General features: G+C 40.2%; 4 protein-coding genes, 1 non-coding gene and 1 pseudogene across 7 annotated transcripts in view; 2 read left to right on the top strand and 4 right to left on the bottom strand.

Annotated features, from left to right (window-relative positions):
* Positions 1 to 26,416: 26,416 nt before the first annotated feature.
* On the bottom strand, positions 26,417 to 29,698 carry MGP (matrix Gla protein). The gene is made up of 4 exons (XM_027129531.1): positions 29,493 to 29,698; positions 28,008 to 28,040; positions 27,202 to 27,277; positions 26,417 to 26,793 (listed from the first exon to the last, which is right to left on the bottom strand). Exons 1-4 carry the CDS (start codon positions 29,551 to 29,553, stop codon positions 26,652 to 26,654), a joined length of 312 nt encoding a protein of 103 aa, XP_026985332.1. The 5' UTR covers positions 29,554 to 29,698; the 3' UTR covers positions 26,417 to 26,651.
* Positions 29,699 to 40,020: 10,322 nt separating this feature from the next.
* Positions 40,021 to 61,233, bottom strand: LOC113632255 (mitochondrial intermembrane space import and assembly protein 40 pseudogene; annotated as a pseudogene).
* Positions 61,234 to 61,383: 150 nt separating this feature from the next.
* On the top strand, positions 61,384 to 61,455 carry TRNAA-AGC (transfer RNA alanine (anticodon AGC)). Its single transcript has one exon. It is a non-coding gene; the product is annotated as a tRNA-Ala (tRNA).
* A 2,105-nt stretch (positions 61,456 to 63,560) lies between these two features.
* ERP27 (endoplasmic reticulum protein 27) lies at positions 63,561 to 82,544 on the bottom strand. 3 transcript variants are annotated; one of them, XM_027129527.1, is made up of 8 exons: positions 82,012 to 82,544; positions 81,575 to 81,773; positions 81,111 to 81,208; positions 79,257 to 79,394; positions 70,150 to 70,266; positions 66,426 to 66,551; positions 65,076 to 65,279; positions 63,561 to 64,276 (listed from the first exon to the last, which is right to left on the bottom strand). In XM_027129527.1, exons 2-8 carry the CDS (start codon positions 81,666 to 81,668, stop codon positions 64,229 to 64,231), a joined length of 825 nt encoding a protein of 274 aa, XP_026985328.1. In that variant the 5' UTR covers positions 81,669 to 81,773; positions 82,012 to 82,544; the 3' UTR covers positions 63,561 to 64,228. The 3 variants fall into 3 exon arrangements, with proteins under 3 accessions (XP_026985328.1, XP_026985329.1, XP_026985330.1); XM_027129528.1 differs by having other exon boundaries at positions 65,076 to 65,273; positions 81,575 to 82,544; XM_027129529.1 differs by having other exon boundaries at positions 81,135 to 81,208; positions 81,575 to 82,544.
* A 127-nt stretch (positions 82,545 to 82,671) lies between these two features.
* Positions 82,672 to 100,751, bottom strand: ARHGDIB (Rho GDP dissociation inhibitor beta). The gene is made up of 6 exons (XM_027129530.1): positions 100,641 to 100,751; positions 91,591 to 91,771; positions 90,803 to 90,886; positions 88,841 to 88,917; positions 85,373 to 85,436; positions 82,672 to 83,348 (listed from the first exon to the last, which is right to left on the bottom strand). The coding sequence occupies exons 2-6, from the start codon at positions 91,763 to 91,765 to the stop codon at positions 83,149 to 83,151; spliced, it is 600 nt and encodes a 199-aa protein (XP_026985331.1). The 5' UTR covers positions 91,766 to 91,771; positions 100,641 to 100,751; the 3' UTR covers positions 82,672 to 83,148.
* Positions 100,752 to 114,491: 13,740 nt separating this feature from the next.
* The window catches only part of PDE6H (phosphodiesterase 6H), a 6,217-nt gene continuing 3,347 nt past the window's right edge, over positions 114,492 to 117,361 (top strand). The window contains exons 1-2 of the mRNA XM_027129249.1: positions 114,492 to 114,607; positions 116,217 to 116,391. Coding sequence (XP_026985050.1) covers positions 116,258 to 116,391 — 134 coding nt within the window. The 5' untranslated portion in view covers positions 114,492 to 114,607; positions 116,217 to 116,257. The remainder of the gene's footprint in view (positions 114,608 to 116,216; positions 116,392 to 117,361) is intronic.

Below are 117,361 nucleotides of genomic sequence, written 5' to 3'. Positions count from 1 at the left end.
TTATAAACAGCCGTTTAAGAAAATGTTCTGCTGATTTTCTAGAATACATTCTGAACATTCTGGACTAGTTTTCTAAAGCTACTTTCAGAGCATGGGTTGAAGGAGTCACTGGCCTCAAGGTTTGGAAATGGCTCTTGGTATTCCTTGTTTGGGTCTTACTGAACGCCTTTGGACCTGAGTTAATTTAACGGAGGCACTGCCAGAAGTCCTTGTTATCCAAAGGAAAGTAGTTTGATAGTGGTCTCAAAATTAGGTAGTCAGGATGGTTTTAACATTTTAACTCATCTGTTCTCTTTTACCCTCAAACTCTTATCGAAGTGAGCAAAACTCCTTCAATTATTTAATATTTTTTATAACTTTTTATTTAGATAAAATTTTCAACTTAGAGAAACATGGCAAGTTTCTGTGCAAGGAACATATGTATATCCAAGGAACTCCCATGCCCTATTGTAACTGAGCAGGACCCTACTGGGGCTTTCCTGGTACAGACCCCTGCCCCATATTTTCTGCTGTAGCTCCTCTTTAAAGTAGCCAGATAATAGTATCTCATGCATATTTCCTGAGTTTTTCAGATGCTAAAAACCAACACCAAATGGAAGAAATTAACTACTTGATGATCATGAGAATGTAGCCCCCAGAACTACTGACGCCTAAGGATTGATAAGGTTAACTGCCCTGTTACCTCACCATCAACCAATCAGAGAACGGTACATGAGCTGATCACATACTCTGGGACACCCCTCCTTCACCCAGCCTTTAAAAAGGCTTTGCTGAGCTGTGAAAAAGCGAGAGAGAGGCATGGACATATATACACTACCAAACGTAAGGTAGATAGCTAGTGGGAAGCAGCCGCATAGCACAGGGATATTAGCTCGGTGCTTTGTGACCGCCTGGAGGGGCGGGATAGGGAGGGAAGGAGGGAGGAAGATGCAAGAGGGAAGAGATATGGGAACATATGTATATGTATAACTGATTCACTTTGTTATAAAGCAGAAACTAACACACCATTGTAAAGCAATTATACCCCAATAAAGATGTTAAAAAAAAAAAAAAGGCTTTGCTGAAACTCTTCAAGGAGTTTGGGGTTTTTTTAGGACATGAGCCGTTCTCCTTGCAAGGCCCTGCCATAAACCTTTCTCTGCTCCAAACTCTAACGTTTTGGTTTGTCTGGGCTCTGTGGGTCAGGCACACGACCTGCGTTCATACTCTCCACGTTCATCGATGGCTGATATTATATTTTGCCCCACTTGCTCTATCATTCTCTCTTTTTTTCTAAACCACTTGAGAATAATTTGCAGACATCATGCCCTTTGTTAATCGATAAACTGAGGCATATTAAAACATTTTAGGAGTTTGAGCAAAAATCAACTCAGATTGGGCAGTTGCCAAACAGAAGTGGTTAGGGATGCTCCACTGAGAGGAGCTGGGGAGAGACAGAGAGAGAAAAGATGAAAGCAAGGCAAGGAAATTGTTTGATTGGCTGTAGCTTAGCATCGGTCATATTTGGAAAAGCCTCATTGGCTGTTTGTGATGAGTAGTCCTTGGGTTTTGATTGCTCCACCTTGAGGCCAGTACAGACTTAGGTTTTGGCTTGTTTGCATAGGCTGCCAAGGTACTAGCACCACCTCAGTCTCATGGCCTCCTTGTTTAATTAATTTAACACCTGTAGGGGCAGAAATTTTTCCCTTCCTCCCTTATAGGGTCTTTGGCTGGTCATCTGAAAATTAAACTGCTGTAAGTAAGACAAAGTAACAGGAGAAAAACAAATTTAATTTCGTATGTGTGGGATTCCCATAAAAAATATGAAATCCAATGGCAGTCAGGTAATTGAGGCTTGTATGCCATTCTGGCTAAGGAATGGGCTATGGCCCTGGGGCTTCAAAGGGGAGGAGGGCAAATCACAGGAAGATGAGAAGCGCAGATGTTTGGTACTTAGATGTTTGCGCTGCCAAAGAGATAAAAAGTTATCTCTGGTGATAGCTCTCTTTCTGTCAGGGCCCTATTTAAATTCTTTCAGGCAGTGAAGAGAGGTAAAAGGTTTCCTCGAGTCTGCCGGTCGCTGTTGCCTTCAATTCAAAATAACCCACGTGCCAAAGTGACACATTTTGGGGAGAACTATTTTGCACACTTTACCCTTAAATACCTCAGAATTTATTTCCCAATGACAAGGACATTCACTTACACGACCACAGTACAGTTACCAATAGCAAGAAACTTAAGATTTGTGCAACACTATTCTGTAATCCAGAGTCCATATACAAGTTTCATCAACTGTTCCTATAATGCTCTTTATAGATGTTTTCCAGGATCACAATTTGCACTTAGTTGTCAAGTGCTTTTGGTCCTATAAACTGGAACATTTACTCAGTATTTATTTTGCTTTTTGACCTTGACATTTTCGAAATGGTTATTTTGTATTTTGTTTTTTTGTAGAATGTCTCTCAATTGAGGTTTGTCTGTTATTTCCTGATGATTAGATTCAGGTTATGCGGTTTTGGCAGGGAAATCACAGAAGTGGTGTACTGTTCTCAGGAGACACTAGCATCCATTGTTTCAATATATTTTATAACAATTGTTCAATTGCTCCATTATGAAGCAAGTTATCTAACCTTTCTCATTTCCACTTTTTTTTTTTTTTAAAGCATAGTACCTTAGTGTTGGGACAGAACTTTGTAATCGTCTTTCACCCAGTGTGAATCTCCTTCTCAACATTCTTGACAGAGTAACTTCTGCCATGTATGTTCCTGTGATACTGTGATTTATAATAAATATATATTTGGTCTGGTCCATGGTTACTGGCACACAGCTCTTAAAACCTTTGGAATTTCCTGAGTGATAAGACCTATGAAGCATCTTTTGTTTCCAGGTCCTGAAATAGCTCCAGAGCCGTAAAGGTGAAATGGGTGTCTTTTTTAATTGAGATATAGTTTATGTACAATATTATATACTTTGGGTGTACGACATAGAGATTCATAATTTTTAAAGGTTATATTCTACTTATAGTTATAAAATACTGTGTTGTACAACATATTCTTGTAGTGTATTTATTTTATACAAAATTTTGAAGACCTAGTTGGGATTGAAGGTATTGAAAGTTAGTTCTATTTCTAGGGAGGGTCCATGATCCCAGATAACTCTTTTTTTTTTTTTTTTTGGGCCTCTCACTGTTGTGGCCTCTCCCGTTGCAGAGCACAGGCTCCGGATGTGCAGGCTCCGTGGCCATGGCTCACGGGCCCAGCCGCTCCGCGGCATGTGGGATCTTCCTGGACTGGGGCACGAACCCGTGTCCCCTGCATCGGCAGGCGGACTCTTAACCACTGCACCACCAGGGAAGCCCGCAGATAACTCTTGAGAGAAGTTCCTGGATGGACAGAGTAGCAGAGAGGACCTGCAACCAACACCAGGACCCTGGGCCCTGGGTCCCTCCAAGGGGCCCATGTGTGGCAGTAGGGAAAAGGGCAGTTCTGGGTTTTTCAGAGGTGGAATGAGGGAGTTCATCTGTGGGAAGCTGAGGATGGCAGAACCAGGAGAAAGAGCAGGAAAGGGCAGCACTGAGACATGAGCAGCTAAGCAGTTTCATTTCAGTGAGGTTTCAGACATTTCTATTTGGGGTGTTAACTGAAAAACACACGCACAACCTAAGAGTTGAGAATGATGTTTTATTTGGCGGACTTACAGAGGACTTAAGCCCAGGAGACAGTCTCCTCAGATTGCTCTGAGGGACCACTCCAAAGAGTTAAGGGAAGAGCCAGGATATATAGGAGCCTTTGCCAAAAAAAAAAAAAACCACCAGGTAGTCGGATCATCAAAAGATTACTGCTAATTAAAGAAAACCAGATATCTCAAGTTAATGAATTTAGTGCTTTTCTATGTGTGGGAAGGTGCAAGAGTCTGGGTTTACTGAAATTGTTCCTTTGATATACACGTTAACTATCTAGGGCCAGAATCCTGTTTTCTCCATCCTGAATCCCCTCAGGGTGCACCGTCTGGGGTTGCTGCAGAGGCTGACCGCTTGATGGCGTCAACATTCTTTGTTTACTGATATGGCAGGACATTCTTTGTCTACAGGGGTTTAAAAAGTGTGTGTGTGTGTGTGTGTGTGTGTGTGTGTGTGTGTGCATGTATGTGTGTGATAACATGATATTTTGGGCAAATATTTTCCATGATATAAAGTTTTCTCTTGAGCTGTGTTCCTTCATTTTCTGCACGTTCCCCACTTCAGCACGTGTTTTGTTTGTTTGTTTGTTTGTTTGTTTTTGCAGTACACGGGCCTCTCACTGCCATGGCCTCTCCCGTTGCGGAGCACAGGCTCCGGATGCGTAGGCTCAGCGGCCATGGCTCATGGGCCCAGCCACTCCGCGGCACGTGGGATCCTCCCGGACCGGGGCACAAACCCGTGTCCTCTGCATCAGCAGGCGGACTCTCAACCACTGCGCCACCAGGGAAGCCCTAGCACGCGTTTTGATGCAAGTACTGCTTGTTTCTCACGTACATCAAACTTGCTAAGTAGACTGAGGTTTCTGACCTACAATAGCAACTCTCTGCATTCCATGGATTAGTAGTGGTAAATTTAGTTCCACACTCACGTTAGCTCCCAGACTCCTTAGAAATTAAGATACTTCTCTTTTGGTATAACAGTTTTATATTCAATAATTTTTTCTTTACACCTGTTCATTAAGGTGCAATGAATCAGAGGGCTTTTACCAAGTTTACATCTGTTTCCTGTGTGGTCGGCCCTTTCCTTTTATTTCCTGTATGACATGTCTCTACTACTCAAGGCAGAAGGGTGTAATTCAGGGAGGATGAACTTTACTCTTCCCTGATGGTCACAGTGAGTAAATGCTTCCAGTGGCTCAGAAGTCTGCCTCCTGAAGTTTTCTTTTAACCTATAACCCCACCAAAGATAAAGGCTCTTATCCAGTCTCCTATTACTCTGGGATCACAAACCACTCCCTAGAAATATAATTAACTTCCAGAACTCTCAGTCCTGATGGCATCTGGAAGAATTTGAGGCTTTTGTCCTCTACTAAAAATCGATGGCCTTTCTCCTCCACCCAGGTATCCCTTCTCAGAGAGGTGAAATCTGGGTTTCCTGTCCATTGCTGGTCTTTGAGAGGTGGGAAGAGTAAGCTATTTTGTCATGGATATGATGAGAATAAAAAATCGTCCATGCTACAGCCATTTTCCTCCTAGGTTCTATGAATATTTAAAGTCAAATCTATGTCACCAATTTAAAGATGAATTTTCTTTGAAAAACTCCAATCTTCTACTTGAAAAGTTAATATCATAATCATAATATTAATCTTATTCTATAAAATTCATAACTCCGTCCTTATGCTAACAGAAATTTGCTCTCCCCCTGCTCTAAGACATGTTACAAATCTTCTTACATTAACAATGAAGGGTACAAACATACATCACATTTCTCAATCATTAGTGTTTTGTTTGACTAGAGGGGAAAATGTTTGTCTACCTTACCCCAAATGTAATAACATATCAAATAACACATATTATTACATCAGTTTCATCTAATTCCAATCCATTCACTATTGTTTTAAATAACTTCTCATCTCTGGGGGCCAAATCCCACACACACACCCTCCACTGCCTCTGTTCTTTTCTAGTATTTGAAGATGCTGTCTGTTCTTTCAGGTTTCCCTTTCCAGACTTAACATTCTGACTCGACTGTTCCTCAGACTATCATCCTGGCCATCGTCCTCTTTCTAAATTCCAGTAAGTCAATGACTCCTGTAAATATGGCAATAGGACACCACACATGTATCTAATCAATGGGGCGAAAGGCTTCTTTTGTTCTGAATGCTTTCTTTCACTGATGCAACCTGAGGTGAAGCAGCTTTTCTGTGTAAATATGTCAACTTTTTTCACTTGCTGAATTTGTACATATTAGAAATCATAGAGTCATTCGGACATGAACTTCTATTATTAAGTCAGATATCACTGATCCTATGCAACTGTACATTTGAAGTAGATTTAGCAAGCTCACTTTTATTTATTTATTTAATGATGCTAGCTGATAAAAAACATTTATGGAGCAGACGGTCTTCCACAAGCCACTATTCATTATGAGTGCAAGTTCACTTTTAGGACCTTACATGTATGCATCCTTAGCCCCTTTATTTTAACTTGTCAATGCCGTCACAAATCCTGATTCTAAGACAAAGTATTACAGCAATAACTCTTGGTTTAGTTTCATGCAAAAACTGGAATGGCATTCTTTTCATACCTTCATTAAAACATTAATTAAAATATTAAAAATAGCACAGGGTTAAGTAGAGATTCCTGGGCATAACAATAGGAATTTCCTTTTAGGTTAAAAATGATACAATTTAAGGTTTTTTTTTTGTTTTGTTTTGTTTTTTTTTTTTTGCGGTACGCGGGCCTCTCACTGTTGTGGCCTCTCCCGTTGCGGAGCACAGGCTCCGGACGCGCAGGCTCAGCGGCCATGGCTCACGGGCCCAGCCGCTCCGCGGCATGTGGGATCTTCCCGGACCGGGGCACGAACCTGTGTCCCCTGCATCGGCAGGCGGACTCTCAACCACTGCGCCACCAGGGAAGCCCCTAAGGTTCTTTTTAGTGATGCATCACCCAGTTGTTCAACCAGGTTTGAACACACCTAATTCTGCCCATGTCTTAACCAGGGATCGCAACTTGTCAGTTGAGTTCAAAAGATGTTTTTGACTTAAATAATTCAGGCGGGTCTTGCATTCTTCATTTAGCCATAATTCGTAACTTTCAGTCTTAGACTAGCTTAATAATATGTGTTACCTATTTACCTAGGCTCTTCAGACGTTTGTAGCCCTATCTGAATCATTCCACTTAGGGTAAAGAAACCTTAAAAGAATGTCATCACCATGCTAAAAATGAGAAAAAAAAAAAAACCCAGACATCTACAAAATCATAAAATTTCTGGAATCCATGAAACAGCCAGGGTCACAAGACAGAAGAGGCACCGTTCTCGAGCTCTTTTCTAAGCCTCCACTGGGTGTTCATGAAAAAGATTGGGAGCAGGACAAGAGAACAGAGAAATTGCCCCCCTTGGTGATGAAAACAGGTACAAAACTTCTCTTATTTGAAGCAAAGCCATCTGCCTCTAGTGGACAGGCAAGGAAACCTGTCTGTCTCAGGAGCCTGTGGTGATACAAAGAGAGGTCTACAAGCATTGGGAAGGGCTGGAAACTCTCTCCATGCCGGAACACCCTCATAGATACCAGGCAGAGCTGGTCTGCCCTGGTGGGGGGATGAGTGGGTATGAGTGCTGAGATAGTCCCATCCCAGAGGTCAGGTGCAAGAGTCCTTCTGAGTGTGAGGCTGTACCAGAACTGAGAACCCTTTCCCGTACCTCACCAGGAGCCTAGCAGCAAGTAGCAAACCACAGCTGGTCACTGCATGGAGAGAGACAAGCCCCAGGTCCCGGGAGTGCAGGCTCACAGGGCCTGCTCAAAACTGAGAGCAGAACAGAAACACTGAGGAAACCCCTCAGACACCTCAGACCCCAGAGGAAGCACAGGCTAACAGCAGCTCACCCCTGGAGGATGCAAAGTCTACGGTACACTGAAGGCAACTAGAGCAAAACAAAACTCAAATGCAGCTCAACTACTGACTACGGTGACATATTCCCAATGTTAAAGCCTGACGGATGTGTGTCTATTCAGGGCACAAATACAACGGACCTCTGTCTTCATTGTTTTTTCTACACCTAGCGTCTAGCATTCAACCCAAAATTATGACACACACACACATAAAACCAAGAAAAACAATCCAATGTCAAGAGACAAAGCAATCCACAGAAACAAACTTAGAGATGATCCAGATGGTGGAGCTATTAGATAAGGACAAGAATGTAACTATGATTAAGAGGTTTAAGACACGCTAAACGTTAGTCAAATGCTCTCTTGAAATCTAAATATAACACATCTCAACCCTCTTAATTCAGCTGCCATCTTAGAAGTCTCTCTCTATATCTGGGTCCGTTTTTCTCTGAACCTCTTGAAACCTACTTCGTTAGAACCTGGTCTATGAAGTTTATTAAAGCAGATTTCTTCATGCTAATCATCTTGTTTGTCTGGCTTAATTCTCTAATTTCCCTCATCACTTGGTTCAGGTACTCATCAAATATTCTCTATATAACTTCAAAAAATGTATTGATTTGATCTGATTGTCATCACTTCTGCCTTTTCTTCTCTTTGTCTCCCAAATCACTTGACATACTGGATGTCTCATGGTTTCCCTATTTTTTAGCTTATGCCACAGGTTTGCTGAATTCTCTCTTGGGTCCTCCTGAAACGTTTCTAGCCTTTTAAGCTTTGCTGTAATTTCCCTCCCGTTCCTGTTATTTTTTCTTATGTATTTCGTAGCTATTACTATGGATCACATCACTATAACAATTAGAGTTCATTCATTTTAATATATTTAATTTGTTCTAGGATTTGACATCATTTTATTGTCAAATTATTTTGCAGGTTCCATGAAGCTGAGTTTTAGTTTTAGTTTTAGATGAGCCTTTGAAATTTCCAAGCAAGCCCAAGTGGTCCCCAAGTTTCCCATATATTTAACAGCTAAATGTGCTAGGAGCTAAGTATACCTTTGCTTAACTGTATATGCTTTGGAGGAAATGGACAGTGTTTTAAGGGTTTGCTTTGTCTTCTTTTCTGAATAATAGATTTCTATTCGGTATGTTGTTATTGTTGTTATTAAAGGCTTTTTTTTTTCTAAAAAAAAAAAGTTGTGTGCCTTGTGTTTTTAGTGGCTTGGACGACTCTGTGCTGACCCTTCTCTGTCCTGAACAGCGCTAAAAAATTTTGTTTTCTCCTCCTCTTTAGTGCTATTTTTAGCCTGGTCCACCCACTAGTTTCTACTAATAAGTAAAGGCCTGTGGGTCTATCATCCTTAGAAAATCATATTACCACCCTAATTTAATATGCAGTTCAGATCAAACAAATACTCAAGCAGCATTTTCAGAGTGTAAGCTTCATGAGGGCAAACCGTATCTTTTGCTCACTGCTCTATCACTTAAGGTTGTAATAGTGCCTGTCACCTGAATAGGCCCTCAATGAATTATTTTTGTTGAGTACATTTTTTTTTTTGTATGTGTGAATGAAGCATACTCTGCTTGCCAAATACCATGCCAACCATTTTCTAATATATTCTTACTTAATCCTCCCCATGATTTTGTGAGTAGGTATTTTAGTCCCTTTTTTACAGATGAACGCGTTGAGACTCAGATAGGTATTGTAACTTGCCCAACATTGCTTAGCTAGAGCAAAGCAAACAAGATTCAAATCAGGTCTTCTGACTGTCAGTCAATGAGTATTTACACTAAACGCACTAAATGAGAAAGCTGAACGTGGCCCTCTAAAACAACACCACCACCACCTACATTTACTGAATACTTTCTATAAACCAGATATTGTGCCAAGTTCTGTATATGTTTGATCTCACTTAATTCCCTCAGCTGCCCTTTTTGGTAATAGTATTACCATTATTTCAAGTTTACTAAGGATCTGAGGTTTGAAGTAATCAAAGGAACTTTTAGCCTTCTTCCTAGTTTCTGTTATGTCTTATCTCCAGATCCTTTGTCGGGGTGATGGCAGTGGAGAGGTGTTTTGTCCTTACTCTCCCGACGTGAATTTATGACCCTTTGCATTCTGAATCTTATTTTCCTGAAGTGGTGATACAAGCCTGTTTTTTTTCCCTAACTAGCAGATTTTTCTGTTTGATTCTTGTCCATATGAAATATGGTACCCAGAGTCTCCTTTCTGACTCAGCTTACTTCTCTGAACATCACAGGGTTTGTCAAGTTCACAAACCCTGATGGGCAGAGTTTGGGATTCTCTGACCTAGTCCTGATGAATTCTGGACACAGTTTTAACACCTCTTGGCCAGCCCTGTAGTTTTGATGTTTAAGTTCATCATCTCATTCAAGTCCCATCTGATCAAAGGACACTGTTTAAGAGACAGGCACGTGTGGGCTTCAACACTGATTCTAATTTTTCTGATCTGATGACACTGAGCAAATTACTTATCCTCTCTGAGTCTTAGCTTACACTTTTGGAAAATGGAGTTACTCCTATCCACTGAAATGGTCACTATTAGGACAGAATGAACGAAGTGTGTAAAGTGTTTGGGACAGTGTCTATTATAGACATAATAGACAGTGTCTATTACAGTGTCTATTAGAGAGCTCAGTGAATGGCAATTACTACTACAGCTTGTATTACTACAATTATTATTGTTTAGAGGGAGGTTGTCTAGATACAAATTGATATCTGTATTGTTCTTAACACTATAGACTAATCATCAGATCAAGCCAGTCAAAATCATCTATCTGCACAATAATTTTCTGACAAATGGACCTCAGTTTTCACATACCCATGTTTTCAGCTGTATTTAATCAGTTGACTGCTCAGCAAAGACCTTGGGGAGATGGGTGGAGGCAAAAGAAATTTAAGTATCAGAAGAGGGGACTTCAGTGTTCTCTTAAATTTTAAATTATATAATTCCTTTAAGTTGCAACTGCTCAACATTTTATTATTGTTCTCTTTTCTTTTCTTAAGTAACCATGAATGTTTCAGGGACTATTATTTTTTTTCTTATAGAAGAAGTATGTACATTTTGCAAGTAGATACTTTGTAGTTTCAGTAAATAGCATAAATATTTAGTATATTTAATTGTAAAATTGCTAATTGATAGACACCGTATCATTGTTCCCATGTAGGGTACAATAAGAATATTTCAACTGAGATATAACATAGGTTTTCTGTACCTGGCATACAGCTTCATTGCCTAATTAATAGTTTTTTCCCCTTCATTTAAAAAATATGCCTCTAAATGTTGTTTCAGGAGGGAAGATCTATGGGTAGAACCCTGATTACTGTCAAGGAAGACATAATTTTCCGGCCAACTTCATATAACCACACAGTTCGACATTCATGTAAGTTGTGTACAAAAGCAGAACTGTACTGTAATATTGAGAAGGAAAGTTTTGGTCAAGCTGGTGCCTCTGGATTTTGACTGTAGTTACATAAACATTGACATTAGGTGACTAATGGCCGGGAAAACAGCTACTCACACCAAAAGTTCAGGGTTGGCGTTGTTCACTTACTGGCCTAGTGAGACAACTTAATATAATTCTCTCAGTGATTTGAATTGTGAGGTTTTGGAGCCAGCTGGGGAAGAAGATTTGGGCGACTAAGCCATGATCTTCTCTACCAGCTCACGTGTGCCCGATAGTTCCTAAATTAATAGAGCTAGGATGTCAGACTATAGGGATACATCTCAAAAAGCAATGATCTATGGAGAGAATGATACATTGACTTTCATGTGTCACGGTACATACGACTGACCACAGATTATTTCCTGACAGGAGATTTTTGATTGGGGTGCGGTTAAAGGGGCTGACACAGGGTCACCCTTTACCTAGAAGTAAGGGGGTGTGTGTGTAAGGAAGTGCAAACAAAAGGGAATTGAGAGACACTAACGAAAACCAAACTATTTTAGGATTTTACCTAGAGTTGGTCCTTTGTGTGCTGAAGAGTCTTTCATTCTCAGATTTACAAGTATTGAAATTATTAGAAAACCAGAGATATATGAATTAGTACATTTTCATATCTTTGTGTATAGTGTAGAGAAAACTCCCATTTTAAAGACTGGAGTTAGACATTTTTTTAAAAAAGGGAACTTCTTTATGATCTGCTAAAAAGTGGTTGATGAGTATATATTTTTACAAGTTCTATATAGAGAAGTATGCAATAGTGTCTATAAAAATATCTAACCTGGGTCAAGAATTCTTTTTATGAATGTTTTTCCCACTCATATACTAAATTTGCACTCAGCAGTTTAAAAATTTTCATTATCCAATTTGATTCTAATAATAGGACATAAAGTAGGTAGAACAGACATTATTAGCCTTTTTTTTCCAGGTGTGAGTCAAATAGGCTAGGTGACCTTGTTAAGTTACACATAACTAGTATATGTGAGGACTAGACATAAGACCCACATCTACTGTTTACTGTTTTTAAGCCCAGATTCATTTCTACTACAATGCATGGACCATAGCAAAATAAAATGTGCTATACATGTTTTTATTAGTTTAATTACGTTTAAGATTATGAGACACGAGATGCTTAGAGAATAATAGACATTCTTTCCTTCCTTGTCAAACTCTTAACTGTCACCTCCTGCATTTGACCACTTTTTTTTTTTTTTTTTTGCGGTACGCGGGCCTCTCACTGTTGTGGCCTCTCCCGTTGCGGAGCACAGGCTCCGGACGCGCAGGTTCAGCGGCCATGGCTCACGGGCTCAGCCGCTCCGCGGCATGTGGGATCTTCCCGGACCGGGGCATGAACCCGTGTCCCCTGCATCGGCAGGCGGACTCTCAACCACTGCGCCACCGGGGAAGCCCCTGACCACATTTAATTCACAACCCATGGTGAGGTTATAAGGAGACCTAAAGAATTAAATCAGTCATCCGAAAAATAAAATACAAGCTCCAAATATGCCTACCTCACAGACATGTTATCTGTGCATATTAACGAAGAGTCATGATAGAAATCAAGGTACAATGGCAAATAGTTACTTAATTTTATTTCTCTGATTATTCACCAATCTAATAGGTCAACATTTCCTTATTTGACCAACTTCATGTGCTCAGTATCTGTCCTAGAGTACTTTCCTTCCTTCAGCCTGTTTTTTTGTATCTTCTACTGTATAATCCTCTCCCTTTTCTGAACAAAATGAAGGCTAACAGCTGGTTTTATGGAGATAAGTATTGACTTCATGTATCTCTCCTTTTTGAGAACAGGTAAAAATCATAAAATATTAAGGTTTGAAGGTTCATCTGGTCTAAGTGACAATCCACTTCAGAAGTCTCCTTATCGTTGTCCCTGTCAAGTGATATTATTCCCATGTTTAAATATGTCCCATGATGAGAAGCTCACTCCACAGCCGTTTTCAAATTTGAACTTTTCCCTTAGATTTTGCATTCTTTGAACAAAAATTTTCTCCCTGTCTTCTTTTCCCCTTTGTTCATAGTCCTACCCTTAGGATAACGTATAAGTCTTTTCTGTTCCCACATGCTGTATCTTCACCTTTGTACTTAGATGTAATACATACCTTCTCTGCTCCAAACCAAACAGCAGTCACTTCTTCAAGCGTTGGTCATATAGCTTAAAGTCTCTTTTTTTTTGTTTGTTTGTTTATTCTCCTCTAGTCATAATGCTCTTGATTTCCAGAGCTCATCTCTGGGCTGTAAAATAGAGCTATAAAATGAGCCAGGATATGGACTTCCCTGGTGGCGCAGTGGTTGAGAGTCCGGCTGCCGATGCAGAGGACACGGGTTCGTGCCCCGGTCCGGGAAGATCCCACATGCCGTGGAGCGACTGGGCCCGTGAGCCATGGCCGCTGAGCCTGCGCGTCCGGAGCCTGGGCTCTGCAGCGGGAGAGGCCACAACAGTGAGAGGACCGCGTACCGCAAAAAAAAAAAAAAAAAAAAAAAAAAAAGAGCCAGGATAAAGACAGCCATTTGGATTTAAGGGACATATATATCTGAGTTTTCTAAAGGGGAGGGGTGGGTCCCTTGAGATTATGGTGGGAGGAAAAGTCAAGCAAAGGAGGGAGTCTACTCTTCTAATTTAGGCATTCTTTGGTTCTAGTGACTGGGATGGAAGAGGACGTGAAGAGGTCTACTGAAAAGAAATCCCAATTAAGCTTAGAGAGGTACAGAGAAGTACGAAGTTCTTGGAAACCTAGAGGCTTATAAATATGCTTACTGGAAAAACTGTAGCATATGCAGGGCTCATTCTAGAGCTTGAGTATCTAAATACCTAGTTTATCCATTAGGATCTTACTTAGCCTCTGCAAGAACTGTTTGTCTTTAATATGAAAGTGATAAATCATGTCATTGCTCAAAATTCTAAGGTATGTGTATACCAGGCGTGCACAAACCTGAACTGTGACTTTGAAACCTTCAAGTGGCAGCATTTAAAACCCCAGTTCAGCTTGTGGAAAACCATGGAAATATTTTGGTTTGGCTTGAAGCCTTCTTTACATCTTCCAGGTCACTGAGTGCAAAGGAAAAAAAACCCAACACTGTACATATTTTTGAAGCACAGGTTCATTTTCTCCTCTTGCAAAGCTGAAATCGAATTATTTCATTTTGTCCAAGGGACCTATTTTGTTCTATGACAGGAGACTGATGATCGTGGAAAATGCGTTTTAGACTGATTTCAAACATGTGACTGTGATTATCAAGGAAGTCTTATCAGAAACTGAAAGATGACTGCAAAGGAGCTTTTCCTTCTCAACACTTTTTCTAGCATTAGGGCTGGGCCTTCTCTTTATGCTTTTGAAAGTTTAGTCAGTTTGCAAACATTGTCCAACCCTAGTTTTGCCTTTGCAAAAAGACTCCCAAAGCTTCTTGCCTGTAATGAATAAGGGGGTATCCAGGTATTGAAAATTGAGTTCCAGTGCTGGTTTTGCTTTTATCTCAAAGATGACTTTAACCTATCAAATTTTTAGTTTTAACACCTCTTGATTACGGGTTATAATTCCTGTTTTGCCTACAACCCACAGATGCTGTTAGTACCAGTAGAGATAATGTATGTATGTGAAAGCATTTAAAATAAATCCGTTTATAAAAATGGGAAATTAGTACCATACATCCAGGGCTCCTAGGGCAGAAGTAAGGGCAGAGCCTGTATGGAGAAGACCTTCAACTGGGTTTGCACTGAGATTGCTTCTCCTTTTTCTTTCATTACACACACACACACACACACACACACACACACAGAGGCACATGTGTGCAAATACAGTTTCTATTATAAGTCTGCATTCATAGCTGACATTCTAGAGGTTAGGACTTGCATGCTTTTCCTTCAAACCAATCCTGACTAATTTATAGATACTGGGAAAAGGCAGGGGCTCCAGAAACTGGTAATTCCTAGGCGTCCAGATAATCTTCAGGTTCCCCTTTATATAGAGAATCCCTCAGGGACCAAGTTGGTCTGGCCCTCTTTTTTCTTATACTCTTAGTTTATAGCTTGAGAAACCTGCTTAGCGGTTCAGCTGGCAAAGAAGGGCTTTTACTTGTCAATAGACCAGGTTATTACTCGATAATATGATTTAAGAGGTACTCTGGGGGTAATAACCCAAAGCACCTTGTTCGGGAGCTTGTCTTCCTGCCTTTAAGGACACTATTTGAGACTAATTGTTTTGGGACTCAACATAGTCCTCTCCAAATTCTATTTTTAACATGCAGACATCTCTTTGGAAAGACAAAGGTAAACTTGTTTGGGCCAGTAGTGGGAGGGAGTAGACAGAAAAAGAAAAACTGGAAAGGAAAGGTATGGATGCTTGAGACAATATTTTCCTTCTTTGTCACAGTTCTATCTCAGACTGACCTGGTCTCAGGTCATCCAATGCAAAGCACGTTAGTAAATACCTAATATGGACTTAAAACTCTGGGGTGGGAGGAGTGAGTAAGGCCTAGCCTGGGAAATCCTCGAAATTGCCCTTCATCCAGGAGACTTCATCTGACTCATTGTAAACTTTTAATGAAATTTCTTTGTCTTCTGTCCTCTTGGCCCAGTTAGCTGGGTTTAGACTGGGTTATATATTAGCTAATCATTATGTAGCACCTGATGACTCAGTTAGGCATTTTGAATGATAAGGGAATAAAGCAGACTGGACCAAGTGAGCACATGTAATTAACTTATTGGCTCCCTAAATCTGCATTGGGGCCTCCAATATTGCAGGCTAAACCAATGGGGATACATGTGTCACAGTGGGTGATACAATTAAATTGAAGTGAATTTTAATGCCCAGCACTCTTTCCTTGTGTTGCCTTCCCAGACGTTCCCTCACCCTTCCCACTTTGGCTCTTTCTTCCTGACCAATCTGTTGCTAATTCCCATTGGTGAACACATTTTATTCAAAGGCATAGATGAAGACATACTCATTAAATATGCAGGCATGTCAAATCTCGAAGAAAGAGCTAACAAAATAAATGACAAAATTATCTCTGCTATTGAATCCAACAAGATGACATTTTTTTCTTTTAACTTTTTTTTTTTTTTTTTTTTTTTTGCGGTACGCGGGCCTCTCACTGTTGTGGCCTCTCCCACTGTGGAGCACAGGCTCCGGACGCGCAGGCTCAGCGGCCATGGCTCACAGGCCCAGCTGCTCCGCGGCATGTGGGATCTTCCCGGACCGGGGCACGAACCTGTGTCCCCTGCATCGGCAGGCGGACTCTCAACCACTGCGCCACCAGGGAAGCCCTGTAATAATTTTTAATGGAGTATAATTTATAAAAATATTGAATCACTATGCTGTACACCTGAAACTAACATAATATTGTAAATCAACTATACTTCAAAAAATCACATAATCATCTCAATAGATGTAGAAAAAGCATTTTGCAAAATTCAGTACCTTTTCATGATAAAAACTTTGAACAAACTAGGAATAGAAGGAATATACCTCAACATAATAAAAACCATATATGACAATCCCAAAACGAATATTATACTCAATGGTGAAAACCTGAAATATTTTCCTCTGAGATCAGAAACAAGGCAAGAATGCCCACTCTCACCGCTTCTATTCAACATAATACTGGAAGTCCTAACCAGAGCAATTATGTTGAACAAATAAATAAAAGGCATACGAATCAGGAAGGAAGAAGTAAAATGCTTCTAGTTTGTAGAGAACATGGTCTTATATTAGGAAACGAAGACTCCTTAAAACACCTGTTACTGCTAATAAACAATTTCAGTAAGTTTGCAGGATACGAAGTCAACATATGAAAATCAGTTGTTTCTACACACTAACAACAAACTATCTGAAAAGGAAAATAGGAAAGCATTTCTACTTACAATAGCACCAAAAAGAATAAAATATTTAGGAATAAACCTGAAGTAAAAGACTCATACACTGAAAACTATGAAACATTGATGAGAGAAATTAAGAAGACACAAATGGAAAGTCATCTCGTGTTCGTGAGGAAAGATTAATATTGTTAAGAAGTCCATAGTACCCAAAGCAATCTACAGATCAATGCAATCCTTATCAAAATCTCAATGGGAATGCACAATGGGAAAAGGATTGTCTCTTCAAAAAGTGATGTTTGGGAAACTAGATATCCACACACAAAAGAATGAAGTTGGACCCTTATATTACACTATACACAAAAATCAACTCAAAATGGGTTAAAGACTTAAATTTATGACTTAAAATTATAAAACTCCTAGAAGAAAACATAGAGAAAAGTCTTTATGACATTGCTCTTGGTAATGATTTCGTGGATATGACACTAAAACAGAGGTACCCAAAACAAATATAGGCAATTGTGACTACATGAAACTAAAAAGTTTCTGTACAATAAAGGAAAAATCAACAGAGTGAAAAGGCTACCTAGGGAATGGGAGAAACTGCTCACAAATCATATTTCTGATAAGAGGTCAGTCTCCAAAATATGTAAGGAATACCTAGAACTCAGTAGCAAATAAATAAATAAATACCTGATTTTTTAAAAATGGGCAAAGGTCTTGAATAGATATTTCTCAAAATAAGACATATAGATGGCCGACAGATAAAGGAAAAGATACTGATGCTAATCATCAGGGAAATACAAATCAAAAGCACACAGAGCTATCACCTCATAACTGTCAGGATGGTAATTATCAGAAAGACAAGAAATAAGTGTTGGTGAAGTTGTGCAGAAATTGAAATTCTTGCACACTGTTGGTGGAATGCAAAATAGTGCAGCTGTTATAAAAAACAGTATGGCAGCTCCTCAAAAAATTACATACAGAACGGTCATATGATCTAGCAATCCCGCCTCTAGATCCAAAAGAATGAAATCAGGATATTAAAGAGATAATTGTACTCTCATGTTCATTGCAGTGCTACTCCCAATAGCCAAGATGTGGAAACAAGCAAAACGTCCACTGACAGATGAATGGATAAAGAAAATGTGGTACGCAATGGAATAGTATTCAACCTTAAAAAAGAAGGAATTCTACAATGTGCAGCAACATGAATGAATCTTTCAACATTATGCTTGGTGAAATAGGCCAGTCACAGAAAGAAAAATACTGCATTATTCCACTTATATGCAGTATCTGAGATCGTCGAATTTGTAGAATTGAAGAGTGATGGTGATTGTCAGGAGATGGGTGGCGGGATGAAGAGTTACACATCAAGGGACATAAAGTTTCAGTTAAGCAAGATAAATAAGCTCTAAAGATCTGCTGTACAACATTGTACCTTAGTCAACAATAATAATGTATTAAACACTTAAAATAGTTGAGATGGTGCATCTGATATTAAATTGCTTACCGCAATAATAAAGTAATATAAAAGAAATTGTATAGCTTTGCTGTCTTAGAATTAGGGCAAATGGAATGTGTAGCATTGGGTCATTGGTAACATTTTGCTTGGTAAGTGAAATAAAGAGAAGAATTAAGGCCAAAATGTTTAAAGTGATTCAATATAAGAAAAGTTTCTATCCTAACATTTAGTTATCCAAAAATGAACAAGTACATCATGTGACCTAGAGAATTTTGTAACACTAGAGTTTTAAGTGCAAACTGCATCATCATGTTACTGTATGGCCATGTTGTATGACATAGAGCAGGTACATGTTAACTGTTTGTTAAATGTTAAATTCATACTAGACATGCTACAGAAGGAAAGAGTGAGAGGTTGGGCTTGACTAAATTCTAAAATAGGTTGTGCAAGATGTTGATCAATGCCTTCTGAAAAGAATATTCTGTTGTCAAATTATCTCGTGAAGCCCTGTGTTAAATAGACTCAGATTCCTTTATTGATGGACCACGCATCATGTGTGAGGGCTTCATATATTAAATCATCTCTCTCTCTTTCACTCTCCATATATATATATATCCCCAAAATGGGATATATAAAGTCTATAGAACTTATTTGAGCATAAAACAACTTTTGGCAAGATGCGGACGGGAACATTGTTCTTTAGAACACACGTTTGGGAAACTGGTCTAAATTTACTTCATTTTTCTTCCAACTCTTAATTCCATTTTAGATTAAGTGTACTTAATTCCATTTTAGATTAAGTGTACTTATCAGTTTAGTGTCTTCTTTGGTATAATCTCATGTTTGAGGACTAATTCACTCATATGAGTAAGTCACAGCACTTGAGATTTTCTCTGAGTACTTTTGTAATACAAAATGATTACTCTTTAGAAACCTTTCCAAGACTCCTTATAAGAAGGAAAATTCTCTCTTGGGATGTTTAAACACATGCACCCAAATACGTGCAGATTACTTTCCTACTTTATTACAGGTTTGTTGTCAAAAGAGTGGTTATCATCACTAGGTGAAATAGGTAGAGACAAATCTTGTATACTGCTTTCTCCAAAGTACAGGAATCAGAGTGTTTCTAGGTAAACACCATAAAAATCTCCTGTACGAACTGAGAAAAAGGAACGTTTCTTTAACAGTATTTTCAAAGCTTAACCTCACATTTTAACAACCCCAGATGACTTATGTTTCTGGCTTTCTTGTTTGTTGGTTAGCTTTCCATGTTTGAATTCACAGAAATGAGAGAGGGAAAACCTCCCCACAGGTCACCCAGTTCATTTCTCTAAAGAAATTAACAGATAAATCTCATAATGCAGTCACATAAGGAGTCTGGTGGGCAGTGGGGAGCTATATTTTAAAATCAGAAAAATTGGGGCCAATTTCAATCCTAGGATGAATTTAAAGCCCGCCAAGAGGTTTCCATATCCTCCCTCTGCTTTATATGTGTGTGTGTGTGTGTGTGTGTGTGTGTGTGTGTGTGTGTGCATATTCATAGACTGAGCAATTGAGCCATGACACATTCTGACTGTTTAACAGTGAGGTAGCAGGAGAAGGGAAGATAAGAAAGAAGTAGTCACAAGACTGAAAAATGTCAGCGTCAGGGGAGAGGGGCTAAGGCCTTTATGCCTTTGCATTGACCAGTTTTGAATGTGGACTGTTTCTAGAAAGGGGCAAGCTGCTCTTTTCAGCTCAGGGCAATTTTAGGACAGAGACGCAGCTACCTGCAAGCCGTCAGCTGCCAGCATCTGAGGGAATGAGTGCCTCAGCCCTGAAGAAGGGATCTGGGGGAAGCACTGCAGCATCAGTTACGGTCCGCACTTGCACTGTTACATCCACTTGCTTCATGCAGTATGTTCTAGGAACAGCTTCTCCAGGATTTTGGTTGGTCCCTTTTCCAGGAAAAATTTACAATAGATAGATTCTAGTCACACTTTCCTGGATACTATGGCTGTTCTATAGAAATGTATTCCCCCAGTTTTAGTGTAACAGCTATCTCCTCTTTCCTAGCTTTGTAATTTCTCCTCTGGTATATTCACATGTTTGAAGTATAATTCGCTCCTGGAGCAAGTTAGTATACTTGTGAAGGTTAGTGTAGTGAAGGCTACAGCCCCTGCTCCTGCAGTTGGTCACAAGACCACTACTAATACTCGTTGTATTCCTCTTTAACGGCCCATTCTAGATTCCCTCACTCTTAGTTAGCACATCTGGTGGTCTAGGTGTCCAAGTTGGTAAGTGAAATAGACCCTCATTCCTGAAAGTGTGAGGTGATCACCATGCCCTTCTCAGACCATGGCTGATATACTTGTCCATTTACTGTTACGAATGGGCAGAGGAATATCAAGATATATTACAATGGCTTACCTGGATAGCAAATGTGTTTTTCCCTTCTTAGATTCAGAAGCCCTGTCTTCTCCTGAAGAATATCCTCCACCATCCCCTTTAGGAAAGATGACTCCTTTACTTGCTAACTGGTCTTTCATCATGAAAAGCCTGAAGTGACCAGGGAGCAGCTAGAACTTAAATGGGACTCTTCCAATGTCCCTGGTGAAACTGTTCTCTCTGTATGAACCAGGATTTCCAGGCCCACAGATATTAGAATTTTAAGGATAGAAAATATAAATTCCTCATGTGAGTTACAAAATATGATACATAGAGCCACTCCTGCTTTCATACCTAAGTTCTCAGACCCATGTATTCTTCCTGTTGGAAACATACCACTATATAATGCTTGGTAGTTTAAGGTGTATAACACATCCTGCATAAAGGTGCCCCATTCTTTTAGGGAAAGCAGAGAAGGTTAATATGTTCTGGTCTGAATTAACTTCAATTGCCAGGGATTCTTACTGGGGGAGGGGTCATGGAAGCAGGTTTATCTGGTGATAGAGAGGTAAGAATGTCTGGGTTCCAGAGAAGGACCATCTAGGATGAAATAGAACCCTAATTCACAAATAAAAAACCAGAGGCAATCTAGGCAAAGTTTCAGGGCTCCAAATCAAAATGAGTTTAGGATAGAATTTACTCTCATTAGAGTTCTGCATTATGACAAGGAACGAGGCCAGAAGCAGTAGGATTGAGAAACTGAAGGAAAGTCTACTAATGATGGATAATCAAGATACTCAAGAACTTGGGTGTAGAATATCAGATTACTTGCAGATTTCTATTATTAAAAAGGTAGATGTATAGATGAAAATAGTGTTTGAACATACTACAACTACTGCTATATAAGCATATGACTCTAACTGCATTCTAATGTGGATATTTTATTATTACATAAAAGTATTGGTGTAAGAATTCCAAACCCAGTTGAGCATGAAAGCTAAGATCATGATTTTCCTTAAATCAGAATGAACTCCCCTGGCCTAATCTTCTGAAACTGCATGCTCTGTCAGCATAGGTAGAAGAGAGGAAGAATGGAGTGAGTACAAACAGCCCAGTGCTATCAGTAGTTTTTGGTTATAAGTCCTGCTGGTTGCCTTCAAGAGGGACTGCCTTGTTATTCCTTAATATCCAGAGTATAGTGCATTACAATAATAGTAATAGTACCATAGAAAATAACAGTAGAAATAGCTAACACTTTTTAAGCACTTACCATATGCTAGACAGTGTTCTGTGTACTTTATATATAATCATTTATTTAATGTTTACAACTCTAAGGTGGGAACTAGAATTATCTTTTTTACAGATAAGGAAACTGAGGCCCAGCAAGGTTAATTAACTTAACCAAGAATTTCACAGTTCAAAGTGGTAGAGCTGGGAGGCCTACTGTCAAAGTCCTTATTCTCAAATGCTATGCCAAAATCCTAAATTGCTTTTAATGGAAAGGAGCAGAGCATCCTGGCTGTGTTTAAACACTCTTTGGTTCCCAGGACATACTACTCCATGAAAGGCCTTACCAAGATCATTAATGGGGAAAAAAAATAAGACCTGTGACCTATCACTTCATGTGTCTTAGCTCTAGACAAACCAGAATATTTCAAAAAAGAAATAGGACTGAGAAGGTAGATAAAATTCTGACTGAGGCAGAAACTACATTAAAAATAGCTTCATCAGATGGAGAAGTAGGAGATTATTACACATATATGGATCATTTATAAATAACCCTTTAAAAAATTGGCTTAGGGAATTAGATTTTATGAGGTCAGGACAAGTGAATTTCTCAAGAGAATAGAATTACCTGCCCTTGCAATAGTCATTTAGTCTCTAAGCTCTCAAATTACTCAGTGTAAAAGAAGGGAGTTGAATTAGGTTATTGCTGAACTCCTTGCCAGCTCAAAAACTATGAATCTAGTGTTGTATAATAAATAAAACAAGAGGTCTGGAGCTGATGGACCCTGGTCTCCCAATTTACTATCTGAATGTCTGTCATAGGTCTGGTTCCTGGGAAACAAACTTTAAGACTTGGAAGTCTGTATACAGATGGTTTATTGGGGAGTACTCTTGAGTATAACAGGAGAGGGGAGAGGGAAGTAGGAGCAGGCAGAATGAGCATTTGAACTCTTATTCAAGTGCAATAAATGCTTCAGCCAAGTCTATGGGGGACTCTGAGGCTGGGATGACCGTTTGGAGTAGTTGTGCCTGATAATGGATTTTAGGCCAATAATAAGTCTCAGGGATGGGGTTTATCTTCTTTCTGGAAACAAATAAAGAATCAGACAAAACATATAAAGCAATGGTTTTCAAGGCCTTGGACATCAAGCAATGAAAGAGAGTGATCCTTAGGAGATGGGAAACAAACGAAATGGTCCTGTGATTGCCACAGCTTATTATCTTAAGAGAATTTCCAGGCCATGGTTCAGGGAGGTGGGACCAAGATGGAATCTAGTGGACATTATGAGGTGAAATGGAGTTGTAAGTCCTGGGAGAATATGGTGGTTATAACTCACATGACAAAATACTGGAGAGGAGAGAGTGTCTCTAGATAACTGTGGCGAGAACCCCTCAGGTAGGCAGCAGAAAACTGATTGGCACATACATGTGGGGAAATGACCATCCAAGTGGAACAGAGGGAATAGTGTTTGGCACTAACTCAGGGCTGGGATTATTGCCTATTCCTACCACCCAATCATGGGATATTGGGTGCAGTATTCAGAAGGTCTTGCCTCAGTTTGGGGGAAATAATTGTCCCTAGACTAAATGCTGCATTGGTCTCACTTTAAAAACAAAACTTAAAATGATCAAGCTTTTCCCAAGTGATTTAACTGCATCCTAGAACAAAGTTCAAGAATACTTACAGAAATACAGGGATATCTGGTACAGTTTGCAATGTCTGGCGTCAAATAAAAGATTAACAGGAGTTCAAAGAAGTAGGAAATTATGATCCATAAAAAGTAGAATAATTAATCAAAATCAACCTGGAAGTGACTCAGTTATTGAAATTAGCAGATAAGGACATTAAAATAGTTATCATAACAGTATCCAAGATGTTAAAAATGTTGAGACATGGAGAATCCAAAAACACCCATATCAAACTTCTGGAGATGAAAACTATAATGACTGAGATGAAAAATACACTGAATGGGATTAACAGTAAATTAGATATTGCTGAAGATAACATTGGCAAACTTGTAAATACGTTAAAAGAAACTGTCAAAAATGAAACACACAGAGAAAAAACTACTTATAAAAATGAAAATAACATCAGGAAGCTATGGAACAACTTCAAGTGACCTAACTTACATGTCATTGCAGTCTCCAAAGGAGAAGAGGAGTGAGGGAGGGAAAATATTTGAAGAAATAATGAGTGAAAATTTTCTAAACTTAATTCATTTCAAGAAGCTCAATAAACTCCAAGAACAAGAAAAATAAGGAAAACCACACCAAGATGCACCATAACTAATTTAGTCAAAACCAATGATAAAGAGAAAAATCTTAGAAGCAGCCAGAGATAAAAGACATAGTGCATACAGAGATATAAAGATAGGAATGGCAACAGATTTTATATCAGAAACACTGTAAGCTAGAGGACAGTGGAACAATATCTTAAAGGAATTAGAAGAAAAACTGGCAGCATAGGTTTCAATATACAGTGAAAATATCTTTCAAATATGAAGGCAAATTTTTAAAACTTAAAGAATCCAGCAGATCTGCACTATGAGAAATGTTAAAGGAAGTCCTTCAGACAGGAAGAAAATGACACCAGATGGAAATATGGATGCACAAAAGAATGAGGTCACTGGAAATGGATATTACATGGGTAAACGTATGAGATATTTTTGTATTATCTAAACCTCTTAGAAAATAATTGACTGTTTAAAACAAAAGTAATAAAAAAGTATTGTAGGATCTATAACATAGGTAGAAGTAAAATGATAATCACACTGTTTAGACTCTTTACATATGAGATTATTGAGATAGGTTTAAGTCTATTATCTTGCCATTTGTTTTCAATATGTCCCCTTTGTTGTTTTGCTCCCCTTTTCCTCTATTTTTCTTTCTTCCTTTTGGATTACTTGACCTTGATGCGAAACAGATGGGAAAAAAATGAGGTAAGCCCTACAATTGTCCCAACTTCTTAGAGAGTTTTCAGGCCATGGGACAGAAAATGAAACGCTGAGAGAATGTTATGGCCTCCCTAACTGCTGCCAGTATATCTGGTGACCATGTGAATAATGCCTCAATTTGAGTGGCATACCACTGCATTTACTACAGTGTCTTCAGAAAGTTACATCTCTGAGTTTCAGTTTTACAATCTAATACGTATTACTCATCTTCTGCATTTTTCTAAAATCTAATGAGTCACTGCAGGCAATAGAGCTTAGAAAATTGTAGAACACCCATCATTATATTAATACGATGATGGGTTAAATTACATGACACACATTATTGTGATGAATCTAACAGTTTCAGAATTGGCTGATCACTCCCAGGCATGACTAGTCAGTCTGGTTTTTTAGCGTTCATTGAATACCCTTTGTGAACAGACATAGCACCAAGGCTATAGAGAGAAAAGAAATTGCAGTTACAGTGTTTGTGCTCAAAGAATTTACCATACTGTTAGACAAACAAATATACATAAAAGAAATTTAATCAAAACATGAATTGAATAATATAATTGTACTTGAATCCTTACATAAATTCTTTTTTAAATTTTTCTTGAAGTATAGTTGATTTACAATGTTGTGCCAGTCTCTGCTGTATAGCAAAGTGACTTTAAATACATTCTTGAAGTGCTGGATCCTGGCTTGCATAGTGTGATGGGAGCTGGGTGGACTTAACCATCACTGATTTCATAAAGTACTTGAATCTTAAGCTGGGTTTTGAAGGCATAGAAAGATGCTCCACTAAAGAGATGGAGGCAGTGGGCCTACCAGAAGGAACGGATGTAGGGGTGGACATGCAGCAGTCCTCATGACAGAGGCGAACAAGGTCTGAATTGGGATTGAGAAATCCTGGGCTCTGTCCCTAACTACCAAGCAGGAGACTCTGGAGCCTCCTCATTGGCAAACCAGGCCTAAGGGAGCTCTAGCATTTTGTATGGCTCCAAAATTCCATGATCGAATCTTGTAAAAATGTCTGGTCATTTTGAAAGCGCACATATTTTCTTGACTCAAGTAAGAGTCAAGACTGTAGCATCTTAGGATATGATAACATTCAGGTGAGGGTGATGAGCCAAGGTACAGAGTCTGGAATCCACATGGAAGGAATTTAGGAGTCATTTGAAGTTTGGGAGCAGGGGACTTCCCTGGAGGTCCAGTGGTTAAGACTCTGCACTTCCAATGCAAGGGGAGTGGGTTCAATCCCTGGTGGAGGAGCTAAGATCCCACATGCTGCACGGCAGCCGAGGAAAAGAGTTTGGGAGCAGGAAAATCATATGACTGATCATCTATGATGTTTGAAAATCCTGGAAAACATATACTAGGAAACAGTGATTCACTGATCCCAAGGTAGAGAGAGTCTAGACAAGTTATGGGTGAGTGAGTGTCTTCTAAGATTTGTTCTTCCTATGCACGTATGCTTCTAATCAACATTAGAACACGATTAGCAGAATCTACTGCTCTGGGCTAGGTGGGCCTTGATTGAACTATTTCAGGATTTTCCCAGAAGAAATCAGACTCACAAAATGTAAGTATCCTACCAGAAGTTTATTATGGAATAATCACACATCTTAACTTCCCTTTGACCTTCACTCCACTGCACTTTCATTACTTTTCAACTGGGGGCAGGAAAGAGGAGTGCAGCCAGACAAGAACGTTTAAGGAACAATTAAGCAATTCGTATGTGTCTATATAGTTCAGTGATGCTACTGCAAGGGAATACAAAACCAGGCACCAGGCTCTGGAAAGAAACTTTTTCCAATCTCATTTGGCCCCTGGGCGCTGCCGGAAATAACGATTGTAGGCAGCATTGTATCCATAAACCAAGGCATAGCGTTCGCAAAGTCTGAAGTCGTCACAAGCTTCCCTGTTGATCTCATATGCAGGTTTGGTGTGTTCTCGGATTCTAGAAAGTGAAAGAAAAGAGGCCCAAATTGAGAGACGTAAAGAAAGTGGAGAAATGAGAAAGAGGAAAAGAAAAAAAAAAGAATAAGAAAATATCATAGAGAGATCTCATTCATTCCCCAATATGAAGAGATACTTGTAGAACAGGGAGTAAAGGTGGAACAGGGATTTTCTTTTTTAATGGAAATAGAAATTTTCTCTCTGTCCTCCTTTTCCTCCTCCCTCCTTCTCCTTTCTGGGCCTTTCACAAAATAGTCTTCTAGAAATTCAGTTGTTTTCTGTACATTGTTTTTAAATTCTTTGATTTGGGAATATAATTAGAAATAATATATATGATGGAAAAAAACCCATTTCTCACTCCATTCAGATCTGGGAAAGATGATCTCCCCCATCAAGTTTTGTCACCTACCTCTCTTGGGCTTTCACCCTCCATCTCTGTTGCGGGGATATAAAGATATTAGCATTTCTCCTGTTAATGAAGGGATCTTAAAACAGAAAATAAGTGCAGTCTTAGGGAGACAGTTGTTGAAAATATTTCCATGAATATTCTCTGACAAAAACATATTTGAAAGCTCATTCATTCACGCATTGCTTGTAACTAGAGATCTGCGAAAATTAAATGGGTAGATAGAGCAGATTTCGTAAACTGCCTGATCGAATACCTGATCTTGGTATTCCTACTCACTGTGTTTTTTATTCCTGTGAGGAGAAATTCTCCCTGTCCTGAGGCCTTGTTAAGCATAATTTTAGATTTCCAGTAAATGAACAGTTTAAACATCATAAAAATAATGAACAAATTAAAGATGAGAGTGATATGCTATTTATTCCTATACTCAGTCTTTATAAGTTGATATTTGATAGCATCCAACTGCTGATGCCTGTGGTCTCCCAGCAGACTCGGCCTCCGATTCTGTACTTTGTCATTACTCCTGTTTTCCATCTGTGTGGTTGGTGTGGTATCGACTTAAAATTTCCAAATGAGATTTTATGGCTCCTAAGTATGTTGAAAGCATACTTGCCATCTTACACTATTTCAAACTTAAAAAATTGCTCATCTGGTGATTTTTATAGTTGAATTTTTAAATTTACTTTAGTTTTCCAAAAGAGACCTTCTTTTCCCTCCCTGTTAAATATATTACCTTTTTGTCTATTTAAGATTTGGGAGAGGTTCTTCAATACATGAGATTTCAATAAGGAAGTCAAATATTCACTTACTGATTTCATAGGATTCCATGCTTTCATGAGATTCTGGAATTTAAAAAAAAAGACCCATTTTATTGCTACCTTTCACACACCACAACAGTCTAAATATAGGGAAGGAAGGGGAGGGAAGAGCCCAAAAGATGGGAGAAGTATATTTAGCAGTGTGGTTATTACAAATTTCAGGCATTTAGGATTTATGAGTTGTTTCTCTAGCTCTGTCCTTGCTGGGATATCTCTACTCTTTAGTTTTTCCGGTGTTGAAGGAGCTAGTGCCCGTGGTATTGCCTAAAATTTCCCAGGGGCTATGAAGTCTTTAGTCTTGAGAAATAAGACAATTTAAGCACTGCACACAAGGCTCCAGAGAGCCTTCCTTGCTTAATTTGGGACCTGTCTGAGAGCAGGGCCAAGGAAGGGACAAAGGGCCTAGAAAACAGGCAAGTTTCTCCAGGCAGGCTGGGCAGATGGCTCAGCTTGGCTTTCCCAAGACAAGTGTCCAAGAGGTTCTGAAAGCCTCTTAAGAGCCTGTGTTAAATTGACAGCCACAGAAACCACTGGCTTCAGCTGACATCTCACACTGGGCACAATGCCAGTTCAGAGAAAGAACTCAGCTGATGCCAAAGCAACAGTTTTCTTCTTTCTACCACTCTCCTGGGCACAGCAGGTAAATCTGGCAATAAGAAGCTCACGTTTGCAAGCAAGTGAATATAATTGAAAAGTTAAAAAGAAGGTGAAGAAACCAAATCTTCTGACACAGAAAACTGGTGAATAATTTCAAGAGGAGGAAGCAAAATACAGATGGTTATTAATATACTTGAGCTCAGGAATACCTGGAATACCCAGATAATTGAAGTATAAGACTGAAGGATCTAAAAATAATTTTGTTTCAGATTTCCTTTCTTTAGCTTTGAACACACACAGAGATATTTAACAACACATAGAAACCAAGCAAAATTTGTCTTTTAGCAATAGAAACGAAGGAATCGATTTTTCTCTGAGGTTCTTTAAATGTAAAACTTTACTTTAAAATTCATCCACTGAAGAAATATGGGAAGTTCGTGAGACTGTCTTGCTCTTAGAGAGAGCTATACATAAAACTTCATGTGAAAACTGAATCTCTTAAAGGTGAGTGATTCAACCGATACCCTTAACCAATTGTTATCAAAGTCTAAACACACATCCTTAAAAAAATGAGAGCTCAGGGGCTGGGAAGTTGATATCTTCTTTCTGAGACAGCAGAATTTCCAAGTGTAGAGTCACTTACCATAGAAAGAACTTGTCTGCTAAGTTACTTACAATAGTCCGGATATTGAAGATTTAAAAAAGACTCGATGGAACAGATCAGTGTGCAAAGGGCTTGGGAAATGTTAAACTCATAGTCCTCTAAGATTATAATAGAGAAAGGGGGAAGAAAAGGAGGAGGGAGAGGAAAAATCCATGTCAACTGAAGTCAGAGGCAGAAAAGAAAAAAACAAAGAAATGACAGGAGAAAGTTCTCACCATAACAGAGAGCTGCCACAGCAAAGGCAGCCAGGATGGAGAGAAGGAGTAGACTCCTCATGGTGTCTCCGGGTCGCTCTCACTGTCTTGTGCAGCGGCGGTGGAGAGAGAGGCTCCTCCAGGCTGCTGGTGAAAGGCTGTGGAGTTTTTATAAGAATCAGAGCAGCTGAAAGGGGAGGAACCAGTGGGAGGGGGCCGGAGAAGGTGGGGACTGGTTGGCACTCAACTAGCACTGGGACTTTTCCCAAATATTCATTCCTTACAGATATTATCTGCTCCGGGTGAGCAGTTTTCCCTCATTTCTGGACCCGACTGTGCTACAGCAGCTGCTGCCCTGGTACACAAGTTGTGGCCACCCCATGTCTGGGTCAGAGCTGGCACAGGTCCACGGAGAAGGGAGTTGCCACAAACACATGTTTGCCTTTCTAATTCCTTCTCTGGTCTGCCCTCCTGGCTCTGACTTTGGGTCTTTCAGGTTTGGTCCATAAACAGAGCCATAGTGTTCTGTTTGCTCCCCTGATGGATGGATGAGAGGTTCTGGGGGAGAAAGAACTTCACTTTCTATGCTGGCACTGATTTAGAATTATTTTTCCAGTAGGGTTAAACTCTTAATCCTAACCAATTGGGTGTTCGCCTGATGATATAGCCTGATGCATTTTTCCAGGTGTTCAGAACAGAGATGGCCAGGGACCCCCTGAGTTCTGTTTCCTCAGTTGGCTCCGTAAAAACTTGCCCATCCAGTTTTGTGAGTTGAGCTCACCCCTGTGCCCTGATGCTCTCTCAGCCTGGATATCACGCATGTAAAGTGCAGCAGGGTTATGTGGGTACCCATCTTGCATTTTCTGAAGGCACTGTCTTGATAATGAACTAATTCAATATGCTTTTAGTGAGTGGCCGATGAGATGCAAGGTACCCTGCTAGGTGATGCAGGTGACCTAGAGACAACCAAGACAGTCCCTAAGGAGGTAAGTAAGAGCTACTTACTATTCGCTTTGCTCTTTAGCTGTCCTGTATCCTCCAACACAGATTTTCACAAACACACACCTCCATCCTGTATCCTTCAACACAGATTTTCACAAACACACACCTCCACTGTACCATCAGAACCAGCGGCACTGTTTCTTTTCTTTTAGGAGGAAGATTGTAATTTGGTGTCTCTGGTTGTCTTGTAGACAGAGGTCTTTTATTTTTTAACCTCTTGGACAATCAGAAAACATTTTCTATCAGATGTGTCTCTGTTGCCTGGGTACCAAAGAGTCTTCTTGGCAAACAAATAGACTTGCATCACAGAGCAGCAGATTGTAGAAGAGGTAAAGTTGCAGGACCTGTAACTTGGGCTGGATCAGCAAAAGGGCTGGGATGAGGATGGGTGGGTGTACTTTTCAATAAAAAAAGATTTATTTCTAAGAGCGGTGATGAGCAAGTAGGTGGAGCCTCATGCCTCAGTCTTTTTGTCTTATTGGGATGGACTCACCCTCCCAAACCCCAACCTGTGAAGAGCTTTTATAAATAATAAAGGATTTCCTGTTAAAGGAAAAACTCGGTTGTAGTCTGAAGGATTACTGAGTTCTAAAGGGACCATAACATTCAGGTTTTCCCTCCAGATTTTTTCATATTGAGATATATTCTTTGGGATAAAATCTTTAAAACGACCTCAGAAAGAAGGCAATGTATGATCATCTTTGATAAACTCGACCATCACAATTTATACTCACAAGATTGGGGGTTGTTTTCCTCTTTAAATCACAAATTTGCTCTCAGTGTTGGCTTCTGTGCCCTTTTTCCAAGATAAATCATCCAGGTCATTATATTTGCAAAAGCCAGTTTACTACATGGCATGGTTCATATAGCATTTTATATGTACTCAACTTAATCACTAACCCCCAATCATTATAATTTGAAACAAGTTAAATTCCAATGTTTCACCCTAAAAAGAATAGGCTACTCACCTCTCACCCGCAGCCCATCTCCAGAATTAAAAATGATTCTCTCTTCTCCGGCTGCAAACACGTGCTTCGTAACGTACACTAGCTCTATCTTTCTCCAGTCGGTTCTAGCAGTCCCCTCTACTCCCAAATGCAGATGGCATCTGTGCTCTGTCAGCCTTCTGACCTCACAATTGCTTATTTTTACAATCGCTAAGTCCAAACTTGAAAATCTTACATTTCTCTTTCCAATTTAAGCTTCACCTTTTTCACAAGTTATCTTAAATACTGCTTCCACTGGTTTCCCTAAAAGTTTACGCATCTCTCTTTACCATCTTGCTTTTTGTAAGGCTAACACTTTATTTTGGAAACTATCTCTCACGAGTCTCTTATCTTTCCTTTCCACTGTTTCCATTTATGCCTGGGTTCTCTTATGCTCAATCCCATTCATACATGATTTGTAAAAATGACTAACATGTATGAGTATTCAGAGCTCTTCCTTTTCTCTCCTCCTGTATCACTCCGAGTCTCAAAGACAATTTTGTATGTGTAAACTCCAGCCATGTATTCTTTTTTTTTAACATCTTTATTGGAGTGTAATTGCTTTATAATTGTGTGTTAGTTTCTGCTGTACAACAAAATGAATCAGCTATATGTATACATATATCCCCATATCTCCTCCCTCTTGTGCTATGCGGCTGCTTCCCACTAGCTATCTATTTTATATTTGGTAGTGTATATATGTCAATGCCACTCTCTCACTTTGTCCCAGCTTACCTTTCCCCCTCCCCGTGTCCTTAAGTACATTCTCTACATCTGCGTCTGTATTCCTGTCCTGCCCCTAGGTTCTTCATAACCTTTTTTTTTTTTTAGATTCCATATAAATGTGTTATCATATGGTATTTGGATTTCTCTTTCTGACTTACTTCACTCTGTATGACACTCTCTAGGTTCATGCACCTCACTACAAATAACTCAATTTCGGTTCTTCTTATGGCTGAGTAATATTCCACTGTATATATGTGCCACATCTTCTTTATCCATTCATCTGTCAATGGACACTTAGGTTGCTTCCATGTCCTGGCTATTGTAAATAGAGCTGCAATGAACACTGTGGTAGATGACTCTTTTTGAATTATGGTTTTCTCGGGGTATATGCCCAGTAGTGGGATTGCTGGGTCGTATGGTAGTTCTATTTTTAGTTTTTTAAGGAACCTCCAAACTGTTCTCCATAGTGGCTGTATCAATTTACATTCCCACCAACAAGAGGGTTCCCTTTTCTCCACACCCTCTCCAGCATTTATTGTTTGTAGATTTTTTTGATGATGGCCATTCTGACCGCTGTGAGGTGATACCTCATTGTAGTTTTGATTTGAATTTCTCTAATGATTAGTGATGTTGAGCATCACTAATCATGTTGGCAATGTGTTTGTTGGCAATCTGTATATCTTCTTTGGAGAAATGTCTATTTAGGTCTCCTGCCCATTTTTGGATTGGGTTGTTTGTTTTTTTGATATTGAGCTGCATGAGCTGCTTGTATATTTTGGAGATTAATCCTCTGTCAGTTGCTTCATTTGCAAATATTTTCTCCCATTCTGAGGGTTGTCCTTTGGTCTTGTTTAAGGTTTCCTTTGCTGTGCAAAAGCTTTGAAGTTTCATTAGGTCTCATTTGTTTGTTTTTATTTCCATTTCTCTAGGAGGTGGGTCAAAAAGGATCTGCTGTGATTTATGTCATAGAGTATTCTGCCTATATTTTGCTCAAGTTTCTGGCCTTACATTTAGGTCTTTAATCCATTTTGAGTTTATTTTTGTGTATGGTGTTAGGAAGTATTCCAATTTCATTCTTTTACATGTAGCTGTCCAGTTTTCCCAGCACCACTTATCGAAGAGGCTGTCTTTTCTCCATTGTATATTCTTGCCTCCTTTATCAAAGATAAGGGGACCATATGTGCGTGGGTTTATCTCTGGGCTTTTTATCTTGTTCCATTGATCTATTTTTCTGTTTTTTGTGCCAGTACCATACTGTCTTGATTACTGTAGCTTTGTAGTATAGTCTGAAGTCAGGGAGCCTGATTCCTCCAGCTCCGTTTTTCTTTCTCAAGATTGCTTTGGCTATTTGGGGTCTTGTGTGTTTCCATACAAGTTGTGAAAATTTTTGGTTCTAGTTCCGTGAAAAATGCCATTGGTAATTTGATAGGGATTGCACTGAATCTGTAGATGGCTTTGGATAGTATAGTCATTTTCCCAATTTCATTCTTCCAATCCAAGAACATGGTATATCTCTCCATCTGTTTGTATCATCTTTAATTTCTTCATCTATGTCTTATAGTTTTCTGCATACAAGTCTTTTGTCTCCCTAGGTAGGTTTATTCCTAGGTATTTTATTCTTTTTGTTGCAATGGTAAATGGGAGTGCTTCCTTAATTCCTCTTTCAGATTTTTCATCATTAGTGTATAGGAATGCAAGAGATTTCTGTGCATTAATTTTGTATCCTGCTACTTTATCAAATTCATTGATTAGCTCCAGTAGTTTTCTGGTAACATCTTTAGGATTCTCTAAGTATAGTATCATGTCACCTGCAAACAGTGACAGTTTCACTTCTTTTCTGATTTGAATTCCTTTTATTTCTTTTTCTTCTCTGATTGCTGTGGCTAAAACTTCCAAAACTATGTTGAATATAGTGGTGAGAGTGGGTAACCTTGTCTTGTTCCTGATCTTAGTGGAAATACTTTCAGTTTTTCACCATTGAGAATGATGTTGGCTGCTGTTTGTCATATATGGCCTTTATTATGTTGAGATAAATTCCCTCTTTGCCCACTTTCTGGAGGGTTTTTTATCATAAATGTGTGTTGAATTTTGTTGAAAGTTTTTCTGCATCTATTGAGATGACCATATGGTTTTGATCCTTCAATTTTTTAATGTGGTTTATCACATTGATTGATTTGTGTATATTGAAGAATCCTTGCATTCCTGAGATAAACGCCACTTGATCGTGGTGTATGATTTGTTTAATGTGCTGTTGGATTCTATTTGCTAGTATTTTGTGGAGGATTTTTGCATCTATGTTCATCAGTGATATTGCCCTGTATTTTTCTTTTTTTGTGTGACATCTTTGTCTGGTTTTGGTATCAGGGTGATGGTGGCCTCATAGAATGAGTTTGGGACTGTTCCTCCCTCTGCTATATTTTGGAAGAGTTTGAGAAGGATTGTGTTAGCTCTTCTCTAAATGTTTGATAGAATTTTCCTGTGAATCCACATGGTCCTGGGCTTTTGTTTGTTGAGAGATTTTTAATCACTGTTTCAATTTCAGTGCTTGTGATTGGTCTGTTTATATTTTCTATTTCTTCCTGGTTCAGTCTCAGAAGGTTGTGCTTTTCTAAGAATTTATCCATTTCTTCCAGGTTGTCCATTTTATTGGCATAGAGTTGCTTGTAGTAATCTCTCATGATCTTTTGTATTTCTGCAGTGTCAGTTGTTACTTCTCCTTTTTCATTTCTAATCCTATTGATTTGAGTCTTCTCCCTTTTTTTCTTCATGAGTCTGGCTAATGGTTTATCAATTTTGTTTATCTTCTCAAAGAACCAGCTTTTAGTTTTATTGATCTTTGCTATCGTTTCCTTCATTTCTTTTTCATTTATTTCTGATCTGACCTTTATGATTTCTTTCCTTCTGCTAACTTTGGTTTTTTTTGTTCTTCTTTCTCTAATTGCTTTAGATGTATGGTTAGCCTGTTTATTTGAGATGTTTCTTGTTTCTTGAGGTAGGATTGTATTGCTATAAAGTTCCCTCTTAGAACTGCTTTTGCTGCATCCTATAGGTTTTGGGTCATTGTGTTTTCATTGTGATTTGTGTCTAGGTATTTTTTGATTTCCTCTTTGATTTCTCAGTGATCTCTTGGTTATTTAGTAGTGTATTGTTTAGCCTCCATATGTTTGTATTTTTTACAGATTTTTTCTTGTTATTGTTTCTAGTCTCATAACATTGTGGTTGGAAAAGATACTTGATATGATTTCAATTTTCTATTTACCAATGCTTGATTTGTGACCCAAGATATGATCTATTCTGGAGAATGTTCCATGAGCACTTGAGAAGAAACTGTAATCTGCTGTTTTTGGATGGAAAGTCCTATAAATATTAGTAAAAGCCTATCTTGTTTAATGTATCATTTAAAGCTTGTGTTTCCTTATTTATTTTCATTTTGGATGATCTGTCCATTGGTGAAAGTGGGGTGTTAAAAGTCCCCTACTATATATGTGTTACTGTTGATTTCCCCTTTTATGGCTCTTAGCATTTGCCTTATGTACTGAGGTGCCTCATGTTGGATGCATAAATATTTACAATTGTTATATCTTCTTCTTCGATTGATCCCTTGATCATTATGTAGTGTCCTTCTTTGTCTCTTGTAATAGTCTTTATTTTAAAGTGTGTTTTGTCTGATATGAGAATTGCTACTCCAGCTTTCTTTTGATTTCCATTTACATGGAATATCTTTTTCCATCCCCTCACTTTCAGTCTGTATGTGTCCCTAGGTCTGAAGTGGGTGTCTTGTAGACAGTATGTATATGGGTCTTGTTTTTGTATCCATTCAGCCATTCTATGTCTTTTGGTTGGAGCGTTTAATCTATTTACATTTAAGGTAATTATTGATATGTATGTTCCTATTACCATTTTCTTAATTGTTTTGAGTTTGCTATTGTAGGTCTTTTCCTTCTCTTGTGTTTCCTGCCTAGAGAAGTTCCTTTAACATTTATTGTAAAGCTGGTTTGGTGGTGCTGAATTTTCTTAGTTTTTGCTTGTCTGTAAAGGTTTTAATTTCTCTGTTGAATCTGAATGAGATCTTTTCTGGGTAGAGTATCCTTGATTGTAGGTTTTTCCCTTTCATCACTTTAAATATGTCCTGCCACAACCTTCTGGCTTGCAGAGTTTCAGCTGAGAAATCAGCTGTTAAGCTTATGGGGATTCCCATGTATATTATTTGTTGCTTTTCCCTTGCTGCTTTTAATATTTTTTCTTTGTATTTAATTTTTGATAGTTTGATTAATATGTGTCTTGGCATGTTTCTCCTTGGATTTATCTTGTATTGGACTCTCTGTGCTTCCTGGAGTTGATTGACTATTTCCTTTCCCATATTAGGGAAGTTTTCAAGTATAATCTCCTCAATAATTTCTCAGTCCCTTTCTTTTTCTATTCTTCTCTGTCCCTTTCTTTTTCTATTCTTCTATTCTTCCTATAATTCAAATGTTAGTACGTGTAATGTTGTTCCAGAGGTCTCTGAGACTGTCCTCAATTCTTTTCATTCTTTTTTCTTTATTCTGCTCTGTGGTAGTTATATCCACTATTTTATCTTCCAACTCACTTATCCGTTCTTCTGCCTCAGTTATTCTGTTATTGATTCCTTCTAGAGAATTTTTAATTTCATTTATTGTGTTTTTCATTATTGTTTGTTTGCTCTTTAGTTCTTCTAGGTCCTTGTTAAATATTTTTTGTATTTTCTCCATTCTATTTCCAAGATTTTGGATCATCTTTACTACCATTACTCTGAATTCTTTTTCAGGTAGACTGCCTATTTCCTCTTCATTTGTTTGGTCTGGTGGGTTTTTACTTTCCTCCTTCATCTGCTGTGTATTCCTCTGTCTTCTCATTTTGCTTAACTTACTGCATTTGTGGTCTCCTTTTCGCAGGCTGCACGTTCGTACTTCCTGTTGTTTTTGGTGTCTGCCCCCTGGGGGTAAGGTTGGTTCAGTGGGTTGTGTAGCCTTCCTGGTGGAGGAGACTGGTGCTTGTGTTCTGGTGGATGAGGCTGGATCTTGTCTTTCTGGTGGGCAGGACTGCATTTGGTGCTGTGTTTTGGGGTGTCTGTGAACTATTATGATTTTAGGCAGCCTCTCTGCTAATGGCTGGGGTTGTGTTCCTGTCTTGCTAGTTGCTTGGCATGGGGTGTCCAGCACTGGAAACTGCTGGTCATTGAGTGGAGCTGGGTCTTAGCATTGAGATGGAGATCTCTTGGAGAGCTTTTGCTGTTTTATATTACAAGGGGCTGGGAGGTCTCTGGTGGACCAGTGTCCTCAACTCGGCTCTCCCACCTACGAGGCTCAGGCCTGACACCCGGCTGGAGCACCAAGACCCTGTCAACCACACAGCATGTTTTGTCAAACTGTATATGATTTGGACTTCCTTCGGGCTCTCTCAGCCATGTATTCTTATGAAGAGGAGTTGAACTAACCCGATGGGTCCTTTTTTCTTTGGCTGCAATGGGTCTTCATTGCTGCACGCAGGCTTTCTTTAGTTGCGTTGAGGAGGGACTACTCTTCCTTGTGGTGCGTGGGCTTTTCATTGCGGTGTCTTCTCTTGTTGCGGAGCATGGGCTCTAGGCACATGGGCTTCAGTAGTTGTGGCATGCAGGGTCAGTAGTTGTGGCACGTGGGCTCTAGATCTCAGGCTCAGTAGCTGTTGCATGTGGGCTTAGTTGCTCTGTGACATGTTGGATCTTCCGGACCAGGGCTCGTGGTCCCCTGTCCCCTGCATTGGCAGGTGTATTCATAACCCCTGCATCAGCAGGGAATCTCTCAATGGGTCCTTTGTGTCAAAAAAGGCCAAGATCAACTCATCAGAGAGAAGGGAGAGGGAAAAAATGGTGGTAGTAAAAAAGTGGAGGGAGAGAAATGGGAAGAGCCTTGTAGACTTGGTTTGTTGGATGGGGGAGTTTTAGGTAGAGATTTGAGCTGTGGACAGAAAAGCTTTCAGGCAGCTGTAGGATGTGAGACATTGAGAGTAAGACATGGGAAAAGACAAGTCAGAATGGCTTTAGTTATGAATTGTATTGTTTTAGATAGTAAAAGATTGTTTGAGAATAGCCAAAAAATTTTGAAGTCGTTTTTGTATTTTTAAAATTTGTATATCTTGTAAAGACTAGACCACATGAAGCTTTAACTTACATTTGGATTTTAGGTAATTATGAGAAACATTTATATAGATATTTCCCCTTACTACTCAAGAAAAGTATTCTTTCTTAAAAATTAATTAATTAATTAATTAATTTCTGGCTGTGTTGGCTCTTCATCGTTGCGTGCAGGCTTTCTCTAGTTGTGACGAGAGGACGTTGCTCTTCATTGCGGTGCATGGGCTTCTCATTGGGTGGCTTCTCTTGTTGTGGAGCACAGGCTCTAGGTGCTCAGGCTTCAGCAGTTGTGGCACACGGGCTCAGTAGTTGTGGCTCATAGTCTTAGTTGCTCCGCGGCATGTGGGATCTGCCCAGATCAGGGCTCAAACCCATGTCCCCTTGCATTGGCAGGTGGATTCTTAACCACTGTGCCACCAGGGAAGCCCAAGAAAAGTATTCTTTCATGAAGAGAATATTTGAAGACACTCCCAGAACTGACAACAAAGATATGAGAGAGATAGTGATATGATTACCAGGTTTTTTTTTTTAGCTTGTACAGGAATTTCCTCATGTGAGATGGGCAGTATGGTATAACCCAGGCAACGGAAGCTATAGAGAAATACAAGATCTCCTATTCCACCTGTCTCAGGAGGAAAAGCAAATCATGGCCACACCTTTCAGAGCCAGAAGTAGCCTCATGTTTTTAGTCATCCATCATCCATCCATCCATGAATCTGTCTTACAAATTTATTGAGCATTTACTATGTGCCAACACAAAGCTGGAAATATAGTGGAGAAAAATGCAGATATAGATCCTACTCTCATGAATAAAGTGTGTTCTTAGATCACAAATTTAATCAGTGGCCCTTCCTCTATAGACATTTGTTTAGGCAACCAGCTGGCCCTAGAGAAGACCAAGTGATGTGTTTTCTCATTGGACTGACATTTTTTTTTTTTCAGGTAAAAATCACATTTTCCTTTTAATTGACACCGTTTCCTCTCTTGGGTGCTACCTTGGTAATGATTAGGTCCCCACCTCTCAAGAACATTGCATCTGAACAGGCCGAGAGAGAGCCAGTGTGAACACAGACCCCAAACCAGGGCTTTTGGAATAACAAGAACAGAAAAAAAACCAGCCTTTCTCTTCACTTACAAAGGAGTCACTCAGAGGGTCCAAAGCTCTGTTTTCCAAATGTAGAAAACCTGGAGCTCAATGCAAACTGGAAACCAAAATATATCAGAAATGAAGCATAGCGCTTCGTCAAATCCTCAAGGTCTGATCTGCCTGCCTCTTCTACAAGGAATGGCCCGACTCCAGTATTTTTAAAGGAAGATGTTTTGTTTCCATTTCACTTTCCAACTAGCGATCAAATCTACTAAAAGGGATACAATGAATCAGAATAAGTCCGCTCACTCACAAGACACTCCCAGATAATGATTATTGGTTGCTGAGTTTATTCAGCACATTATTTCAAAGCGGCAAAATTCAGGACCATCTGAGAAGAGAATTCAAAAGCGGCAGCTGCATTTGCTGATAGGTTCATGCGAGACACACATTCATACAACCCGTTTTTCAGTGTATATGTCAAGGGGCCAAGACCCCTGATCAGCACAATAAGTTATTTTGTCCATTACAGTGCACAGCACAACAGAGGCAGGGACACTTTCTTGGAGATGTTCACACGCTCTGAAGGAGGTCGGAGCCCAGCGCCCCGGGCCCTCATTAGCTGGACCCCTCCTCTTCTTTGGTTACGGTGGCCTCAGAGGCAGCCGTTTCCTCTAATCGATCCGCTGGCTTCTCCTCTTTGTCCTGGGGATAGAGGTCCGGGTACTTCTGCATGTGCTCCTGCGCGGAGTTGGTCTACACAGTCCGACCCCTTGACATCCTCTGCTGCAGTGGAAGCAGGAAAAGCCCACCTTGAACTGTTCCCCACGCGGGCCGCTGGCCATCCCCCCAAGGCACGGGCAGTTCCAGCTGATGTTGTCTCCGTGGGGCAGCATCCGTCCGTGCTCCTCGTACGGATCATTGGGGTCGTCGGCCGCCAGCTCCGCGTTCCTTGGAGTTTCATGGTCTTCTCTGGTTACAAATATGCTTCGATCCTTCCCTTCCTGCTGGCTGTAGGCCGTGGTGCAGCCCGGCGCCCCGACCTCGCGGCGATTGTGGACGTGGCCTCACGCCGTGACCTCTCCGCTACGGGGCGGGTGGCTTTGGAGCGACATTTTTATGGGCACTCAGCAGTACTTTTGTTTGCAGAACATTGCAAAAAACACTGATGAGAAGCTCAGACTTCAGGAAGAGAATGAAGGAGGAGGAAGGTTGACAGAGCTGCCAGGAATTACTGTGGGGAGGAGTTTCTCAGAATGGTATGTCCTGGAACATACACCAAAAGAGTTATCCCTTTTCTATAGTATTTCTGTGACTAAAATAATGGTATAGTAATAATGAAGCTAATATATATCCCCACCAATTCCACATCTTCTGCTCTCTGTCCTTTCTTATCCTTTCTCTAAGTCTTTTTCAGACTGCTACTAGGCATGTTGTCTTTTTTAGAAATTTTCTTGGCTCCTGTTAGATTTTTTTCTTTCAGTTCCATGAGATTCAGCTTTATTTACAAAATGTTGGTTTTATGAGTTCATATTATTCTTTTACTGGCAACTCTAAAACCCTTTCTCTTGCCAGTAAAGGGAAAAAGGCAAAGAAGAGTTAGGAAGCAACATCTCTGAAGATAAAAAACAGAAATCACTTTCTAGGACATCAAAAGGCAATGAACTGAGAAACACCTAGCCAATTTCATGAGACAGTGCCGCCTTCTTAGCTCTGTTCTAAGGGAAGCCCCTTGCATGGATTCTACATCTCAGATTTATTAATCCACATAGCTTCCCATCCATCAAATCCCTGTCTTTTTCTTAATTTGTCTTAGCTGAACTAAATGAAAATCAATCTTTGTTGAACTCAAGTTTGGGAGAGCATCTAGGGAAGTCGGGGCACAAACTTCTGGGGAAAGGCGAAGCCTGGAGGTTAGCTGAGCTCTTGGTTCAGAACAGCTGTAATTTTTCTATTCTTCCTGTATAGATGATTTCCTCTACCCTTTTCTTTTCTATTAAAAGCTTCATTTTAAAAAATATGATAACAGATATCAAATAAAATTATACAACTATCCAAGTAATATTGATATATCATACATCGTCTTTGCTACATACTAAGTACTGTGATAATCACTTTTTATTCACTGTGTTCTTTACTTCTCATAATAATCCTACATACTGAGTATAATTATTCACATATTATATATGAGAAACTTAAGGCTCTAAGAGGTTACATATATATATATATATATATTTTTTTTTAAATGAAAGCTTCTTTCTTTATTTTTGGCTGTGTTGGGTTTTCGTTTCTGTGCGAGGGCTTTCTCTATTTGCGGCGAGCAGGGGCCACTCTTCATCGCGGTGCGTGGGTCTCTTACTGTCACGGCCTCTCTTGTTGCGGAGCACAAGCTCCAGACGCACAGGCTCAGTAGTTGTGGCTCACAGGCCTAGTTGCTCCACGGCATGTGGGATCTTCCCAGACCAGGGCTCGAACCCGTGTCGCCTGCATTGGCAGGCAGATTCTCAACCACTGCGCCACCAGGGAAGCCTCAGAGGTTACATATTTAATCCAAGGTCACACAGCAATTAAATGGCAAAGATGGGATTCAAACACAGGGCTGTTTGATTTAGAAGAATATGATTTTAACCACTGATACAATCATACAGTATTCCCTAATGTTCTGATACTTACTTAAATAATTCTGTGATTGTGTCTACAGGGATCCTTGAGTTCCCAGTTTCAGAGCTAAAGATAAAATTAAACAAAGATATACATACTTAACATAATGATTTATTCAATGTCCTTTAAAATATGACAATAGAGGGCTTCCCTGGTGGCGCAGTGGTTGAGAGTCCGCCTGCCGATGCAGAGGACGCGGGTTCGTGCCCCGATCCGGGAAGATCCCACATGCCGCGGAGCGGCTGGGCCCGTGAGCCATGGCCGCTGAGCCTGCGCGTCCGGAGCCTGTGCTCTGCAACGGGAGAGGCCACAACAGTGAGACGCCCGCGTACAGCAAAAAAAAAAAAAAAAAAAAAAAGACAATAGAAATTAAGGATTTGCATATTGCCACTTAATCCCAGATAGTTAAATGACTTATAAAATCAGAGAAAGGGATGCATTAGGTATTGGAACCTAAGTCCCTCATTTCTTTATCCAGCACTCTGCACACTAAACTGTCTTGTCCAAACAAGCTCCAACTCAAATATGTTGCTTCCTAAAACCTTTCATCTCACTTCAGGAATCACCAAGTCTCACTTCAGGAATCACCAAGTCTCATCCCAGTCTATGAACACTCATGTTTGCTGACTGTCATCTGGTTTGGTATAAGAATACAGGCTCCATGGTGTCTACAAAGCCAACTTCTACAGTTACTTAGACCCCAAGCAAAACTGGAAATCTGGGCTTAATTTACAAGATGCTCCTTCAACTCAAAGCAAAATAGAGAACAGGTTCTGCGTCTCCTACCTTTTTGGGCCTTATAAAACTTGACTCACAGGACTGTTGGATGGATTAAATAGGACAACACATGTAGAGCACATCCATTAATCACTGGCATGTAATGTCATGGAGTACACACACACACACACACACACACACACACACACACACACAATGTTATTTCCAAAAAGATAGGTTTAACTCCATTGGTTTAGTGTTATTTTGGTTTTCCCCCAATAGTCAAGGAATAGATTGTTAAGAATGACCAAAGCAGAGGAGAGTAGACAAAAAGTGGGAGTGATTGAATCAGCAAGGTCTCGTCCAATGGGAACTAAATTGGAAGCTGAAAGAGCTCAATTTAGTTCTGACGCTGCCATGCAATGCCTATGTGACTTTTGAAAAAATCATTTAATTCTCTTTCTAAACATGTATTGAAATAGACTGCTATAATTGTGTGCTTCTAGATTATTTCATCCTTGGAATAGATAAACAAGATAGAGAAATAATTATATAATCCAGGGTTTGAAGGAACACTGTGTTCTTAATGCTATTTTGAAAGTGGTTCTTCCAGGGCTGACTGGTGTTTGGGTGTCCACCCCTGAGCTTGAAAACCACTAGCAAGATGCCTTGCAAAAATTTCACTCAAATCACCACCTCCCAGCTGGCCCTCTCTGCTGTCATTTCCCAGTGCTGTCAAATAACTTCATTCATTCAAGTTGGACACTGATATGCTTTGAAATCCTTGGGACAAAAGAAAGCAATCTTTTTAGCCGGGGTTTGGTCGGTGGAGAAAAATCTCATGGCAGAGATCTGAAACTCTACAGTTCCTCTCCTTTGTTTCATCATCTAGTCACTGCAAACCCTGGAAATAGGATGAAATTCAGAAAAAGTTGGAAGAGGACAGAAAGGAAAAATTTCCAGGTTAGTAGTAGGGAGAGTATAGTGCAGAACACGTCTGCTGGTCAAGGTAAGAAGTGAACAGGCTGTGAAATAAGAGATTGTTTCCACATCTAACTCCTCCCTGATAGAATTGTGATGGAAAATGCTGCAGTGAAATGTGGGTTGGGATGACCTGTGGAAATGTAATTTAGCCTGCCCACTGCTGTTCACTTAAACAGTCCTGTAACCAGTGCTTGTCTGAATCTTGGTGGCATCATCCCTGACTCTGATTCTTCCAATTTATCATTCTCCCTGTTTCTTGTAATCTTACATTATTTTTTTCTGGCCACTATGAAATTTTAAAAGAGATTTTTATTTTGTTGAGGGGATGAAGGGATTTTTCATTGGAGTGCTTTCTCTGGCTTTTGGTAGGAGATAAATGAGTGCAAGTAAGAATGGGATCAAAAGGAAGGGAAGAGAAACTAAAGGGAACAAGATGTAATTTTTGGTTTTGTTTTGTTTTGAGAGAGCAACAGAAGGGCAGGAGAAATGGATATGGGGTGGGGACCGGGATGAGTAAGGAGGAGAGTCTGGCGTGAACACTTGCTCTCTCACCAGACTGTGAGGGTTTTGAGGTTACCCGCTGATCTTTTTATTTTTTTTAATTTATTTTTTATACAACAGGTTCTTATTAGTTATATACTTTATACATATTAGTGTATATATGTCAATCCCAATCTCCCAATTCATCCCCCCCACCACCAACTTTCCCTCCTTGGTGTCCATACATTTGTTCTCTACATCTGTGTCTCTATTTCTTCCTTGCAAACCAGTTCATCTATACCATTTTTCTAGATCTCACATATATGTGTTAATCTACGATATTTGTTTTTCTCTTTCTGACTGACTTCACTCTGTATGACAGTCTCTAGGTCCATCCACGTCTCTACAAATGATCCAATTTCATTCCTTTTCATGCCTGAGTAATATTCCATTGTATATATGTACCACATCTTCTTTATCCATTCGTCTGTCGATGGGCATTTAGGTTGCTTCCATGACCTTAGCCACTGGATCTTATTCATCTTTCTAACATACAACAGCTGCCCAGTGCTTGAATTGAGTCAGTAGCCTATCCCTTTTATATCCCCAATTCTCTGGTGACATAGTAGATAGTGGAAAAGAGCATGCGCTTTGTAGTCAGCAGGACTGAATTTGAATTCTGCTCTGTCACTAAGTGATCTCTGCCATTTCTCTGATTCTCATTTTCTTTATCTGAAAAAAATGGGGGTGTTGATGGAAAATAGTTTATAAAGTTGTAGTGAGGATTAAATAAGATAATGCATGTGAGCATCTAGCAGGCACAGTGTTGGCATATGGTAAATGTTCCATGAAAGTAGTTCTTATTATTCTTGCTAATTAGTGATGTGACCCTGGATAAGTCATTTCCTCACTGTAGCATGTGAAGGATGACAATTGTTACATAAAGTGTTGTAAAGATTTAATGAGATAATCCTTGTAAACTACCCAGTAAGTGTCTATAATATAGTAGTTGCTCATTAAATGTTAGTTCCCTTCCTTATATTCCCAGCTGTCTGTCCCATTCTTTTCTTTCACTTTTCCTCTGAATGTAACCAGTTCTCTAACCAAACTGAATAACTTGTTCTAAGATGTCCTTCAGTGTTTGTCATCACATCTTTGCTCATTTAATTGCATAATCTCTTTTTCTGCATTCCTGTCTCTGTCTATTGCAACCTTGGGCATCTTTTAAGGCTTATCTCAAATACCACCTGCTTCACTATGTATTACATAAGTAAGCTTCCCAACTAGGTTATCTCTCCTTCCCTAAACAATCCCTTAGCATTCTGTTTTATTTCTTTAGTAGTGCACACCTTCTTCCTCTCTGAATTACAGGCATTTCTGTTCTCCGTATGTGCCACACACCCTTTCCTCAGCTATTGATGGTACAATCACAGGTCTCTTCCCCTTCTCACCCCAGGCACATTTATCCACCAGGGTCCAACTGACTATCTAGGAAACTGTCATCTCTGGAAAGACTGGATTCTTTCTTGCCGAAAGAAGGAAAAGACTCTCTTGTTGAATTCACGTATTGAGTTAAATGCCTCTGATGTGTCCTCATAGTAACCCTAGGACACCCTTTCATAAATCACACCCGGTTTCACTGCAAAATACTGAAATTGTCTGTTTACATGATAATGAATTTTAAGCTCCTCAAAGGGAAGTCAGGGCTTGTATTCTATTCATCTTTGTAGCCCTAGTCCCATACACATTGTCTTACCTGCAAACCTTGTTCAGTGCTTGAAAACTGTAAGAGCTCAGTGAAGTTACCCTTAACAATCCGCTCCCACAGTCTATCATAACACACACTAAATATATCTCTGCTGTTTAGTTGAAGGATAAATTTAATTCCTTGCAAAGATAGGAAATTGCTATAATCTGCAACACAAAATAATTATAAGTATGCTCAAAGAAGGGAAAAATACTATTTCACTCGTATTTTTTCTACCTTTGGCTTATATGGTAATCCAACTATTAAATTAACTGATTATCCACTTTGTGAAATAGCAATGTTCCTGAAAAATTTTCAGATGATAACATTGTAAAATCAAATTATAGTGTAAGTACAGGAAAAACTGTCCTTTCTCTTCAAAGAAAATCACTTAAGTAGCAAGAATTCCTCTGGAAGAGTAAAACAAGAAATGTTCCCTTACTGTGTGTGGGATGTAAATTTTCCCCTTGCGGGTTTTTCTTTCCGTGTAGGTTTTTACACATGGATCTGCTGGAGTGAACCTGTATATACAAGTTGAGGTCATAGAAAGAAACTGACTCCATGTACAGCACCAAACGTTTGCAGATTACAGATATAAGAATTTCAGTGGGGCTTCCCTGGTGGCTCAGTGGTTGACAATCCGCCTGCCAAAGCAGGGGACATGGGTTTGAGCCTGGTCTGGGAAGATGCCGCATGCTGCAGAGCAACTAAGCCTGTGCGCCACAACTACTGAGCCTGTGCCCTAGAACCCGTGAGCCACAACTAATGAGCCCGTGGGCCACAACTACTGAAGCTCACATGCTTTGAGCCTGTGCTCTGCAACAAGAGAAGCCACCGCAATGAGAAGCCCGCACACCACAACGAAGAGTAGCCCTCACTCGCAACTAGAGAAAGCCCATGTGCAGCAACGAAGACTCAACGCAGCCAAAAAAAAAAAAAAAAAAATCAATCAATCAATCAATTTATATAAAAAAAGAATTTCAATGGACAGAAAACAAGAATATAGGAAGATGGCCAAAAGGCCATCATTAATTAAATAATTAAATTAACTACTTTTTTCATTAAGTTAAAAAATGAATAATATTTATTAAACAGTTTCATTTCTTTCATGTCTTCGCTTTTTTTCTGGTTCACCAAAACAAGCCTCTCATCTACGCCAACTATCTTAAAACAAAGCACAACTTTTGTTAGAAAAGGAAAAATGTGAATGTCTTATCTAGAAGTAATATACAAAAAGTTCATTCACAAAAAAGAGAGACTAAGGCTATCTCCTCTCTCTCTACGTGCAATTTGTTTTACGCTCACTGAACATTTGCTGAATAGCTGAAAGGAAGAAAATTGTGTGCCATTTTCGCCTTTCCCAGAAGTTGTGCTGTATTTCTTGGAATGAATTTCAGTACTTTCTTTCCGTCTTCAGATGACATATGAACTTTCTCACAAGGTCAGCAGCCAGAGGTGGAGGATTTGTGGGGATACACATTTTGAAGCCAAAGATTCTTGGGAACGAGAAATAACTCAAATACAGATATGGGCTGTTCTCTATACCGTGGAATCCTGAGAAGAGCAGGGCTTAAATACTTAATATGTTGGTGCCAGGAATAAATCAAATGGACAATGGTGCAAAAGTAAAATGTTCTTGCAACAATTGGAGGTCAGTTGGCAACTTTAACTTGGACTTCTCAGCCTTCCATTTGGTCTTCATATTGTGCTTTGTACCTAAACTCACCCCTTCGAGGGCCAGGCACAGTTCCTCTGGCTGAGATTTTTCCTGTGTGTGCTCAAGGAGAAGTAAAAAAACGGACTCACTGCTCCTCGTGCCAGCGTGTCTTTCTGTTGCACAAAAAGAAAGCGACCACATGGACTGCCATGAAGAGATTTGGCAAACCTGGCTTGTAGGGTTGATTTCCATATGGTATAAGATTAGAATTAATTATTCAAACGAGGGCAGTTAAAGAACCCTCAGGCATTTTGAATGTTCTGGAAAAAAAAAAAAAGCTCAAGAAAGGAAAAGATACTGGAACATTTCAGTGAATATCTAAATAAATTTATACAGGTCCTGGCATATAACTTATTATTTAAACTATCTAATCTAGGACTTAAATGATACTTTAAAGAAAAAATTCCCACTAGTGACATGCACAAAAATTGATTAAAAAAATAGAATATATGCATACAAAAGAAGCAATTCTTAGTACTCTTCAAAGAGGATTAGGATAAAAAGTGTGCAAACAACTGAGCAAGTCTATAATAAAAATCCATAATAAATGCATGTAAATACAAAGTATAGTCTAAAATATTATCTTGATAAAGAGAATATAGTTTATCTTTACAAAGTTCTTATGGGGATGCTTGGAACTGTCAACTGACTTGTCCAAAAAGATGTCATGGCTTGAATGCCTTGGGTTTTACCTGACTTCAAACAGTTCTCTGTGTGCATGTTTATATGTGAGTGTAGATATAATTTGTATTGGATTATATATCATTTATATTAGACTATAAGTATCTAAAAAGTGAAGATTATGTATTTTAACATACATAATATCTGTATTCTAATATAACACATGATGCATTGCTTGGCAAGTAGTAAGCACTTAATAATTATTTGCTAGATAGAATTTATAAAAACAAGTCAACATATTACTGACAAGGCAGTTTCTAAGCACAATAATGATAATTCATTCACTTGCTAATTTTTCTACAAGACTTTTTTCTTTCACACACACACACTGTATTTTATTTTTACAAGAGATAAATAAACGGACACCAAGCATTGTAAATGGATGACCACAAGAAAAGCAACAATGATTGCAATCACCAAACATGAAACACACTCATACTACGTCATAATATTGACATTTAGTCCAGTAATCCTCCACTGTAACAGCTCCTTTACTTTGCAGTGAAAATTGATTTCTACAAGACTTTTAAACTACTACTTACTTTATTCCAGATACTGTTTTTTTTTTATTTTCTCTTGTTAATTTTTTTAAAAAAATTTTTATTGCAGTATAGTTGATTTACAATATTGTGTTAGTTTCAGGTGTACAGCAAAGTGAATCAGTTATATGTATATCCACTCTTTTTTTTGTTCGTTTAGGTTCTTTTCCCATATAGGCCCTTACAGAGTATTGAGTAGAGTTTCCTGTGCTATACAGCAGGTTCTTATTAGTTACCTATTTTATACATGATAGTAGTGTGTATATGTCAGTCCCAATCTCCCAGTTTATCCCTCACCCACTTGTCCCCTCATAACCATAAGCTTTTCTACATCCGTGACTCTGCTTCTGTTTTGTAAATAAGTTCGTTTGTACCCTTTGTTTAGATTCCACATATAAGCGATATCATATGATATTTGCCTTTCTGTGCAGATACTGTATTAATTGGAATTCATATCTGTCCTCAAGAAAATTATAGTCTATAGAGAGGATGATATATAAACAAATAATTATAAATACTGTGAGAAAGTCTTAGTTATGTAAAAAGCTTTGTGCTGTAGAAAATAGTCTTAATAAGGTGGTAATTCTAGTTAATGTAAATGGGCCAAACTCACCAATTAACATACAGACTATTAAAATAGATTTTTAAAAAGAAGTCTAATAATATGTGTTCTCTCAGAGAGAGACACATTAAAAAAAAATATATATATATATATATATAATGAAGGAAAAGTACAGTGAATTGAGAAAGTACGTGACAGAGGATCCAGACTTAGTTTAGAGGGTTAGGAAAAAATTTCTTGAAGAAGAATATTTGATCTGCAATTTGAGGTATAAAAAGAGTTAAATGTATAAAGGGGGTAGTAAGAACAGGAAGAGAAAGAGTCTTACAGGCTCAAGGAACAATAGCTATATAAGTTGTAAGGTGGAATTAGGCTTTGTGGTTTTTTTATTTTTTTTTTTGCGGTACGCAGGCCTCTCACTGGTGTGGCCTCTCCCGTTGCGGAGCACAGCCTCCGGATGCGCAGGCTCAGCGGCCGTGGCTCACGGGCCCAGCCGCTCCGCAGCGTGTGGGATCTTCCTGGACCGGGGCACGAACCCGTGTCCTCTGAATCGGCAGGCGAACTCTCAACCACTGCGCCACCAGGGAAGCCCAGGCTTTGTGTTTTTAAAGGCACAAGATCTTAAGTGTTCTCATAACACACACACACACACACACACACACACCACACAAAAGGTAGCTATGTGAGGTGATAAGTGAGTTAATTAACTTGACTATTGTAATCACTTCACACATTATATACCTTAAAAAATCATATTGTATAACCTAAATATATACAATTTTTATTTGTCAATCGTACCTCAATAAAACTGGAAAAAAAAAAAAAGACATAAGACCAGGTTGGGGAATTAGGCAGGACCATGTGAAAATGCCAAAGATCTAACTTCTTTGAACCTTAAAGGTAATTGAAAACCATTGAAAAAGTTTAAGAAGGAGAAGAGTGATATAATTATATTGTGTTTAAAAAAAATGAGTTTGGCTGCAGTGAAGAGAACAGATAGGAGAGAGGTAAGAGTTAACACAGGGAGATCAATTTGGGGGGCCATTGTCGTAGTCCATGTGCTAGAGTGATGGGAGCTTAAACCAAGACGATGTTGAAAAGGAAGAAAGGAAGAGGGATATGAAAGTCGTTTCGAAGGTGATGTTGAAACAATGAATGCAGAGGTAAAGGTGTGGTGTCAGAGACGGTTCCTTTGCTTCTGCTTTGCACAACCGGTGGTAATTTACAGCAGTTCATAGTTTGTGGGAGAAATCAAAATGGATATGGTGAGTTGAGGTGCTTTCGTGATATCTAGGTAGAAATATAGAGAAAGTGGTTGGTGTTCAGTGTCTGATTTGAACTGGAAATACAAATCTGAGGGTCATCAGCCCATGCAAATAAAATGGTTACATTTATTTTTCAAAATAAATGAAAATACACCTTTTCCTAAACAGGTTCCCACCTGTCTTCCTCCACAGAAGGAACGGCTTGGTACTCAGGGATGGATGAAGGGGATGAGTCCTTAGGGGTAAGCGACTGTGATTTCCTTTTGCTTACTATTTTTCAACTCCTTTACCAGGAACAATAATAAGCCAAATAATGATAGTAATAATAATAAAACCAAACAATATATTGCACAATCTCAACAAAATTGAGTTATATATAGTGAATTTAAACCAAATAAGCTCACTGGGATGATTTGCTCAGAGTAGGCAATCAATATGCATTTGTTGTTTGACCAAGTCACACGGGAAATATTGCTAAATCACTTTTATAATGATGGCTTATAATTGAGTTTGTTGTAAGAACCATGACTATGACCATAACTACTTCTACACTCTCCTTTAAGAAGATAAGAGAAAGCCTTTCCCAATCTGGAGGGGATGACTTTGGCTACCATAGTTCAGTGACAACATAACCTCAGACCCAAAGTTTCAGTCTGTCACTTAGCCTTTGGTAGGCCATGGGACTTCACAGCTAATATAATTTGGCTAACACAAAGTGTTTTATAAGACAGGCAACGTGGAAAGAACTCGGTAATTTTGCCAAAGTTTTTAACCACTCACCTTCCCAAATACTGCCTCAGTCAAATTAATTTACAAAGATCTTGTATTTTTCGTGTCTTTTTCCATCCCCTCTCTAGGGACCAAGGACTTGGCAAGAACCTTAGCTCTAATAGCCCCATGGGATCAGGCTGAACAGTCATCTAGAAGGACCAGAGAAAGACACCAAGTTCAAATTATTATCAAGGAAAGGAAGTCAAGGGGTAAAACCAGAGGGACAATATATTATACCTTGGGTCCTAGGGTAGAGTTTAGGGATGTGTAGACAGGAAATGTGGCCAGAAATTAAGAGATCAGTAATAGGTCTCCTAACCTAGTGCAAGGAGACAAGAATATGGAAAAAGGTCCAGAATGTAGTTGTGAATAAGCAAGGGTGTAGGAGTTTCTTTTATTGGGGCTGGGAGGATGGGGGCATTTAAAAGCTCAGGATCATCTCAGACACCTGGGTCCTTTTGCATCACACCCCTCCTTTCTTTTGGATTGCTCCCCTCTCCCTTTGCCTACCTAAATCCTTTCTATTTTCCATGGACCAGCTCAGGTCCTATATCTTGTGTAACCATTGATACAATATTTAATTGGCCTGAGAACTAGTGGGCAAAAATCTACTTGGGTAAAAATCTATTTCCTAATAAAAATGCCAAGTCATAGTAGTATGTTTGTTTTAGGAGGTAGATGTTGCCATCTTTTATGTGTCTTAAAGAATTTTGCCCACTTTTCCCCAGAACTTTCAGTGAGTTTTTCTCTTCTTTTGCTACTGAAAAATTGCTATTTTCAGGAAATAATTACTGAAGATGTTTTAGTTCATTAAATTTAATGCATCATATACTTATTGTGGGTTAGGAAGCATGTTTTACTTACATTGCTTCATACACTTTTTAAGAAAAATAATATCTATTATTTATGAAGTCCAAAATATATTCCAGATATTTCACCTTTTTTATTTCTAATTTTCATAAAACCCTTCCAGATACGCATGTTAGCTCCATTTTGGGTTTAGAAAGGCTAATTTGCTCAGAGGTTGAACCAGTAAATGTTGAGGCTGAGATCAGAGCTCAGGTTTGAGTTCTCTCCTCTACTCCAGGCTGTCTTGGAATATTTGTCAACTTGATTAATCTGAATTCTTGATTACATAGTTTATGTCCCTCATCTCCTAGAACTTCTGTGGCCATCTCCAGAGCCAGCCTTCACAGGAGCCAGAGAGAGAGAGAGACCCACATTTTGTGCCTCCTCATTTCAAATGAGAAAAACTTCAGTTTCTTTCTTTCTTTCTTTTTTTTTTTTTTTGGTTTTCTTCTTTCTTTTATGCCTTCACTATTCTTTGTCCTTTTACTTGTTCATAAACACAAGTTTATGTTTTTATTTATTTTTAAAAATAAGTTTATTTATTTAAAAAATTTAAAAATTTTTAATTTTTAAAAATAAGTTTTCAATCCTACTTCCCACCTCCCTGATGTATTTTTCTACAAGTAAATGCCTGGTCTAATCTGAAAAATTTCCAAAGGCTCTTTAGGTAACTAGCTAAATTCCAAAAAGTTAATTTGTTCAGCTGGGGCTGCTAATTTGTGTGGCCTTCCTATGGGGGGGTGGGGGAACATACAAACAGTTTCTTAGAGTAGAAAACCAATAGATTCCAGCAAATTTATTCTTGGAAGAAACCAAGCTAATCTGTATGCCCCAGACAGCTCTGAGTCTTCTGATGGTCATGGTCATATGCTCGTACATTATCAGGTCATCAGAGACATGGTGGTGGAAAGAAACTATTGAAAACAGGTTTGGGGATGTATCCCAGGGATCAAAACTATGTACTGAGTTCTCAGTGTGTGCTACATGCTTTGTAAAGATGTATATATATAATATATCATATATAAGAAATATATAAAAAATATTATATCTATATAATATATAATAAATTATGGCAGTAGGATGTGATCAATGCTGTATTATTCAGGGCCTGTACCGTGTGCTAGGGGAGCCCAGAGAGACCCATTTGACTGGGGCCCTTGATGACTTGATGAGGGGCCACCAACAGGGAAGGTGAGGTGGGCATTCTAGGTAAAATGAACAGCTAGTGCATAGCACAAGCCAGGGAAAGAAAGGAAAAACAAAGAAAGTTTGTGAAGTGCGTGATGTCTGCTTACTCTGGAATATTTCTCAAGTATGATAATCAGTGCTTGCTCTGTGTCAAGTCCTTAACTTGTGCTATTTCATTTAATCTTCAGCTAGGAAGTTAGTTCTGTTATTATTCCCATTTTACATTGTAGAAACTGGGGCACAGAGAAATCAGTAACCTTGAGAAAGTCCATGCTGTTATTACACCGTTAATAAGTAGTAGAATCAGGCTGTCTGACTCCAGAGGCTGTGTGCTTAACCCCATGTTATACTCCCTCCTACCAGGCCCTTCCAAGTGTTTGTTGAACTAGAATTAATATTAGTGTGGTTCCTTCTATGGGTGTGGTTCCTTCTATATTTTAATAGCACTTCACAAAATCTCCTGAGGAGAAACAAAAAGGAGCAGAGCCCAAAGGAAATGAAAACCCTTAAAGGTGGAAGAGAGAGAGCTGAAAACAGACTCAATCCTGGATTTAGTTATAGGTCTAAACACGGTGGTGGGACAGGAAGTGGTAAAGGTTACATTGTTAGTTAACACTAGAAGGGCAGTGAGTGCCAAAAAACATGGAAGGCAAGATTCAGACAAAACGTGTCTCCTTCACGGGGATTAATGTGCCAACTTTTATAAAAGGAAGATAAAGGATCCTACTAGGGTTCAGGTAATTTGTTTTTTTTCTGTCATGTGCAGCTTGTATGACTGTCAGCTGCCTTTAGGAACTTCATATATTCTTGGCTTTATTATTCACAGAGGCGATCTACGTGGATCTGAGGCAATAAGCACATGTTGGAGCCTTGGATTCCAAGGGCTTTGAGCGAGCAGATTTGCGAGAAAAGAGTGAAAAGGAAACAAGGAGGAGGATGTTTATTTTTCATAAAGAAGCCCTGCCCTCACTTCCTGAACTCAGACCACTCTAGACTTTTTTCCATTTTGCGCAATGTTTGCAACACGGAATAAATTTATTAAAACCAAACAAACTAGGCATTGAATTTTGGCATTGAGACTCAGACAGAAATAGAATCAGCTGCTTTTGAGTCGAGTCTAATGATTGATTTACAAACCAGTGGTAGATTAAGGCTGTGCTGGAATGAACTGAACCAAAGTTATTTTCATTCTGAGGGGACGATAGGGAGGCAATATGTCTGTCCTGGCGCCCAGGACAGGAACTAGTTAGTCAGTCGGTTCTGCCCTCCTTTTCCTTCAATTTTCAAAACTGAAAATGTTAGTTCAAGGAACCCTTACAATCACTTTTCCCACCACCTTATTTTATTTTATTTTTTTTTGCGGTACGCGGGCCTCTCACTGTTGTGGCCTCTCCCGTTGCGGAGCACAGGCTCCGGACGCGCAGGCTCAGCGGCCATGGCTCACGGGCCCAGCCGCTCCGCGGCATGTGGGATCTTCCTGGACTGGGGCACGAACCCCGTGTCCCCTGCATCGGCAGGCGGACACTCAACCACTGCGCCACCAGGGAAGCCCCCCCACCACCTTATTTTGCGTGGCGGAAACTGGGACTCAGAGAAGTAAGATGTCTTCCCCTTCTGAGCATGGGATCAAACAATACATCACACAGTTACCAGACAGTACCTACAAAGGGGGATTTTCTGTTTTGGCTCTTCTGGGTTGAAAACCCAATGTGGGAACAATTCAGTTTGCACACAGGTGAGCACACATTCTGAGTCAACTCTTTATTAATTGATAGACTCTGCGTTTAAGGATTCTCCTGTTTTCTCCCCTCTACTTCTCAGCCATTCGAGGCTGCCTTTTATGGTGCATCTGGACAAGGGTGTGTGCGTGTTTGCGCAGGACTACTTCACTGGAGTTTCTTAGTCCGGGCCAAAGTCAATGTGTATTTTTATATCTCAGAATGCTTTCCATTCTTCATCTCATTTTATCCCGACTGTATACTTGTGAGGAGTTAGAAAGTTACGATGAACTCCATTTTACATGCAGGGAAAATGAGACCGAGAGATGTTCTCAAGATGACATGCTGAATTTAATGGGCAAGTCCAGATTCAGACCCAAATGTCTCCTCTCTCACCTCAGTTTTCCTAACAGCAGGCCTCTCTCCCACCATTCCCTCCCATTAATATGAATTAGAAAAGTGTCTGATAAAGAAAGACTGGAAGGTACGTATGCTCCTATGCTCATTTTCACAAAAGATGCTTCTGGTTAATTTGTCCAATATGTTGGGCTAATTTTAAAGAGTGTTTGGATTCCTAAGAGTCACTTCTTTTTTGGACTTTGTTATCGTAAAATTTAACTTTCCATGTCTACACTAAAAGAGACAGATCCTTTAACATGCTTCTTTGAGGACAATCCATGCCCAACCCTTCTAGTGGAAAATCATTTTACTGTGACAGATAATAAAAGACTAGATGGCTTAAAAACAAAAACTCTTTTAAGAGCTGAGCAGAGGAGTAACTCTGATGGAAGGCACAGCTGCTTGGAGAGGTGACTTTTTCCTTAACGAGATTCCTATTCCCTTGGAGTTTCTTCCCTTTCATACAACTGTGACCACTTCGATCAGATCTTAAAGGCTCGATCTCTCCATAGGAAGAAAAAAAATGAAACCTTTTATCTTGTTGGATTTTTGAGTATCTGTTTATTTAAGGATAAACTGAAACATGGTCAAGAATTTGTGGAGGTGCATGAGAAATTAATATTGGCTTCACAAATGAAACAGCCTTTGCTGTGGTTTGGGTTCTATTCCATTTTTGGTGACTAAGAGCTGTAACTATTATATGGTCTGTTCTAAATGCATCCCTTTTAAGATCTTGCTTAATGATTATCACAGCTTTCCTCATTCGTTCTTTACTTATCTAGCAACCAAATCCTTTTACGTTTATTCTTAAAATTTTATCTCTTCTTGGAACTTGAGAAAGTTGTGTTTAAAATCGGATGTCTTGAAAACTATGTGAAAATTGTGTTTGTGACTTTTCGGAAATGGCTTTTGCTAAGATACTAAAATGTAACCAGAATCACACAATTAGAAAATGGTGACTCTCTCCCTGAGGAAATGCTGATGAACTTGAATATTTTGTAATTTAGCAAATTGGAAAATGAGACAGTGGAAGGAGAAATAGAGGGTCATAAGTTGATGACAATTCTAAAACTGTCACCCTTAGTAAGTTGCCATTTTAAGACCTGGTCTAGCTTCCATAATTATATCCAGTCTTAACCTCACTGACTGCCATCCTTTTCCAAATACTAGCTGGCCCCAACACAGCAATAGTTCTCTGACCCTTTAGCCCTTGCCTTACAAATCAACATCCCATCATTGGCGAATACCATTCTTGCATTTCACAATCATGTAAATACCTTACCACAAACCACCTGCCTGCCCACAAACACCTAACATTTCCACTTACTGACTGACTTAGCCTCTTCCCCTCTCCAGCCCTGGTATATTACTAGTGGTGTGAAGGGAAAAGAGCAGGTGGAGTGAGCAGAATGAGTCAATCCAAGTAATTATTTCCCATTTTCTTTCTGTGGCATGTTTGTTTGCCTAAGTGCAGTGGAGTGCCCTCTGGGACCAGTAAGATTCTCATGATCATGGTGATAAAAGTGGAGAGTGCAGGACCAGGCCAGAACTTTCAATATACTGTTCAGTATGTATCTGCTTCCTCCTGGATACTTTGTTCCCTGACTATGCCCCTTTGTGCTATCCCCTCCTACTAACTCAACCTGCCTCAACACCTCCCCCATGTCATCACCCGGAGCAACATCCTAGGAAGAGGTAAAGATAGAGGGAGAAGTAGAGACAGAGACCATGAATTGTAGGAAAGTCATAAAGGATGGACATCAGGGTTGGTAATTATTAACAAGAAAGTGAACATACCAGAGGGAATGAGGAGCAGGAAGTGGAGACAGGAAGGTAAGGCACCATTGACTCTGAACATAAGGGAAAAGATATTTAATAAGTGATATGATAGTGTTTATGAAATTGAGTTGGTATAAATAAGCATTATGGTCAGAATTGAGAATTAAATCTAATGTTAGTTTTTGCTCACTCACAAATTACTATTCAAGTCTTCGCTTTCCCTTTGTTGAGTATACATCATCATCATCTTTAAAATATTTGAATACTTACTGAGTACATTAGAAATTCAGACCATGTTGGAAGGAGTCATTGAGAGGACATTGACCTGTGAGCTGGACCTGGGCACCTGGAGGCTCCTCACCCACTCCCCTGTCCTTAGAAGGTACGTTCTGCCCACTGTTCTCATAGCTGGAGCCATTTCAAGGACACAGCCTTGAGAGAGTAATGTGTTGTTGAGGCCATCTGGACAGTATACATGACTGAACCCTGTTAAGATCTCTGTATAAACTTTTAAGATTCTGGTGGGCAGGTGCAGAGATCTACTAGTCTCTCGGCCACCCTAAACAAGCCTTGGATGAAGTCCCCTTGCTGATTAAAACTGCCACCTACTGACCTGGAGTGCTCTCTTTCTTCTGTCTATCCTTGCTCTTAGTGTGCAGGGGCCAATTTTAGGTTTCACCTGGGGAGCTCTCAAGTTTGAGAACCAACAGACCAAATTCCCAGTTAACTTCATATTTGTCCTCTACTGGGAAACCAGATGGCTGGGGATGGGAAGGGGTGAAGTCAACATATGGGGTCTAGTCTGTTTCCTGAAACATCTTTGCTGCATGGGAGACACAATAAATGCTTGATGAAAGGATGAATAGGTGAATGACTGTGAGAACAAGCCACTGGAAGCCTGCTCTAACCCTTCTTCTGAAGATAACATAAGCAAATATTCACCCCCAATCCCAATTCAGTGAAGTAGCTATATATTTTATTTGATAAAACAAATTTATTATTTCCTCATTCTTTTGCATAGCATTGGTACAATGATTATGGTAGCCTGAAAGAAGATACTGTGGTGAGCAGATCACCCCCAACTTCTTTAGATCAGAACCACTCTTCCCGTATGTCTGAGTCCATTCAGGCTGCAATAACAAAATACCACAGACTGAGTGGCTTATAAACAACAGAAATTTATATCTCATGGTTCTTGAGGCTGGAAGTCTGAGACCAGGGTGCCAATATGGTTGAGTGAGGGTCCTCTTCTGGGTGGCAAACTTCTAATTGTATCCTCACGTAGTGGAAGGGGAAGGAAACTCTCTGGGATCTCTTATAAAGGCACTAATCCCATTCACAAGGGTTCCACTCTCCTGACCTAATCACCTCCCAAAGAGCCCATCTCCTAATACCTAATCACATTGGGTGTTGGAATTTAATATATGAATCCTGGGGTCACACAAACACTCAGACTATAGCAGCCCAGCTGCTGGGTGTGTTGACAGATGACAGTTCTCAGCAGAATTCCCACTCACTAACTTCAAACCCAGAGATTGTCCTCTGCTAAGGAGAGTCACCTTGCCCACAATCACACCCTTTCCTGTGTGTGGCTTGCATCAGATGATCAACATTAGGGTATAAAGGCCCCACCCCCATTCTCCAATTTGGGATAATTCTGCAAGGACATTTCAGCACCAAACAGCCCCATGGAATGATCTGGATATTGTGTGACTATATCACAGCCCAGCTTTTCCTTCTGCCCAATCCTTTCTTCATTTCCTCACAGGTCCTAAGAACACCCCCCAATAAACTTTCTGCAAGGAAATTCAGTCTCAGAGTGTTCTTTCTGGGAAACATGACCTGTAACACTACACTTTAAATTAATTAATTGATTGATTTGTTTATTTTTGGCTGTGTTGGGTCTTCATTGCTGCGCGCGGGCTTTCTCTAATAGCGGAGAGCAGGGGCTACTCTTTGTTGTGGTGTGCGGGCTTCTCACTGAGGTGGCTTCTCTTGCTGTGGAGCACAGGCTTGATGTGCATGGGCTTCAGTAGTTGCGGCACGCGGGCTCCGTAGTTGTGGCTCACGGGATCTAGAGTGCAGGCTCATAGGTTGTGGTGCACAGGCTTAGTTGCTCCCCAGGATGTGGGATCTTCCTGGACCAGGGCTTGAACCATGTCCCCTGCATTGGCAGGAGGATTCTTAACCACTGTGCCACCAGGTAAGTCCAACACTACATATTTGTTAATTTTTAAATTCTTCACTACAGCTGGAATTAGGTCAAATCTCATCTATTTTTTCTTCCTCAAGCCCAGGCTAAAACCATGTTACTGTATTAAGACTAGTAGGTCTAATGTAGAAATTGAATCCTGCTATTAAGACTTAGTGCAACTGTTTGGACAACGACACATTAAAGTCTGGATTCCACACAATTTTTCAGAACCTATACATGTAGCTTAACCCCCTCATCCTTCACTCTCCCTTACCTTCTGCTCCTAGAGTCGCTCAGATATTTCACTGTGAAGCTCACAGAAACAATGACCTCTGGTTGCAGAATGGAAAGAAAAAGAATGACACCCTGGCCTATCTTGGAAATGATTAGAATGAGGGTGAATCTCATGCTTGTTTACAAAGGTATGACTTTAAATTTCATTTGTTTCTTTGATTTCTTGAGTACCGTTTCTTCAAAGGTTCAAAACTCAAAAGAAGTTTTAAACATCCTTCTTTTTCTATTCTTAGGTCTCTGTATGTAAAAGTGCTGTAATTAGGAGCATGCGTCAGATATATCCCACTTCCTGTTCTATTTTCCTTGCTTAGGAAACCAGATCCTTCCAGAAAGGTGAAACAAATAGGACTGGTTCCAAGCTCAATTGTGAAGTAAAGTTTGTCCATGATGAGCCTCTCCCCTTTTGTGGTAGACTCTGTCCCTTTGTTGTTCCTCTTCCCCAACTCCGGGGCTCCTCAGCCCACTGCCAGCCTCCCATCCATCCCTCTCCACAGCACCCTCTTCTCCTTTATCCAGCCTTCTCTGTCCTAAAGTTCTCTGAATCAGCCTGATGGCTTCCATGCTGCCTGTTGTCACTACAACTGAAACTTCCCTGTTCTATAGCTCATCACCAAGGCCAAATTTTCTCTCTTAGGAGGCAACTTTGCCTGACATCCTTGTAGTTGATTAGTAAGTATTTAAATGAATGAATGAATATATGAATAAATGAACTGTTCTCTAATAATGCACCACTTGGTACCCATCTTATCCCTCCACACCCAAGGTATACGTGTATTAATAAGGGTCTGATGAAGACAGTATGCCTTCCTTTGTAGCATGACCAAACGAGGTGAGTTGGGAGAGAAATCTCACGACAGGTGAGTGTGAGAGGATTGTATTAACCGTATGTTTCTGATGCTTTGACATCTGGGGCCTTGCTGACCCTGGAGAGATTGCTCCTCCCAGAGCTAGCCAATTCTAGAGGTAGTAAACAACTCATCTGCTAGAGTTTCTTTCACATGCAAGTTAACAAGTCCATATTCTGTACCCATACCACCTCCTTTACTGAACTCTCACAAGGCTCTTACACTCTGGGACAAAATCCATTTGCCCTAATAACACCAGGGCCATGTTCAGGGCAACCAGCGACAGCTTCTATGGCCCAGAGTCTGCTGAAATTATTCAAACCAGCCAATCCTGCTTACCCTGCCTTGACTGTTCCTTCCCACAAAAGCCACGATGAAGGCTCTTGCCCATATTTCCTCCTTGTTTCTTCTGTCTCCTGACCAACCCTGGTGTTTCCCCATGTGGCCCTTTGTGACATGGCATGTGCCCTCCTCTTGGGAACTGTGAGTAACAAACTATCTTTTCAATGGCAATCATCTCCTGATCTGTTGGCTTCACCATACATGGATAATAATAAAGCCTACATTCAAAAAAATTATTTCAAAGAAGGAGGGGGTGTAGCTCAGTGGTAGAGCACATGCTTAGCATACATGAGGCCATGGGTTCAACTCCCAGCCCCTCCATGTTTGATTGATTAACAAAAACACAAAACTTTAAAAGTTGTTTCAACTACTTCTCCTGAAGGAAGACTTTCCTTTGCCATAAGTTCTGACAATTGGAGAAATGACCATTACCCAGAGAAGACAGGGTAGCATTAAACCAAAAATAAAAGTAATGAAAAACTTACTTAATATGTATTATCACTCTGGGATTTCAAAAACTCCTATGAATTATTATTGTATTATCTTCAGTGAACTGAAGTTCTAAGATAGAAAGTGTTTTTTCCAAGGTCACAAAGCCACAGGCACAGAAGAGGTGAGACTCAAATACAAACTTTCCTGGCATTGCTCTGACTCATGCCCTCCTCCCACTCCTGCCTTCTGCTGTAGTCTTCCAAACCTTCTAATAGATTTTAAAAAGTTCTATTGTATAACATCACCACTTCCTTCATCCTCTAAGGGAAAAAGTATGGCAGTCTTGCCAGCTAGGACCAATAAATGACTCCACAATGAAAAATAGCTGTGATATATCTAGATATTTCAACAATAATATGGCCTTGGGAAAATGAATCTAGAGTCTTAGGAAGATATTACTCAAAGACAGAGAAGATCTAAAGATGACAGAAGTTTATAATACTAAGTGTGATCTTTAGTGAATGAATGAGAACCTTTATAAATCTCTTCTTTTGAAGAAGTTCTTTTGAAACTTCTTTTGAAAGAAGTTCCATTCTTTGGTCATAACTCCTGTACAAAGAACAAGATTGACTGTGAAGAAGACAGACAGAAATATCTTTCAGTTCTGGAGAAACATAAACTGAGAAGGAATAATTAAATTAAATACCATAAAGAGAAAAAGGCACATACAAAGTACTATGTATAGTAAAATCACTATTTGAAGGTAATCAAGCAGAAAAATGCACTGTAAAAATGTAAGACCTATGGTCAGTGGTGACCATAGTTATTAGGGGGAAGACTTCAAGTAAAATATTTGAAAAATTAACTCAATATTGAATAAAATATAGCTCATGGGAATTTATGTTTTAGCGTTTACTAAATTCCTACGATAGTCTGGAATCCCATTATTTTAAGCAAAGAAAGAGGGAACTTTGAAAAAGAGGGAAGACAGAAAATAATAAAGTCAATCAAATGACTTGGAAATGTTTTAAAAAGGTGAAAAGTTTGGATTAGGAGTAGGGAGGAAAGAAGATTAGATAAGAGGGCTTAAGACCAACCAGCAAGGAGTTAAAGGTACCATTTAGTGATGGTGATTGGCAGCTGTTAAGAATTTCCACTCAGTACAGGTAAGAAGAAACGAGCTTGTGTGGCTAGTGGACCTCAGCTGGATATCAGGAAGAATTTCCTGACTGTAAATGTCAAGAGTTCTGGTTTGCAGTATCCAAGGGAGGCTTCTGGGATGTGCCTATCCCAGGAATATTTTTCAGCCTTAAGCAGGAGACTGTTTGGGTGGTTTTCAGTAGAACTGTGGATGGATGGGATGGGCTTCTCAGAATCTACTGGTCTCGTGTTGCCGAGGGGTGTACCATACACAGTTGCTTTCACAGAGTCCATGCCAGCAGCTGACTCCCAGCTCAGTGGCCATGGAGATTTCCCCCCAGGAAGGAACAACTAAGTCTTTCAGTCTCTGTTCCCCACTTGGACCAGTCCTTAGGTATACACTGTAGTTTTTCAGCTCTTCAGCACTTAGGTACTTTGCTTTGGAGCCAAGGGCCTCCTGGGAACAATGTCTCATCTGTGTGTTCACAGTAGCAGCCTGTGGGCCAGAGACACTCAGCCAAACTCTCCCTCCATTCCACAAGGGCTGGATTTCACACTTCACCTGCAATAATCCACGTTTAGCCAGCCCCAGCTCGCCCCTGGGGCCAAGCTCCCCCCTCCTACCCCTTCTCCAACCTTTTACCTAATTTGATTCCCATAGCTCCTCTGCCACATTTATACCAATCCTCATGCAAGATGGTCTCTACCAGCTCCCATCCCACCCACAGTGAACAATAACACATTAGTGGCTCATGACCTGACTCTAACAGTAGATACAAAAGGGGGAGGTCCATTCTGCTGAGTTGGGTGGCGGGATATTTATAAGGGATTTGGTCTGCAAAGAGATGCCAGTCTTTTCCTATAACATGATGGCCTTTTATTTATCATGCAGCTGTTGATTGATAGGGGGAGTTAGGAACTTGAAACAAGAATAGAGTTTTTACACGGTCTGTTTCTGCTGAGTTCAGAGACTTGGAAATATCATTTGACTTCTGGCAAAAAGACAATTTCAGAAAGGCATTTAAAACCATCTTTTTGTCCTTGACCCTGAGTCAGAGAGGGACATGAGGAAAGCAGAGTTTCAACCCTCAGGCAACCCTACAAGATGTTGTGTGTAAGTCGCGTACTGTATACGAATTCAGTATCAAATGATACACCGGAACAATCTCCCTCTGGGAATGCTGTCACTTCATAGCAGTAGCGCAGTATTTCTCATAAAGCCTGCATCCAGTGGTATGTATGACAGTGCATGGGCCTACTCAGTATGAATGCAGAAGAGAAAATCGGAAGGGTAAAATTTAAAAGAAAGGGAAAGTAGAGTCAATGAGACTTTAAGGAACAAACTGGAGCTGTGCGTGCACGCGTGCGCACGTGTGTGTGTGTGTGTGTGTGTGTGTGTTTGTGCATGTATGTGTATGTGTAAAGTCTGGTGATCCTGTTTACTGTCTCTGAGGTTTGGGTCACCCCTTTTTATTCGGCATCAAGTAGTTACTTTGTCCTACGCAGAAGAAGCAGGGAGAAATCAGAGTTCCATCTTTGACATCTTTTCTTCTGATTCATGATTTTCTCTCTGAAAAACACCATGAGACTGATAATCAGATTTGGAGTCCACTCTTGTTTTTGAACTCTGAGATTAGAAAATTGAGCTATTCAATTCCTCCTGAAAGTCCTAAATCCATCTTCAATTTTTATCTCATGAATCCTCCTATGGAATTTACTTGTTTCCCATTGACGTTGTACACAGAATGGTAAAATCCAAAATTCAGCTCCTTTGAATATGCAAGACCTTTCCAAAACTGTTTTTGGAGTTCTGTTCCCATGACTACATCTCAAAAAGCATCCCAACTCTGACCACCGTATCCTCCTATCCCTTTACTCTTTTCTTTTTTTACAGTGATACCATTTTTTCGCCTTTAATATTAATAAAGATGAGAAAGCTTGAGAACACATTGTGTGGACAAAGTTTGGGTAAAACAGACTTTTGTTCATATTATTGGGGGATGAGAAACAGCTGGAAAAAAACTGGAAACAATCTAATCAATAAGAGAATAGTTAAATAAATCATGGTCCATCGATACATTAAAATTCTGTGTAGTTGGTTAATAAACTATAAGAAAGCTTTTCACATATAAAATGATACTTCATGTTAAGTAAAAGAGTCAAGCTGTACAATGATATACAATAGTGTATAATACTCTATCAATTATGCAAAAGAAGAGGCTGAGTGCATGTATTTATATGCACATTTCCTATCCCTTTACTCTTAATCAAATCCAGTGGAGGTCAAAGAATTTTTATTCAACAGGAAATTAAAGGAACCAAGAGCGGAAACAAACCTCAACTTGCTTTACCTGTAGTCTCACACTTACCAACCTCTTCCCTTTCAGGAATCCATCACAAAAGTTTTGCACGTGCTCTACTGAGACTTCCGTTATGGGCAGTGTATCCCACACATCGTCCAGAGTCTGGTAAATTGCCAATGCAGGCAGCTGAGGCTCCTTTAGTTTGAAAAATGATATCACCTTCCCATTTTTCTTCACACCACTGTCCACCAGAATAAAAAGAATCTGCAGTTGGAGAAGTTTGGAAAAGAAAGAAAGAAGTTTGGAAAAGAAAGATCTCTTCCTCTGGGGAAGAAGAAACACCTTGTGATTGTTGGAGTTTACACTGATGGAATTTAGGGTCTGTGCCACACAGTTTAAATCTTCATTGAGTTAAAATGAATTTCTTCTTATTTTTCATTGTTTTGGTTTTTTATCCCTTTGATTGGGTTTATTTAATTTTAAGACTGTAGAACTGGAAGAGACTTTAGGGGTTAGCTAAGGGAGAAAGTATGGCCTATTGGCTAAATGTGGAGAATTCTTTTTAAATGTTACCTGTAATACTTTCCAGCTGTGTGACTTTGGGTACATTACTTAGCCTCCCTGAGATTAGGTGTTCTCTTTGGAAAAATGGGCTTTTGTTGGGGGAGATTGAATGAGAGAATGGATTTAATATTTCTAGTATAGTTTTTAGCGTATAGTAAGTGCTTGAAAACTGTTAACTATTTTGTATTATTAAATCAAATCTTCTGTCCAAAGTGGAAATCTTCTTGATAATAGTCTAGAGAGTTATTTATGTTTAGTAACACTGAAAACTTCCAGTGCTAGGGAAACCAGAAAACCAGAAAGTCAGCTTGTTTTATTACCAGACAGCCCTTGTCATCGAGGCCTCTAATTCAATGCAGTAGCCTTGAAGTGGTTGAAGTTTTACTATTTCAGTAACATAAGCAGAACTGCACAAAGTAGGGAAGGGAAAGAAATGAATATTTATTGGACATCCAGTGGGCACTAGATACCTGACAGGTGTTTTAGATGAGAAATAAGTCCTGAGGTCTAAAACTTCAGAGTTTATAGCAAGGAGTAAATAAATCGTGACTAAAAGGTGATTTTAATTTTCAGTTTCTTTGGGTCTCTATTTTCTCTGCACCCATCAAGGCATTAAAAAAAAGAAATAGACTTACTGCTGATGGAAGATATGATTAAATACATCTTTAAGAGTATAAAATACATCTTAAGTTTTAAATCAGAGTAATGGGATTTATTATGCCCCAGTTCTCACTTTGTTATCTCTTAACCTGATGTATTTTCCTCATTTGTCTCACTTCCCTGGTCCCATCACCCTTTTTCTAGTGTCTTGTTGCTGAGTATTCAAAAAGGTATTTCCCAGTCCAGACTTACCTTCCCCTGGAAGAGCTTAGCTGCTTCCTGGTATCTGTGCAAGCTTTCTTCATACTCTGGGGAGGCCTTGTTCATCATCAGTAGAAGATGAATTGGAATCATACTATTAAATAGGCCAATTACAGTCTGGGAAATTGAAATGTATTGAAGTAGAATGAAAGTGAAAAGGAGGGGAAAAAAACATTAGTGACAACCGGTGAATAGGTACACTAGAACATAAATGAGAGCTGTCCATCCATGACATCAGGGGCAACTCCTCCAAGATGGTGCTGAGTCAGTCTCAACCTCTGGTTTTCATGCAACTGTGTAGTTTTCTCCTCCCCACACTGAATAGGGCTGAGCTGAGTAACCAAAGGGATGTTGCAGTAATGCTGGAGTGTGACCTCCAGGGTTAGGTCATAGAAGACACAGTGGCTTCTGCTTTGTTCTCACTCATATCACTTACTCTCTTATGCTGGTCACTCAAGCAGTCTTATGAAGAGATTCGCATGGCAAGGAGCTAAGGCCTCCTGCCAACAGCCAGCACTGACTTGTCTGTGATTGAGCCATCTTGGAAGCAAACTCTTCAGCCCCAGTCAACCCTTCCCATGACTGCCTCCCTGACCAAGGGCTGCCACTTCACATGAGCCCCCAGATTCGCAGCACCTGACCCTAGCCACTCCCAAACGGTGGACCCACAGAAACTGTGCGAGACAGTCCATTTTTTTTCTGTTCTAAGTTGTTAAATTTTGGAGTAAGCTGTTATGCATCAATAGGTAACAAATACACCACGGAACATTTTAGTCACCTTTTAAACCCCTTTTCATGTTGCGAGAGGACCCAGATGCACTTAAAATGTGGCCTTTGCATGTCAGTAGTGTATACTTTTGAGTGCTTATGATGTGCTGGGCACTGTTTTCAGGTCTTTACGTGTAATAACTAATTTAATCCTCAAAGTCCCAGTTTTATAAAAGAAGAAATTGAGGCCCAAGATCTCCTAACGTCCTGAAAGTGTTGAACTGCGATTCGCAGCAAGCAGTGCGGCTCCAGAGTCCGTGGTCTTAATCAGCGGGATGTACCGCCTCATACACAGCTGATGGCAAATCCTCAACACAACCAATTCAGCCCTCAGCATGGTTGAATCAGAGCACCTCAGGTCAGCCATAAGGTAAGCTCTTCAGGAGACCAGAAGCATTGGCCCTTTTTTGCTGATTAGAGATGGTCATTCCCCAGGAAGTTGTCAGTGATGGAGGGGAGGGGACAGCTGTGAACCAGAGGGAGGAGAGAAGATAGAGTGTAAAACTCTGGCACTGGTTCCCTTCATTTCCCTTTCCTGAAATAGTGCTGCAACTGTCGCTATTTTAAACAAAATCCCGTTTCTTTTCATCCCTCCCTTCTAAATACAGAAAGCACTGCTGTAAAGCTAGCATGTGCACAAGAAGAGAGAGTATGGTGTGTTAAGGAATCTTTGGGCAGAGTCCCAGGGTGGTGGGAGGGGGAGCAACTAGGTAGGATCCTTCCAGAAGCTACACACTCCTCTGTAGAGATTTTTTTTTCAGCTCTACTGGCCAACATGTAGGTAAGGAGAGTCCAGTGAGTTCTTTCCCCAAACTCCCCCTGGAGTTTCAAAACCAGGTCTTACATTTTAAGTTTGGGAGATTGGATGCTAAATAATTGTCTCTTGTTCTACTAGATCCTGCTACTTAAATTTAGAGCATGCATCTACTCTCCTAGAGTGGAGATGGAGAATAAACCTTGAGAAGAGTCAAAAAATCAAAGCTGAGGAGTCAAATGATATAGTTGTCTTAGCAGAAGGGATTGAACACAGCAGAAGTGATTAGTTTAATTCTAATAGATTAAACAGCTGGATTTTCACCTTGAAGCCAAGGATTGAGTGTGTGCCTTAAAAGTGCACAGGAGGCCAACTACATGGCTATGAATTTCTGCCCAGTTGCTACTGATACAAAGCTCTGTACCAGCAACAGATGAGAAACAACTATAGTAGTGTGGGCAGGTCACCAGTTGAGAAAAACTACTTTTCAGAAATGTAAAAGTCACAATAAAAGTTGAACTTGCTTCTCTAAAGAAATTCTTTCCTAATTTCTTCTTGATGTGATTTGCTGTCACTACTAATATGGAACTTAACAAATGTCGTTGTTCTTTAAGATGAGAGATGGACCAGGTATCAGAGCTCAGGAAGGCTAGTCCTTGCGTCTGCCCTCGTTCGCCTGCAGAACTCCAGGACCCTGGACCATAAGCTCAGGGACCGGAAGATCATCTTTCCTGGTCCCACATGCACTCCTGGCAGCTTTATAGACACAATGACCAGAATGATGATGGTCTAGGAGAAAAATGCCTTTTCAATTATTGCTGCCAACACCCCTGCGGTGCATGTGTTTGGAATCTTACCAGAAGTGGAAATGGAGTCACCATTCCATGGAGAAAAACATGGTGTGAGAGGTGGACAGGAATTTAGTCAACAGGAAAAGGGGTGTTTTCTGTTGAAGGCTATGTGCGGCAATGGAAAAACCACAGGACCCAGTCAGACAGACCAGTCATAAAAAAATCAGGGACGAGTGGATAGGGCTGTCACTGAAGCTCATATGGCCTTGAGGACGTTACTTCACTTTTCTGAACTCCCATTTCCTCTCCAGTAGAATAGAAATAGACAATATGAGCTAATGCATCATCAGTTAAATTTTCTGACTTAAAAGATGCCTTTTCCACTTGCTGTGTAGTCTTGAATGTTGTTTGGAACTTGAGAGTTCTCTATAAAATGGACATAATAATTTCCTCTCTTCTACCTCAAAGAATCTCTGTGAGTATTAAATGAGAAAATGGTGTGAAAGGGCTTTGTAAGTTCTAAAAAGCATGACATGCATATAAAGTACTGTTACTAGAGAGCGCATAGCATTTCTGAGCTGATGTAGATCACTGGAAGTCAACACTCCATCAGTCTACGATTTACGTTCAGGAAGGCAAAAGGCAGGACATGCAAGGTAATTCTATAAGCTGTAGAGTGTTAGAAGGCCAGCAGGACAGGTGGACCAGCAGCTTCACCCAGGTTTCAGGCAGCATGCAACACCCAAAAAAGACAAACCCAGAAAGAAACCTGAGACCCCTTGAGGGTCTAGGCTAGACCAGGAAATGTTAGTTACTAGTCCACAAGGAGATAGGCACAGAAAATGGGAATAGGTGTATAAAAACTTTAAAAAAATTTTACATTGTTGCGACATCCAAATAGGTGATCGGTGGGCTTTGTTTTTCAACATTTCATTGGTCTATTAATTTACTTTTATTGTAATTTACAAAAGTATTGGTCACCAATGCTTTAGGAAAACAAAATGGACCTTCAGCGTTTTTGCAGTTGTGGCGAGCTCACAATCTTGTTGCCTTCACTGAACTCTCTCAGGCAACCAAACTCAGAAGTTTCGAAGTAGTCACCTCAGCACTGCACTCTCTCTTTCTTATTAGTCATGTGACGTCATTTAACTTTTCTGTTTCTTTCTTTGTTGGGTAGGGACAAGTCTATCAATCTTAAGGGTTGTAGAGGGATGGCAACATAAACAACTAGGTGTTCAATTAATGGTGGTTAATATATATATATATATATATATTTTTTGTGTGTGGTTAATATTATTATTGGTCAAAAGATCAGAACTCCTGGAGGAAAGGATTTCTGCTATGAAGGCAAGTACCCTCCCTGACATAGGGACTTAAGGGTCTGCGGACAGGGGCTATTTACCGTAGGGTTATACTCTGTCACCAAGTGGAGGTTGTTTCTCTGAATGAAATGGCTTAACTTGGTAGAATCCATGCTTTCAATGTCTTCACTCTTTAAATCCAGTTGTTTGTTATCCACCTGGGTCACACAAAAAGGATAAAATTGTCACTGTCTTCATTTATCAGTAAATGTTTCTAGACTATTTACCACATGTCAGGCACTAACTAAAGCTCTAAAGACAGAAAGGTAAATAGGAAATGTTCCCTGCCCTCTAGGAACACACTGTCCTGTGGGACACAGAGAAGTAAACAGAAACATCACACAGAATGCGGCTAGTGTCATCACAGACCCATTTGTCACCTAAGGAAGAGCAGAAAAACTCCCAGGAAGAGGCAGCTCCTGAAGAATGGCTAAGACTTGTTCAGATGAATGAGGATGGGGGTGGGATTTTAAATAAAGAACAGCATTTGCCAAAGGCAAAATGATGCGAGATGCCCATTCTAGAAGCTGCAGTTCGTTTAGCTTGACTCTAGCAGTAGATGTTAAGTGCGGGTAGACGAGAGACATAGACAGTGGGGTAGGCAGGGTAAATTCCCAAAGAGCCTTGAAGTCAAGGTAAGTAGATTAACCTGAGGGCAAGGGGAGACACTTACAGGATTAGGTTTATGTTTTATTTATGTACCCCTCGAATGTGAAATAAAACACACATATAGAGAAAACCACAAAACAGAAAATGTAAACCTCAGTAAATGATCACAGAGCAAACAACTGTGGAACCACCACTCAGGGAAAGAAATAGAACATTGCCAGAATGCCTGAAGCCCTCTGTGATCCCTTCTAATAATCCATTAGTTTTCTGCCAAAGGGACCATTATCCTGACTTATGATGACCTTCTTCATCCTTTCCTTTATAGCTTTACTGCTTAAAAATGCATCTCTTAATGTTATAGTTTAGTTTCATCTTTTTGAAAACATTATGTAAGTGGAAACAAACTATTTTTTGTATGTGTATCTCAATTCTTTTGCTTAAAATTTTGTTTACAAGAGCCATCCATGTTATCGCATTTAGCTATTGTTTGTTCATTTCCCTTTTGCTCTATAATATCTGATTGTATAAATATGCAAAGCATTTATTCATTTTACTACTGATGAAAATTTAGACTGTGTTCAGCTTCTGGTTATTAAAATAAGGCTGCAATGAACGCTCTTGTTCATTTCTCTTGGTACTCATGTCTCTATATCTGTTGGGCATGTATCTAGGATTAGGATTTGATTGTAGGATATGCGCATTTTTTTTTGTTTTTATGTTTTTTGTTTTTTTGTTTTTTTTTTGCGGCACGCGGGCCTCTCACCGCCGCGGCCTCTCCCATTGCAGAGCACAGGCTCCGGATGCGCAGGCCCAGCGGCCATGGCCCACGGGCCCAGCCGCTCCACGGGATCCCCCCGGACCAGGGCACGAACCCGTGTCCCCTACATCAGCAGGTGGACTCCCAACCACCGCGCCACCAGGGACGCCCGGATATGTGTATTTTTGACATGTATTTTGATGTGTGTTTGGGAGACAATGTCAAAGTTATTTTCTAAAATGGACAATAACGTACACTTGCATTTGTACTGTTGGAAATGTCCCATTGTTCCACATCCTTGCCAACACTTGGCATTATCCACCTTTCTAATTTTATTCATTTTGGTGAATATCTGGTAGTATCTCACTGTGGTTTCACTTGTATTTCTCTGATTAACTAGTTGTATATCCATTTCTTTGAAGTCTGTGTTCAAGTCACTTGCCTATTTTTCTATTGAGTTGATCCTTTCTTTGCTGATTTGAAGATGTTTTATATATTCTGGGTATGAACCCTTTGTGGTTTTATACTATATATCTTTTCTCACTGGGGACTTCCCTTTTAATGGTGACTGCATATGAACAGAAGGTGATTTCAATGTAGTCAAGTTATCAACCTTTTCCTATAACTCGTGTGTGTTTTTGTTTTGTTTTGTTTAAAGTGCTTTGACTACACCAAAGTTTTGAATATATTCTCTTATTTTATCTCCTAGAAACATTATTATTTTGTCGTTCACAATGGATCTAAAATCTACCTGGGACTCATTTTTTTCTTCCTTCTTAAAATGATGCTTAGATTCTGATTTTTAGCATTACTCTTCTCTAAAATACATGTTAAAAGCTCCATATTTCCCATTATAAGGCTATGGATGCCTTCTACATTCATAAACTTTGTATGTATGTTTTATTATCATTCAATTCAAAATGTTTTCTAATTTCTGTTCTTATTTCTTCTCTAACCTATTGGTTATTTAGACGTGTATTTTTTAATTTCAAAATGTAAAATTTTGGGGTTATATGCTTGTTTTTGATTTCCAGCTTAATTTCTACATTTTATTTTTATTATTTGTCAACTTCTGTATATGTGATATGTGTCCTTAAAATTATGCATATATTATAGTTTTTGAATACAGTATTCTGCATATGCTCATCAGGACACTTAGTTAATTTATAATTCAAATTTTATATATATATATATATATTTTTTTTTTTTTTTGACTAGCTTATTCTCTCAATAGGGGAGTGTCAAAATCTCCCAGTATGATTGTGGATTTAACCATTTTTTCTTACAGTTCTGTCAGTTTCTTCTTATATATTCTCAAGTCATGTATGCAGATTTAGAATTGGTAAATCTTCTGGGCAAATTAAAATTGTTGTCTTTATGAAGTGTCCTTCTTTATCCCTAGGGATGCTCATTGCATAAAAGACTACTTTGTTCATACTAATATACTTATACCAGCATTCTTTTAGAAGTGTTTACATGGCATATCTCCATCCTTTTACTTTCAACCTATCTTTATACTTTACATATGTCCCTATTTTTTAAAATATTGTATCTCTTGTAGAAAGCACATAGTTTTATTTTTAAATCCAGTCTGATAATCTTTGCCTTTTAATTGGATTATTTTTATATAATGTAGTTACTAATATATTTAATTAAATATGCATTTTTCCATTGGTTCTGCCTGTTCCAAATCTCATTTTCCTTCATTTTTGGCTTACTTTGAATCCATTGAGCACTTTTTATTATGCCTTCTTTCTCTTTTTTGACTCAGAAGTTACACACGCTATAATTATTCTCCTAAGGATCACCAGCATGTGTTACAACATGCATACTTTACTTATCAGAATCTAATATTAGCTGGCAATTCTACCTTCTTCTTGGATAATGCAGACATTAGAACACTCGAATACACTTTACTTCCTTCCAAATCAGTCCATGGCCCACACTCAAGACCTACAGGCCATTATTGTTCTGTGTGTTAATTCTAAATCTCACAAGACATTATTATTATTGTTATATAATCAATATACATTTACACTTATGCATACATTTACATTTTAGTTTCTCTTCATTTCTTCCTGCATTTTTGAGCTTCTATCTGGGAATTTTTTCCCTCTGCCCAGAGAATACATTTAGTATTCCCTTTAGAATGAGTTAGATCTGTTGGGTGACATATTCTTTCAGTTTGATTGTCTAAAATATGCTTATTTCACCTTTATTTTTGAAGGTTATTTTTGCTGGGGGTAGCATTCTTTGTTGAGAGTTATTTTCTTTCAGTTTTTGAAAGATATAATTATTTGTATTCTGCATTCCATTCTTTCTATTGAGAAGTCATCTGAGAATCTTAGTATTACCCTTTGAGCTTACTTTGAAGGTAATCTTTTTTGTCTGATTTAAGATTTTTCTCTTTTTCTTTGACTTTCTGTTATTATACTATGGCATGGCTACAGGTAAATTATATAGATGATACATATATACAATTATATATGTGTGCAGGTGTATGTAATGTGTGTGTGTATATATATATATATGTGTGTATGTGTGTGTGTGTGTATTTATATATTCATATATGATCAGGGGCTGAGGTGACTCGAATCTGTGCTGCAGCTCTTGGGAGGGCTGATCTACTTATGGTTCATCTTTGATTTTAGGGTATTTCTCTTTAGGGTCCAAAGTAGAGCAAAGGATGTCTTACTAGTTTTACCTCCTACTTCCCCTTGTGGTCCCTGAACTCCAACATTTAATTTTCTGGCTCCTTGAATATTGCAAAAATGCTAATAAACCTCTCAGCCTCTCTGCTGCTCCTTCTAGAACTGGCTATGTCCCCCAGATGAAAAGCAGTCCAAATACAGGGTTCACCTTTTTGGGTTTCCATTTTATTTTAGATCTTAGCCTAGACATTCCCCCTTCTCTTGCTGGTTCTCCAAGGTCTTTCTTTAAAATATTTTTTTTTGCTCAGCTTTTTCAAAAAAATTATCCTTAGTGGAAGGGATTGTCTAGTTACCTGGTCTGCTATCCCAGATTTGCATTTTAGAGCTGCCTTTCCATAATACTCAGGTATGTTGAAAGATAGGATGTCATATTGCCAAACATTGTTCCCAGAAGTTTCCCATTCCCCTCTCCCATCTCCTCATGCCCATAGAGACAGAAGATAAAGCTTCCATCACCCATAGCAACTATGCCTACAGATAAAACTGTCAGGGCCAGATCCTGAACAATTCTGCTTCCTGAAATAGTCTGGGTCACTTTTGAGATCTTTGGGCCACCAACACTTGAACACTCCTTAACTCTTACCCTTTATCTGCTATCTTATATTGGTCCTACCCCATCAGATCTTGCCCTGGATCAGAGCCATCTTCTATTTTTCTCTTCTTTTCTTCCAGGCGGTCTCTCACTAGGTATAGTTAAAAGCAATATGAACCTCCAAGAAACCCAATGCACTCTTTATGGTTAATTTGATTAATTCTGAGTCTGTTTAGTCATATCTGGGTTTTTCTCTTATAATCCATTTGTGTTCAATTATTTGTTGAGTGCCTGCTGTGTATTAGGTACTGAGGCCCAGAAGTGCTGACCTCACTCAGATGGCAATTTAATCACTTTATTTCACGATTGTTTTTCCCAACCCAAACTTATGAAATACATAATGCCGAGGTACAGAAAATGTTTGTCTTTCAAAAAAAGAATTTTGAAAAAAATTCAACGAAACCACAGGATGTTTTAAAAGGTGAACTATTTTGCATATTTAATTGTTTTAAAATTCACACAGTTTGAGTAGAAAGCTTGGGGCAAAAATATAAAAGCAGGAGAAAAAAGTCTTCCTAGGTGGAGTCCTTGCCCACCCTTCTCCCATCCCTCTCCTCTAGTCGATAGAGAAGAAAGTGAACACAAAGGATCTTAAAAGCTGCTTAAGGCCTGCTTTGCCACCTGGCATGTCTCCTTCCTAAGGCTTTGCTAATTGTGCAACCATCAAAATCATCATTATAATCACAACCAGTGTCCTTTTAATCTTTAATATGTTTAAATACTTCCTGATTATTTTTCTGGAAACTTGCAGGCCTGGTGTCTAAGCTCAGGGGACAGAGCTGTGGTCTGAGCCAGAAGTTCCTCCCTTTCTGCTCCCTTTTCCAGGCAAACCCTCACATTTCCCAGAACAAGACGAACAGGAAACTCCAGCTCCTCCAGGTGTTTCTGGACTTAAGGCATGTTGTATACTGGAAGCACCGTGGTTAAGCGGTGATAACTTTCTCTAAGAAGCAAAGAGCTTTAATAAAAACCACCCTCCTGAAGCCTTTCCAGTTGGTTGGGCTTCTTTGAACGAAACATACCCGATTATTTCTCTATTTCTTAAACCAAAAAACTCTGGAACGTTCATGTGTAGGGTTCCTGGAAACAACATTTGAAAGGAATTCTTTCTTCTGTAAAGGGAATTTATTTGCCTAATGCCCTGGAAAGAAAAACCCAACCCTGGAACCAAGAGTGGGGGGAAAATTTTTATATATTTTTCCAGTTTTTGGAAAGAATTTTCCTTGAAAAATCATATTATTTTTCTCCCCAAGGAAAGAGGCACCAGAATAAAAACAGTAAACAGTAAACCAGAAGGGTTGTCACCTTACAATATAATTTGAGTTTCCCCAAGAGAATCAGATGTGGATTATTTTATGTTTCAGACACTGTGTGCTACCAATGGATTTCATCACCCCTTTTCTGTTTATTAGTATTCCAGCAATATTCCTTTGAATTCCGCTCAATTTCCGTAATTAACAACCCAACAGTTCATAAAACATATTAAAGTTGTCTTAGTTTACACCAGTTACAATATTAAATATCTGGGCTATCACGGAGAAATCATTTGTTTAACAAATGCCCTAATGTCTCTGGGTTTTTTTTTTTTTTAACATCTTTATTGGAGTATAATTGCTTTACAATGGTGTGTTAGTTTCTGCTCTACAACAAAATGAATCAGTTATACATATACACACATCCCCATACCTCCTCCCTCTTGTGGCTCCCTCCCTCCCACCCTCCCTATCCCACCCCTCTAGGTGGTCACAAAGCACCGAACTGATCTCCCTGTGCTATGTGGCTGCTTCTCTGGGTTGTTTTTATAAGTTGCTTAGCTTACCATATACTTGGTAAATATATACTTTAGAAAAAATATTTAAAAATTTGATGTATCTTACTTCTTGCCTTTCTTATCAGTTTATTTTTATGCACTGGTTTCTTCTGATTCTCTGCTTGGAAAGGTGCATTTCTTATAATAGGTTTCCAAGGAATAATTGTGAAAGGCATGAAAGGATGCCTCTACTGTGTTTCCATCACTATCCCATTGGGTCAAAGTTAGGCTAATTATATCTCTTTTTTGGCATGTGGGATCTTAGTTCCCCAACCAGGGATCGAACCTACACCCCCTGCACTGGAAGCACAGAGTCTTAACCACCGGACCACCAGGAAAGTCCCTATATTTCTTAAAATAGAAGTGATTGAGAATACTCAAAATGAGGTAAACATTCAAATAATATCTGAAATTCCAGTTTAGGACAGGCTCATGGTTTATTCAACATGGGATTACATCTCTGTTGGGGCAACATTAAGAGTCCTGTTGAGAGTGGTGAGAGTTGCTATCACTCTCACAAAAGACAAGCTCTGTCCTCACACAGACAGGTTGTCATACACAACTTACTATTGCTCCATTTTACATTTTTCCCAGTCGCATGTATATAGTTGGCCTGCACTGTTTTTGCAGTGATGCCTTCCATAAATATAGCATTTGCCAGTCTCTCATCTCTCCAACATAGCTGTCAACTCATATTCCCACTTATTATTTCAGCTTATTTCTAAACATGTTCCTACAATGGAAATTTACTGTAGGGACAAATTCTGAAATTTCTTTGCCAAAATATGCCATGCCTAGATTAGCTCTTGAGAAATAATCCTGGGGTTTGATTAAATAGTGCCAGGGAGATAGAGAAATGGTTTAGGAGAAAGTGTGTTTCTTTTCTTCTTTTTTTTTTTAAGTCTTTAGAATGAGGAGCATTAGAGTAAATAGAACCTAGGAGTAAAAACATCAGTTTTCTTTCAAATGCTCGGTGGTTGAAGTAATGAACAAGACAGTCTTTGGCCCCATGGAGCATGGATTATATAACCTACATTGGGAAGAGCATTGAGTCAGGCAGTAGTATGGGTGGAGGAAGAGAATATCCCAGGGAGACGAAAAGAAGTGGACCAGCAGAAGGAGCCTCCTAGGTCAAGGAAAGAGAAAATATTAAAGAGAAAAGAGAGGCCAACAATGTCAAATATGGCAGAAATGTTCAGTAAAATAAGACTTAAGCAGTATTCATTGGATTTGGAAATATGGAAGCCACCCTGGACTGGATGAAAGCAGTTTTAATGGAGTGGTACATAACCTAGGTAGTTTAAGGGCTTAAAGATAGTTGGAGACACTGAGTAGAGAATACATTTAAAAGACGGTTGGATGAGGAATATGAGATAGATAGGATGGAAGTGAGAGCGGGAAGGACCTTCAGTCCAGAAATCTTGAAACTTTAACTTTTGCTCAGTTTCTAATTTCCAGTGGACTCTGGTCATTTTCACCTTGGTATTCCACCAACAATGTTAACTCAACAACAAAATAAAGCATCAGAAATCCCTATTTCTGTTATGCCCTCACTATTCCTAGGTACCCTGGTTTTCAACCTTGCCTCCTTTCCATAATTTTGATATCTTATCTTTGCAGGACCTGCCTTTTCTTCACTTTCTACTGCTACCTCTTTGCTACAGATCCTTAGTACATGATCTATTTTGTCAGCCTAATAAAAGTTCTCTCTACTCTTGTCTCTTTGCCTAACAGTCCGTCTGACTCATTGCTGCCAAAATAATTTTGTGAACACATTTCTGTTCATATTATTCCCCTGATCTAAAGGCTTGAGGGGCTGCCTAGTGCCAAGCAACTTAAGTGCAAACCTATTAAGCTGGTATTCAAATTTCCTCACAATATGGTTCTAATCAAGCTTCTCTGTCTTTTATTCATTTGCCCAAAACATGTTCCCTGAGATCCAGTCAAGTTGGCCTGATCACTGTTTCCCAAGTTTATTTTTTTTCCCCCATGTTGGCCATGAATTCTCCTCTATTTTGTCCAAATTTTATCTGTTCTTTAATCCCAGTTCAGTTGTCTCCTTCATAATTTATTTTGGTCAGAATTCCTACCCTGCCTTTATCATTTGAACCCTTGTAATATTTTATCCATGGTGATGCTCTTTGTATTATGGATACGTGCATATTATGTTTACAATCTCCACTATATTTGTAAGATCTATGAAAGGGGAGAATATACTCAATGTGTTTTTATTATCATTATCTTGCATAGCACACAGAGTAGTTGTTACCACATGTTTGATGAATGTAAGTGAACTCTCAAAGGTATGAAAATATAAAATTTTAGAGCTCACAATGACCTTACTGATGATATAGTCAAACCCTTTTATTTTATAGATGAAAGAACTGAAGCCAAAAAATGTTCAGTGACCTGCCCAAGTCACATGGCTGGTTGGTGACAAAGCAGTGCTCCAAATCTTATGTCCTGACCCTCAGTCCAGGCTTCTTCCCATTTCATGACAGCATCTGTTTAGGAAGCTTGAGTTGAGCCATCGTCCTTGTCATCATGGTCCCTGACTCAGGCAGCACCATTAGTGTTCAAGACCTAGACTCTTTTCTGGTCTCAGAAGTCTGTACGTCCACAACCCAAGGAAAAACTGGGAGAAGGCTGGAGCTGCCCACCTGACTTACCAGACGAAAGAGGGAAATGGTGTTCCCAGTAACACTGTAGTGGGCCAGAACCTCGGAGGCAGTGCTGATTCCAAATGACACATCTTGGAAATCTTTCACCACACTGTGGAGTACGGACACTGCTGGTACTTCTAAATCCTAAAAACCAGAAGAAAAAACCCCACAGGTTGTTTTTGGAGGAGAGAGACAGAGAAACAGACTAGGGAGTAGAAATGTGTTCATTCATATCAGAAATCATAGTGTCCAGTGAGACAACACTGACCTCTCAAAATGCAGGCTGGATTTGCAGTGACATTGTTGAATTTTCCAGACTGGGTGGGTTAATAGGTAACTACAACATTGTGGCTAAGCCTGGGACTCCTGTCTGGCTTTACCATAGAACTTGCAGTTTACTAGTAGCTGAGAGGGGTCTCAAAATCATAGAGACCTGCAGAGTTGGGCTGCTCTGTCATTGATATACCAGAGGGGGCAAATGTTTGGGGAATAATTTGTGGAAGCAAAAAGAAATGCAAAAATCAGAAATAGGTGCTGTCAAAAGGGTCAAAAAAGAAAATAATAAAAATAAGAGAAATTAAAGTGGAAGCTTAGAAGGTTTATTAACAAAGGCTTGTGTAGGAGGTAGAGGAACAGTCCTCTTTCCACTGTGTGCAAGCCATCAAGATACTGTTCATGGGTTGGTCCAATTCTAGAACCCAGGCCTGCAGGACAGAGCAGGGAAGCCTATTCTGAGTGATGATTCCAGTCCTTCTATAGCAAGCTGGCATTATCTCCCTGCTGTCATGGGACCTTTGTCCTCAGCAGCTCCAATACACTAGAGTGAACGTATTTGTCCCTGACACCTTTCTAGCTAGAGAAGGAGATGTGCTAAGAGAAAAGATCATGGTTAGCCTTGCATCTGGGGTCAAGCAGAGGGAGTTGGCACCTTGCTCATCCAAAAAGGTGTGTGGAGTTCATTCGAGGTTATGAACAATTGTTCATCAAGGCTTCCTCTTTTTTTATTCTGCTCCTCAGAATGGAATTGCTCGTGAATCAAACAACGACACCCGGTGGTCATTTAAGTTATTGCACCCAACTCCACTTCCTTGGCACTCCTTCCTGTCTGAGGGTGGCTGTTTTTGTCTACAGTTCAGATCTCTCATCACTGAAAAATTTGCTCCCCGGTCTTCCTACTCGACTTACATCTCATCAAGGCTATTTCCAGCTGTGTACACAGAATAGACAGGGTGATGATGAGTTGGAATTAATGAATGGAAGCAAGACAAGAAGGTCTGCCGGGAGAGAGCAGGGGCTTGATCAGCTGTGAGAATCTCCAGATGTTACCTCCAGACAAATAGAAAAATGCTGGAATGATGCCTTCTCCTTTATGGCTGCTTTTCTTAGCCAGGAGGCCAATCTGGAAGATGGAGGCTAACACCTTCCATATACAAAATGCCATCCTTATTCAACATTTCAGAGCAAAAAAAGAGGAAGAAGCATAGGGGACTACTTATTTGGTAAGAGGTTCTACACTGGAGGCAACTATTGACAAATGCGTTGTCTGGATGATAGAAGTTGGGTTACCCTGGCCCCTGCCTCAGAAATTCAGATACTGTCCGAAGCTTCAAAGCATCCACAGATGGGGAGACCCAGTCGGCAGTCTCAGAACTCTTGAAGCAAGTGTGAGGAAGACATAATTCAGAGACTGGGAATGGCTAGAAATCGAGAGATCTTGATGGACAAGCTAAAAGCAGACTCTGTACCCCTTGGCTGCTAAGGCAGTGTCATCTGGCCAGCAGGTGACTAACGTGGCTCCCTTGAGGTAGAATATTTCTGGTTCTTTGGAGGGACGACAGCGGGGGGGGTATCTGGACGAACCTGGAAGAAGCCTATGACAGTCACCTCAGCAGCAGCGACGAATTCCATGGCAGCCTGGACATCTGTGAGCCAGACAGGTTCCCGGGCACCGGGACCATCTAGGCAGAGACAGAGGAGGGTGGGGGGAGAGTGAGAGAGAGACAGAAGGTTTGGGCGTACTGAGTAGAGAAGAAGCAGCTCTAAATCATAAGGGCATCTCTACTTTTTCTCTTCATACTAAGGCCAATGAGATTTAGCAGTTATCATTCCAAGGCTTTATTTATTTATTTTTTACTAACACGGGGAGGGGGGTCCCCACAAGATAGCCTATTTCTGAAGGAGAATGCCAGACTAGGGGAGGCAGATCTTTGTCTAGCATCTCCTGGGAAGTTTCCTAGGTTTGGAGGACATATACCCAGAGCCCTGTCATGTTCCCTTCCCTTCTTCCAACAACACTTTCACCCCATGGTGTTCTTTTCTTTTACCTGAGGATTCCTGAACTTCTGCAGCAACTTCTGGGGATAGCTTGCACATGAAGAGACATAACAGATACAGGCGTCTGAACGGCATGGCCCCCATTTTCCCGGCCGTGGTGTCTGAGGCTGCCCACTCTTCAGCTGACTGTGGTGTTATTCAAGCTCTGGGAACTTAGCAGCTGGCTCTGGGATGGGGGACCTTCAACTTCTGAGATAAGAGATGGAGTTCAGTGACAGGGCCTCAGAACAAAACCAGCTAGAAGAAAGTCAGGTCAGTTCATTTAAATAAAATATTCTATGCCGGGTATTGACCTATGCACTAGAGATACAATGATAACTGTGACCTGATCACCTCTCCCAGGCTAGATTGTTTATGTGAAAAATGGGCAAATGAACAGATCATTTAAATATAAAATGGAAAATGATTATAAAATTGGGAAACTCACAGGGTGCTAGGAGAGGATGAACTAAAGACATTTTAAACACTGGTGGGGTCCAGTGAAGGCTTTCTTCCTGCTGGGGATGCCTAAACAGAGTCCTGGGTAAATAAAATTTTACAAAGCAACGAAGGTGGAAAGGGAGTTTCATGTAAAGAGCCAAAGCACAGAGATGTAAACGTGGTGTGAGAGAGAATTATTAGTAATTTAGTATTACCAGAAAAGGGAATGATAAATCCAGGCAGAAAGGCACGCTGGGACCAGATCGCAGGGGGCTTTATATTCTAAGTGTAGGAGCTTGTCTTATTTCGTAGGTGATGGGAAGCCACTGAAAGATCTTAAGCAGGAGAGAAACAGTGCCTGATGTGGCCCAGGTGCCTGTGGAAATTCAAGAGATTCTCACAGGCAGAGGGATATATAAGTCTCCAGCTTAGTAGAAACTTCTATATGATAATACTATAAAATAAAATAAATTGAGATTTCCTACCATTCCTATCCTGAAAGCTCATTGCCCATCGCACTGGAACAGGGGAATGAGACTGTTCCCAATGATGTAACACCACGTGTACTGTGCTCTGCCCCAGTTCCTCTGAGGAAACTCATGAATGGGAACCATCCGGTTACCATATTTGTTTGAAGGAAGAAAGCAAAGAAATGAGGGTCTCAATCTGATCATACAACTGTTTTATTCTTGTGCTCTTGTGCTGTTTACAGTGTCTCCCAGTGAAGAAGAACCCCAGGGAGTGTGATTAGGGACCTTCAGTGAGTCAGCAGCAGCCACAGGAGAATCCAGGGGTAGGAAGGAGATACAGGGACCCAAGGCAAAAGGACTGTTAGTGCTAGTTTGCCCATTTCCTGGCCTCTAGTTGCTCAAATGGGAATAAAAGAGGGAATATTAAATGATTGTCTACTGGGATGGAGCACTGGGGAGATCTGGCTATGAGAGGGGATCAGAAGCGTGGGGGCAGGATTAAAGCCTGGGTTTTAAGCATCTTGTTCGGGGGACCACTGTGAGAGACAGTGTGGGAGAGGATGCAGCGATAAGAGAAGGTGGAGGTTGCTGGAGATGGGGCTCAGCTGTGATCAGGGAGGAGGGACGGGGCTCTTCCGGGTGGCAAAGGTAGGAAAAGGGATGGGCGGAGGCGCTCATTCTGTCCAGTCCTTCTTGATGGACAGGCTCCACTCCCAGGTAAGGTGGTCGTGCTTGTCATCATCCGTGAAGAAGGATTTGTTGTGGTAAGTGCCTCGAGCCAGCATGCCCTTGGGGGCCTCCTCAGTTGGAGTCAGAAACTCATACTCCTCTGGCCGAGGCCCGTAGCTGCCAACCATGAATGTCGCTTTATCCACTGGGAAGAAAGAAAATTCATTAAGGTGAAAGCCTGGTAGAGGGAAAACAAACACTGCACACTGAAGAATTTGGAGCACAGCTCCCTGTGATCAAAGCCAAGAGCAATGGTTTCCAATCATGGCTAAATACCAGATTTACCTGGGGCAACTTTTTTTTTTCTCTTAAAAACATTTTTTTTTAAAATTGGAGTTCTTTTGAATAATACACTATTCTTTGACCCACTCCCAAAGGTTAGTGATCTGCTGTGGGTCCCAAGCATCAGTGTCTTTAAAACACATTACAGCTGATTTTGAGATTCAGGAAGGTGGGGAATCAGTGCCCTAAATCCATGGGGATCTAGACTCTTTTCATGGAGATGTAGCAGATTATACCATAAAAAAAAATCCCAGGTGTCAAAAGGTACAAACTTCCAGTTATAAGATAAGTAAGTCCTGGGGATGGAATGCACAGCATGGTGACCATCGTTAACAGTACTCTAGTGTAGATTTGGAAGTTGCTGAGAGAGTTGGTATTAAAAGTTCTCAACACAAGAAAAAAGCATGGTAACTATGTGTGGTGATGGGTATTAACTAAACTTTTGGTAATCATTCTGCCATATATACATATATCGGATCATTATGCTATAAGCCTCAAAATGATGCAATGTTATATGTCAATTCTATCTCCATAAAAAAATATCTCAAACTAGTTGAGACCTGAGTTCTGGCTTCAGCTCTGCAACTACCTAACACTTTGGAGCCTCTCTTTCTTTTCTATATAATGAACTCCAAGGGTCTTCTATATACAAACTATCATTCTATGAACAGTTGGAGGAGATAAGGTAACAGCTGGGGATCAGAATGAACAGAATTCATGGATGGAATAATTAAATGGAAAGGAAAACCCAATCATTTGGTAAAAGCAAAAAATAGTGATGAACTGGGACAGATGGTAAAAATAGCCAACCAAAGTTATTAATAGGTAACTGGATTATATATTAAGAATAGTAGGGATTAGAAAGTATAAGTAAAGGTAGGTAGGCAGGCAGGTGACATTTAGTTAGCTGTTGTTTTGAATAAGCTTGGAGGAACCGCTACAGACACCTCATCGACCTCTTGCCCGACTGAAGTACCACAGTCTTTATGCCCAAAGGAAAATAATAAACTGAACTATTTTTTCATGAGACCAGGTATTGGAACGATCAACCAAGATCTTTCAGGTTAACAATCTTCTGTGGCATTTGAGTCACTGAGTGGTTCTCTATGTCATGCAAATTGATCAGTGCCTTCCCTAGCCCTCATCGATCCATTTGGAGGAACTGACCTACACATTATTGTTTCACACTTCCGGGGGATGCCGTTTGACACCTTCAGGTAAAAGGGAACTTTACAAGTGCTTCCATCAGCCTTCCACCGTTCACTTCTCCCTGCCCATATTAATGGAAGACAACTGAAGACAGGTTCCCACGGCATGTACCGCTTAGGTACAACTTGTCGAGAAAACTGCACGTTAAGTAATGTGATATTATTTGTTTCAGTTACAAAGCTTTTCTCGATTCTAGAAAGAGTACTTTTTTCTATTTCTTTGTTTATGAGATTGAGCACTGTCCCTACGCCTCTGCCCCGCCACCTGCCCCCCGTATGCTGCTACCGCCTCCCATCGGATAGGTCTTTCCTATCTTCGATTTCTGTGACACCCAGGTTTTATACTTGTGAACTGATTTTTTTTTTAATGCTAAGACTACATTTATGTACTTTGATTCAAACTTATCTTGATTACTCTTCCCCTTTATAAGTAATAAAGTTGAATTCCAGAAGCTGAATGCTGAAGGTTAGTGGCTGACCCAGTCTTAACTAAGTTTCCTGAATACAGACCTTGCCATTAGTATGTAGGTCAGAAGTATATGTGTGCCTCTCATAGGGTGAGTGTCCACAGCTGTCATCAGATTCTTAAATGAGTTTAGGGCTAAAAGTTGCTCATAACCTGAAGTTTAAGTGTCGGTGAGAAGCAGAGTTTGGGACAGTGGAAGGTGTTTACCTTTACCTTTTACCCCCGTCCGGTAGGTGTGTTGAACATATTTCAGTCCTGACACGATATCCCTGTTCACCTGTAGGTGGGAAGGAGTCAAGCGATTCGGATTAGAGAGGATCTTTCATTTTCCCTCATCTTTCGTGCTGATCCTACCTAGCTGAGGCTTCTCTGAGGACAAAAGGACTGAAGATTTGGTTCAGAATAAGTTACTACTGTCTTTTAGCGCGGTGATGAGGCAGACATCGGAGAGAGGAGGTCACAAGACTCAACGTTACCAATCTGGTTGTAACTGTCTAATACTATGATTTTTGGTGTTGGGGATGGGATGGTTAATTACAACATTGTCTCAATATTCTTCATTGCATTTCTCCTTCCTCAATGGTTCAGAGAATGGTCTTGATCTCCCCTCCCTGATATTACTGGCCAGAAGACCATCCTCATTTTAGGTTACAAAGGTACCCATGGAAACTATTGTGTAAATATCTGAAAACTCCTAACTTCAGAAATGATCCACCTAACATATGAAAAACAAACAAAGAGAAAAGTCGTGATGGAAAATCAGGTCTAGAAGGTGACTTTGCCTGGAATGTAACTGTGATTGTAGTCTAGAGATGAGGAGATGGGTCACAGGAAAACATCTCCCTCATATGTAAATAATGGGTGAAATCCATTTGCATCTGTATTTTGGATGGCTGTCATTCTCAGACATTGTCTGAGATCTTGCCACTTTCCCAAGCCTTTCAAAGAAAATTTACTAAAACAGAATGAAAATATAGACAGCCCAAGCACTTTGTTTTTCCATGATTCATTCTACCTAGGACTGAACTGGTCTCTCTGTTAATTTTATACAGTGGTCATGTTTATACAAACAAATTACAGTGGCCATGGCAGCATTAGCTTGATGGCTTGTTTAACTGTTCACCGATGTAAGAATTAAAGCATCTTAAAAATAGGTTCTCCTCGACAATAGGTAGGACTCCCTTTTTGTTTTGGACAGAATAGTTAAAGCAATCTGTCTGCGCTACATTTTGTTTCGTTGGCAATGAGGTAGCATAGGTTTGAAACCTGCCAGCTGAGGTTTGAAACTGTCACTCAGTAAAATCTGTAGCATGAACCTACCAAAAGCAGACAGAAAGAAAACAGCTTCATTGAAGAAACTGTGGTGAAATGAAACCCGAACTTTCTAATTCCTCTGACTTCCACATGTGACTCATAGAAATAGGAAAAATGAATGCATCTTTCTAGAAGTCTCTAAGCTGGTCTTCTGGGCCTAGTAGAAGATGTGGCCTGGTGGTTAAAAGACCAAAAAACAGGAATGGTGGCAGAGTAGTAAATAAGGGCTTCAAAATAAAGAGACTCCTGTTTTTCTACTGCTCAATAGAGTGTTCACTTAACATAAATATGGTTGAGACAGACGAAAGAAAAGTATAAATATTCCTAGTTATTCTCTTCCTCTGCCTGCACATCCCTCCCAATTGTCTTTTCCACCCCAGGAAAAGACAGTTTACTGGGAGCATGAATAAAAGTGAGAGCCGGGCTTCCCTGGTGGCGCAGTGGTTGAGAGTCCACCTGTCGATGCAGGGGACACGGGTTTGTGCCCCGGTCCGGGAAGATCCCACATGCCGTGGAGCGGCTGGGCCCGTGAGCCATGGCCGCTGAGCCTGCGCATCCGGAGCCTGTGCTCCGCAACGGGAGAGGCCACAGCAGTGAGTAGGCCCGCGTACCGCAAAAAAAACCCCAACAAACAAACAAACAAAAGTGAGAGCCATGGAAATCATATATACCACATCTCCTTGGGAGGCAGAAGGAAAAGGGGAAGAAACTAAAAGAAGCATCCCAGTTTTTGGAGAGTGTTGTTAAGTTTTGAGGAAGAAAGAGAAGAACTTTGAGAGCAACTAAGAGAGTTAATGAAATTCTAGGGTGTGTTGCTGGTGTTATGAATGCAAACTTTCTTGGACATTTTTCAAGAGACATCAGTAAAGATTTAAATCATTTTCCAATGACATATTTTCAGTTTGGAACTGGTGTTTCTTCCTCGATCCACGCTGGGACAGGCCACAGGGAGGTTCGACTTTATGTGGGTTACACATAGAGAGTGACCTTTCCCTGTTAGAGACAAGACCAAATCTCTGAAGTGGATGGGACTTAAAAACTGCTTTCTGTGCCCACCTTCTCCATCGCCTTCATGTGTAATCCTGACTGCCGAGGACCCAACCCCGGCCTTGCCACCCATGGCAGAAGCCCACGCACCAGACCTTTCCTTCTCATCTTATTCACATCAACATTTTCTTTTTGAATTTTATTTATTTATTTTTTATACAGCAGGTTCCTATTAGTTATCTATCTTATACATATTAATGTATATGTGTCAATCCCAACTGCTTATTAAATTGAAAAATTAAGGCAGTAGCATTAATGATTTGAAATTGGACTGATGTGAAACCCATTTGAAGAATATTTGGATACAAGGCCTTACTAAACTCTCAGATGCTTTAGTAATAAATACAGGAAACAAGTCAGTGACTATTATAGAGTGTCTATTATAGAGTAGGCATCAACAAATATTTTCAGAAGGAAATTATTCTGAGGCATATTTGTATGTGGTGGGGAATGATTGTCCATGGACCCTGAATCATATCCTGAACCTTGGAGAAAGAAGGGCTGGTGTGCAAATAGAGAGGGCGGATGGGGTCTTTGTTGGTGGAGCCCAAGCCCTGGAGGAAGTGACCAAGTGGGAGTGAGGGGCAACCAAAGCACCTATAAGCCATTAAATGGAAACAGTGAATTTCTAACTCATTTGTTTTCAAAGTCAAGGTTACTTTTCTCTTTGATGTTGGTTGCTCACTGGGATATGGGCCTATTCATTCTATGTCAGTTTATCTCCTACTTAGTTTTGCTCTTACTTGTTTACCTGCTCTACAACTAAGTTGTAATTTCCAGTTATTTACCAAGCACCACACCCCCTGAATTTATATATCCTTGAGCAATTAGAGCTGAGGCTCTAGCTGTTCTATTTTCTTTTCCTATTAATTGATTCATTCATTTATCTATTTCTCAATAAATAGTCATGGAATATCTACCATTTAAAAAGTTTTGCTTGAAATATTGCAAAGAAGGGATAGATAGTCTCTCCCTATCTCAAGGTGTTTAGGCTGAATAGGGGAGAAATGATACAAATGGTATAATACAAAGTAATGTGTGTCTTGTGGATGGGAGTATTAGAAGGTCCCAGGAGAGGGATCCCATTGGCTTCAGTGATCAAGGGAGAGTCCAAGGGAAGGGTCCTGGCTGGAAAAAGGCATGAAGCAAAGCTGCACCTGTAACAGGTAGAGCCCAGCATTGGGGAGAGGACAGTCCAGGGAAAAAAGAGAAATAAACAAAAAGTATGCCAACGTGATAATGCAAGAAATTTGATTTTTTCTTCCTCTGATTATAGGAAGGATTTAAACTTTATTAAAACATACAAAACCAGATACTTACTTTGAAGTTAATTTTGACTCTATATTCAACACCTTCCTTTAGCACAAAGGTTTCTTTTTTGAGGGCTTCCAGATCCCCTGTAGAAGTGGATTTTGAAAGAGTTAATTCTCCTCAGAAGGACATTCACAAGGAGATGAATGAAGTTGAAGCTCCAGAGCCATTGCTGGGCTCCTCAGAGCAACATGGTCCACATGGTCCTCAAGTCAAAGAATGTCTGAGATTAGTTGCTGCACAAACACACATTTGAAATGCCTGAAATCTTGCAGCCAGATATGAAAGAAATGTGATAGAGCTTTTCCCCGAGTTTGACTGCAACCTTAAGGATATGTAAGATGTTATGGTTAAAGACTCTGCCCCCACCCCTCAAATAAAGAAATAGGAGAAAAATATTATATGAGTGCCAGCTATTTTTTTGTAGATTTGTGGTGTTTTCTAGCTTTAAAAAATGTACTCATTTGGTTCCTTTTTATCATTCTAAAAAAATTTCACTTTTGTACTTAATTTTGCTTTTGCATTTGCAATTTCATCTTATTTTTCTTAAGGAAAAGGAAACATCACTTAAGTTATAAAAGCTTCAGGCTCCATAAAACTGAGATCTGCCCCTAATTAGAGAGGTGATCTTTCTCTGCTCCTCTCCCAACGTGATCCTGTATAATTTGACATTCGGGGTGACTGTGTGTGTGTGTGTGTGTGTGTATGTTTTGTACAATTCTGTGCACCTGCTTCATGTACAGAGTTGGTACCAGCATCCTATGTATACATCTGGGATTCACCTCCATAGCTTTTTTGTGACAGAAAACTGAATTTGGTTTTCTTGCTGCTGGGAAAAGAGGACAGAGACCAAGTTTTCCCTGCAATATCATCAAGCCCTTCTGAACAGAGCAGGTTTCCTTAGCACTAATTCAGACCTTATCTTGCAAAATGACGGTTGTACCTGGTAACTTTACACAATTTTGCACAGGAAGAGGTCTGAGGTCCGATGAGAGAGAGAGAGAGAGTTTCTCTCTTGGAGAATGCTAGAACGTGGAGGTAGCTGAATGTATGCTCTAATGATTTCGCTTGAATAGGAAGTGTGTCTTAACCTCCAGTTTCCTCTCTCTGACAAAAAGCCCATATAAGGTAAAGAGTGGATGTGTCCTGTGTGAGGGGAACCACCTTGCTGTTAAGCCTACTGTTCTAGAGTCATGCTTTATTCTGTCTCATGAGTCCAGTTTTTGAATCTAGTAATAATTTTTGGTTTTTTACTAAAGACCTGCCTTTCATGCCCCCAACCCCTAGCTCAGTGGCCCTTTCCTCATTCCTCCCATTTGCCAATTTTCCCCAAATCAGCCACCTTCCCCGGCTCTCCTCATTTCCTCCAGACCTAAGTCTCAGGAAAGGACTTGACCCTTGTCACAATAAAGTGAAAGAAAATAACATGTTAATTTGTACATCTTTAGTGGGGGAAGTTGCTTCTTTAAAAGAATCAGAGCTTTAAGTTAAACAATGTGTATTTAACAGTGGAATTCCTAGCATTATTCAGGAGGTCTTAGATTTCTTCCTGTCTTCGGGTAAGTTCTGTAGCTGATGCAAGGTCAATATTTTCTCTGATGTTTAGATTGTATAAATATTACCATTTCAGAAGCATACAGCTTGCTTCTTAACATTTCCATCAGCAGTCTTTTTACACAAATAGTAATTCTCCTGCTACCATGTGGAGATAAAAATCTGAAGTAAATATGATACAGGTAGATATATCCAGTACTTACACCTGACCCCTTTTCAATTAGAGACAGAGACTGGGCTTTTCATTAAGCACAGTAAATACTGTGAAAACTATGATTTGTGAACTGGACTCAGCATACCTTACTAGAATTCACTTTACTAGGATTTTTCTCTTTTTTTGCTGGGACAGAGGACAAAAACCAGTTTGCCCAGTGATGCCATTAGGCCCCACTAAACAGAACAGATGTGTCCACTTACCAGTGAGGTCCATGGTGATGGGTCCTGGGGCACTTTCACAAACCAGGGTAAGACGGGTGACAGTGACATTGGGGGCTGTTGGGTCTGCAGGATTCAAAAGGGAATGTAAGCACAGAGAGGAGGTATTTGCGTACTCATGTGTGTGTGTGTGTGTGTGTGTGTGTGTGTGTGTGTGTGTGCATTTAAAGTAGGAGAGAGACAAGATAACGAAGAAAAGGGATATCTCCATCTGGAGGAGAAAAGAAATGGAAGTGGCTGATTCACCATGCTTGGTCTTAGTGGCCTTATACATTCCAGTGATGCTATTTCTGCTTCAGGTCCTTGTAGGTCCATCTCAATCCTCAATAGCAGACATTTCCTGAGTGGCTATGGGTACTCTGCTGGTTAGTCACGGCCCATCCATATCTTTGGGCCATGTCTTAGTTCGCCATTGCCTATGTGTACGTGGAAGAGATGGTTATTTAGGTAAGGAGTGAGAAGGAGAAAGAGAAGAAAAAGAGAGAAGGTGAGCAATCGTGGAGAGAAGACAATTCTGAGTGGTAGTCTGAAATTCCTTCTAAACCCTCCCTATGTGTTATTTTTATCTATGTCAATGTCAACTTGCACCTTATCTCTGAAGAAAACTTAATTATCTGGTCCATAACTTGATTTGGCACATAGAGGTTGCACCTCACTCACTTAACCCTGGAAGCACTTGGTACACTTTCCTTTGCAACTGCTCCTGAGTAGCTGAAATGTCTGCCTTGTCAGTGCCCCTTCACCTGCCCCGCATCTCGGCACACACGCACCTGCTACCACAGGCCCGTCCCCCAGGAGCGTTTTCTTGTACTTTGCTAGACTTTCATCATCTTTGTCCATCTCCTGCAGCTCCTTCAGGGACTTCTGTGGTGGAGGCTTGTAATTGAGCTTGCCATCCAGCTCTTCATCCTCCTCCAGGTGTGGTTCTGGGGCCTTTTCAGTCATTTTGATCTAGAGAGAGAAGGAGGGAGAGAAAGAAAGAGAGAGAGAGAGGACGGTCTATTAGCCAAAAGTCAGTGGATATGAACGATGTTTGTGGGGCTGTTCTTAGCATTATTTTTGCCCTAATGAACTTGTGTAATTGTCAGTGATTTTCCAGATTTTCCCCTAATTCAGCCTCATTGTATTTCACAAAATGAGAATATAATGCATTCCAGGCTTTCCTTTCACATGCCTGAATGTTACCATACTGGGATGTGTCCCTCCTGTTCACTGAATGAAACTGACAGAAAATAAGTAACTCTTTGGGAATCCTGTAAAACAAGTGAAACAACATAGTACAGCTGTCCCGGACCATAATGAGTGGCCCTAGCTCATATACTTATAGAAATTATCACAGTCCTCCAAATCCAGCCAGCCTTGCCAGTGTCAAAGTGCTCAGTGTATACAATCCCAGTTATGATGGTTTCAAGTATGTGCTAAAAACAGTTAGCTCTTTCCCATTCATTGAATCTTTCCCTGAACTCCTGCAAGAGCTCAAAGGTAACTCATGAGAAGTTGTAGGTCCCTGTGATACCTGCCTGAGTGTCTGATTGGTTTTCACCCAACACTGCTAATAATTCCTTGAGCACAGGTACTGAGTGTTGTGTTTCTCTTGAATCTCCCAAGACACTGAAATAGTTCAGCCATTTTATAAGCGTTCATTCATTGACTTAATAGGTTCTATATATAAAGATCTTCTGTTCTTTTGAAATGACACAAAATAGCAAAGGACTCTAAATTCCTCCAGACAAATTGTAACTGTGTCTTTAGTACTTTCTATCAATTTCCACTTCCCTTTTAGTACCTCTCTACCCTAGCGAGATTTCCCCTGACTGACCTTATGCTCTAAGACCTCACCTGGGCATACTCTGGGGTCTGTCTTCTTTCATCATCATTTATATTTACTTGTTTTGTGTTAAAACATTGAGGGAAGATCTAATAAAATTATTCACACATAATTGTTGATGAATGAATAATAAATTTTAAAATTATTCCTCTTAGGGCATGTATAGTCAGAGCTTTTCAGAGCTGAAATGAACCTTAGAGGTAATATATTCCAAACCCTAATTTAATCATTGAGAACCTTGAAACCCAGAGGTTAAAAGAATTGCCCAAGTTCACATAGTAGGGTGAGATGCCATGTCTTAATAAAGAGGAAGAAATCTCTACTGGAAGAATTTCAGGCCCCATGGCTGGAAGCAATGGAGCTATTTGGGAAAAACAAGGGAGATATTTGGAGAAGGAGATAATGTCCTGATTTCCTTTTGCTCTGCTCTGAGGGTAACTCTCTTCCCTGTTTTGGGTAAAGGCTTTAGTGCTCGGAAGTGGCAGAACACTAAGTAAATACCTATCACATCTCATCCTGAGTGACTCTTCAAATCTCTAAAAAGTCCCCTGAGAGTGAAGCTGTGTCTGGCCAAAATCAGTTATGGTTTTGAGTCTCAATGTCACTATTATTGGCAACAGGAAAAAAAATAATTTGGAAGTGAAGCCAAACAAAAGCAGTTTTAACAGAATAAAAAAAGGGAAGGAAAAGAAATCATATCTCCTGGCTCATCCATCCTCTTCCAGCAAAATAACAAGCCAAACACTGTGACTCTTGGATCAACTCTGAAAACAGTATTGCAATGCCCAGGTCCACTTCCTGTGTAGGAAGGAAGCATGTAGGCCTGTTCCTGTGGCGACTCTTGCTTCAGCTACAGAACCAACTCCACTCAGAGTTGAGCCTCTAGAGAAGATCACAATAAACAGAGTGACTAACTCAACTCATGTTACAAAAAACACTCAGGGAAAGTGAATGAACTGGTTGGAGAAACAATGAAGGATACAGTGGGTGGAGGTTGTAGGTTGTGGGTAGTTTAAGGACAACCATTAAGTCACACATAAAGAGCAACCCAGAGGAGACTAATCAGATGAGACAGGTTCTCCTCTGGAGCCTGACCAGATATCCAGGGTAGAGGTCACATAAGAAACCTGCAGACAGAGCATCAGGAAAGCTATCTACAGATGAAAGCATCTCAGGCCCCATAGGCAGGACTTTCTGGAATATATTGCTTGGTTCTAACAAGTCATGTGCTTGAAGTTTGACCATGAGATGATGACATCACAGAAGATCATGGTGACTTTAATAACCTAGGGAATTGTAATTCTGCACCCTCAAATCTCAATTTTGAAAGGAGAGAGAGATAGAGATAGAGACAGAGACAGAGAGACAGAGAGAGAGAAAGATCTGGTCTAGGACAGCATTTCCTAACTTCTCACAGTGTAATCATTGACAAGTCAATTTATCTGTCATCTAGAGCTTGATCTTTTCATTAGTGAATCTGAGACTTGTGTCACTTTTAAATTTCCTTGATTCATTACAGATACAATAATTGCTCTATAAAAATGAGCCAAAAATTTATTTAAAGGCATTGAAGATCAGAGGCTAATGTGGGATTACTATATGAAATTGTAGAAGGCAAGAGGAGGAAATTCGGGACAACATGAAAATAATTTGGTCTAATTATATAGCATAAAAAAAAGAGAGATGTAGTCAGATGACCCCAAACCAGTTCACTCTGGAGAGGTGATTGGAAAAAAAGATGAAAATGTCATAATATGGCAAATAAAGGACTGGAAACCACTTCTTAGGGAAAGGCCTTTTGAAAGCAAAATGAAGGTCACAAATATATGATGAGCATCTAGTATTTACAAGACACTGTACTTTAGCACATACTGATATTTGTTATTCTCCAAAGTGGAGAAGACATTGGAGGAAGAGCAATCTAGCCATACCAAAAAGCCCAGCTTGTTTGACTGACGGTTCTTAATCTTTTTGGAGATTACAAAGCTCTTTAAAAATCGGGTAAGGGTCATGGTCCTTATAAAAGGAAAAAAGGAAAAAGCCCATGAAGTTGTGCACGCAGTACAGGGGTTCATGGACTCCTGAAGTCCTTTGTAGATTCCACTGAAGTCCATGATTAAGAACATGACCTTGAAACTGTAACTTTTGGAAACAATGAAGCAGAGGGTTGAGTGTTAAAGGGGAAGCTTGCTTGTCTCCGAAGCCTGGCCAGACCAATGACACAACTCAGCCTCAAGCCACGGAGCCTGTCTGTGAACCTGAAACGTTGGCCCTCAGAAGCAGGAGAAGATACCATGTAACATCTGGATCTGACCACAAGCCCAGCAGAAAAGCGACAGTGCACAGGGGGCAGTTTTAGGGAAGAGTTCTGGGTCAATCTATTTGATTTTGGATAATTATTCCCTCACTGAACTAGGCCTCATCATGCATGAGTTTTCATTCTGGCTTTGCCACTAACTAGCTGTAACCCTGTGAGCAAATGTTCCAACTGCTGTGATCTTCCTTTCCTCATCTTGGGAAGTGAGAGGTTAGGGCAGACCATCTCTAGGTGCTTTCCTTTTCTAAGGCCTTTACCTGTAGTCAAGTGTCAGCTAAATTAACATTCCGTTACCTTATTTCACCGGTGTATATAAAAGACTACGTACCTCTGTTCTACTATTTCAAATTTATGTGAATTCCCCAAAGATCCTACATTTTCAATTTCACAGTTCATTTCCGGGGAACTTCAGATTCTCCCAAAGCCCCAACTGGTTTATATATCTTGACAATGGTTTCCCAGACCACCTGTGTGTGTATATTGAATTACAAATACAATTTTCCTTTTTTTTTTATTATAATTTTTACTGTTTTTTTTTTTTTTTTTTTGGCCGCACCGTGCAGCTTGAACGACCTCAGTTCCCTGACCGGGGGTTGAACCCGGACCATGGCAGTGAAAGCCTGGAACCCTAACCACTAGGCCACCAGGGAACTCCCTCATTTTCCTCTTTTCCATTTTATGGGTGCTGCTGAAGTGAAAATAGTAATTTTATGGAAATTCCAGACTTTTTTCTAATCTCATCATCTAAAGAACAGCTGGTTTTGTAATTGATGATAATAATTCTAAGAGTTATCACATATAAGTGCTAAATGCTGTCATGAGGATTATCTCATTCAGTCCTCACCACAACCTTAAGGACTGCCGTTATCCCCATTCCCTTCTACAGACCGGGAAACTAAAGGTGAGGTCAGTAACTTGCCCAAGAAGACTTGTTGTGTAAGTGGTAGAATGAATATCTGAGCCTGGGTGGTGTGACCTGAGGCTCTACGCTCTGTCGCTTCTGCTCTCTTTATTAAGAAGTAATCATGAAACTGGAGAGCTCTGGAGAGCTCGTTTGATCATTGTGGGAATCTCCCTGGGGGGTGCACAGGCAGAGGTAAGTGCTGCTTTGCAAAACTCTGCAGGGCGGCTTTAGCAAGTCAGGGAAGTGTCACATAAAGAGGGTTTTCAGTGCAACTAGGCTCCGTGTCCCCTTGCGCAAGTCACTGAACCTCTGCTCCAGTTTTGGCCTCTGCAAAATGAAATCATTGTGTTAAAAGATCTCTGAGACCCCTTCACAATTCAGTGACCCTAATGCTCCTTAAGTTAAAGAAGCTGTAAAACAAGAAAGGGAAAGAGGAAGTGGAGGTGAGGTTGGGGAGTACCCAGCCCATCAGCACAGAACGTTCTTGTTGGGGTCTGCTCACCTCCCTCTGCAGCTCACCCCCTGTTCCACAAAGAGCAGGGTTGTTTTGTTTGTTTGTTTCTTTGTAGGTTGTTTTTGACTTTGGTTCTTTACACAGTAGAAGTGAAATGGAGAATTATCAATGTTATATTTCATAAGGCCCCAAAGCACATATGCTTTTTTTTTTTAATGTGCTCACCACTCTACTTATCTATTTCCTGCTTCACAGATGCCTACACATGTGAATTTTCACAGCAAACCCACACACACCCATGTTTAGTATTCGGTGAAACAGTGCCAAGATTTAGATGGGCTGAGGCAGCAACTTAATCCTCTCAGGCTCAATTAAAATGCCAGATTAAATTAGGGTGGGTACTCATGGCATGAGTGTAACATAGCACAAATCGGTGTTTTTGCTTACAAATTCAGTGACATTTCCAAGACACTGAAAGTGAAAGGCACTTAAGAATTTACCAGTCTCCAGGATGGAGCACACTCTACTGGTTCATTAATGCAGTTCTAAATAATTGGAGGGCAAGAAAAGGTAAAACTCTTGAGTTTAGATGAAACAAATCACCTGGTTAATTCATAGAAAGATGACCCTGTATGTCTCCTGGAACTTGAGCTTTGAGACCGATGGGCCAGAAATTCAAAATATGTATCCACGATTGACTTTTTGTGGGACTTAAGCCAGTTATTAACCTCATTGAGCCCAAGTTTTTCCACCAGTAAAGTGGGAATAATAATCTTTCTTTACAGGGTTGAGGAGTGGGAGAAAACATGAAAAGTTCTTGGACTGTCCTGGTCAATAGTAGATGTTCAGTAACACTCTATTCCCTTCCTCTCCTCCCTTCCTGGTGCCGCTGTCTGTTTTGCTACAGTTTCAGCTTCAGCAAGGTAACTGACTGTCAGACACCAATGCTTTCTTTTGCATCTGCAGTGTTGACAAGCTCATCTCCTTCCTTCTTAAAAATAGATCTTGTCTCTTTGAGGAGTACGAAAGAGACAAGAAGTTCTGGGAACTGCAAGGATTGTTTATAAACTGAGTCAGCCATAAAATGGGACTGTCACTATTATATTTCTTTAAAAAGCAATTTAATTTTAGATTCTATTTATTGCTCCCTTTCATAAGTGAGGCCAAGGGTCACTCTGTGAATGATGGGAAATGACAGGAGACACAGGCACAGCTAATGGAGAGAATTCCCTCTGGCTCTGGAGCAAAGAACAGTGGAGACTTAACTCATGCCCCGAAGTTGCCAGATCGTGCTTCTTAGATGCACAGGCCGGGAGTATTAGATAGAAGAGTAAAGTGGAGGGAGAGAGAGAGAGACAAATGTGGAAGCCGCAGAAGTAGGGGATTTCCGTCAGAGAAGTACCTACGTGAGCATCAGCTTTCCCTGTCATCTTTGTTTCCCAATGTCCAGGATATGCCCACTTTCCCCACATCTGGGGTTGTAGCTTTCCAGCAGGTCATGGAGAGCTGGACCCTCTCAGGGCTAGTGGAGGAGGATTTAGGTCTGCTTTGCTGTCTACGTGGTAATTTGGCTCATTTGGGGAATCCAAGTTTATCCTTCGGGACTCCAGAAGCTGTCCTGTTTCTGGCTTCCTTTCTGGTGTGTCACTATTCCCTAGTGACCGAGAGGAATTGGTGCTTCCAGGGCTTCTCAGAGCTGCTCTTTACCACCCCCCACCAAGAACATCTGAAAGTGCAGTGCTGGATAAGAGGAACCAACCCCATGCCTGAGAGGACAGTGTCTTGTTACACTGTCTTGTTACAATAAACATTAAGATCAATCAGAGGAGGGTACAGGTTCCTAGAAGCAGAATTCTTTAGCATTTCCCTTGAAAGAATTATTTCCTGAGAAATAATACATCATTCCTTCCTGGACATTCATAGTACAGTTGGTCTTCTGCTGATACTGAGGGCACGGGACTCAGAACATCCATGGATTTTAGTATCAAGGAAGAAGGGGGGTGGTCCTAGGACCAGTGCCCCGTGGACACCCAGATTCATATGCAAAAGGAGAGAGAACTCAGAGGACGCATTCATCTTTCCTGAGCCTCTACTGTGTGAAGTCACTCTACTTCCACAAACATTCATTTTAAATAATCCTCAAAGAAAACTGCATTAAGTCAGCCATTATTGGGCAAAAGACTACACTGCAATTATTCGATCCATTCACAGAGGTTTAAATTAAGCATGAAAAGTTAGACAGAAGTAGAGACAATTTTTATAAGCACAAATGGTGAATATCAGCCCCTCTAAGAAAACCCAAGTGAATTTTTACAAGCTCTGGCTGTGGAAACCAGAGTGTGTGCAAACCAGCAGGGAGGGACTCAGTGATTCTTCATTGAATGGATAAATGTTGAAGTTTCAGGAGTAACATGAGACCCATCTCTGGGGGTGCCAGTATGGACTCTAACCCAAGATCCTGGGTGACAGTAACACTGACCCAGGAACAAGGATGCCCAGAATGTGGGATTAAAGAATCTTTCTTCCACGGGCATTTCCTAAAATGTCCCTCTGAGGCATTGTAGCTACTGGTTCTTTTTTGCACCAGTGTGTGACCTTAGCCAAGTCATTGAACACTCCTGAGCCTTCCTGTCCTCACTGTGTCCTCTCAGAATTCAGATTTATAAATTTCTCATACCAGATCTGACCCAAAGAAGGCCCTCCACGTAAGTTGTTTCTTTCTCTATCTGCTTAGTTTTTACTCCCCCCAAGGCATCTCTCTTCCTGCCAGCTGAAGTTTGGAATTTATTGTGCTCCCATGAATTGGTCGGGGCGCTCATCTTTCCATCTGATTGACTCTGCTGTTCTGAGCTTCCACTGAAAACAGAACCTTGACATTGCTCCGAGGATACTTCCTGAGGGACAAACTCACGGTCTCCCAAATAAGGACCGAATTCCAATGCCTGGAAGATGCCAGCCTTTGTTCGGCTAAAACCTGGTTATTCCGCGTGTGCTGGATCTGTGCGGTATGGATGGGGAATGAACTATTCTCTCAGAAGTCCACACATCTCAGGAAATAATAAGATGATCTTACTATGCCTGTGTCATATCTGGATTTGGGAGGGATCTTTCCTTATAAAGGTAATGAAACAAAGCAATGGCGAAGGTGAATGATGGTTGCCTATGACTGGACTCTCTGGGGCCAGCACAGACCGCTTGATTCTCTTTGCTTAATCATTCCTGCCCTGAGGCTCCAACATGCTAACCCTGAATTCAGTGGTTCTTGGTCTCTACATGAAGGGGTGACTATGGGACCTCCATGTAGGAGAAATCTGCATTCCCCGACCCCGAGCAGAAGAACAGCTCAGAGTTTATCAGACCCATGCCACAAGTTACCCTAGGTCCAGAGTTTAATTACAGACCACTTTCTAAAACATGCTGCCTAGGACATCCTCTAAAAAGGAAGAAAGTATTTCCGGTCACACCTAAAGCACTTCTCCTGGCTGCCAGATTCAGACCCTGACATTTTGAAGGTCCACTGACTGGGGGTCCTATCTGGATTTTTCTAGAATGTATCTCTTAATAAATTGTTTGGTGTCTTCTGTGTTTGCTTTGAGTTCTCTCAGAGGTAAAGAGCTGGTCTTTGGCAACAACAGCACTTATCTTTTTGCCCATCTCACTGGCTCTTGCTAATGGTAGAAATGCTATCCCTGTAGAGTGATGAGTAAATAGCCATGCTCCCCCTTGGATAATTAAATCCCACTGTACCCTAGGGGAGGCTTTCATTATGCATTTCTCTTACATCCCCAGAAAATTCTTCAGTGGAAAAGAGCTTAATATTTGACAACTTTGAACCATTTTTTTCTTTTCAACCAGTCCCTTTAAAGTCTGCCTATAAACAGGAAACCACACATCTCCACCCCAGCAGAAACCCACCATCCACCAACGCGTTTCGTATCAGTTTGGATCTACAGTCTTTTTGCTTCTGAGCTTGGCCAGATGCCGGCTCCAGCCTTGTAGGAACCTGGCCAGGCGCGCCCAGTGGGTACATTCAGAGCCTTTTTCCAGGACATCCAGAATTTATCTCCTGGGCTGTGGCACTCACCCTCCCTCACCGAGGTGCCTCCCCTGAGTCACTGCTGCCACTCCCGCTCTGCCGCTCTGACTTCCCCTTCTCTGCAGCCTCCTTAGGTACTTTATTTTCATAAAGTTTGTTTTAAAGAGGCACAGCCCCTCTCAAAAAAATAAACCGTAGAGGACTGTAGTCTGGTGTAGAGATTCCTCCATTTGTCTGTGCTCACCTGTAGCCTCCCCTACCCTGAAGGTATTTCAACTTACATTCAAGGGTTCACGTCTCCGTCCTGGGTGCCTCTGTCTCTCAAGGCTGACTTCTGAGCACTGGCAGTTAGAACAGGAAGGAAGTTGTGAGAAAAAAAAAAAAAGTTTTAAACCTACTTGAAGAGGAAACCCTGGGCTGTCTCAAATCCTGTTCCTTTGCGCTGTGTATCTCTTGATCAGCCAACTCTGAACAGCATTCCTGACGATTCATGGCACATGTGAAAGCATGGCCACCCACGTGAGCACGGATATACCTCAGTGTTCAGACAAGGGTCTGGAGCTTATAACTGTGCGCCCTATGGATAATTGTGTGGATATGTCTAAAACTCAATTTCCGTGCATACGCTTCTGAGGCAAGTAATCTAAAACCAGTAGCAGAAAATTCACATAGACCTTACTTTGTATCACTAACTTCTGTTCCTTTGGGGTCTCTGCCAGCTTCCTTATCAGCCAGATATTTTGAAAGTTAGCTGGTAGTGAATGCTGGGTGCTAAGACATTATGAATTTTAACTACATGTATTTAGCCCTAAGTCTTAACATTTGTCCTGAAACTGAGCTTTAGAGTTTTGTCGGTCATAATTTCAAGATGTAGCATGTATTCCAGCACAAACCGTCAAATGTTATTTATTGTAGTTTTCACTAATTTTTCTTTTAAATTAAAAGAAGCCAAAGCACTGTTTTGATTAAACCTCGGAATGCATTACAAAATAAAACTTCATTAATTCATAGTCTTCTAACTGAGAACTTGTTATAATTTAACAAGTGCTAAAACTGTCTTTGTACCTTATTTGAGGAAATGGCTTGTGAAGTAATTTAAATGGAAACAAGTTGCAGAGGCCATATTTAAATCATTTGCGGGAACAAACAGTTTTTAAAGCACCCAAGCCACATTTTCACTAGACGTTTCCATTGTTTCTGCCAATAATAAATGCTTATTTATATTAATATTTCAATATTCAGTATTTACATTGTTCTAATATGTTTAGAGCTGACTAATTATGCAAACTGACATTTATTATGAGAAACTGACATTTATTTTGTAGTCATTTAAATGTAGTGCATTCTGTTCCCTTCATTTAGTAAGTTGAGGCCACCAGCTGGATCTTACCCTTAGTCAATGGAACTGAAATAAGTAAGGAGGTGGTGGTCATTTGATGGGAGAAAAGAGATTAATCTAGAAAAATATGAAAAGGAAAACAGTATAGAATTAAAATTAATAAAAGTGAGGAAAACCAAATACAGATTTAGTCTATAAATTTCAAAATGCTGTAGATAGGACATAGCTTTTGAAACAAAGTATCTGACCGTATTATAAATAAAAGCGAATATTAATTTACACAGAAGATAGTAAAGTTTGTAGCTCAGAGCTCTCAAGAAGGGACATATTTCTTCTTTCAATAATATTTTTTGAGCACATAATTCCTCCAGGTATTGTTCTAGACACTGCCTCTAGATACACTGTTTATAGATACAAGGTATCTAGATACAGCAGTAGGCAACAGACAATCTCAAAATCTCTGCTCTCTTGTGGAATTTATGTTCTAGGGGAGACAGACAATTGAAAAATAACATAGAATAACATAGGTAGAGTTACCATATGATCCAGCAATCCCACTCCTGGGCACATATCCAAAAAAAGTGAAACCTATAATTCTAAAAGATACACGCACCCCAATGTTCACAGCAGCACTATTTACAGTAGCCAAGACATGGAAGCAACCCAAATGTCCATTGACAGATGAATGGATAAAGAAGACATGGTATATATATATATAGAAGGTATATATAGACATGGTATATATATATATATATATATATGATGGAATATTACTCAGCCATTAAAAAGAATGAAATAATGCCATTTGCAGGAACATGAATGGACCTAGAGATTGTCATACAAAGTGAAGTAAGTCAGACAGAGAAAGACAAGTATCATATGATATCACTTACGTGTGGAATCTAAAAAAAAAGATACAAATGAACTTATTTACAAAACAGAAAAAGGCTCATAGATGTAGAAAACAAACTTATAGTTACCAAAGGGGAAAGGAGGAGGGAGGGATAAATTAGGAGCTCGGGATTAACAGATACACACTACTGTACATAAAACAGATAAACAACAAGGACCTACTATATAGCGTAGGGAACTATATTCAGTATCTTGTAATAACCTATACTGGAAAAGAATCAGGTGTACAGAAGGATCTGTACACCTGAAACTAACACAACATTGTAACTCAACTATACATCAATAAAAAACAACAACATAGGTAGAATAAATTATTTGGAACAAGAAGGATTTGAAAAATTGGGAGTGGTAGATTCAATGGATGACACTACCCATTTCTCATGCTCTTAGGGAAGCCATCACTATTCAAAAAGGGCATTTTTTTTCCTTCTAAACCCAATATGTCCTCACAATTTTTTGGAAGGTATGGAAACCTCTGAAAGTGTCTGTAAAAGAAATATGTATGTATGCAGTGTGTGTACATTTATTGGGGGAGGAGAGAGAATTCATAGCTTTCATCAAATTTTCAAGGAGGTCCGTGACCTCAAATGAATTAAGAGTTGCTAATGTAGAATAGAGCCTCTTCTTGATGATATAATGATGGACTTTCAGTAAGCAGGGGGACAATTGCCATATTCTTCTAAAATATCTTCCAGCATCACAGTCAGGGTTGGGATCTACCTGAAATTACCATTTCTCATTTTCTTCTGTTGCAGTTCATTTTTCACATGTATTTTTTATCTGATGAGAAAACTGAGATTAAGAGATTCCGTCAAGAAGATTAACATGGCAGACATCCCCCTTCTAGCCCATGCTGACAAAGATGTGTTATGTACCAAGGCTCCCATCTCCATATCTGAGCTTCTGCAAGTGTACGAAAATGCCTGTCATGGTAGTAAGATGCTCTTACTCTAAGGACCTTAGGTCAGTAATGCCAAATGAAATCAATGGAACTGGGAAATTTGCACAGGAATTTCCGGAAAACAATCAAAACTTTTAAGTATTTTCCAGCTTTCTTTGCTGCTATAAGGATACTGAAATGTAAATTCTAGGCAAATTTTCCATGGTACCTTCGCCATGAGCCTGAAAAAGTGACGGATGACTGCAGACTGTTGAAACTTCCCCTTTCTGCAGAGACATATTTCGTTTTTTTTTTTTTTTTAAATTTAAAAAGCATATATTAAGCATTCTGTTAACCGGCATTTTTAAAGTGCCTTCTAGGGACATCATACGATGCTAAATAAGGCCTTCCACAGACTTAAACTAGATGCATTTGAAATAAAATAGATGTAAAGTTCTATATCTAAATAACTAGAAAAAAGAAAAGGAAGTTCTAAAAGTTGAGAATAAAGAGAGTTGAGATTGTCTTGGAAGTTACTCCCAAGGCTGTAGCAGACAACAGATTTAGCAAACCATCAATAGTGTGATGTGTCAGATGGTGGGAGGGTGGACAATTCAACTTTGGACCCTCTCAGTAATACTGTCCTGATCACATGTATATATTGTACTATTAGAATGTGGGCTAGCCATGCTAGATGACACATGGAGTATTATGTTAATGCAGACACAGTATTTCAAGAAAAATGTTGGCTAACTACATACGTTCTAGATGAGACCAACAAGCTTGGTGGGGATGTGGCGGAGGGGTGACCAGAGGGAAAATTCTAGAAACTATCAGAATAATTACTGAAGAAACTAAGGATGTTTAAGCCAGGAGAAGAGAAGTTCACAGTGTTGGTGAAAATGCTATTGACATTGCAGAAATCTCCAAAATCAACTCTAAATACATCCATCGTGACCAAAAATTGTCTGAGCTCAAAACTAGCATTATTCTCTCATCATTCGATGGAGTAAAAACTTGAATGTTTTAGTTCCCTCCCTTCTCCCCAAATTAGACCATGCACTGCTAGGTCATAGCACAAGGCCTGGGGTCTAACGGTTTCTTGCCTTCAGAGTTGCCACCAGGATCTGAGTTTGAGGACTGAACTTGTTCTTAGGGGGTCTTCTCTTTTGGCCTGGTGCTTTTATATTAAACAGAGAAGAAGAACGACAATTCAGAGGGCTAATCTCGTTTTTGTTTTGTTTTTTTAAATTTAAAAAGCAAATATTAAGCATTCTGTTAACCAGCATTTTGAAAGCACCTTCTAGGGACATCATATGATGTTAAATAAGGCCTTCCACAGACTTAAAACTAGATGCATTTGAGATAAAATTTCTGCAGGGAAGAAATTTCTCTCTGCTAGTGACAAGTTCTGAGAGAGTCACAGAGTGGTAGGAGCTGTCGTTTTGGACCAGAGTTTTCACCTCTTCGGAGCAGTTCCTCAGAGCTCTGTGAGAGGCTGACTCCCAGGCTACAGTCCTTAGTAAGATACCCGGATAAAACTTAACTCACAGATTTTAGGCTGCGCAAATTTTCTTCAGTCGACAGACATCTCAAAGGAACTCTTCAACTTCAGTCCTCAAAGAGATGTGGGATTTGCATCCCACCATTGCCTCCACCCACCCGCACAGACATATTTCTTGGAGGCTACAAGTAGGGAAAATAAACTCCCAGGGGAAGACTTTCTGCCGCAAGAGGTATTCATTCTGCAATGTGTCCTTGAGGCCCAAACAGCACCTGGGGTGGAGCGGAGAGCTGCAGTTCAGGCAGATATCCTGGCTCTGTGTCTTCCTGTCCTTGTATCCTTAGGACAATGGTTTCACTCCTCTGAGCCTTAGTTTTTTCTCTTCTGTAAAAGAAGGCTGATATCCAACTTCGGCGTTGCTGGAAGGGTTGGAAATAATGTGTGAGAAATCATATAGCAGCATCCCTGCTTCAGAGTAAGTGCTCAATAAATGGTCCAGCCTAAGAAAATCATCACCACCATCACATTCTGATCCTTATTACTGCAGAGCAAATGTTAGAATAACTAGAAAAGAGTCATTTTCATCTCAGTGCTTATAATCATCCTGCATGCATATCCAATATTACTTCTTTCGCTGAACCTTTCCACTGCTGATGCAAAACAAGTGTGTAATTTTTCTCTGAACCCCTAGAGTGTGCACTGTTTATACAAATATAATTTAGTACCTTAGTAAACACTGCCGTGTATTATTTAGTGATTATTTTATGAATATTAGTCTCATTTCTCCACCCAAATACAAATTGCAGGAGGAAAGGTCTGTGTTTTACATAACTTGTAGTCTTTGGAATGCCCAGTGTAAGACTTGACCAAATCATGCCAGAATTGAAGTTTTTTAGTAGAAGTGTATCTATCTAAACTAGACAGAATTACCTACATTCTACCCCTGATTCCATCTCCTTCCTGTGGTGAGAATATTGCCTTGGGGAAGGATGAGTATGAGTATGGTCACGTGTCTGCAGGGGTCAATGAGACCAACCTTTCTTTTTCTTCCTTTCTTTCATATATATGACATTTTAACTACATTATTCAGTGTTCCATAGCCTTGGCATAAAGACTCATTTCTTAATTCCACAAACTCTTAATCTTTCCCAGTCCACAGCATGCTACGACCTGTGCACAGGTACAGAGATAAACAAGACACAGAACTAGACCTGTGCAGCTAGTCCTTGTTGCCAGGGATGTTATGGGGGAAAACAGAAATAAACAAATGGAAAACTTTTTGTGAGCCTAGGAAAAGTAATATACATGGGGTATTATAAGAGCACTAAGTAAGGATATCAGAGAAGGCTTCTTGGAGGAAGTGACTACAATGCTCAGTCTCAAAGGATAGTAGGTGTTGGGTTGTTGACATAAGGAGGGTTGGAAGGGGAGGAGAAGGCATTTGAGGAAAGCGGAACGAGCAAAGGAGTGGCATCCTAAAATAATGTGGTATGTGCAGGGGATTACAAGGAAGCAGCTCAGGGTGGCTGGACCTCAAAGTGCACATTACATAAGGCGGAGAAGCATGCCTGGAGCGGGGTAGGTGCAGGTCCAGGTCACAGTGGACCCCTTACACTATGTAAACAAGGAGCTTGGCCTTGATCCTGTCCGTGATCAGAGCCATTGAAAGTGAAGGAGGGACAGGATCGATTTTGTGTTTTCCTTTGCAGTTTACTCTGGTAGCTGTGTAGATGGATTCGATGAGAACAAAACCAGTTTGGAGACTGTTTAGGCCTGAACTAGAGACAGAGGTGATCAGATTCGAGAAAGATTTAGGTGCAATTGGCATGGCTTGGTGATTAATGAGATGTGAAGGATGAGAGTGAGAAGGAGTGAGGAATCACAGATGACCTATGGGTTTCTTGCTAGGATGAGTGGGTCCTTGGTAGGAATACCAGCTGAGATAGAGAACACAAAGGAATGAACAGAGGTATTGGGGGAGTAATGACTTGAGTTTGGACATGTTGAGTATTGAGTTTGAAAGACACTGGGTCATTTCTAGGAAGTGATTTCAGACAGTAAGTGTGATGTATAAAACTGGATTTCAACCTTAAGTTAATGATTTACGCTTCATCAGGCTATGGGCAGTCGTTTAAACCAGGTTACCCTAAGTGCGGTCTGAGGATCGGCAGATTAGCATCGCCCAGGAATTTGCTACAAATGCAAATTCTTAGGCCTGATTTCAGAACTATTGTATCAGAATCTCAGGGGTTGGGGCCAGGAAGCTGTTTTAAAAAAACTCTGCAGGTAAATTTAAAGTTTGGGAAACACTGGTTTAATTATGTAAATGGATGAGATCTCCCATTGCTGAACCCACTTTTTTTTTTTTTTTTTTTTTTCCTGGTACGCGGGACTCTCACTGTTGTGGCCTCTCCCGTTGCGGAGCACAGGCTCCGGACGTGCAGGCTCAGCGACCACGGCTCACGCTCCGCGGCATGTGGGATCTTCCCGGACCGGGGCACGAACCCACGTCCCCTGCATCGGCAGGCGGACTCTCAACCACTGCGCCACCAGGGAAGCCCTGAACTCACTTATTAGTTTTAGGAAGGTTTTAAAATATAGAGTCCTTAGGATTTTCTAACCATGTCATCTGTGAATAGAAACAGTTGTTTTCCCTTGTTTCCAGTCTTTGTGGTTTCTATTATTTTATGCCTGATTGCACTGGCCAGAACTTTCAGTCCCGTGTTGATAAGAGTGAGGAGAGCAGACATCCTTGACTTGTTCCCGAGCTTAGAGAGAAAGCATTCAGCCTTTCATAATTAAATGTGATGTTAACTGTAGGGTTTTTGTAGATAGTCTTTATTAGTTTCCCTCTATTTCTAGTTTTTTGAGGGTTTTCATCATGAATGTCTGCCAGATTTTGTGAAATGTTTTTTCTGCATCAGTTAGTAGGATCATAGAATTTTTCTTCTTTAGTCTGTTGATATAGTGAATTATGTGGATTGAGTTTTGAATATTGAACAAATCTTGCGTATATGGAATAAATCCCACTTGGTCTTGACGTATTAGTATTTTTATATATTGCTGTATTGGATATGCTAATATTTTAAGGAATTTTACATCTAAATTCATGGGCGATATTGGTCTGTATTTTTCCTTTTTACTGTTTTTGTTTGATTTTGGTGTGAGAAGTTTCATGTGGGTATGGGTGAAGAGGTCAGTTGTATGGTGATAGATGGTAACTAGATAACTAGACTTGTGATGACCACTTTGTAGTGTATACAGATGTTAAACTATAATTCTTACACCTGAATCTTACATAAAAAGAATTTTAAAAACTCATGAGAGTAAAACTGGCCTCATAAAATGAGTGGGGAAGCCTACCTTTCTTTCTATTTTCTGAAAGAGAATATTGTATTTTTTTTTTTTTTTTTTGGCGATACGCGGGCCTCTCACTGCTGTGGCCGCTCCCGTTGCGGAGCACAGGCTCCGGACGCGCAGGCTCAGCGGCCATGGCTCACGGGCCCAGCCGCTCCACGGCACGTGGGATCTTCCCGGACCGGGGCACGAACCCGTGTCCCCTGCATCGGCAGGCGGACTCCCAACCACTGCACCACCAGGGAAGCCCGAGAATATTGTATTTTTAATGAAGTTATTTTTTCAAGCTTGATAACGTCGTTCTGGAGAATCCCTTAGCGTGGTAGGTGTTAAGGGAAGGAGGGACTGGCCCTGTGCATTCCTCCTCCACATTTAGAGTGTTCCTCTCTAGGGTCCCTTGTGCCTTAGTAGAGTGGGAAGCTCAGTCTGGGAGATTCAAAATGTGGAGGAGATGCGTTTTTGACGCGTGTCTTCCGACTCACTGGTATTTTAAGAAACACTAAAGAAAGATTAGAGATTAGCACTTGTGTAAGCAGCTTATAGGACAGCTAAAATCTTAATTACTTTCTAATTACTTAGTACCTGCCCTTTAACTCTTTTCCTGTATATAATTAACAAGACTTTCCCATCCATCAGAAAGGATTAAGAGCTAAGGATTATAGAGCTATGGAACAAAGATTATTTTTTTAGAAAAGTATTTTATGATATTTAGATTTAAATTTGACATATAGGAAGACTCACGCTCTGTGGTGTACAATTCTATAGGTTTGGCCACATGCATAGAGTTGTATATCCACCACTATGATCTAGATACCAAATCATTCCATAGCCCTTCAAAAATTCCTTTCATTTCCCTTTATAGTCAACTCCTCCTCTCACCCCCTGGCAGCCACCAATCTGTTCTCCAGCCCTATAGTTTTGCCTTTTTGAGAATATCATAAATAAAATCGGACAGTATAGAGTCTTTTGACTTTGGATCCTTTCACTTAGCAAAATGTGTTTAATATTCATCTATGCAATAATGTTATTACATTTATGTCACTCCATCCATCTATAAATCTTCTATTTTTCTTTCCCCCCAGCAAGGTTCCTGCTGGCTTTGTTTCTTTTGTCTGTGAAATCCAGGCACACCCAAGCTTCTTCCAGGAAATCACTTGGTTATCGATCACCTTGTTCATAGCTGCGTGACCCTATTACCTGATTGATAAGATCTGAGGTAGATAACTGACCAAAAGTTCACCACACGAGGCAAGGCAATGACCAGTGAAGTGACCGGGTAGAAGAACTCTGTCCAACAGAGGCAGGGGGTGTTGATTGGCTAGTCTACTCTAATCCTCTAAGACTCAGTAGAAGTAGTGGAGGCAGAGCAGAAAGAGAAGCCACTTGGAACAGGGAAACATGATGCACCTCCTGAACGTACCAGGTGACCAGGTCTTTAGAACTGCAGGGTCTTGAACAATGTTTCATTCTCCACATAGCCTTGCCGAAGCTCACCGTGTTCCTTGTCTTTCATGCGCCTCCTTGTATCCCATACTTTTACTCTTTTCATCGTTGTTTCTTTCTAGATGTTCAACATTTTCTTCTTCTGTCATTTCCTTTCTGTTTCAAGAACTTCCTTTATTATTCTTTCAAGGTATTTTGATGACAGATTCTTTTCATCTTCCTTTGTCTGAGGATGTCTTTATTTCCCCTTCATTCCTGAAGGATCAATTCACTTGATCATAGAATTCAGAATTGACAGTTCTTTTCTTTCAGGATGTGAAAAGTGTGCCACTTCCTTCTGGCTTCCACTGTTTCTGATGAGAAGTCCTCTGTTCTTCACCAAAGAAATGGAGAATGTGGGAGGGTTTGACAGATAAGCATCAAGACATCCATGGGTCTGGTGTGTAGGAGTAGAGAAAGATGTGAAAAGTAATGGAGACAAAGGAGGGAGTGGAAAGACCCATCCAGAGACAAAACACCCTGCTGCCTCTGCGAGGTGTTTGCTGTCTTCAGAATCCTCTAATTTTGGTAAATACCAAGGGAAAGATTACTGAAAAAACCCCTTAAGCTTGTTAGCAGCCTATGTAACCTGCTTGGGGCTGCAGGTTAAGAATCATTCCCTGCCTAGAAAGGATACATTGACATTCTTTCTCTATAATCTCATGGAGTACAATTCTCTTATAAGGAACAATTTAGAGAAGCGCACTGTAGTTCACTAGCGACGCATCAGAGTAACCAGCGACACAGGCGTCTCGGTCCAGGTCTGCTTTGCTGTAGTGGAGCAGAAAGACAGCTGAATAAACAAGATATGCGCAGGGCTGGGCCTCGCTCCGGGCCCCCACTCACTTTATGCAATCCTGAATAAATCGTTTAACTTCTTTATGACAAATTGGTCAAGAGAGCTTAATGATGCTGCCATATGAGTCCAGGTCTATTCAGAACTGTATAAAGTGATGTACAAATTCATATCAGTGCCTCAATGCAATTGGAAGATGGGTGTCAAGGGTCCCACTGAAGGGGACTGTAGTCTGGACCTTACACCCTGAAGCGTCTGGCGCGAAAGATCCAGCAATCAATTCTCGAATAAATATCATCAGTTAAGAGTTCCCAGCTATCACTTGTGCTCTCTCTCTGTCACGTATCACTGAATTTTAGGTTATTCCTGATCTGTGGTTTCATCTGTCTGAGAAAATGCCTATAACACCGATTAGGGAGAGATACTGGTCTTTCTCAATGGCACTGCTCCCATGATCAATGTCTCCAATGAAGCAGGGGACACTGTGAGAATTATGTGATCATCTGTGTGTGTACATGTGTGTGTGTGTGACAGAGAGAGAGAGGAGAGAGAGGGGCAGTATGCAAGGGCTTGTGTGTGTCAGGAAAAGGGAAGAATGGGGGGTAAGGACTAAAGGTAACAATGGAGAAGGAAAAAAGATTTTGAACTACAATCTGCAAGTCTCCCCTTGGAAATCAACACTTCGTGTGTGAATTCGATACTTATTTATGGACAGGAGAGAGCCCAAGTCAGTTTGTAAGAACATCCAATTAACATAAAAGCCTGTCCCAGTCTCACCCCACACTCTTGCAGCTTCTTTGCACCTGGGCTGATGCTCCTAAGCCTATGATGATGCGCTTAGGTAGCATGAGGGTATTACAGAGATAAATCAGGATGCAAAGGTCCTTTATTCATCTACTGTGAGGAAGGCAACTGGACAGCTCATTGGAGAAACACTCAGCTCTGTGAGTATTTCTCAACTTCTGGAGAGTTTAAGCAGGATATAATCAAAGGGCTTTTGTTTGCGCGGGGTGGGGGGGTTCAATTTGGCTCTAAAACAAAGAAACGGAAGAAAAGAACACACTGAACCTGTGGGCCTGGACCAGGGATGGGGATGGAAATGGGAGAAAACATGGAGGAAATACACCCAAACTTCCTTATAATGCCATGTGACAAGCTAATGAGTGAAATTTGATTATTACAAGGTCATTGCAAACCTTGATTACTAAATTCACTTAGAAGCAACCTCAAACTGACCCTCCCTTTTGGCAGCTCCATAGCAAACAGTTTTCTGGGAAAGGAGGGATCTGGGGCACTAAGTGACCACAGAGCAAACAGTTCTTTACTCCCAGGGTGTGCTTGAAAACTAAGTCCAGGCACCAAGAGGCTGATGTGAGAGCGTGAAGGTGAGGGGAATGATACCAGAACCAGTGGGGGAATGACCGCAGTGCAGGACAGGTGTGCTAAACCTTCTCCCTCCGAGGTTAAGATGTTTGTTTGCTTCTAGCTGAAGCAAGGTACTTGCTGGATTTTTGTTTTTGTTTTTTTCACGGCTTTGGTTTGGGTCTTCCTTGGCTCTCCACATTATTAGATTCTCTCTGCCTCAGCGGGACCCTGGGTGACGTTTATAGGTCCAACCACACCCGTGGAGGAAATTGCTCCTTCGCCTACATTCGCCCCATCCTCACCCATATCTTTGCCGAGAAAGAGGGAACTCGAAGCCTAGGGCGATAACAGTAGCATTAGAGAACCTGACTCAAGAATCTTCAGAAACTGCCCTTCCTTAGCTGGAATTTATGGAGCATCGTCTGTAGCTTCCTACAGCTGAGCTCTGCTGCCTTGGGTCTAAGGCAACAGTAACCTCAGTTCCCTCAAACCTATGCCTTGAAATCTTATATTGCTGCATCCACTTTCTGCAGAGGAAGAGCTTGTAATTTTCAAAAGGGGAAGGGCTAACCGTGTTTTTTTTTTTTTTTTTTTTTGCGGTACGCGGGCCTCTCACTGTTGTGGCCTCTCCTGTTGCGGAGCACAGGCTCAGCGGCCATGGCTCACGGGCCCAGCCGCTCCGCGGCATGTGGGATCCTCCCGGACGGGGGCACGAACCCGCGTCCCCTGCATCGGCAGGCGGACTCTCAACCACTGCGCCACCAGGGAAGCCCCCTAACCGTGTTTTAAAAACAGGGAAACCATTCTGTCTCGCGAAGGAATGAATTACTTGGCACTTTGGGAGGCAAAAATGTGAAACCTCTGCTTGCAGCTAAAATCAAGTCTGATGTTAGATTCAGGATTATTCAGCTTCCAGGGATGCCCTTGGAGTTCTCAGGAAAGCACAGTCAGGATAAGTTCAGCTGTAGGTGATACCTGTGGCCGACAGGACTGATTTCCAAGGCAGGACAAGGTCATATTTGTTCTGCTCATCCCAAAGATGTTACAGGGAAAACTGGAGGGTAAATCTATGACAGAAACACCCTAGGGATTGGTTGACTGTCCTAGGTACTCAAAAATGAAATATTGTACTCAAAATGCACAATAAATGTAAAAACAGTTATTATTCATAGCGCAGATCCTGAGGGCCATGAGGATTCAGGGATTAGCCAGGCAACTGTTACATAACGCTTTCCAAGGACAATTCTTTTATGTAACGCATCACACTTGGAATTAGTCAGGAGCTCCGTCCAAGCCTAGAGAAACTTGCAACTGCAATTTCAGAATTATATAAACATGCAAAAGAAACTCACCAGAGAAAAGGGGAAGTGTAATCAGGGGTACATAGAAGTCAAGTGTGAATTTTAAGTTCTTTGGGGTTGCTGTTAGGGTTGTCAAAGGAATCCAAAGAAGTCCTCTTAAGACAGAATTGTGAGAGCAAAAATAACTTAATAGTTGGGGCATTTGAAGGATGCAGAGGATTTCCCAGCAAGTGCAGGTAGCAATTACCTCTCTGGTGCTTGACAAGGACCCTTCAGCAGATGGCCTGGAGGAAGGGGTGTGGGAGTCCGGGTGAACCTATGTCGAAACCATAAATTTGTTTGCAGGACTTCCGTGACTGTCAGAAGGTCTACTATAAAAAGGTTACTCCTTTTTGAGTATTTTTCACCGAACACTCTACGTTATTCCCTCTTATTTTCCCCATTACCCTAAAAAGAAGATATTATTTGATTCATTTTATAGATGGAGTGAGACCTAAAGAGGTTATGCAACTTATCCAAGGTCACATAAACAGTTCTGTGGAGCAGGAATTTGAGATTATTTCTATTTGATTCTAAAGCATCTACTCTTTACACTGTTTTGCCCCCTAAAGGGTGATTTGACTGACTAAGGTTACCTTAGCTTAGACCCTCACATTAAAGACTTTGGATCTAACATAGTAGAATCCCAGTTAGAGTTGCCAGATAACATAGAAGATGCCCAGATCAATTTGAATTTCAGATAAACAACAACAAGACAAGTTTCTAAGTATAAGTAAGTACCGTGAAATTTTTGGGATATACTTATACTAGAAAAAAAGTCATTTGTTGTATAGCTGAAATTCAAATTTAACTGGTCTTCCTGTATTTTTATTTGCTAAATGTGGCAATCCTAAACCTAGTAGGCTCTCTAGATTAAAGAAAGGAAAGTTTGTAGTTTCTTATTGCTTTGAAAGAATTGGCAAGTCCAAAAGCTTGATCTGAGGGAAATTCTCCAATTTTCCTCTGTGGCTTTGGTGGAGCTGGGACATGTCTGTTACTGGTGGCACGGTCAGAGAGTAATGCTTCTCTCGGCTGCCCGCCAAGCCATTCCCATGGTCCCAACCACACTTGGGAGAGGCACAAACTTTGCCTGTTTACTAGAGCAGGAGAGGGCCCGCAGCACAAGAATTGGATTCAGGGAGTAGAGGAGCTGGCAGCATATTTTCTAAAGCCACTGAGGGCTTTATGAGGTGAAGATCAGCTGACGCTTTACATATGGTTTGACGGAGAAGGTCACCGGAATGTCACAGGATCTCAGGACCCAAGTTTCAAAGTATTAGTTCTCTTTATTTATTTATTCACTCATCTGACAAATATGTATGTGGCATACCTACTATGGGCCGGGTACTGTTGTAGGTTCTGAGGCTACAGAAGTGAACAAAGACTGAAAAAGCAGCCTCATGGAGCATATTCCAGTGGGGGATTAAGACAAGATCCATTGCATGTATAGGTGATCCAGGACCCTGGCCAGCTTCACCATCCCTGGTTCCAGCTCACAGAGTAGTCAATGTGTTTTTATTGAACAAGTTGAGGACTGGCCAGGATCGAAATAAAATAGTAATTGGGGAAGAGAAAATAGGGAAAAATAATATCTTGGAGGCAAGGAGTTATTAATAATTTTACATGATTTTGAGAGTAATAAGAAAAAGTTAATAAAAGTTACACAATATAAGTTTTGAAGGGTGTGCAGTGTGGCAGAGAGAGAGAAAAGATGGTTAGCATGAGCTAAACATTGTTGGGAACAATTGAAGTTAAGAATATTAGCATAAATCTATAATGAATGAAATATGGAATTCTATGAAAACAAGCTCCCAGGCGGTAGATTATGGACAGGTTGGCTCCAGGTGGGAGATTAAGGCTGTTTGGAAGTTCTGTGGAGGTTTTTCAGAATCTTCCTTCCCAGATTAAGTGCTATCGACTTTTGTTATAGAGTAGGAGAAAGAAAAGTATTCTTTAGCTTAGCATAAATCATGCTAATTCGTTATTACATGTTATTATAACATGTAATAAAAATTTGTTATGTTCTTTTATTTGTACTTGAAGAATGACTATGTACATTTTTGTAGCTAAAATGAAAGTCTGGGAAAATTATATTGGATAGCTCCTTGATTTAGATAGGAGAAAATGTTGAAGATTTCTGAGGAATATGTGGCTAGAAAACTTTATATCTGGATGTGGAGTTAAAGCACACACTTACTACTTAATCACCCCACACTGTCTTCTGTATGCTTGTGTGTGTGTGTGTGTGTGTGTGTGTGTGTGTGTATTGGGATGTATTGAACACTTCGTGGTGTTGGTACACCAGGTTCAGAGTTTCCCCTATCCAGACTACTACACTGTCATCCCCAGAACTAGGAAAGAAGTCTCTGCATCACATGAGAAGTAAATAAAATAAGGACCATAAAGAACAGAGGCCATAAAAAATGGGTCAATAAACGTTTAGAGTCAGGTTATTTTACAGCTAGATGGAAATATATGTAAAGCTTAAAAAATTTTTCAGTGCTGCAAAGACTATAGACATTCTTTAGTTCATTTCTCTCCCTTTATAGATGGTAGAACTGGTGATCAAACAGAAGGACATCATTATAATAAATTCACATAGAAAGTTAGTGGCAGATTTATTGGAGCAACAAATCCATCCAGATTTTTGAACTCTATCAGTTGCCAGTTTATATCCCACTCTACTGAGCGCCTCCCTTGATGTATACCACATTCTCTTAAAAATCTCTTTAAAAGATAACTTCTCCCTTTTGGTGTCAACACAAGATACTGAGCTTCTTTATCAAGGTGGTTTTCTCCCCACCTCCAGTTTACCGTCAGGGTCTAATACGTAATGGTTCTCATACCTTGAAGGGTCTTCTTTTTTTCTCTTACTGTCTAAGGAGCCTGAAAGAAAACCATCAGCCCCCCAAGGACCAGCAGAATGAGTGACAATTCTACTGTGGCCCCTCCAACTTCAAACCAAGGTCCCACCACCCCACGCAAAGGACCCCCCAAGTTCAAGCAGAGGCAGACTCGTCAGTTCAAGAGCAAGCCTCCTAAGAAAGGTGTGAAAGGGTAAGACCAAGATTAAAAATTAGACTTTCTATTGTTTTTTTCCCTCCATATGGCTGATTCACTTTGTTGTACAACAGAAACTAACACAGTATTGTAAAGCAATTACACTCCAATAAAGATCTATAAAAAAAAAAGAGTGCTTTGGCTTTAAGAAATTAATGCTCACAATATTAAATAGACTTAAAAAAATTTCCAACCACACCCTCTGTTTTCCTATCTAAGAGAATCTTTGCTGAATCATGTTTTCAGTCCTGGAATCCTTTCTACAGGAAAGGATTCCTGATCTACAGCCAGAATTAACATGGAAAATGGAACCTTCACAGTGACCTGCAACTTGACCTTTCAGACTTTTCTTGACCACTCTCCTTCGCTGATGTAACCTGTGTTTTAATCTGGAACACAGAAACACTGGCCACTTCTAGAACACACCGTTTATTTTTATGGCTTCAAATCTTCTCTCTTCAGTTCTTTGTTTTTCTCTTTCTCTTCTTGGCAAAATCTTGTTTATTTTCAACACACACTCATGTTAATTTCTTCTGAAAGCCATTGCTGACTCCCTTAGACAAACATTATCATTACTTCCATGTTTGCATTTTGTACATTCCACGATGGTAACTTGTGTTATTTTATATTACATTTATTTCTTGTCATCTGTTCCCTGAGACTGAGATCCCTCAGAGAAAATTTGTGTGTTTGTTTTTTTCCTTAACTCCCAGGGCCTAACACAATGCCAGGGACATAGTAGATGCTTAATATGTACTTTTGGATAAACTAAACAAATGGATAAATTAATCATTTTAATGACTTTCATATTGCTTTCTCATTCTAATTTCTATTTTAAAAAGTGGAGCTTGACTAAATTGCCCCACTGATCTCTCTTTTTTTTTTTTTTTTCTGGCTCTGGCTCAATTTTTTTTTCTGGCTCTGGCTCAATTGTCTTGAGCTAAATTTTTACAGAGGGGAAACTATC

Source organism: Aethalodelphis obliquidens, unplaced genomic scaffold (genome assembly GCF_003676395.1).
Source record: "Aethalodelphis obliquidens isolate GAN/ISIS:26980383/991018 unplaced genomic scaffold, ASM367639v1 scaffold36, whole genome shotgun sequence".
Taxonomy (NCBI): Eukaryota; Metazoa; Chordata; class Mammalia; order Artiodactyla; family Delphinidae; genus Aethalodelphis; species Aethalodelphis obliquidens.
The sequence above is the reverse complement of the archived record's forward strand: the minus strand, read 5'-3'. Positions and strand labels throughout refer to the sequence as shown.

Coding starts and splice junctions, on each gene's coding strand:
- MGP (XM_027129531.1), bottom strand. CDS start 29,553: ATGAGGAGTCTACTCCTTCTCTCCATCCTGGCTGCCTTTGCTGTGGCA. Junction 27,278..28,007: donor CATGGAATCCTATGAAATCA/GTAAGTGAATAT, acceptor TTCTGTTTTAAG/ATCCCTTCATTAACAGGAGA. Junction 26,794..27,201: donor AGGGTGAAAGCCCAAGAGAG/GTAGGTGACAAA, acceptor TTCACTTTCTAG/AATCCGAGAACACACCAAAC.
- ERP27 (XM_027129527.1), bottom strand. CDS start 81,668: ATGGGGGCCATGCCGTTCAGACGCCTGTATCTGTTATGTCTCTTCATG. Junction 81,209..81,574: donor AGAAGTTCAGGAATCCTCAG/GTAAAAGAAAAG, acceptor GTCTCTGCCTAG/ATGGTCCCGGTGCCCGGGAA. Junction 70,267..79,256: donor CCATTTCCCTCTTTCGTCTG/GTAAGTCAGGTG, acceptor TGTGTGACCCAG/GTGGATAACAAACAACTGGA.
- ARHGDIB (XM_027129530.1), bottom strand. CDS start 91,765: ATGACTGAAAAGGCCCCAGAACCACACCTGGAGGAGGATGAAGAGCTG. Junction 88,918..90,802: donor CATCACCATGGACCTCACTG/GTAAGTGGACAC, acceptor CCACTTCTACAG/GGGATCTGGAAGCCCTCAAA. Junction 85,437..88,840: donor GAGTCAAAATTAACTTCAAA/GTAAGTATCTGG, acceptor TCCCACCTACAG/GTGAACAGGGATATCGTGTC.